Below are 144,179 nucleotides of genomic sequence, written 5' to 3' on the forward strand. Positions count from 1 at the left end.
GGTCTCTGCTGAGCTTTTGCAGAGACTCCATGATACATCCTCAAGAGCGCTCACATAATGCAGTGACAAAAGAAAATAGTTCCAGTAACCCAAATTTACTGTGACACTGTGCAGCAGAGATATGACAATGCTGGAATGTTTCCCTTCTCATACAGAAAAAATGTAAATGAACCACCATTCAGGTAGGGATTAGGAATCTGGAATTAGTTGCTTTTGATTTTTCACCAGACTTTTGCATGAGTAGCACATAAATCTATATATTTGTTATGCTCCTCTGCTTTAATAACAACAAAGGTGGGCACTAAATTAATAAGCAAAGATGATAACAATGTTTTCAATTACATAATTTGAACAGTCAGCCTAAATATACCCAATTAATTTATAGTCCCTTAACCTAACTGATTACTACTTAATCCATACACAAAACCACACGTGCCTGAACCTGGCTAAACCTACTTGATTACTTTTAAACACCTAAACTTTACCTATTTCTTTTGAAAGCCTAATTATTTTTAGAGGTTTATCTATTTACATTTTAAATCCTAAAACTGAAAATATTTTAATATCAACACAAAATTGCATCATTTTAAAGGTCGAATTGACTACTTTTCAGTGTAATGAAGATTATTTTTTATTGCTTGAACCTGACAATTAAATTTTGATGTGTTAACCTAAACGTTAATTTATTAATGCCTAAACCTTATTATGGTTAAATGCCTTTCTGATGTTTTTTTTTTTTTTTGTTATTGTTCTTTGTTAATTTGTTAGAGCCTAAACCAACTATTTTTTTAAGTCTAATCCTCAAAACTTGCTTTTGAATCTCTAAAAGTTAATTTAGTTTTGAGTGAAGTCTCCACCCACACTATAAAATCTAACTAAGGTCTAATGTTGGTTTAATTTTCAACACACATGATGGTTTTAAGTCCACCTTACTTACGGGAACTTTGTCTGGGAAGGATTTCTTCTAAAACCATTGTCAGATCACAGATGTCTCTGTGACGGCGCAACATCTGCCTGGACTTTTAGTTTTAGATCAGAACACATCTGTTTAGCTGAGTACTGGTTTCCTCACAAATAGGATGTTATTTTTTTCTGTTTTTTTTTCATACACATATATATATATATGATTTTATTATTTCTAAATAATACAAAACAAGAAAATAAAAATAAGTTATCAAGAGAAAATTTGAGACATGTTAGCTTGGATGGCTGGAAAATTGATATACGAATTTAATTTAGTTTTTCTTTTTTTTTCACATCTCTCTTAAATCAGTCAAAACTTTTTTTGTGTTATTTGATTTAGTGATCAACTAAGTAAGTAAAAAGATAAAAACAAAAAAGTACTTTCAAAAAGTGTTGTGTAATTTCAGCAGTTACTAATCACCCAAAGTAAAAGTGAAAGGTTTCATACAGTAAATAATCTATAATTTGTTCTTAATAGAAGTGAACAGCACTGGTGGGAAACCCCACTGTCACCATGCCTCACGTACTTATCTTAATTACACTAATTCAACTTAAGTATAATATTTATTTCAAAATTTTGTGCTCCATATATATAATTTAAGATTAGTATTACTAACAACCAGTTTAAAATTAAGTTATATTCGCTAGGTAGGCTATATTCTGTTTAAACCTATGTTACATTTTACAGTGTACAGTAACCAAAGTAAAAGAAGATGATCAATTTCATGGAATGTGAGGCTGAATTGCCATTTGCATTTATTTTTATGTACATACTTATTAAAAAAAAACAACAACATGCAGATAACAGATAAATTAGTCATGCAGGACATATATTTTTTATTTAAGTTTTGCAGCATTAAAATAAATTCAGTGAAAACTGGCTGTATAACCATCAGTCATTCAATTAGGCACACCTGTTAAATTGCTTGTTAACACAAATATCTAATCAGCCAACTACATGGCAGCAACTCAATGCATTTAGTTCAAACTGAGCATCAAAATGAGGAAGAAACAGGAATAGTTTATTTAAATGTGGCCTAGGTATTTCAGAAACTGCTTTTCTCCTTAGACTCCTACAAACAATCATTTCTAGAGTTTATAGAGAATGGTCTGACAAAGAAAAAATATTCAGCAAGCAACACTTATCTGGACTAAAATGTCTTGTTGATGTGGGAGGAAAATGGGGTAGACTGGTTGGAGATGACAGAAAAGCATCAGTAAGTCAGAAAACCAGTGGCTACAGCCAAAGTATGCAGAATACCATCTCTGAATGCATAACACGTTGAATCTTAAAGCTACAGTGGCAATAAACCACACAGGGTGACACTCCTGTCAGCTAAGAATAGGAAATTGAGGCTATAAATTACACAAGCTTGGACAACAGAAGATTGGACAAATGTTGCCTGGTCCATTTCAGCTGCAACATTCAGATAGCAGGATGAGAATTTGGTGGAAACAACATGAAAGCATGAATGTGTCCTGCTCAGACCAGATCTCAGTCCAACAGAGCACCTTTGGGATGTGGTACAATGGTAGATTCCCATCATGGATGTGCAAACGCCAGACACCAACTGTGTGATGCTATCATTTTACTATGGACCCAAATCTCTAAGGAATGTTTCCAACACCTTTTTGAATCTATGACTCCCAAAATTAGGGCAGTTCTGAGGGCAAAACATGAACACAAAAGGAAATGGAGTCAGCTGGTTGTGTGCAATCCAGGAGCAGTGCAGTTAGCATTAATGATGGCTGCTGCCTGTGAACTACAGAGGTGTTCTGCTGCAGTAAAGCTGGCTGCAATTGGCCCTTGGGGAGTGTTAATTACTGATGTGACACAATATCAATAAATATTGGAGGAGAAAAGAGATTCCTAAGGGTAAACAAAGCGAGGCAGCACTCTAAGTTTACTCAAGTGTGACATATGGGATTTCTGTAAATAAAACCACAGGGACTGACTATTTGATCTTAGTGGGCTCCATTTGCTCTCAACAAATAGTAATGAAGTGGTTTAAAAAAAAAAACAAAAAAGGAAAACAGTGCTTCCAAAAATGACTGCTTGTTCATATTTGGATTGTTTGCTTTATTAGTTCACCAAAAACAGCTGCTGCTTGCATCGTCAGATGCGACACAAACAGGAAATTACGACAGGAACTTCATAGTATTTTACAAATAGTATTTTACAAACACACAGGCACAGAAATGACAAGCCTCCCTCTATGATTCAATCTGCAAACATAAAAGTAAAACGACAAAAGAATTTTTTGCACAGAGCAATTCGGTGATCTGAAAAACAATTAATATAAAGACTAAAAAGGATATTCAGATTATTCTTTCCAGCTTAGAACAACGTAGAAGATCACAGTAAATCGATGTGCCTAAACAACCATTACAGGACTAGCAAAATCTTTTCTGGATTTTCAAATGTACTGTTCAAACGAAAGGAGCAATTTAACAGCTTTTTAAGATCATATTTTCACATTATTCGTTAGATAAAAATGAAGGTTCAAGTCAAAATACATCTTATGAAAAATCTTATGCTGATGGTCAGAAATGGACTCATTAAACCATTATTTAGCATGAGTGGAATGAATGACTGATTTACAATTAGCAAGTGCATATTTCTGTTTTTACAGGTTTGAATTAGAGATCCTAGTAAACAAAAAACTCAAATTTAATCAACTGTTTAAATTACTATTTTCTCCCATCTCTATTTTGTGTTAAGAAAAACATACTCCAATAATTTAAACAATTCTTGACGTTACTATGAGTACTTACTCTAAAAAAGGAAAATATATAGATCCAATTCTATTATTAGTCCAACAAAAAACACTTTCAAATCATAAAAGACCACTTTTAATGGCTTTCTTCAAGATTTTTACCCACTGAGCTTCCATTGTAGAAAGGTTAAATATTCTTCCTGTTGACAGTGTTGGCCTTGACTCAGTTGGTAGAACAGTAGCCAAAATTACCGGGTTAGTTTCTGGTGTTGGCCTCTCCTGTCCGCAAATTTAGATGTATCATGTAAAATGTAACACTTTATTTTACAGATAGTGAAAATATCTTAAAGAAGAAAATTCTGGTTCTCAAGAGGAATAAATGACAAGAAAATAAGCTTGAACTGTATCTGTAATTCATTTCACAACACAATACATTTAGTCATTATCTCATATTACAAACACAAAAACTTAAAAATAAATTTCATTAAAAACAAAAGAAAGAAAAGAAAATTGTGCAAAAGACCAGCAGACAAATAGGCAAATCTATTTAGGTAACGCTTCCCACGTCAGAATCTATTTTATACTCAAAATGGTCTCAAAAACAAGATGATGAACAGCTTAGAGTGGCATTTAACTCTATGAAATGTGCAATTTACTTAATGTATAGTCTAGGGATACATCAGCTGTTACCTGACATTTTGCCTCTGAAACAACCACCATGTGCAACAGAAAAACTGGTGTCCAGATCCGGATCTGCTGTTTTGTGTGCAAGTTAATAATGAATGCAGAAAGGTTTTGAAAGACTAAAAGCCAAATCATAACCAGACAAAGCACGACTGTTTTGTAATTTAGTTTTGGTCCATGTATTCCCCCTTTTCTTTACCAGCACGCACCTACTGCCTGCTCATTCATGACTGGTCAGTAAATCCTCACTACTTGCATCACTACTATATCCTGCACACCGATTCTGCACATGCAAATATCTGTTCCTATCTGTTAATAGAATTTAACTTCTTAGATTAAACATTAAACAGTTTGATAGCATGAACAGATAATAAAAAATGTATTTTAGCTTCAAGGGGCAGGGGTTAGGGAAAATACTGACTTGTTCAAAATCTAAAAATAAAAAAAGACGATCATGTCACTTTGTATGCCTCCTTCAATAAGCCCTGAAATAACCAAGTTTAGGGTTTGGGGTTGCTATCATGTTAAAAATTTGTTGAGGCAATTTAAAGCAACAAAAATAATTATTTTTTATAATTCAGTAACTAAATGTTTTCGCCTTGTCCATTCTGAGTAAAATTACATTTAAAATTTTCAATTTAAAGAATGAATCATGAATATTAAGCTTAATTCAATCATAATTTACATTACAATTTCAAAATGTTGATATTGTAAACAAAATCACACATTAAAGAGAGCTTTGTTTTATTCCAACAGGGACTTCCTCTATCTCTGACTTTTCTCTGAGTCCTCCCAGAAAACCTCCCAGGCCTCAAGTGCTGAGAAATTAGCGCTGAGTGCTAAAAATATTCTAACTTTCAGCAAAGCTACCACAAACTTCAAACAGCCTTTCTGCATTGTCTCATAGCAACCAGCAGCATGTAATACATGAACCAGTTCAGCTGAACTTAACTCTCACTGGATTTTTAAAACAAGCTGCTGCCTGGTAGCCTGAAAGTCTTTTTTAAAAGAATGTTGCAGTGCTGGAAGACGCAAAAACTTATGTGTTAAATAAATCTTGAAATTAATGCTTTGGAGCAGTGGTGCCCAGTTCTGGTTCTTGAAGGCTGCAATCCCGCAGGTTTTAGATGTCTCCCTAATTCAACTTTCTCTCTCCTCAACAGCTTGTTGTCAAGTTCTGCCCAAGCATGTTGACCCATCAATCTGATTCAGGTGTGCTGCAGCAGTAATTATCCAAAACCTGCAGGACAGCAGCACTTGAGGACAGACTTTGGACACCCCCTGCTTTAGAGACAAGTACATCTGTGCAGTTATATAGTGGGTGAAGTATGTACAGTGAACTAACTTTCCTTGGCATATGAAAGTGAGAAAAAAACATCCATCTCAGCAGAAAGATATTCAAAGCAGATAAATCAATACAGCATTAATTAGCAGAAACCCTGCAGCAACCACCCACAACTGACCCGTTACTGACCTATTACTCACGTAAATGAACACACACCATTGCCTAGTTGAGTTTATTTCCAATCAAGTCAATACTGTGTGGGCTGTTGGTGGCCAGGATGATAGAGTTCAGAGGCAAATCAGGGGTAAAGGTCTTTGAACAAATTGTGTAAGATGAAAAGTAGGCTATCCGTGGGAAAGCAGATGAGTGATGCACAACAGGAGGGAAAGAATAACAATTCAAACAAGAGTGATATGCAAGAGCAATATGCTGTTTATATGACAATATTCTGTTTAGAGTAGGAAAATGGACAGCATTGATTTAGCATAAAAACTGAAAGCAGCATGAACCACTTTTAAACTTTAATGAACTAGTTTTAAGTGCTTAAATTATACATTTGTTGTCTGCTTGATTAAAACAGGACAAATTAATTTTGTAAAAACATGACTGTATTGAATCTAGCACACCAAGTAAAATTCTGGAATCAGGTAAACTAGAAAAAGTAATTATCATGAATCGCTTTAATCAATTAACTAAATCTCACATTTTATTCATTTTGTTGAATCATTAAAACTAAGAAACATACAAATATAAGCTTGTGTTTATGACATTATTTTAATGTAAACTAGCTTGAGCGCTAGCTAGCAATTCAGGAATAATCTAGCCTAAATGACTTCTTTTCAAAGTTAATGAATGCCTTCAGCAATGCATCTAGAGCCCTCATACCACTAAAACATACATATTTTTTTCTGATTAAAAAAATGAGAATATGTGGTAGTTTTACTGAAACCGTTCTTGTTGATGTCAGATAAACCCCTAATGCCATATTCATCACACAACAGAGTCAGTTAAGGTTAATCCTGTTAACACTGTATGACAGGGATGTTATAGCAGAGAAAAACTAGTGCAAAATACATGTAAAATTGCATGTTTGTGTGTGCTAAGGAATCACTTCACTTTTTAAGTTTAAAATCAATAAATAACAGATTTTAGGGTGCATTACTCCAGCAAAGAAATTTAATCAAATTATTCTTTTTAATTTTATTTCAAGACAGAAACACTATATTATTTGAAAAAAACCCACAGTTTCAGGAGATGGTAAAAGAAAAGAACGGATGAGTTAATAGCCTGTTGCATCAGGAATGAGAACAGAAACGGATACAAGGATATCAGTGGTTACATCTAGGGACATTTTACACTTCAAATGGGATTATTGGCTCACAGGGCAATATGATTGTTGAACTTTTTTTAACCTGTAGTGCTCCCTATTGTGGCAGCATGAGGATCCTTAGGTTGTCGCCCTTTTGCATGTTTAAGGTTTTTTCTTGCATTTCTGTTACACACAAAACTGGTTTTAGGGGTGGGATTAAAACTAGAACCTTGTTTTGTTGCTGTTTTGGGGAATTTGTGTTCTTGAAACTTTGATCTTAGAAATCAGTTTTCTAACAGATTTTTTGTTATTTCTTATAAACTTACAAAAATTACAATAATATATTAATTTTCTTGTCATAGATTTAGGATTTAGGTTTCTGGAATTATGATTACCTTCCTCCTTTTTTTTTTCTTTTTTACAAATTATGATAATCCTAACTTGTCCTTTGGTCAACTAAGCCAATAAACAAAAAACATCTGCAACCCAAAGTAAAAACATAAAATTGCTTATTTTGTGCAAATGGATCAAAAACACAGTAGAAATCAAAAAACAAAAAAGCGATCAACTTCTTTCATTCGGGAGGCTGAAACCAACACATTTTTACTTGACTAATGGCTTTATCAAATAAGTTCAAATCAAGTAATCAGCAGACATTTTAGTACTAACTCATTCTATTACAGCCCTATGAAGCAAGTCAACACTACCTGTGTGGAGTTCAGCTGTATAATACGCTGACGTGCGAATTCCCTCACAAACTATGTGGATTAATAATTTCCACAGTTCGTTCTTAACATGTTTTTGAATTCAAACACAAAAAAGGCATGTTGATTCCAAGTTCCCCAGATTATTAGGGGACAGATGTGGATTCTGCAGAGTTCGCTCCAGTAGAATCTGAGAACTGAGAGTCCAGACTCTGCACTGCTAGACACACCACGCTTATTCCGCAGCTCAGCTAATCAACACTACATTAACTTGTGTACTTAACAACAGACTAAACAAGAAATCCAGCCACTGTGACAGGCTCAATGCAACTGTCTACAATGCATCTAAAGTGATTTTCAAAACATCCTTTCAGGAAATGTAGAAAGAACATAACGGGGTGAGAGATTCAGACCAGCAGAGCGTTCCTGGAAGAGAGGAAAGTGAATTTCTGAAAGTATGTTTCCATTTAAATGTCAGTCCCCAAATCAAAAAACAAAAAGAAGAACACAGTGGCAGAGCAGTTTGTGGATTTTCTTATTGCCCTCTTGTTTATCATCAGTGTTTCTCTGCTTTGCTCTTTTGTTTCCTCAAATGCCCATGATGGTATTTTAGCCCCCAGTCCTCAAGAGAGTCCAGCCCTGAGGAGAGGCAGGGCTAACGGAGGGTCCACAGCAGTCCAGACAGCCTCCCTCAGCCGCAAGAGATTACAGTGAAGCGTTTGGAGATGCAGGACATGTTGTGCAGCACAATGCCCAGAAGGAAGAGCAGCACACATGCCACCAGGATCACTGTGCACACGCCAGACCATGTTGAGCCCTTCCCTCCTCCCACCGGGCCCGTGACTCGCCTCTCTCCCTCACCTCCCTCTAGCCCCACACTCTCAAGACCCATAGCCAAGCCCAGAGGCTGCTGCTCAGGCACGGTCACTACGGTCACCCCCTTCTGCTGCCCGCCAGGCAGGAAGCGACATCCTAGCTCCCCCGGCAGGCCGAGTGCCCGCTCCTTGGTTACGGGCAGGGGCAGCATATAGCAACCATTGCTAGGGAGACGAATAAAAACTGGTGTGTGCTCAGAGGCATGAGGGATGGCAATGACCGTGATTATGTCCGGGTCATCTGGGAGCTGAGAGACAGACAGGCCGGGAGGCAGTTTGGTGACGCCACGGCACCAAGGACAGCGGATCTCTTTCTGGCTGCTGCGCATCTGGGTCAAACAGACTGAGCAACATGTGTGCCGGCAATCCAGGAGTTTGGGTCGCCGCCGTGGGCTGTAGTAGTTAAAGCAGATCTGGCACTCCAGTATGGAGTCCTGGGAAAGCGTCTCCATTTCAGGCTTGATCATTGGCAGGTAATGGTAATTTAATCAAACAGATCTAGAAATATAGTTTGACCACTCCAAAAGTGAAGAAAAGTACAGCTGGCTCTGATTTTTTGTGATTCACCACTGTCCACGACTTCACAGTGATATCACAACATTTCAACGGCAGCATGGTCCTTCATCTGCAACAGAAGAAAGAGACAGCATTAACATTTGCTCAATAACAGTTTATGTTCTCTTCGTGATATTACAAAAATCAGCCTGAAAATGAAAATCAGATTTTAGGATGCAACATCGCCAGAGTTAAACACGTCTTACGGAAACAGCTGTGGTTTATTTTATTTATTAGCCAATATTCAGTTATCACATCCAACATACTACTAAAATTGATTGGATCCTAACCTCCTCATTGGTTATTTACAGAGTAAAAGCCCCACATTACAGCAAGTCATTTCATAAACCAAGCTGCAATTTTACACAGCAACTGATAAAACAGCCTTTATCACCACACAACTACAACCTGGCCTGCATTCTCTCTCTCTCTCTCTCTCTCTCTCTCTCTCTCTCTCTCTCTCTCTCTCTCTCTCTCTCTCTCTCTATATATATATATATATATATATATATATATATATATATATATATATATATATATATGTAATATAATATTTCCAGCAGCTGTTGTTTGCTGTCCCTGTGCCTGTGTATAAATAGTACAAATCAAATTTCCAATTATTTAGTCAGACTTGAATTCAAGTTTGTCCTGATAACACACCGTCTCCAAAGAATGAGTAAAGTAGAATTAGTATTTTGTACCGTTGTTTGTGAGCTGTCCTTATCTTGTGGATCAGTTTATGGAACCACGATCTTGATAACCTCATAAACACCCACAATGTGTTCTTTGGAGTCAGTGCATTGACACACAGGCGGCGGCCAATATTTGAAGCACAACAAGCTGTAGTTTAAATTCAGGGATTTCCACATTGTGGCCATCACAGACAGATCTATACAGGAGCTCAGGTGAGGTCTAAAAGCTTTTATTTCCAGTGGCCTCCGTCGTTTGTGCAATGATGGTTTCCTGCTGCATTAAAAAAACAAAACACAACCTGCTGCTGAGTGAACTCGCTGTGACAAAACACAACAAGCATCCAGCTAGGTACTGAAGGTACATCATTATGTCCAAATTGTAAAAAAGTCTCAATCCAATCTTCATTTTTTAATAGTTTCCTTTCAAGCAGCTGGGCATTCGGTGCAGTCCTTGTCCTTGACCATTTCACTTTTATGACAAGGTTTGCATTTGAGTCAGCAAAGTTCCTTCTTGGAAACAAGTTTCAACCCAGGTTGTCAAATCAAGTCTAGTTTTAGGTGCCAAGAACATTTTAGTGGGGACTTTTTCCAAGTCCCCACTAAATGTGGGACTTTAAACATAAACTCTAACTGTGCTTTTCTGTGCATTTATTTTGCCACTGAGAAACAAAATCGAAGTGTCTGTGCAATAAACTGAAACCTGCTCACATCTCTGGGCACCTTCACTGATTCTTCTCAATAATAATAATAATAATAATAATAAAAATATGATATTATATATCTGTTTTTAAAAAGAAATGACTGATTCCGCTTATATTCAGGTTTCAGGGATGCAAAAAGTGGACGTTCCTGCTTTATATATGTTTGCAAGCTCTGTTTTGCAGTTGCATGGTTTGCAAAACAGTTATAAAATAACCAATTTCACAATTTGCTGCTATGCCTAGCCTTTAAATGTAGCAGGCATGACATGAAAATGGTTCACAAAAACATGCTACATATTTTTGAACTTTCACAACCTGCAAACATGTTGCAAGTTTCACCTGAAATGAGGTGCTGCCTTCCAAACTTTCAGCAAGAGGAACAAATGGCACTTTCCAGAGTGTTAATCCCACAACAGGGAGCTTATATACAGGCCAAAGGATGGAGAAGTGGTGGTCAAACTGATACAGTGCACCATGAGCAACAAGGAGTCACTACAATGTACAGCACAAGTAGCAGAGGCAGAGTTGAGTTCATGAAACCCATTGCTTCACTATATGTTAAGTATAGCTGATTCGCCCTTCGCCTTCAGGCCAAAGACTCCATCAAAAGTGTCTTCTTCTTCCTCCACCTCCTACTCTTTTTGCATAATCATGTCCACTGTGTTAATCCATGCAGAAGCTGTGATAGTTTGCTTTTACAGATGATTAAACCCTGTCAAAATAGCACCATGAAAACAATGAATACCAAACAGGACCCTGCTGACTTAATATTTCTTTTTTTTTTCTTTCCTTTTCTTTGCCCAAATTGTCAAGTGTAAAAACTGCTGAGGAGGAAAGATGGCAAGATTTTAGTTTCTCTTTCTGTATGCTGCCATCTCAACAGAACCCCTATCCCTGCAGGCATAATAGAGTGTGAGGAGGGATACCGATGCGATGGCTGAGATGGAGAAAAAAATGGTGGCAGAAACAGAAAAAGGTGACCTTTGGTTGACCTGCAATACAGTACATCTCAGTCCACTTATCAAAAACAAGATCTCATGCAATTATACCCCTTATCGCATCTTGTGAGGAGTCTGATGTAGCAATGGTAGATAAGAGGGAATTCACACTAGGCGTGCTCGAAACATTTTATTCCCACCCCTAAAGGCAAGACACTACAGGTAAACAGGGTCATTTTTTTTTACTTTTTTTTATTTATTTTTTTAACAGCTATCACCCTGAAGCTGTCCTTGTTTATTCCTCACATTCTTATTTTCGGCACTGCATTTTTCTGAAATTTGAAGTTTAAATATGCAAATGAGGTATTATCAAGACAAAATGTGCTATTTTGTATTTATTTCTAGGAAAAAAATCCAGACACTGGATTAAGGTTCTAAGGTTCTAAGTTCTTTATTAACTTTGTTCACATATTAGAATCAAAATATTTTACAGATTTTGGATATCTCAATTTATCACATCACAATTTAGATAAACCTCAATTTTTGTCATATTTTGGGGATGAAATGTTCTATACATTGGGCTGTGAATGAGATATAAAGAAAAAAAAATTTCTAAAAACTAAGAAAATAGACAGCAGCAGAAGTGGAAAGTTTGGTGTCTGTTTTCTCAAAAACTCATTTTGAGAAAACAGCCTGTAAAGTTTTGGATTGAAAAATTTGACACATCTTTGTTTTAAAACACTTTTTACATACATTATATCTGAATTAGGTTAATGAAAACACATGAAAGCTGATAAATAGACGACACAGCATGTGTAGGAGCTTCATTTGAACACAAACTCAGTCACTCAATCACACATTTATACATCTACTGCTGACAGACTTCCTGAGAAAATCACCTGTAAACATTTGGACTGTAAAATTAAACAGTTTTGTTCTAAAACGCTAATTGCAGACATCAGATACAATCAAATTAACTGAAACAACTATGCAGAAAATATCTATAAAAATATCAAAACTTTAAAAGTCCCACAAAAAGTTAAACAGGAAATCAATGGAGCATGTCACATGACCAACAAGAATCAATTACATCATCCGAAATTTAGAGCAGCCAATGAGAGTTCACCCTTGGCAAAAAAACCCTCCTATTTAAAATTATGTTTAGTTGCTAATACGGAGGTAATGTCATGTTTGGATGAGATTACATCATTCAGCAGAGCCAGTCCTTTCAAACAATACTAAATATGACGGGGTGCTGACAACTTTTGCGGTTTTGGCCTGCCATGTCTCGAGTCAAACTTGACCTTAGAAGGTGGTGCACAGCAAAACCAGACACGGCAATGCAAATAATTTTACCATATAATCCCTTAATATGTAGTATTGTGCCAAAGTTTTCAGTTATCTGGACAAATGGCTGCTAATAAGACAATAATTAAGTTATACCAGAAAAAATTAACACTAGAAATTCAGAAAATTATGGAACAGATGGTCAAACATGCTAGAGCAATGATGCATTTTGATTCAGACCGTAAAAATGAGTTTTTCTCACAAGTACTTGACATTGAGTTTATTAATATGTCAAGTCAAATTATCTGTGTTCATAACCATCATCCGCCTCGGTGCTCAGCCTTGTGTACATCTCCCTCCTCTGTGTTCAGCATCAGCAATTCCATTAGGAAAAAACACTCCCTCCTTAACCGAGTCCAGAGGCCAGACCCTTCACGCCTCCTGCCTCGCTCTGCCATTCCTGACTGACCTAGTTTCTCCAGCCTGACTCAAAGTTCAGAAAAGGTGCATAACAATATAACTAGTTCTACAGCCAACTAAGGTGGATGAACAGAGGGAGACGAAAGCAGACACCTGCCCTTGAAGCGGCAAGACATCATTGGGTTTTACTGAATCCCTTTCCCAAAGATAAGGATTAGCTTTGATCTGACATAAATGCTTCATGGCTCAATATTCCCATACATACAATCACTCTCCCTCTTGGTTTTCTCCTTTCTAACTAAGAAGCCTTTCCTCCTCTAGATCAGTCCTTCCAACTTTTCATCTTCCAAGTGATTTCTTTCCCTTTCAATTCCCAACCCTTTTATTTCCACATATTTGCAAACTTTAGACGGGATATCTGAGCAGCCTGTTGACTGTGATTAAGTCCTGTTTATGTAAAACTAGTATTTTACAGAAAAACAGATTAAATTGCAATAAAAAATAATGATTTGATTGTTGCCTAATCTGTCTATTATATTCTAAAGCAGTGGTCACCAACCCTGGTCTTTGAAATCTACCATCCTGCAGGTTTTAGTGTTTCCCTGGCACAACACACTTGATTAAAATTAAATGAAAAGATTGAAAAACTTGTCAAGTTCTGCACCAGCCTGTTAATGAGCCACTGATTTGAGTCAGGTGTGTTGCAGCAGGGACCTACTAAACCTCCAGGATGGCAGATCGAGTTGGAGTTGGTGTAATATCAATATAAACTTAGTTTTCCCTATCATTAGCTAAAATATGTTTTATGTATATATATATATATATATATATATATATATATATATATATATATATATTATGAGAGACAAAGGAAAACACTAATTTTGGCAAATCATCACACTACAACTCATTTCTCTGTTTATGGACCTGATTTACTAACTGTAAATCCTGTGTAGACAGAAATAAAAATATCTATATGTGCAGGATTTAAGAGAAATAGTTTGTGAGCTTATGGGTGTTCTGAGCTCTGAGTTTTACTTCTATTTTACAATGTTACACTAAGAAGAGAGGGATGATGTATGCAGTAACAGCTTGCTATTAGGAAAGTTGAAAATGTTCTTATTCTTTTTATCACAAAAGATGAAAATTTAATGATGGAATCCCATCAAATCCATGTGTGCTGTCCATGGTCCTGAAATATAACAAAATTCATGAATATTTGATGTCGCAGCTTTTATGCACAACACTGACAATCAACTATCTGGAAGATCAAGTTCTCTTATTTTTTAACTTCATAACCTATTTACACTTGTTTTTGACCAATTAAACAGCTTCATTACTTTGATTGTGTTGTTACTGTAGTAAATTAACTATGTATTATGCTTATGCTAACACTGAGTGTTATTTTTAGATGCATGAAGCCAAATGATTAATAAAAGCATACATGCACAAAAACAATACATACAGTGTGTTAGTTTGAATATAGTTGGTTTTAAGTTTTTATGCATTTAAAGCATGAAACTTTGCTGGATACCAAAGAACTGAACTATTAATGTCCTAATTTTATACAAACATTGTTTTGTTTATGTTTTTAACTTACTGAATTATGCGTAGACTGTTTATCCATTCTGCACTGCTAAGTTATGTTGTCTTGCAGAGATGCATCATTGCATCATTGCTAGCATGTGGAGATTGTCTTTAGAAGGTGCATTGAAAAGCATTTTTTCCCAAGATGCTGGTGATGCTATCAGACACAGTAGGAACTTCAGCTACTGGTTTCCCCTAATCTGAAGACACCTAAACTGAGCACTGAGGCCTAGTGAGGAGTTTATTTAAAGAATAAGGACAACATGACACTGGCTGCCCATTTCTATTGCTGTTTGTTTGCTTTTGTTTGAACTAATTCCAATAAGATTGTTGAGTGAAACAGAATTACAGGAGTGGTAAAAGTTGCAAGTAAAAATTGTTTACTGTTATGGTATTCCACAAGGTTCTGGACTGGGACCATTTCTGTTCTCCCTATACATGGTTCCTTTTGGGCAAAACTATGAGTCAGAATACTGACTGGTACCACTAAGACAAGTGACATGTCTCTTCTTCTAACATTTCTAAATTTAGTCCCTTAAGTTTAGAAAATAATGCATGGCTATTTATAACATAGAAAGTCCTTAGTGGTCAAGCTATTTACTACTTTACAGATCTCAATATTTCATCTCACTCTACAAGAATTCTTTCCTCTCCTGCGTGGCCAAAACAAGCTGAGCAATCAATTTACTGCCCATGAAATTCCTAAGTTTTATTTTCAACTTTGTCACATTTAAATTTTTTGTTTACTGTACTTTCATTATTATGAAGTATAATCTGATTATATCCATCCATATAACTGATATTCTCTCAGTTAAAAAAAACTGTAAGTAGTCTGAGTAGTTTAAGATTTTATTTAATTTTATTTTATTATTTATTTTGTACAAATGTGTATTTTTGGTGTGCCATTCCCTGAAAACTAGATGTCACATACACTGTTTGGGGTAGTGATAAACACAAGCATGAAGAATTAATCCACCCCCCACCCCCTTGAGACTGTAGGAAACAACATGCCTGCTGTAGGAGCTCAAAGAAGAACAACCATGTCTGCAGCTAAATAACACACTTTATCGGCTCAACTGAGCTGTAACCAGGGCAACCTGCTGACCCACTTTTACACTGTCACACCTTCAAACTGTAGACACAACTACAAATGATCCTGAAAACAGTTCAGGAGTTGCTCTTATAAAATGAGTTTATTTCAGTTCAGAGATAGATGCTCATTTCTATTTGAAAGAAGGTTTTCTGATTTATTCTAATTTATTTTTGTATAAGCTTGTGGTTGTGCAGTGACCTGACGGACACATGATTTAGTAATGATGCAGAGTGACCGAGCCCACCACACCAACATGCCTTCAGTCTACTGGGAGTAACCAACAGAAAACAAACAAAGACCCCTATGCAAAATGACCGATGACAGACAGAAGTTAAAAGTAACCACACACACACACACACACACACACACACAGAGGCAAAAGCAGCTCCACCCAGCACGACCCAGCTGACATAATAAAGTAGGAGGAGCTGGAGCAGAGGCTTAACGTGGGAACCCTCAGGTGGTTTGAACCAGTGAAATGTCAGAGCGGCGGTGACGCACAGTGTGATGTAACTGCTCACTTGATGCATGTTGCTGTATTATAGCTGTGTGGATCATGGAGCAGGTGTTTTCAGGAATGGGGATAGGCCCAGGTGATAGTAAATAATTATTAACAGATTGCTCTAGAAGAGCTAGAATTATATTTTAAGTCCAAAGTTTGGCAGGAAATCAGAATTCAGGCAACAATTTGTTTACATGTGATAAATATCACACATCTCTCTTAAGGACTTGAGTTTAATCTTGACCTTTTTATTTTTTAAAAAGTGATAATGGACACCTATGAAAGAAGTTCCGGTCAAATAGCCTTATTATTAAATTATTGCGCTGACTAAACACTGGTTGGTAACCGTGGCAACAAAAACTCAGACACAGGGCTGGAGACATGCCAGATCATGTCTGTGACGGCACATCACTGTGAAAGCAGCCTGCAGGCTTATTGGGCTCCGTCAGTCCAGGAGAGACAAGAATGGAGCAACATTTTGTCGTCCTGCAACGTCCCAACCAGCAGTAGTCAGAGTCCACAGACATTAAACTCCGTCCTTCAAACGCCACTATGAACATGCTTGTATCTTTATGAAATGTCAAGATCAACGACAATGTTGCATTTAATTTTAAATATGTCGTCTTTCTGTCTTGATTACCTTACTTACATACTTGATACAGAGTAAATGGTGGATAACATAAAAATGATTTAGGATAGACTTACTTGCTTGATACACATTTAATGATCAGAGTGAATGGTGGATAATTTTTCTTGCAATAAAAACAATGTAGGATGTAACCTTGCTTTGTTCTATGTAAGATGGATATAAGAAAACATCTAAGACCTTAGAAACACATCAGCATTCTTGTTAATATCAAAACTTTACAGCCATAAATCCACAAAAAATTTTAAACATCATCAAAGTGTTTAGAACAAGATCTTTGCTGGAGTGATGTGTGTGGAGAAATGAAAACTGCAGGGCTGGATTTGATCTGTTTACCTTTGAAAACAATTAATCCAAACTGGAAAAGACTAACAGGATTAGTTGGTCCTATCAGTTATCACAGCTGGATCATGTCCATAACAGGTTGACCCACTAAGAAGACAGAAGAGATCTTTAAGTTGAGTTTCTGAGCAGAGCATGGAAGCTATTTTTCTTAGAATTTAGAAATTATTATTATTATTTTAGTCAGTAATGCAAAAAGAAAATCCAGACAGGTTGGCAAGATTTTTTGTGTTTCGTTACTGCTTAAGAAAACAAACAAAAAAGATGCTTCTGTAGCCACCATGTGTTTTGCCAATGTTACACAACTTAATTTTCCTCATATATGGTGTAGTACCAAGCAGGTGCTTCCAGATTTACACAATCCAGAGCTCATTTTTGACAAAATGAGACAAAAACTGGGAGACAAAGATTATATTTACCCTTCTTACTTCGGAAATTGTCTGCTATGACCCTGCTAGTGCCATAAATATTGATTAATACCACCCATAATTTGCTGATTTCATCCAGTTCCACAGCATCAGACCAACTCATTCGTTTGCACTGGATCCAGATTTGCATTCAGAAACACTCGATGATGGAAAAGGATGTGGCTCATTGGTTAAGCTTATTTCTCTTTTAACCTCCACTGTCATTTAAGCCTCACATATTTTCACCTTAGCACAAAAGTAAACTGACCAGAAACTCACTCTTAATTAAGAAAAAAGAAATTGGATGGATGGATGGACGGACGGACGGATAGATGTGTTGCACATATGCAACACATAAGTGTATTATGCTGCTACACAGCTTCTGGGCAGGTTTATTTTAATGTAAAATTAATCTCAAAGTCCTAGTCCTTGTTTTTTGTTTTTTTTTTCTTCCATTCACAGTATTACCTTGATGTAGTTGAGGCATTGGATTTTTGCAGCAACTTAAACATGTTACGTTACAATCAGTCATGCTCTCCTCCATTGTGCGACATGTCTGTGGGTATCATGCTGAGGCAGCATTTGCATAAAACTGGTAAGTCAACGTCATCGCCCACACATCAAACCTTTGGACTGGAGTCAACACTCCCCCAGAGTACATTTAACAGCTAAAGCAGTCACGCAGGAGCTGCTAAGGTTAGAGAGCAAACTGCAGCTCCTTCACTGAGTGTCCCACTGCATTTTAAAATGTGCCTGTTAATCCAGAACTCATCAATTAACTCAAACTGCAGCCCATTTTTCACACGCATTTCATATTAACCGCACTGGCAAGAAGGATGAAGAACATGTTGTCCTTGAGAAACATTGGACTCTACAGTACTTATATATATGTGAGTTCTTCTTAGTCCGCAGTGTCCATCTATGGATATACCAATATACCAAATAGCACTAACTAACTAAATAAATAAATAAAAATGAGAGAAACATTGTTGGGGGGATGGATGGATGGATGGATGGATTACTCTGTTTTGAATCTTTCATATGTGTAACTTCTATATAAGCTTAATAAAAAGGATGTAAATCTCAGAAACTCTAAAATCAGTTCAGCTGAATTCATGAACTCTGTAGCCGTAACATCTGAAATGTTGTTTATGTTCTATTGGAAATTAACTATGGGTTTATGATATTTAAAAATATTTAAATTCTGTTTCATTTACATTTTAACACTGCATCCCAACTTTTGTGGGGCCTGGATTTGTACATGGGTGCACTTTGTGTATCCTAGCTGATAAAGCCCAGTGCTTTGTATGTTAGTGCCTACAGAAGTATTTCTTTGTGCACCATAACATGCAACAAATTTTGCTTTAGTGTCAGCGCAGCAGATGGAGCTCTTGATAGAGGCCTGTGCAGTCGACCACTGCAAGACACATTATGGCAATTTCCAGCTTGAGGAGCCAGAAATCGTCATAGTTGGCAGGGCTGCTGAATGGACCCCCCAATTTCTTCTACCACCACCACCTTCACAACTACAGATCCAGTTGAGCATGACCACGTAACACACCAACTCCTGCACTGCTGGGAGGAAACCCATCCAGTAGATCTCTCCAGGTGTTTGGTTTTGTTCCCCAAATTCAGAATTTGACAACAGACCTTTTCCAGACTTTGTGAGAACAAATACATCCAGGAGATGTGTTAGTTTGCACAAGAAAAGACTATACTTGTTACTTGGGTTTGTTTTCCTCCTCGGAAAGGTTCATACCTGCTTAAATTAAAAAAATATTTAAATTTGCTACATTGAGATGATGATTTAAGACAATGTTCAAGTTTTTAGTTCCAAAAATAGGCAAAGATGATACAAGTTCCAGTCCTTCAAAGGGAATGATTATTTCTTCTTCCTTTACTGAATCACACTGCAGCATCACATGTTTACATTCCAAAATTACTTCATTTGTTCATCCAATAGTATAAATAATTAATAGACGGTTGCCCTCCTGCTAAAAAAGTCCAAAAACATTGTTTTATGAATTACAACAAAACCTGATGCTGTGTGGACACAATACAAAGCTGCATTGATATCTATCCAAACTACAAGTTCCAGTAGTCTGAAAGCATCTTCTCTCCTGTATCTGGGAGCACCAAAGTTATTTTTAAATGAAAGCCAGAACTCAGTTTTCCAGCAGAACATTTCTGTAACAAGATTAGCGATGTTATTCTGTGCGCCTGTCAATACTATCGCTGTACTCTCAGAGGTTGCACAGTCACAAAACTAATCAGAAAAACAAATCAGCAGGCCTCTCTTTACTTTGACGAAAGCATGTCTGCACTGAAAAACTGCAATTTTAAAAGCAGATTAAGGAGGTGAATGCTGCGCCTTCAGTAGCTGGAGGCTCGATCTCCATCTACAGATTCAAATAAAGATCCGGGAGGTGTGAGATAAAGGCAAACCCACCAGTTCGGTATAAACATCAAACAGCACTGACACTTTTAATGACTCTAATTTGTGTCAAGGCTGCTTATGGGAAACTATGTAAATGAGGATTATTTTAAGGCTTAGGCTTTGTCAACATTTCATACTGCTTCTTAAAAAGTTCAAATAACACTTAAAAAGCAAAGATGGCTGCATTTCATTGCTGACCGTGTTTGTTCATCCATGTTGGTTTTTTATATAAAAGAAAAAAGAGAACAACAGGAAATGGTGAATAAGAGTCATACCCAATGTGTTGGCACCAATGAGGACATCTTTTGCCTTCATGACCTTTAATCCTTCGGCTGAGTGTGAAATCACATCTCACATCAGCAAGCTACACAGCAGGACTGTGTGAGTGTGTGTCAGCAGCACTTCCATGCAAAAGCTTAAAAAAAAAAAACAGCGTGAGTTTTGTAAGTAACCCAGCAGGTACAAATTCTGTTGTTTCCATGTTGCTAGGAGACAGAGGTCATCATTTGCTGCTGCTTTGTCAAAGCTTTACTCTGGAGCTTTTAGCAGGAAAGACAAGAGATGGCAGAAGGGACAAGCACATTTTCAGACCTGCCCTCAAACAGTTTCATGTCATCTTGTCACACAATTGACACCCGTTTCTTTGCCAGTGGTTTGGTATGATAATTTTCACAAAGGCACCTCTGCCACACATGCATGTTTGCCTGCAGGAAAAAGAAAATCAGGACAAGCCTTCATTGATTAGTATTTTAATTTGCGGCCTCTTTTGGTGTGTTTTAATGCTTTCTGGCAACTTGATTTTACCAAAAATGTTTACTGTTGAGCAACTATTTTAATTCAATCAACTGTTTAACTTAAAGTTTTATGCATCAATCACTGCGCTACTGACTAACTAAAAAAGAGAGCACAAATGAACAAAAGGTCATATTTTCAAAGTAATACACATCTGTGGTCTAATGCCTTCATGGCCAGACTTTGGATAGGCAAAATAGGAAGGAAGGACGGACAGACAGATGGATGTCTAATATGTTTTTCCTCCACCAGAATGGGGACTAACATGACCTCTTGTGCAAAATGCATCTAGTCCTTAATTAATTTATATAACAGATAAAAAGTTGGAACCTTTCCTCACAGCCAGGTGTGTGTTGTTCTATCAATAGTTCTATCTCAGCTGAACTTGGTGAATCAAAAATCAACACAACCAAACTAGAACAGACGTCAACAGTTGTGATGCTGAAGTCATGAATAAGTTAGGCCCACAACTGAGAGACAACAGGATCTTTGTTAAAATAGAAAATAGACAAGACATGAGCATGAACAACATTCTCTGAACATGGAGGCTAAGTAAAGTGGTGGTGAATGTAATGTCTATAAATGACATTCACATATCGATTTGTCATAAAACCAGACTAGGGGTCTTGGTGCATTCCATCAGTTTTTCATTGAATTATCTTGTTTTATTATTTTATTGTATTATTCATGTATTTAAAGCTTTCGCGTCATGAATAATTCTGAGAGTTCAACCCCATTGGTTAGATACTGACTTTTGTTATGTTTAATCTACCAACAGACTGTAGAAACAACTCACCGGGGGGCTGCAGAGACGTTTGAGATCCTAAAAAAACCTGTCTTCTTGCATAATCACAAAACCACAGTAGAAACATAACCATTTCACAGATTATACTTTTTGCTCTTTTTTTTCTGATAATTATGTGAAAGTCTAAAAACAATATCCCTTCTCAGTGCTTTTCTTTAGGTGGAAAATCTATGGAGAGAAAATTGACTAAGTATTATTTTGTGTGTGCAATACATGGTTTGCAAACAGTGTACCCTGATTTGTGTGTAACTTTGGGTAGTTGTATGTGTAATACATAGTTTGTAAACTGTAAAAGCCATGTTGTGTGTAACTATAGGTACTTACAAATGTATGTTCAAATACACACACAAAAATCTTGAAATAACACACAAAAATAATTTACACATTCACAAATTACAAAATTGCACAAACATTAAAATTTTAGTCACTGCTTTGCTTTTGCCTTCAACCTCATAAATCTATCAGTTTAATTTTTAAAAAGGCTTCTACACATACAAATCGTTAAATACATGTCCACGAATCACCTGGTACGCACAGACAAAACTGTATTCACTACAGATCAGTATACAAGTGCTCAAGAGGTTTTCAGACTATTTGATGCTTCAGAGAGCCTCACAGCTTCATCCATAGACGGTGCGTTTAGGTGCTGATGGAAAGCTGGGTCATCTGGATTTTCATCTGATTTTCTTCTCCGGTTATGTCAAAGCAAGAAAGACACCGTCTATGAGAGAATAGTTCACCCTTTATGATGGATAGTTTTCATTTTGTGTTTGTATTTTATTCATTTAATTGTTATATAAATTCCTGGTAAATAGCGATGTTATGATCAAACCCGTCAGCTTGATTCTGCGCGAGGCAAGCGCTGTTTGATGCTTCAGCAAAACGTCAAAATTCACATGACTCCCACGTGCATCAGATGTGTGTCAAGCTGCTTCTCAGGGATTTTAAGGGTCTGGTTTTGTCATTATCTCAATGCTTTAAAATGGGTTTCAATCCCCTTACATCACAACTTTACAATTACATTAACACAATCATTAATAACATTACATAAGCATCTATCTATCTATCTATCTATCTATCTATTTATCATGAAGGGTGAACTATTCTGTCATAGACAGTGTCTTTCTGAAGAAAATCTAATGAAAATCCAGATTACCCAGCTTTCCACCAGCAGTTAAATGCACCGTACACACACAAAGCTGTGAGACTCTCGGAAGAATGAAAACAGTCTGAAAACCTCTTGAGCTCTTGTAAACTTGTAAACTAAAGTTACACTCAAAATGTTTTATACAGTTTACCAACCATGTGTTACAAATACACACACACACACACAATGAAAGTAAGTTGATTTTCTCTACATAAAAAGGAGATTTAGAGACGCCCACATTGTCCTACAAAAATTTTATTAATTGTAATTGTTAAAGTGTGCAATTACATCAGAGTCAGTAACGTACTCCCATCATCAAGGTAACAATGCTGCCGTACACAAAACCAGGCTCTTCAACCTGATCAATGCAACACCATCTAAAAAGAACTGAAATTCCGCTGCACTTCCACAACTTTACAGATGAGCCAAAGTACAATCAAAGATTTTCAGAGAATAGCATTAAAAAAAAACATCTTTTACAAAGCTACCTACAAATCCAATTTTCTTAACCTACTTTTCTAGATGTCTAATTTTACGCTGTCATATATTCCCAACTCTTCACAAAGAGGCACTTGACAGTTCTTATATAGTTCAACAGTGGGCTCAACCCTCAGACATTAATTTCCTCTCTGGTATAAGTCATGTTTGAATAATGGTAGATTTATTTCCAGTGACGTTCTCTCCATTTACTGTGATCATTTTGATGTTGCACTAAACCTACATAATTGTGAGTTTCCATTTAATGCAATCAAGATTTGAAATGCCAATTAAAGATGGGGGTATCATTCTGAATGACATAAGAGAACTCAAGGATTTTAAAGTACCACAAGACTGTGGGCTGATTAAGTGTATGTTGTTGCCTGGAAATACAAAGCCAAACTGAGTGTGACGACTGCAGCAGCAGTCGCTTTTGAACAAGATCTTAGATATTTACCAGAGCAGCTGCTTTCACAAGCAATATCTTCTATCAGTGACAGCTGTAGGCTCTGTAACACATACTGTCTAAACAGTCCACCTCCTGTTGGTAAAACAATAGCTGCAAAGAACAAACGATTAGCTTTCTTACTTTTCAGTCAGACACTAGGCAGAGTGGTTCCCAAACTTTTTCTGCAAGGCCCATAATTTCAAGTGTCCCCAATCCCACTATCACATGCACACCAATACTTACAAAGAAATGTACAAAGACATGTGCCACAAAATAGTCTTTAGTTTTCAAGCTGCAACTTTATTAATTATAGTTATAGTTATGAAATGCTAAGTACTTCAGGTAAGTTGAGCATTTGACCAAATAGATTTAGTCATTTAGTACAGTGTTTTAGTAAAACAACTGCCATTCAAAATACTAAAGTCATTTATTTCTAAAGTTATCAACAGTTTGTGTGTGTTTGTGTGTATGTTCAGGATGAGAAGGGCCCAAGTGGGGTTAAAAATGATTTGGTTTCATACAGTCAGATCCTGATATTGACCACTAATATCAGGAATAATGCCACAACTGAACTGAAACTCCCCCAAAATGCCACAGATCAGATAAAAACATTTCCGAGTGGCAAAAAAAGTGTGTCCCAGTGCTGGCTCACATCAGCAGTTTTGTTTGACCCAAATTTGGTCTCGACTTATGGCATTGACACTATGTTAGTGTGGCTGTCAAAATTCAGCCACATAACCACCATATGTGAACTTGAGGTAATCTAAATTTGGGTTGACTCCTCATACTTGGACCATTTCTGGCCCACACAATACTTGCCATAAACTACTTCAAGGCAAACAACTGACATCTGGACCACATGTGACCTATAAGATACATGCTGTAACCCATGTCCAAGCCAGCAACTGATATCTGAGGACCCTTGCCAGTACAGTTACTAAGCAATAAGTGCCAAAAGTTGACCAAATTAGGTCTAAATGTGTTCGCTATTTGGGTATCAGCTCTCTGGGTTATAAGACAATGCTCTCCAGGTACCCGGGCTTTAAAAAGGTCCCCCTACTTTCACTTTCACCCACCATCTTTGTGGCCACTGGCCTACAGGTTTTAGATATTTCCCTTCTGCAGTAGGCCTGTCACGATAACAAATTTTGCTGTGCGATAAATTTTCTCAGAAATTATTGCGATAAGCTATAATATTGCGCAAAACTGTCCATTTTCAACTAATATAATGACAATAACATAATAACGCAAATACACCCTTTCAAAGATCAAAGATCATGACGGGTAGAGGGTAAGCTGGAGCAGTAACAGGTGAGAGGCAGGGTACACCCTGGACAGTACCCAGTAAGGCCACTGCCCTCAGGGTTCGAACCTCCCCCCAGCCGAGATTCGAACCAGCAACCTTGCTGTGAGGCTGTGGTGCTAACCACCACACCACCGTGCAGCCCTCCTTTCAAAGATCAATAAACTTTAATTTCTAAAGAACTGGAAGAAATTTTAAATAACGAAACAAAAACAATAATTCAAATGGACTCTTAGTCTCATTAACAATGAAAACCAAACACAACCAAAAAAAATAAGTATGATAGATAATAAAGTCTCTGTTCTCTAAACAAAACTGCTCTTCAAAAAATATATAAAAAAAAATACTAAACATGGGGCTCAGACAGGGAAAATATATATATGCACGCCGCAGCAGGTTCACAAACTGCTCATAGATCAGTCTGACACAGTGATGAGGGCATATATATATTTTCCCTGTCTGAGCCCCATGTTTAGTATTTGACGGTACACCGGCCCAAAAGTAACGCGGCCCACTGGGAATCCTCCCCAACCTCTCGATTAGCCAGCATTGCTCTTGATGTGTATTTCAGCGTGAGAAACCGGTATCCTGCAGGTTTTCATTGTTTCCCTGATCTAACACACCTGACTGAAATTAATGGGTTATTGTGAAGTAGTTGACAAGAAGCTGTTGGGTCCATTTGATTTTATTCAGATGTGTTAGATCAGGGAAACAATGGTCTTGTGCTGCTGTCAAGTATGACATGACAGAGATCACTCCGCAAGAAACGAGAGCGTTCAGTCGAGAAATTCCTAGTAAAACCTGTTGTCATACACAGTCTATGGTAAAGTAAGATAGAAAAAAAAAAAGAAAATTATCGTGGCTGGCAAACTCATCGCGCTCATTTTTTGTTACTGTGCAATTAACTGACTTATTGCTTATCGCGACAGGCCTATTCTGCAGCACAACTGACTCAAAATCACCTGGTCATAACAAGTTTAAGCAGAGCTTTTCAACAAGCTGTAAGAAAACTATTTAGTTTGAATCAGATGTGTTGTAGCAGGGAAACATCTAAAACCTGCAGGCAGTAGGCCTCAAGTTTTTATAACCCCTGCTGTGGATATTTTATCCCTCTTTATGGGTGTTGTCCATTGTTTTGCGGCCATGTATTTCCCTGTTAGGCTGTTGTGTAATACTGTATTTATAGTTATGCAGTTATTGTCTCTTACTAGTCATTGTAAACTTTTTGTCGTGAAGATGCTTTTCCTGTCCTTCTTTGTTGTTTTGGGGGGTTTTTGTGATGATTTTACATCTCTGTATTTGCTTTGGTTTCATTTGGTCTAACTGCATCTGTCATGTGGTGTTGTTCAGTCTGGTTATTTTCATGGTCACTTTGCATGTATTTGTTTTTGTTCTGTTCTTTGTGATCTTTGCTTGGGTCTCTGTAGTTGTCCTTCATTTCATCAGTTTGTGACAGCCATGGCTTTTTTTCTGACCATTTTTCCCATCTACTGCACCTTGTGAGGTTTTGTGTCTTTTTGTAGCTTTAGTCATTGGAACACTTTCTATTTATTATGTCTTTTCCTTTGTGATAAACTAAATTTAGTCCTCATTTTTACATAACGTGGCTTTTCACTCCTCTAGATAAATGTTTTAACCATACAACCACCTAAACATAATAAATAAACCTAAATTGTGCAAACCTATGAGACATGATGAGCTTATGAGATGAACACCTGGAAAGAGAAAAGGTCTCAATAATTTAGAAAAATATTTTTTTTATTGCATTTTTTTCTGACAAATATTGTAATTTGGTTTGCAATTGAATCTTTTAAATACTAGTTTCCACTCAATGTTCATGCAAAAATATATATTTTATATAAGATGGAGAAATACTGCATGAGATGACATGAAAATAAGAACTCTATATTCTAACACGACGACACAAAGTTGAGAAATGAACAGCTTCACTTACCAGCTGCAAGATGCAACCTGTAGCCAAAACACTAAAGTCTGAATTTTACATTTCCTCTTGAACAGGTCTATACTTTGTCCCTGTAGTAAAAACTAAACAGTCTGATGTTATTGGACTCAGACTTTAACTTTGAGAAACACATTAAAGGAATCACAAAGTCAGCCTACTATCATCTTAGGAATACATCAAGGGTAAAAGATGTGATGTCTCAGCAGGACCTGGAAAAACTAGTCCATGCTTTCATCTTTAGTCGGCTTGATTATTGTAACAGTGTTTTTACAGGTTCTACCTAAAAACTCAAGACATCTGCAGCTTATTCAGAACTCTGCTGCTACAGTCACTGGCTGCCGGTCAGTCAGAGGATAGACTTTAAAGTTCTGCTGCTGGTCTATAAAGCTCTGAATGGTTTAGGACCATAATACATCAGAGACCTCTTGACCCAGTATGAACCTACCAGAACCCTCAGGTCATCTGGTTCCAGTTTCTTATCAGTTCCCAGAGTCAGAACCGACATGGAGAAGCTGCATTCAGCTTCTATGCCCCACATGTCTGGAACAAACTCCCAGAAAGCCTCAGATCAGCTGAAACACTCAGTTTATTTAAATCCAGGTTAAAAGACCCACCTGTTCTCTGCTGCATTTCAATAGTTTTTATTTAGAAGTCCAGATTTGCATCTGGTTCTTTTAAGCTGGAATCTTTAAACTTGATCATGTTTTAATACTGTCTTTACCCACACTGGAACTTTATTTCTTGCATTTTATCTATTTTATTTTAGCGTTCTCTTTCTTTTTTTATTTAATTAATTTTATTTCTTTTAACCTTTGTTTTTAATGCACTTGTGTTGCTTTCTGCACCCTGCTGTAATGTTTTATGTAATTTACCTTGCCTTATAAATCTTATTGACACCACAGCACGTCATTTCTCTCCATACATGCTTTTTGTATTGCACATGGCGGAGTTCCACCCCAATGCACACACAGACATGTGCGCACACACACTCACACACACATACGGGCGCACACTCCAACTGGCAGACAGACAAAATATGTTGCTTCTGCCACCTGAAAAGCAGAAAAAAAGCATATTTTAAACTCTCTCAGGAGGTGATGATGGAAGACGACAGAAATTATGACTGAAAGAGTGGATTTGTAGAACTGTGGATGCTGCTAGTTTGAAACCTGGATCAGATCCACTGTGTAACATGAAAATTAAACCACTTACCTTTGAGACTTGCTACTTAAAACATCAATTTAAGAAAGATTAATTGTTCAGCCCTAAAAGAAACTATTCATAAGACTCACAGACTTGCTCTAAAATACAGAACTAGAACCAAGCAAGTGGTACTTTGGTAGAACATTTACAATAGAATTAATTAATTGAACTAATTACACGAAAGTCAGCTAACTGGATAAAGTTACAGTTAGATGCCAGCATCAAGCTCATCAATCTTTAATGAAGAGTCAATGACCATTCCACAGACTGTGGTCCATTTTAGACATTTAAGGGTAAACCTCATCTCTGTGTGCTGGGAGATGTATTCTTTTCACTTTCAGAACCCTAATTTTTTCGTTTATAATCACACCACATTTTTCTTCTCTATAATCCTAAATCCTTTGGGTACAAACCAATTAAGAATATTTAATCCTTCTATTTGAAGTGGAAATTGAAATCTTAAAAACAAGGAAAATGAGGCAGCAGCGGAGCAGATAGCAGAAATCGTTAAGTAGCAGCTGTTATGTTCCTAGAAAGAAAGAGAAGCTGGCTGCGAGCGTTTGTTAAACACCTCTAAAACAAAGAAGCAATTTTCTTAAAGGACAAATTGTCCCATTTGAAAATGTAAGATTGTAAAACAAAGTAATTTTTTTGAGTTCTGTAAATGCTGGGCCATCTGCTAATACAGTTTGGAGTTTGAGAAATAGCTGTGATGTCTTCAGTCAGCTATTTTCTCACAATCGCTCTCTCCCTGTTCATCTCTCTTAGCAAGACAGACCGTGCCGAGGCTGAGGACAAGTTTGACTCTCAGCCAAGGAGAGGAATATTTCACAGAGATTGATGTCGGCATGGACACCTCCGGCTGGTGAAAACACAAAATAGGTCGATACAGTGATTGGCAAGTGGCTCCTGAATCTGGAGTCGGGTCTGCCTCTGACAAATCCATCAGGATGCCCCTCATACTGATACAGTAGGCTGCCAGCCTCTTGCCTATTTCCATATCTGCAGCAGTAATCTGAGTCTTTCTCCAGAGTCGCTTCAAGCAAAAGTTAATTCAAAGACTAGGCCTGTTACGATAACAAATTTTGCTGTGCAATTAATTTTCTCAAATTATTGCGATAACATTGCGCAAAGCAAAAATGTTGTCATTTTGAGACCGTTTTCAACTAATATAATGACAATGCCATAATAATGCAAGTACACCCTTTCAAAGATCAATAAACTTTATTTTCTAAAGAACATTTTTTACTTTAACTGGAAGAAATTTTAAATAACAAAACAAAAACAATAAACAGAATGGACTCTGTCACTCTCAAACCGGCAAAACTGCCAGTTAGTATCATTGTATTAAAAAAAAAGAAAAGAAAAAGAAAAAAAATATACTGCGCATCACTGCTGTTTGTGAAGCAAAAGTAATGCGGCCCACTGGGATTCCTCCCGAACCTCTCAATTAGCCTGCATTGCTTTTGATGTGTATTTCAGCGTGAGAAATTGGAGGTTTAGCGTGAGAGCATGTGAAGCCACTCAAATGCTTGAGTCTCACAGCCAATGCATTGCCAGCCCTGTAAAACAAATGCAGCATACCGGCTCACACAGGTGGTTCACCACGGTCATTTGCTTTAAACACAAAGTGTTCCCACACTGCAGCTGTGACGTTCAGCTTTGAAACTAATTCCATAGTCGTTTTTTTCCCTTCCAAATCCCAGGTTTCCCTGGCTTGCTACTACTCACGGGCTGTGAACTCATGAAACTTTGTTGGTGAAGGTACCGTTGCCTTTGAATGGCTCACATGCTGCAACATGCTGCTGTCAAGTATGACACGAGAGACATCACTCCGCAAGAAACGAGAGCGTTCAGTCGAAGCCGGTAAACTTGTCGCGCTCATTTTTTTTTCTTACCGTGCAATTAATTGACTTATTGCTAATCGCAACAGGCCTATGAAAGACAACATACAGTATCAGCTTTAATAGACAATCAGTTTTGTCAGGATTTACCACAAAAGAAGAGATTTTCTAAGACTGAGCCTCATTTTTCTTGACTGTTCTTATTGTGAACAAAGCTGTCACACTGATTTTGTTCTCTTTGTTCTTTGTGTCAAACTAATAATTTATGACCATTTTGAAAATACCTGTAATAAATCATGTAAATTTTTTTGCAAAGAATCTCTGCTGCATGTAAGGACCAAAGCCCAGACCAACAAAGCCCTGCAGATAATGATCTGAACCCATAGCACATGGCACAGCTACACTGTAAAAAGAAGATTTTTCATGTGTTTTATAGACTTGTTCTAAATTTAAATTCAGTCCCTGCTGTCATGAAGGATCATAGTGTTGAAAGCTGCATTAAGACTTTTAAACTGGTCAACAACCAACTCTTTTGCCTTTCTAATCTTTTTTTTTTTTTTTACCTGAGGGTCAAATGGACCAAAATTTCTCCACAATAATTTGAGAGACTAATAACCTCATTCAAAAAAGAATTACTTTAAGTAATTACTGTTAAAAGTGGTTCAACAAGCTTCTGAATCATGATGTATGTGTTTTTTTTAACATATTACTTTTGCATTTTGGCTTAATTGATCTTAAATTAATATTGAGACAGTGATATATATGTTGTTCATCTGAGGTTGTATTGTATGTTCAGACCTAATAAGGCCCAGAGGTTTTTTCTTATCATGACCTACTATGTAAAACTTTACAAATGAGAAAGGGTTTACTTTCTTTTTTACCAGACTGTCTACAAATTTTGAGCTCCAGGGAAAAAAACCTGTGTCATGCCTCAGCACAAGGTTTCCAGGAGATTGTATCAAAAGCCTCATCATTGTCAACACATCGTTTTCATATTCAAACACAGTTTTGCGTCACTAAATTAAACTGAATGATCTGTATGACTGAATTTAGGGGTAATTTTGTTCAGTTTGATTCAGGCAACCATGGGTAACCAGTGGAAGCTATTAAGCAGTGGAGTCACGTGTGCGTCTCAGCTGATCAAATACCAGATGAGGCTGATATGCATTTCTCTCTGAGACAGAAGAAGAGATTAAAGCCCAAACAATGAGGTCTTCAGATAGGAATGACATGTTTAGTACAGTTGTTCAAGGACGAAACACTGAAACTAAAACTGATCCCAAATCCGGTCTCTGATGTAATTCTATAATATCAGGACTGAGACACACCCCTTCCCCAGGATCAGGGAAGTTGTCCCCAATGTTTCAGAGCTGTGGATATGATGATCAGTCTCACCATACACTCTTAGTTTCACATGTAAACACAGGCTTCTCCAGAAGTGAAAACACCTGGTCGTTGTGAAATAAGACCTAGTCTCAGTGATATGTGGGGAATGTAAATCAGCTTTGCAAGCTTTTCATGGAGAACTCTCTGCAGAGGAACCTAATTCTCACTTTAAGAACAACTTTCAAAAGTGTCTCTTCCAGCCATCCTCTAGATAATGTCCCCATAACGTGACCAAATAAATACACTTTGATATTCTTGTATCTTTAATCCCCTGCTGGCAGGCTCAGGCTAGAGGGAACCTGGTATCTGACAGCTCTGATGGCAACGTGAGGGAGGAACAGAACCTCCGCCGTATCAAGCCTGCAGCTCTACCACATGTAAAGATATACACAGTAATTCTGAAATAGCTCACCAAGGCCAGCTGTTCACAAGAGCTTACACGAGCTAGGTTAAAAGTCAGGACACAAAGACACATGCAGGCCAGTCTGACACGACTTCTGCTGTTCATTTGTACACGAAGAAGAAAAGGAGCTCATCCCTCTGCATCCTATTAACTCTCACTTATGATAATGGGCCGTGTTGGGGAGGATATAGATTGCAAAGTGTGTCTTGGGTTTGTAGTACACTGAGGAATTTGCAGGCCAGGCTGATAAAAGAGATTCAGGAAAAGATCCATGGTGGCAGTTTAAAGCAAGACTGCATTGTTGCTGCTGCTTAAGGTGTTGTTCACAACTCAGAGGTTGTCGGGGGATCACAGTGTTGATCTCTGTGGGTGTGCTGTAGTTATTTCAACTTCAATCTTGCACTTCAGCAGAGTAATTCAGACATGTCTTACCCACACTTTTCTAGTCATCTATTAATTATTTGGACACTGAAAATTATAGAAAACTAAAAAAGAAACTTATGATCCAAAATATTTAACATATAAAAGACACAAATCATTGAATCAATAAAAAAACAGAAGGGGGAAGTCTGTTTGATACTATTGAGTCTTTGAAAGTTGATTTTAGAGCTGAAATAATCCATTTAAAGCTGTAGCTACATTATTTTCCAAACCAAATCATTGGTACAAGCCCTTCCACAGTAAGAGCTGTCACAGAAAACCAAATTACTTCAAGACAGAAAAGCCCAAACATGTCAGACGTCATAAAGTCTGACTCTCAGCCCACCACTAATTGTTATTTACACTGTCAAAGTTCTCCTAATGCCATGTTTAATTGTATTTAACTGTGACTGCAGTCAGTTACTTCAAACAGCACAATCAATTATTATTCAGCACAGATACAAGCAGTAGTCGACTCCAGTGTCCCAAATGGGGAAAAAAATGCTGCTTCTTTGTGTTTTCAACTTTTGAACATATACATGGCATATTCAGAATGTTTAGTATAAATTATTCAATATATTTTAAACATTAATTTAATAGTCCAAAAATCAGTGAAAACGTGGGTTAGTTAACGCCAGAATTCAAATTGCCTAAATGACATTTTTTTAAAATAGTTTCTCTGAGTTTTGTAGACATATTTTGAGGTCAGAAGTTAGGATGTGCAAATGGGCAACCCACATTACTATAGAGAAACAAAGTCCCTGATATAAACAATGAAGAATATTTATGCAGTCATATAATCAGACCCTTCTTTACAGAAACAGCTCCGAATGTAGGTTTTACTCATGACCATTTCAGCCCTAGAAGTCTCTTCATTTTGAAGTAATTAACACACAAAAACCTCACCATATTATTCCATGACAGAACCGCTTTAAGGCTGCAATCCATCATTATCTTTATTATTATAAAAGTTGATTAATTTAACAAATGACTCCTCAATATGCAACAATGGCATTCCCTGTTATCATTCCCTGGAGCACATGGTAATCTATTTATTTAGCATTTTTTGTAAAAGTAAAGCTTTATTATCATATAAAAATGGGGAAAACAGTAAATAACCATGATTTAGAATATTTCTTTTCTTTCTGGGGGCATTTCTGCCTACAAAAAAAGGCTTTGGGCTACTAACTTAATTATGGTTGGGCTAATCAGGCTGCTTTAAAGATCCCTTGCAGTGCAGCCTTCAACACTGACAGTAATTCATGTAAAACAAAAAAAGACAGAGAGGCATGTTAGATTATCTCTTTCTCACCTGCCCAGACATCACTGAGATGCTGTCACTGACAAACCTGTGATTACATTCTTTTCCATCCCCATTCTACCTGCAGCACCATCCTTGTCTTTGAAGCTCTACACGATACAAAAGTTGAAAGCTACAAAAAGAGACAAATGTCAAACCAAAACAACATACACACTGCACAAACACAAGTGACACCCCTGACCTTCAGCAGTGTCTCCTGAGGCTAAACACACGAACAGCTACATATGCTCACATGCTTTCAAGGAATATCAAGTGAAATTGCTTCTGCTTTACAGTATTTCCCATCTGAGTGCCATTGGCGCAGCCAATGGACAGCTTGCGGAAACAATTGGTTTGTACAAAGCCTTCAGACCAGCAGCTGACAGTGAGAGCAGTTACTGCAGTGCTGACAAGGCAGCCAGAAAAATCTACACCGGAGCACAGATGAAGAGGACACACTGTCCTTCAGCCTCCAGAGGTTGGTATACATGTATATTCTGTATGATTAAAATGACCCAAGTCCAATGCAACACTTCCTCCCTCACACTGCCAATTCAGCCAAATGGTTCATTAGAAACCAAACTGGAACCATTACCATTAAAACGTGCTGAAAAGAGCTTTTACTGTATGTTGTTTTTTTGGAATTTCATTTTGGGGCTGAAGCCAAAGTTGACCAACTATGAAATGTAGCCTTGATGTGTTATTATTTTGTCAGGGTCCCCTGATGTGTATAAAATGTTTAAGTGAAGCCCTAAATGATGTATTAATGACATCCATTTGAAATTTTATCCAATTTACAATTGTCAAAGTTCACATTATTGCATTGCACTGTATTTAACGTTCTTACTTATTTTCTTTAAATCATGAAACTGATTTTCTTATTTTTTAAGTTGGCCAAAGCATATAATATCCTAAATATATAAATGCTGTGAACTCTCTGGGCCAATATAGACGTTATAACATGTTTAAGATCTGAGAATCCTGACAAAACTGCTCGTATATGTACCTGCCTCCAATACCTCCCATCTCTCCGTCACATCGCCCAAAATATTACTTTAACATTAGCATAGTAATGCTTCCACGAGAGAGTTAAAACATATCTTCCTCTTTGGAGTTTTACAGCAAATAACTGGTTTAGGCAAGTTTATCACTCTGATGAGGACAGTAAAATAACCAAATAATAATGAACAGCAACTTAACTATGTTTTGCCACATCAATCCAGATTATTTTGGAAGTTAGAAGTGGAAAACTGTTGACTATTGCGTATGCTTTATGATTCTAGTAGGGCTGGGCAGATCGATCCAAATATCGACAGTATCGATACCAAGGCTAGTATCAGTATCGATCTATACCAGCTTGATGAGATCGATATTTTCCTTACAGAGTGCTTTGAGGGGAAAATGCCCAAGAATGTGAATGACAGACAACCAATGGTAGGTTTTGCTTTTGTTTAGACAATTTACACCGTTGACCTCATTTTCTGAAACAACTGAGCGTGATTAACGGAAACAGAGTAATTTTATTATTTTGTTACATTGTTGATGATGTTATTTTATACTGTTAAAAAAAAGCTTAAACTAAAAGTTTTTGGTTCTACCATTTAGTTTGTTAATACAAAAAAAAGCTTTATTTGACAATAATCTTTGTACAGTGTTTGATTATGATGATAATATTGATAGATAAGCAAAAGCAAAATCATTAAATCATCAGTGTCAGTGACACTTACCATTGATTTATTGGATTGATACAAAAATTTGCAGTTTTACACAGCCCTAGACAGCAGACCCTTAACACCATTTATAAATCTATATAATTTCAATTTGTGCTTATTAAACACAAAAACCTTGTACATATATTAATATTTCTACAACTTTTAATCATTCAACTTCAAGAGAATCTCTTTCAAAAGTTAAATGTTCAAATGACACATAAGTAGTCTATATGAAATCAAATATTTGACAACCTGGCAAACCAAACACTAGTAGCTTGCAACTGATCAATTAAGTACCCTTAAATTTAACCATTTATTACAGCAATTTAAAAGTAAGACTGCAATTTCAAACAGCTGCACCAAACCCAACACAGACCTGAGAGCATTTTGGTTTTGCAGCATCTTTCAATCACACTTACACATCGCACTGTTCTCTGACTGCAGCACAGGTGCGATGAGCGAAATGAGAAACAATAACACCTGCTGTGGTATTTTGCACAGTAACCTGATGTTAATGACTTCAGCAGTCGGTGAGAAAATTGACAGGATAAAAAGCTCTGATGGTGCCTGCCGAGTTAATCAATGCCAGTGACACCCGATGAGATGGCAGTAAAAGACTAAACACACAACAAGAGTACAAAGCAAAATGAGGGAACAGCGTCCAGCTGCAAGAAAAGAAGTTTTGCTATAGGGTTGATGTCAGAAGATTGCTGCAAATTATCTGTGCAAAAAAAAAAAAACTCCTCAAATGGAAGCAGATGCTAATGCTAAAAGGGTCATAAATCAGCTGCTTAAAATTTTTCAGTCAACGTGCCAGCAGAAAAGCTGATAGCTTTTTTTTTTACATTTTTGGACCAATATTTAATTGAAAAGCCTTTATAAGCCAGTACAGATGACATTCTGGTTTAACTGCATCTCCAGATGCACTCAAAAAAAGCCAAGAGAGACAATCAATACTACTTACAGATTCAGTGATTCTCCCACCAGCAGCTCGCAAAATGAAAACTCTGCCTTCTCCAGGTTATCCACCAAACTATCACAGGTGTCCTACTGTACCTGTGATAGTTTTTCTTTTAGCATCAAAGCTGGAAAACATTTATTTTCCAAGAGAAGTGAGGATGGAAGCAAGGAGGTGGTTTGTTTGATCCAACAGCCAGCTCCAGCTTTCACTCTGGCCACCCAAGGAGTGCACCGATTATCACCGGCCATTTGGGTGGAAGCAGAGCTGCAGGATCAGTCCTCAACCTGCCGAGGTTTGGCCTCTGGATGCAGATAACGCTTTCCCTCTTATCTACCACCTCACAGAGAAAAACCAATCCCAAAAGCTGCAGTCTGGGACAGCAGATCTGTCCGATTTTATGCTGCAAAATGGTTTGATTATAAAAGACGCAATGGCAGCTATTTCAAAGGGCACCTTCAAAGTATGATACGTTTCCTCAAATGACCAAATTGCCTTGTAAGAATAAGGAAGCTGATGCTCTCAAACAGAAATGGACTTTGTTTTTTAAGACATCAGGATGTCTCAAATCTATTATTAACCCCAGCCTTTAACTTCACAAGAGAGGGAACGTCTGTGAAACATTTGTGCACAGAAATCCTGAAAGTTGACATTAAGTAAATCTGTAGCTGGACTTGCTCCCTGTGACTGGATAAGATTGAAAATTCAGAAATATTGAGGGAGCTCATCGACTGCACTCCACACTGGGAGATGCTACTGAGATGCTTCATCCATCTAATGAATGAAAATGAAAACTATTTGGGGGTATTTGGAAAATTTCATTAACAAAAACTTAGTTATGAATAAATAAATGGAAAACAACTCACAAATTTACACCTGGTAAAAATCCCAAAACTGTGACTCCATTGTGCTTAATGTGAGAAACTTAATTTGCCAGCTCTGTAGGGACAGAGTTTTTGTTATCATGGTGATAAATGCAACAAGTGAACATCACAAACTTAAGTTAAAGAGAAGAGAAAAATACAAGTACAGTACTCTTCTCCTGTCTGATTTCCACACAGTTGGAGGTTCCTGTGAACCACAGGAGGTAAAGGTCAGCTCCATTCTTCATCTACATAGTGGTAATTTAACATGAATGTATCTCTACCAAGACCTGAAAATCAGCAGCTGTATAAAGTCTTTTTTGTTCTCTCTGGATGTGTCCTTATTTCCTGGCGAATTCAGCAGGTGAACATTTTTTCCACTGTGTGAATAAAAAGCACCTGGTACAAAGTGCTGAATATAAAGCAGCTCACTGGGGGAGCAGCTAGTTCGACTAAGATATCAATATGGACACCTGTGGGCCCTCCTGTTGCCATGACCACCAGCAACAGCTGCAGCAGAGTCACTGTGGAGTCATAGTCACCAGCAGCCTGTGAGGATTCAGTGCTTCCTAAACAAATTAGTCTGGAAAAAACTGCTGAGGCCTGAACCCTTTAATTACATCAACCTGAAACCAAATTATACGCCAAGCCCGTAATAACTAATGTACATCAAACAAGCGCTCCTCTTCCTCTCATCCCACTTCATCATCAGTCTGGAACATTTATATCTGGATATTCATTCTCAGGGGAGGCCGAGAGAAATGTCAAGACAAGAGAGACATGGCTTATCCTCCCTCCCTGGCCTTTTCGCTTCTCCTTCCATCTGTCCCTCCATTCTTTTTGCTCCTCTTCCTCATTTATTCTGTTCACTTTTTATCATGTCATCTACATTGTGAGGAGTGTTCGCAACTCCTCCGAGCCTCCGCTGTGTAAGCACAGCAGACAGGAGGAGAATAGAGAACCACAATAGCAGAGTAGGATTCAGATGGATGGCATTTAAAATTCTACCACTGCTGAGCAAAATTAGATATATCCTGTTTTATATAAAAAAAATAGAACTTTAAAACTGATCCCTGCAATGTAATTAAAGTATTATCAGTCCTGTAAATTGATTCATGGGGAGAACTTGATAGTGGTAAAACCAAAATGTTCACTTCCCGTCCATTTTCTATGTAATTGTACTGAATATCTCACTAAAAACAGCAGTATAAAACCTTGCAGCGAGGTTTGCTTGCTGATCTTGGATCTACTAAGCAGCAGTCCATTATCAGCAGCATGCAGCTAAGATGGACACATGTTGCCCTCCTGGCCTAGGTTGTTCTTGCTTCAACTCTTTGCCCATGGCGTCACCTCAGGGTCTCCTAATGTAAGGAATTGAGATGAGCTTAATAGACTTGACATTAGGATCCTAGCCTACTCCTTAAAAAAATAGTACTTCTGTTTCAGACTTATTGTCTATCACAGGCCAAGTGTATGTTACCCAACACTTCCTGTTCTCTTACCCCTTCTCAGATTTGAAGTACTGTATTCAAAGTTTAGAAATGATTCAAATAATGCACTTGATTTGATGCAGTTAGTAGAACGTTACCATCCTGGTACAGAGTTGTATGCACAAACTGTGTATGAAAGACAATAGTCATCAAGCTCCCAGGAGCTCTAAGGCCTTGTTTCCACCAACAGGTGTGGGTCGGGTCAGGACGGTTAGGGTGCAGATATGGTTTGCAAACTGTAATCTTGTTTTTCAACAGCCAACCGTAACCTTACATGAGAGGTGGAATGCTGGTATCAGTTCGATAGCGATAGGTGGCACCATCACAGTGCAGTACCTTCCTTAAAGTATAACCAAAACACGGCTCAGAAACAAAGGAGGAGAATGGCGTTCATTCAGCAGTTTTTGTTCTTTCTTCTTGATGGTGCTTCATAACAGCATTTTAAATGGAGATTTAATTAACAAAAGGAAAATCTGTTGCTCTAAACAAGGAGCCGTTCCTGTTTTGTTTTTCTCAACCAATCAACGGATTGCAGTGTCAAAGTCCACCCTTTCGGGTCAGGTTGGTTAGACTGGTACCCCAACGGAAGGGTCCTAACAAAGTAGGATGGGTTGGGTCTGATATTAGGGTAGCCTTCCAAGTTTTCGCATGTGGAAACACTAAAGAAAAGTGTCCCGACCCGACTTGACTTGCACCCATCGGGGGAAACTGGGGCTTTAGTGATATTTTAATGATGCAACAGGCTGTTTAAAGTCCAACGTAAAGGTTCCAATTTGGCTCCAAATTTGGTATCTAAACTGGAGAACACCAAGTAAAAAACTGAACCTTGGACAACAGCTACAAGTTCAGGCACAAATCCATAGGAAACTAAATGATGAGCAAAACTGCTACAACATTATTGACTACAGTTGGTTGGTAAAGTACTTTGGTCAACTGAAGTTGTTTTAATGTACTATAGAAATCATTTTAATTTTTAAAATATCGGCTTTATAGTCATCAAGCAAAAAAGTCTTACAAATTAACCCTTTCACATAAAACTTGAACTGAGAATTGTTTTGTCCAAAGTTCCAAGAGAGTATGGAACATCCAGCATGTGTCTTCTATGCTTAGTTTTCACTTACTGCAAACACCAGTTTAAATAGTTTAAACAGCATAGCAAGTGGAATAGTGGGCAACTGTGTGAGGGGAAACCTTTTCAAAGCTGCACAGTTGGGCTGGGCGATATGGCCTAAAAATAAAATCTCCGATTTTTTATAACCGAATCCGATTTCCGATTTTAATCGATTTTTTTCTTTTCTTTTAATAAACATACATAAACTTATTAAAAACATTTATTTGTTTATATAGATGAATGCCAGCAAAAATAAAGCATATAATGTCATAGCTTTTCCACTATATAAACCACTTCATATCTTACATAGAAATATGCGACACAATATATCCGTGATATCGTTCCATCTGGATCCTTATCATACAGGATCCACTGCAGAAATAATTCCCCTGATGAAGGTTGTCTCTTAACTAGGGTTTTTGGGTTAAGTTGACTTCTGCATCTCATAGAGAGCAGCATTTCTCACTGTAGTTATATGCACAGCTAAATCCCAGGTGTGAGTGAAGGGTCACTTCACTGGAAATCTGTCAGACAAATACCGTTCTGGTGTGGAGGGAGGGCTAAGTCCGCTGCTAACTAACTATGGAAAAAAAATTCAGATTTTCATAAAAATAAATCTCCAGAAATGGAAAATTCGATATATATTAATTTTATCGATTAATCGCCCAGCCCTACTGCACAGTCAAGAATGCATGCAGCAGCACACTTGTGTTATTGGTGATGCTGAGCTGTGAGTATGAATAGAGAAAGTTACAACACTGATGTTGCTGCAGACAATAAAGTTGAACATGATGGCCCACAAAAACTTAACCCAAAAAAAAAAAAAAAAAAAAAAAGTATTATCTGTTGCCTGGAGATGCTTTGGGTTTAAAATGTTAGCCGTGGAGCAAACAACTTAGTTGCCGAAGAAAAAATGAAGTGACAGCCTTTGTTTAAGATAACTGGAAACTATTATTTGCATAACATAGCTATGAGCGTCCCTCAGTTTCTGACATTTCATAGAGTAAAAATAAATTATTTGAAATTAATGAGAAGTGATAATTAAGAGCAGTATTTGGAGTTTTATTTAGAGGAATTATTTTTTTTTAAAACTGAACAAATGTTTCAAGAACTTGTGGCCCAGGATAACTCTGCAGCCCTTATCAACTAATTATAAAAACATTTTAGTTTGACTTCACGTCCTCCTGCTTACAATTTCGGAGAGGAAGGCTACATGTGGCAACAGTGATGGCAAGTCACTTTTTTATCTTCAAACCATTACAGCGCCATCCAGGCACTGAGGCAATTAATTACTGAATTATACCATGCTGGTGCACAATGAGTGAAACAGGCCCTTGGGGCTTTTTTCTCATTACCAGGTACACACTGTCCTACACAGATGTAGCAGGGGAGGCTTTTAATAACATTTAGTATTCAGATTAAACTGCTGTATGCAGCCAAAGCTCCGGCTTCCAGGGTTTCAGCTCCAAAGTAGGATCAATTTACAATCCAATTAATTCAAATTGTGTGGAAACATGCTCATGAGCAGGAAAACAATATGCTGTCCCATTAAGGCAAAGACAAATGAGGGCTTGGATCAGAATAAGGAAGAACACCTGACGTGTGTGAAATGCCTGCTTTGACAGTATTGAACAATACCAAAGTAAAAAAAAGAAGGCTTCTGAAACAAGGCATTATAAAGGCTTTTTGTTGTTGTTGTTGCTGTTGTTCCTTAAAAGCCACTGAAGAGCTGCTAGGTTTGATTTGGATTTGAATTATGCTTCAAATACATGTTTGAGGATTATGCTTGAAATGTTCAGTTTGTTTGCAGAGACAAAGTAGGATTCATTAAAGCTAACCAAACAGCAGCTGTCATTTAAATAAACCACAATGCTCCTAAAAAAACTAAGAAACAAAAATAGAGCAACAATCAAACAAAAAAGTTGGACTGAACTATCATGCTTAAAAAATGTAACAGCATTCACATAAAACCCTTGTTGTGCCTTTATTACAGCATAGAAACATGTGAATTCTTCAGACACACAGATTTTCTTTTATCTATAAAATACTTTAATCTCTCCATCTGTCATTTTTAGCTAGATTCTTTTGATGCAGCTCTTTAAAGATCAGTGCAGTTCTTTCATTCTGTTTTAAAACTACATTTAGCAATCCATATTATTTACCATCTGCCAGCACGACATCCACTTAAAAAAAAAGGAAAATTCATTAATGAGGTCGTTTCATGCAGATCCAGTAAAATCACTTCTAACTGATATGTCCTTATTAAATTAGATGTGCATAATAAATAAATCTAATGTCATATATGAGTATTGAATAAACAAAAAAACGTTAACTATATATTACCTACCATCACAAACTTAGCTGAAAGTGTTTAATTCAACTTAGCAGTTTCAACTTATTATTAAAAAACATTTTTGGTTCATCTTTTATATTTTTATAGCATCGGTTTGCAAAGCTAGCATGCCTTCAGATCTTTCAGCAACTTTTCCCAGCTCCCCCACTGAGTTTTCAAAGACAATCCCAGGGTAGACATCTGAAATATCTCCAGCAAGTCCTGCTTCTGCTTCAGGGTCTCACAGTTGGACATGCCCAGATAACCTCCAAAGAGAGGTGCTCAGGCAGGATTAAAATCAAATGAACCACCATAGCTGGTTTCTTTCAACATGAAAGGACAGCAACTTTACTTTTTCTTTGGATTAGGGGTGGGCAAAACCAACATTTTTCCTATCGATATGACACCATTAGTTTATGGTACTTTTTTCCTAAAAAGCTCAAGAACATCAATATGTGAAAGAAATACTTTAAAAATAATAAATTATACTAATTAAATTAAACAAAAACAAGATGAAATAAATCTTTTTAAAATTATAAATAATTAAACTACAGATTGACAGATCACTCACATTTATTAAATAGAAAACAAAAAAATATAATCTGTAACAGTAATATAATCAATAAAACATAATGTGCAATAAGTGGCATTAAATGCAGTAAAATATCAAAGCAAGACTTCATCATTACTAACAGTAGTGGCATCATCATGACATCATGACATCTGACAGGCTACCGTAATCATGTGACACAGTAGGAATACACCGTGACTGGGCTTCACACACAATTTTATTGCCCAAAACCCTCAGAAGTGAAAACAAATATGTTTTGTATCAGCATAGTGGTATTTCAATACTCTTCAAATCCAATATTTTGACTGGCTGAACAAAGCATAGAGTCAAGAGTATTGATAAGCACATCCCTACTGTGGACATCTGAGCTCTAAGGCAGAAAATATATTTTCTTTTAATTATTATCATGGATGCCTCAGGTATTTTAAGCGTTACTTGTGCATGCACTCAGAAATTAACGCTACGTGTTCGCAAGCAAGCAACCACTGGGGAAAGTGTCAACAGTTTGAAACAATTTCATGACATGAAGTTCTTGAAGTTCTTCTATGTGCCCCCTAGTGAAGTCCTCTAGTAACAAGTGTAGTACAAAAGCAAGTATAAAAAAATACACAGTACACCAGCCAGTTGCCTACATGAAAGCTAGGTTGAAAAGTAAGTATATCGACCTAAAAATGAGTATTCTGCAGGTTTAGTATGACCTCATGGCTCCAGAGCTGTATACAGAGGTTAAAGAGACTGAACAGCCAGCTGTTGGGTGGTAGACATGCAAAAGATTCAACATTTAAAAACTTTATTGTCTTGCCAAGTACGTTTATGAAATTCTGTACTGAGGTCAAGACAGTGCAGAAAGCCTAAATACAAGGGAAAAATAAGAACAAAAAAAGAAAAATAAGTCACTTTAAAATAAGTTATAATTCCCCCATGTAAGTTTAATAGATCCTAGTTTTTACTCTTTTCCCATTCTATTGGATTTTGGGTGTTTTTCGTGATTAATTTTAAAGACACAACGTAACTTTCCAACCTTGACTCATTTGATGGCCCAGTGACATTTATTATGTACATTTATGGAGCCATCACTGCCCAATAGTGTCCCTAGGCATTTTATTCTGGGATGGCATGTGGCATTTCTTCCCCTTTATTAAGTACAGATCTCGCTGCACTTCTTGAAGAAAGCAGCACCCATGAGTAAGCTGGTTGCACACATGTAGTGTTGTTTTTGCAGTTTCTCTAACAGGTGATGTGCAGCATGTGAAAAGAATAAGTTGGAACATATGATCCCATCAAATCCCATCCCATCGTTAAACTTACTCAGTCAACAAATCAAATAACTATGTAAGACTGATTCTTTTAATAGAAAAATATGCAAAACATGATAATAAACTAAAAGGAAATTAGATGGCATGATAAACTTTCATTGCAATCCATAGCTAAAGTGATCTGAGTATGGGTCTGTGTATGTTAATTTGTGTGTGTGCAAAGGGTCCGCTTGAACCACATGTGACCATCAACCTCCCCATCGGCAAGGTGCTGGACAAAGCCTCGGCCATGGAGGTCCACTGCCACCGAGACAGCTAATGTAGCAGAAAGGGAAAGCAGGCTGGCCCAGTTTGTCTTTCTGTCTGTGTGCTGATTCAGACTTAAAAACAGGTAGAGCAAAGAGAACAGGGGCTGAAGTCACTGAAGAGCTTCCTGTGGCAGTAAAAACACAACAGAGGCTGATTGGAAGATTTCTGCTGATATAAGTCAGGGTGCTGCTGCAGACTCCTGTATGGTGTGAGAAACAAGTATGAAATTTTCAGATGTTCTTTTTTGTTTATTGTACAACAGTATTGTGAACTGTGAAGGAAACAGCATTGTCCTACATACATGACAGACTCATGTATCAGTTTCAGAGCCAGTCACACGTGTAACATCTAATTTCAACAACCCATCTAAGGACTGTATCTGTTCTGGATGAAAATAAAATAAATTTATTCATCTCAACACCCTCTCCACCTACATCCTTTCTACCCATGGCTTGTTTTATGTCCAACAATGATCTGTGGAATGGCTGCCAAGCTTATAAATCTGGCAGCGAGGACAGTCTTACTAGCAGTGCTGAGCGATGAGAGCAGTGGTAAATCCAGCAACAGAACGTCTTTATTATGGTGTAAATGGACGAAGTACACAAAGATCTGACTCTAAATATGAAGTGGTTGAATAAAGATAAGACACAGAGGGAAAGAGTACGGTCACCCTGGGGTAAAAAACTCAACAGCAGAACCAGACATACAACATATCAGTAAATACAACATTTCCAGGAATAAAAAAGAGCCAAAAAACAAACATTTAGAAAGCACAAGATAATTTCAAAAGACTACAAAACAGAAAACAAAGACATTTAACTTTTGGTGTTTTGTCCAATGCCCTTTCGCCCACCAGGAATACAGTATGGCTTCAAAGATAAACTGCATTGGCAACTGGTGAGAAATCAGTGTTTACCAAATCCACAGTTATGATTGTAGCCTGAAAGAGTATACATCATTCCAACTCCAAGAATCCTAGCTTCCCAATGGTGTATAATGTGTAGGTACTTGGAAGGTAAAGTGAGTAAAATTAGGGCTGAGTTTCACCTATAATTTCCAGATTCGATTTGATTCACAACAACCTGATTCAATTTTATATTGATAAATGTACAGATATTTATGCAACAACACTAATTTCTCTTGAATATTAAAAGGCATTCTCAGATATCTACTTTCATAAAACACTGAGCCCATTAACATGAACCATCAAAATCAGATGTCTGGAAGTAATCAGATAATTGTAATAATCTGATCTGATGGGTCTACATGCACTTCTGAAATACAACATTCGAAAGATTGTTGTCTACATTCACCAGGCCATTAGCAGATTTATTTCGGAGTATGTACGTGCATGGTGACATCATTTCTTGTAGCTCATGGTCTTAGCTTTAGCTGCTAATGTGAGCGGTGATAAGCTGCTAAACAGTTTATAGGTCTAATAGTGAATGAAAAAAAATCGAATTTGGCATTTTCTCAGCAAGAATGGAAACGACACGTGCAACCTTTCAATTGTGTATACACTACTCACAAAAAGTTAGGGATATTCAGCTTTTTGGATGATGAAAGAATGTACTTAAAATACACTGAAGCCTGTAAAGGTGAACTTGATTTGACATTCTCTAAACCACTGATACTCATTCCGGTCCTACGAGGGCCGCAATCCAGCAGGTTTTCCATGTATCCCTGCACCAACACACCTGAGTCAAATTAGGTGGCTCTAACAGCCAATCAGGTTCTACACAATGACTCATTAATTTGACTCAGGTGTGTTGGTCCAGGGATACATGGAAAACCTGCTGGATTGCGGCCCTCATAGGACCGGAATGAGTATCAGTGCTCTAAACTTTTGCATGGACATGTACAACTTCAGTTTAAGTAGTTTTTGAACAATATGCCTGTTCTGTAAGGAAGCCGAGAGCAGCCGTGCTCAACTATTATTTATTTTAAATGTTTTCTCAAGATAAGTTAATTTGCCATTATCTCGAGAAAATGAGAGCCTATAAAATTTATTAACGTCCAAAGACATACATGTTAGGCTGATTTAAGTCTCTAAATTCTTGCTAGGAGTGACAGTCCAACTGTTTGTCTCTCAGCTGTGTCGGTTCTGTGACTGACTAGGAACAGCTACAGCCCCTTTGCAACCCTGCATTTGAATAATCTGTTATCACGAAAATAAAAATGTTTGTTTGTTTTTTTCAAAATAACGACATAAATTTTCCGGTTATCACGAGAAAATGGTGTTTAAAAAAGAAAAAGAATGCGAGCCAGTTACTCTCAGCTTCTGTAGATCTCTAACAAGATGATTAACCACAAAAAGACCCAAAAGAAGTGTCTGAACCACAATTCAACTACTGAATGTTTTGGTTACATGGCAACTTGTATCTAAACAGTCTTCTTCATCATACTATTCACATTTTAACATCATCAGATCAGACCAAGTTGATGTTTAATACAGGACAAGTTATTGACACATTGACATTTTATGTTGTGATACACACACCACTGTTAGTTTTTGTTTTGAGTGAAGGAATGACCATTGCACGTTTCTACTTAAATTTCCTACATTCATGATATAATACCTTTGTCGCATCAACTTTTACATTTTCTGTAAGTTTTACCTGAAAGTTGAATCTCCCTAACTTTTTGTGAGTAGTGCATATGCTAAGATCTTTCCACACGAGACATGACATGTAACATTTTGCAAGAGTTGGGTCACTGTGGTCGCCAGAAAAGGAAATGTATAAAAGAAAAAAAAACTTAGTTTTATAAATTGAAATTGGTTTATTTGAATTTGAATTAATTAAAATCAATGAATTGTTTTTTAAGCTTTTTTGTAAGTTTTTTGTAAGTAAAATACATTGTTTGTTACATCCCACCAACAGGAGGTCTGGTACTAAAGGGTTAATCCAAAGCTGTGAGGGTAAACAAAATATCTAAAATCTGAAGTGTTTGGTAATTTTCATTTAAGCAGGGAGGAGATCCCAGGGCCCACCCAGAGCACACTGAATGGATTACATATCCCCTTTGATCTGTGAATGCCTCAGGATCCCCCAGGAGGAGCCAGTGTAATTTTGAGACCCAGTTTTATTTATTTGTTAGTTTTAACCACTTAGTCTGGCTGAGTGGTTAACAGCACATTTGTCTTTGCGTGAATAAACTCAGAACACAGATTTACAGAGTAGTACAAGTGGAACAGATACAGAAGTATAAGTAAGGCATGATAGGGCTAATTTTTGCCCTACATTAAATATGCATAGAAATACAGATGGAGCTTTCTGTCCATCCTCTGAATTCATTTAATGTGTATTTCAGTCCATTTTCAGAGAGCTTTCAGATGTGTAGCTAGACTAAGAAAATGGAAAAGGTACCAGTGGAAATCATGGGGGCAATGTTGTGCCATACAGCCTACATGCAACCAGCAAAAGGAACAAGAAGAAGAACTGCATCATATTTAATGGCCGCACAGACCACCATGTCTGCTGTGTTGCCTCTTTGTAAGCCTCTTTCTGAGGTTCATGATCTTTTCCATCATCCCCATGTTTGCTATTAAAACTGACATCAGAACTCAGAAGTAAACTGTGCACTGCCTTCTAATGGATATATTGCCTAACAACCATGCAAACACAAAGAACACATGGGAGTTATGTTTTGATATGGACATAACTATTTACATATGTAGAGTGCGCCTAAATGAAACTTTGAAAGTGTGAAAGAAGCTGGTGTTTCCCAGGAGGTAGGTCTTGGAAAAAGAAAACAGAGGGATGCCTCTGCTATAATAGCCTTTGTTAGCTGGATCCATTTATATAAATGAAGCACTGGCTATCTAGATTTGGCCTTCTGACTTATTTTGTTTGTTTATTTGTTTGTTGCTACAGTTCAGAAGGTTGCACAAATGTCAAACTTTAATCCATTTTATGTAATTTAACTCAGAACCAAAGAATTGGACTTGGGCATCATGCTGTGCCTTGACCACTGTTAGAAAAAATTTAAAAAAAAAATAAAAAACTCCCCTGCTGCTTATCTACCTTTCATCTGGTCTTCCTCTCTACCTTCCTAAATCACACATCTTCTTTCTTGCTGCAGCTCATTGCCATCAAGCCACATCCTACAGGGCTTCAGTCCTCATGTACCAAAGGAAAGATAGAAATAAATAAAACAACCACAACAATATCATGTATGTGTTGCAACTACTCTGAATTACAGAAAAAACAGCATGGTACCTTTTCCACAGAAACTACCTCAACAACCTCCACCATGTTAAAAAGTAGAAGTCAACCTTGAAGAAAAAAGAACTTTAACAAAGACCTTCCTCTCCTTGGGTTAACAACCGTATCAACAAACCTCTTTCTGTCTACAACAGTTTAACTGCAGCTCAACCACTGAAAGCAAGATTTATGATCTGTTCAGCCTTCTTCAAGTCAAATCTGAAAGTGAAATTAGATTTCTGTTAAAATCAGTGTATGCTGCTGCTTCAGATGCTTTCAGGAGGGGCTGTTGTAACTGACTGTGTGACATGTCGGGGATAAATAATGAAGGCATGTGTGAACTGGGAAAGCAGACAGCCCCAGATGTTGGGATACAACAGAAGTGGGTCAGGTGTCTGGCTGACGGCAAGCACAGAGCTACATGGTGAGTAAGCTCAGTATTCAGCCCAGTCTGAGGATGGATGCTTTTAATTTGTTTAGCCTCATCTATACACAGAAATAACCATGCTAAAGGCATCACTTCAACCAGAGGCTGCAGTTCATTACAGGTCAAGAAGTGAGGCGTGGAGGTGTGTCACTTGTCTTTCCTGGGAAGACTTAAAACCATTCTGAATGTTTCCCTGTTGGGAATAACCTTTCTCATTGTTTAACGATGGACTCCAAATTATTTGGAGATAGCACGTACCACGTACTTATAACCCCTCCAAGACTGATGGGAAACTAATGTTTTAACAGAGGTGCTCACACATAACAGTGATCGATAAAACAATAGCTTTGATTAGCAGCACCTGGCTGCTTTTTTTAAGTCTTCTGATGGCACTAAAGGCCCATTTATGCTCAACAAAGAAGATGGATACGCAGAGGGCCGGACATCCATCTTCCGTCGGTTACGTGCATACTTTGTCCATTTTCAGGGAGCTTAGCTATCTGTTGCTTGAAGAAGAAGACAGACTGCCCGCTAGTGGAATAACTGACTTAACCATGACAACACAAAAGACTCATGGAGGTATGAGGATGGTGACATATGACAAAGTCTGAAATGGACGTCGCTATTTACGCACATAGGGGAGCATAAATGGGCCTTAAGGGTTCACTTGGTTTTTTACACACTGCTTATACTTTTAGGCTTCCTTTGTGTCAAATAAATAATGATACAGTGCAATATGTGTTATTTCTTTGAGGTTGTTTACATAACTTTATGACCTAGTAAGAACCTATTTTGTATTAGGACTTGATATGCAAAATCATAGAATTGACAGAGAATTTTCTTTTGAACATAGTTATATATTCACTGTAATTTTGTAAATCCCGTGGTTTGGCTCTAGCTGTCAACATGGCCCTGAGAGACGTATCAGCTACATCTAACAAACTAAATTTTACATACTTCCTCCCACTGAAGCTGATATTATTCTACACATGCGAATGCTGCAGTATCCACAGATATTACCCAGCCTATATTCTGTCAGTGTCACAGTGAAACCACCCCTGCATGCCCAACCTTTTCTTCTCCCTTCCACTTAATAGATGATTGTGGAGACAAAGTAAATGATTTTTCTGTGACAACAGACAATGCATTAGCCTTCACCATTCGTCACTGTTTACAATCCATCTACCAAACAGAAATAACAACATCAATCATCAACAGAGCCATGCACAAAACAACAGGAACACCAGGGGGGAAAGTGATTGATTCAAATTGGATCTGTTTTAGGAATCCCGCACCACAAGTTCGCTGTTTTCATGAAATGCACACTGGTCATTTTACTTTAGATTAGAGTGCTAAACAAATTGAGTGAGAGGCAGCAGAAATAAGAAATATAACAGTATTTTTCAGGAGCCTTCTGTCCAAAATGAAGACCCTGAAAATAAAACTGCCATACATATACTGATGTGTACAATTCCCTGAAATTTGTGAAGATCCAACACCACAAGCTACTTCTGTCATCTACCCTAAATTGCCACTTTAAACCTCATCTCTTCTACGTGTTTCTTTCCTTTTTTCTTTTATGGCAAATTAAATCTACCCCAGCAATTCAGAGCAGTATTTCAGATTGCCCATTTACCTGCTCCTTATACTGTACTATATACATTTTTTTTTTTTTCCTTTCTGGAAGATAGTCTTCTTTATAGAAGTGGAATAAAGTGAAACAGATATGAATGAGTGCATGCAGCCTAATGTAATGTGTTTTTATTATTATTATTATTATTATTGGCTGAGCCCCAAAGTAAACAACTTGTTCTCAGTGTTTCCTGTTACTTCCTGTTTTGGCTTGCTGGGCCTGAACAACTTCCTCATATCAACCTTTCTTTACACAAACAGAAACTCATGCAGCAAACAGGAATTGTGAAACCATTGGCCCAAGAGAATAAATTATCACATTAACATAATGTTCCTGCTCAAAACAGCTCAAACAGATTAAAATGACCAAAAAAGTACGTCCAAAGCAACCAGCAGAAAGAAAAATATAATAATTCTGCAAGAATATGACACAAAAAAAGAAGATATCAGTCTCAAGACTGGGCGGAGAGGAAAAACTCAATCAATATGGTAAAACTCTTGACACAAATTACTCAAGATCCCGTAAAGGCAGCTTTCTCCCAACAGATGGGAACCAATTAGCCACCTGACTCCAAGAATACACTTGGGCAGCCGTGTGGAGCCAAGATGCAAATGAAGCACAGGGGAAGGTAGAAGCGGACCTGCCAACGCCCTGAGACGGAAGAAATTAATGAAGGAGACAGAGGCGGTGCATTTCTGGAAAATGGAAAGAGAATGGGAAATGATGTATGGATGTATGCAGAATTGGACTGAACTTCCAACAGAGGTTAAAGTAACAACGAGCAGAGGGTAAAAATAAGTATAGTCAAGAACATCTTCCAATCCTGCATCAAATGACATCATCATATTCAAATTAACACTGAAATCAGTGATCTACTTCATGTCCATCTTGTTAGATTCAGCTGATACATAGGCTAGCGACCCCTAGCACATTACAACTTTTATAAGAATTTTGGCGATATTCAATTATTCTCAAAAATATTGGACTGGGTAACAGGTTTTTGTTTCATGCCACAGGGGTTCAGACAACCTCAAGTTTATTCTGATTTCTATGTTTACAAAATATTCGGCACTATGCACATATTTTAAAATAATTTGTTAGATACTGATCTGCAATTGGTATTTGTGTATATTGTTACCAGTATGGCCTTAAAGCGTAAGAAAGTGAGCCCTGATAAGACTTACTCCGTATGAAAGTTTAAAGTCAAAATAAAATATAATAGTAATTTCTCAAGCTAAAATACACATCAAGAGTGATGCCGGCTAATCAGGAGGTTCGGGAGGATTCCCAGTGGGTCACATTACTCTTGGGCCGGTGTCCCAGTCGGACAGACAGACAGACAGACAGACTTTAGAAATTTTCAGGATAGGTAGGAATGGACTGTGTTCCATGCCTCTATTGTTGTCGAATTGTGCAAAATGGTTTAGTCCACAACAGCAGCAGTTGGTCATTTCAACCGAGTTACACACAGAGTGCAGCCACACAGCCAGAGACGAAAGTCACGTAATTCCCCAAAGAAAGTGAAGTCTAGATGTCAGAAACGGGAGAGAAAAAAAACATAGGATAAGAAAATGAAGGGGCAGCTTCTTATTAATTTCTTAGAGAAGAGAGGTGAGCAGCACCTGAAATTCATTGTTGTTTCCGCCTCGTGATAAAATAAAAACAGTTGCACTTATTGTATTATTGTATTGATATTTTAATCATGATATATTTGGTATCAATGTATTTCTTGTAATTTCAGGATTTTGACTATGCTCCTGACATCATGTTATCTGATAAACTGATAAATGATCTACAATCATTTTTTAAATTAACAAAATAAAACTGGAGAATTTTCCAACTTTAAGGCCACAGTGACTGATCAATAAGTCAGAGTGTGATTATTATATCACCTACTGTTATGCATTTAAATCAGATTTACCACTTTATAAAATATCTAACTCGGAAAAAGGGGGAAAGAGGCAGTTTTATAATTATTACTGAATTAATTCATTCAGTGCATTAAAAATAAGGGAGTGACATGAATCAGAAAGTGGCCATGCGATGGACTGGCAACCTGTCCAGGTGTACCTGCCTCTCACCTGCTCATTGCTGGGATAGGCTCCAGCTTCCCCACAACCCTGAATTGGACTAATCAGTAGCGAAAATAAATGGATGGATGAATGAGAAAGCTGTCCGGCCTGCATCTTAGATGCATCTTAAGATAGGAGGTTCAATACAAAACATGACTCGTGTGTTTGCTGATGTATCCTAGCAAATGGTTTATTGCATAACAATCATATGTACTTTCAGTAGCACTTTAACATTGTAACATCAGTGTTGGCAAAGACTGACATCATGAACCACACGGCACATAGATCTTGAGAAATTATTATAGTGAAAGTCCCTCTGTCTTGTTTTGTTATCCCTTCTTTTTTGTATTTGAGCTGTTTCCTGTTTTATTTTGAAGTTACTGTTGGTACTTTGAATACCTATTTGTAAACCATTTTTTGTTACTACTGGATGCTGTATTTTATCAATAAACCAGTACAAAATTAGTCAAAATGAGTCTTATGTCCTGCTGCCATTAATGCAACAAACTTTTGGAAGGTTCCACTAAATTTCACTCCAAGGATTATTGAAAAGTTGGCAGCCCTGAAATAGTTATTTCAAAATTAACCATCACATGTTCAATCTCACCCAGTCCGAGAAAAGTCGCTGGATGTTAATAAGTTGATCCTACAAAATGTGTTTTAACAGCATTACAACCTCACTTGCAAAAAGATTAACAGAAAAAACTGTTATAAGACCAACTGCATGCATATTAACTTAAATGAACTGACTTCTTTGCTTGTAGAGTAGTTACAGCAGTGGGTAAAGCTTTTTATATGCTCAGTGAGATATCTCAACATTTAATTAGTGGACATAGAGATTTAAATTACCCAGCCAATATTTCGATTTACAGTATCTTTGGTGACCCATTTTCTTCAAGTACCATAGTGAGATGGATAATTTAGGGTTTTAGCCAAATATCTCATGGGTATTTAATAAACTAAAATGTACATGGTGCCATCATATATTAGTTCTTACAATTAAATACCAAACTTTCCTATACACAAATGAAAATACAACCGAATAAAATTAAAAATGTCATAATCGACAAAGACCCATAAAACTTTGACCTGCAGGAAAGGAAGCATAAATCAGTTTTTGAGAGAATAAACTTACAAACTTCTTTGACATCAAACTCTCAAAATCTGATTTAAAATATCACATGACCACTGAAGGAGAAAGACAAAACACAGCTAGAATAAGATAACCGGATAAGTTAATCTCTGCAGGGCAATTTCAAAGCTGGAAATACATCTAAGGCTTCACTCCTCAGCAAACTCAAAGACAATGTTTACCTTCAACCTCTCTGACTGCTCACACAAGTCAGTCAGTTGTGAGATAAAGCTAAGTAAATATTGGTAAATGTAGGTGATATAAGGAGACAGATTTAGTTGCACTGGTGCAGAATTCTATAGGTCCCTATAATCTGGAGCAATTCCAAGGTTGGCATGGAAATGAATACAAAGGAGGGATGTTACATTGTTCTTTAAAAATGGGTTTTTGGAAAACATAAAACACATTGCTGATGTCCCAAGAAATCTGAAAGAACCCTATTGTCCAAAATAGAAAATTACAGCATTAAAAGTCTCACTTGATAAACTTTTCTATAAAAAATGATGTAACATTCCTGCTTTAAAAGTAACCAGATGTGCAAATATTGCTCATTTTTAGGTGTATCTCCATATAGATACAAATGGTTCTGTATGGATGTTTGACTATTAAAGGCCAGGCAGATAAAGAAATTTGCACAGTACTTCACCAAGTTTCAAGAAATAAATAAATAAAAAACACAAAAATCAAGAAACTGTAACTACATTATGTTGATAATAGGCATCAAAGAAAAGATTTACATTTAGAAGCTCCATTGTTAGATTATGAATGAAAAATGGCAATAAAAACCTCAGTAGGGATTTTTTTTTTTTTTTTTTTTAACAGATCCATTGAGTGTTTTGAAAGCAAATATTTAGACCCACTTTGCATTTTATGAACTGACAACAAACCACAAACAAGATAAAATGCGTGTGGTGTTTTTAACTCTCCTTCGAAAAACTAAATACAAGGTGATACTATAGCATGGGGAACAATGTTAGCTCTTTTCACCCTGATCTAAATCTGCAACTTCAAGGAACAAAGCCATCCCAGCTAACCCTCCTTGAATTAACAGGTTGCTGTCAACATGGTGTTAAACCTTTGCCAAAGTGAACAGAATCAGTAAATCTGTGGCACCTTTTTTTACTTTTATCTGATCTGTGTCCTTACTTAGCTTATGCTATGGAGCTGTGGCAAAAGCTCTTATCACAGATTTCACTTTACAGAAACGATTACACAAGCATCACCTCAGCAAAGTTCAGATAAAGACTTGGTAAGTAAAGCTTGGTGACAAAAGCATCTGGAGAGGTCGGAGTACTCGTATCCCCGTGTAAAGGATAAGCTCTCTGTGTTATAAACAGTGACGTGTTTTTTGGAGGTTTGTATTTTTAGACAATAAAAGAAAATGAAAAAATGTGACTTGCTAAGTCATTACATAGGTTTCTGTAGTTCAAAGCCAAGTAACTTATATGTAACAGAGTATGCACAATACTGAGGTTAATCCTTCAAAACAGGGCTACTAATACTACTAAAAAACTTTATATTGAAGACAGATGTCAGATTTTTTTAAAGTCACAACAAAAAGGAAGTTTAGATTGATCTGATTGTATTTATTAAAAGAAAGCAGTCATACGTGGCCAGCTGGTAATCTGATCTTTAGATGTATAAGATCATTAATCCCAGTGTAAATGTGGGGCAAGCAATGACTTACAGTTCCAGAAGTAACCCCCATGCACATGTGACTTGCCTCTTTGGAATTTATGATGCCTTTCTGTGCAAGTATAAACAAATGAGCATCTTTAAAATGCCTAAATGGCCTCTGAGCCAACAAATCAGAGTAGTGGGATTTGCAGCAAAGCCCCACATATACATTAGCATGTTTGAATGTTTTACTTTCTCTTCTTCCAACAACCTGAACAGCTTAAATAAAGCTATGCCATTTAATCACCAAATGCTCCAGATGTTTCTCATTGCTTCAAACAAAGACTGCAATGTCTGTGTGAAATACCTCAGAAGTTTAATCTTACTAGAGCCCAAATCTTTGAGGTTTAATAGAACATGTGTTGTTTTTGCTTTGTTTATCCAGATGAGAGTGGTGCCATTTGGACTTGAGATCTTCTTAGTTTTAAACTGTATAAACAGCCCAGATAAATCCATCACGTTTCACTTGAAAGGTAACATGTAATCAGATTTGTTATGGCTACCAATCCCTCCCTGCCAATACCTAACTCCCCACAACTTAACCAATAAACAAGCAACTTATAAATTCGTGTGACTGTTGTTTAGAAGATTCACTTCTAATTACCCATTGTTGACAAAGTAAGGACAAAAAATGCAGTAATATAAACCCTTACATGACAGTATGACCCAAAAAATCTAAAGTGAGATTTCATTTAGCTCATTTAGTTAGAGTAGTGGAAGATTCTGCAAGAATCGTTGCACTGACTCAACTCCTGCATTTACTCTGTTTTTAGTGTTGTTGATTATTGATATATTTCATGAGAACTGAACACGCATCCAGAGAAATCTTCTCAGTAAAAACAAGGCAGATTGAACTGATTTGGTGGAAAAGGTCCCCAAAGTCAGTGGCTAATATAAAGGTAGCTCTGTATGATTTTGTGAAAATACTGGGCCCAAGCCCAAAAAAAGTGTTGCTAAAGAAGCACCAACTACTTTGGAGTGTTCACAAACACAGCGTTGCTTAAAACAGCATTTATAAACTTGACTGCTTAAACTTAGACATCAATTTGCAAGTGAAGTAATGTGGTGGCTCTCTTGTTCTTGTCTGTTTTTTGTCACCAGACAAGAACTAACCCCAGTTCTTGACTTGTTCCTAACAGAACTGGACCTAGCACCTGAAAAGACTTTGGTTGAAATGAGGTAACAGTGACAATTTTCTCGGCGTCCACATCTCCGCAGACCTCTCCTGGTCTGATACCAATACAGCACTGGTCAAGAGGAGACAGTAGCGATTACACTTGCTGAGGGTGCTCAGGAAGGAACATCTGAACACACAGCTGCTGGTGACCTTTTACCGCTCCACAATTAAGAGCCTGCTGACCCATGCTGTCAAGGTGTGGCACTCCAGCTGCACTGAGGCTGACAGGAAGAGGCTGCAGAGGGTGGTAAACACGGCACAGAAGATCATCGGCTGCCCTCCCCCTCCATGTCTCACATCCATATCCCCCGTTGTCTTAACAGGGCCAGAAACATAGGGGCCATCCCCACGATGCCAAATTGCAGTTAAACCACAAAAGTATTTTAGAAAACCACCCTTTCATCCCCACGAAACCAGGGATTAGGAATAGGTTTGAAACCTCCACCGTCTGGGTATTTGTGCAGACAGCGTAACCGCACCACTAGAGGATACGACGTCAGAGTGATGACTGCACGCCAAACATAACAACAATGATGGCATCTGTCGCCAACAGTGTTGTGGTGCTGCTCTAGACAGTCCTCGCTTGTGTACAGCTTCAGCACCAAAATGAACAAATGAACATAGTATTGCGCTGTTGTACCAGCAACAGCGGGAGCAAACTGATATGTCATTAACTGCGCATGCGCTACGCCTTGTTCTAGCTCTGGAGTGTTACTCTTTAATCGTCATAGCGCCCCCCAACAGCCTTGCAGAATGTACTACAGTGGTTTTGTGCGGATGTCGAAGCCTTTCTCCTAGTTTTCGCCACCGTTTTCACACCTGTACCAGCTTCGATGCCGTGTGGATATAGCCATAATGAAGGACTCCACTCACCCCGGTTTTCACCTCTTTGACCTGTTGCCCTCTTGCAGACGGTACAGGTCCATACAGTCCAGAACAAACACAGTCAGAGACAGCTTCTTTCCCAAAGCTGTTACCATACTGAACTCAAACCTGCACTAATTCATGCACCGATGCTCCTGTGCTGATCACTTTCTATATTACTAAATACATTCAGACTACTGCACTGATTACTTGCACAGACCCACATATACTATGTCAGACTGTTGTAATAACACCTACTCATACATGTGAAATTCATTCATTTTGAGTCTTGAGTGTTTTTTATAGCTGCTATTTAAATTGTGTTCTTATATTGTGTTCTTTATTTACAGTTACTACAATGTGTGCACTTTTACGGAGCTGCTTTTAAATCTCATTGTACTCTGTATAATGACAGTAAAGGCTTTCTATTCTATTCTATTCTATTCTATTCTTATATGATTGGCTGTCTGAAAAGAAGTGACAGTGAAGATATTCAAGATTTACTGAAATGTTCAGAGATCTTTAACTCAAAGCATTCAGAGCCTCTAAAAAAAATTCCAGACCCCAATAGAAAACATGATAATTGAACTTTCGCTCTTGTATTAACTTTTTGAAACTAATTTAAAACTTGAAGCTAATTAATAAGTTAAATAAAGAAAAATCTACTACAACCACACTATTAATGCTGTACTAGCACAAAACTAAGCAAATGTCTCAAGTGAGTGTCGCTGGAGCAATCACTGCACATGACAGGAAGCGAAAACCCATGGCCAAAATGGACTGGTTTTTATAATTAAACTGAATAGAAAGAGCACAGTTAATAGAATGTGACATGTTAAGCATGTTAGGCGGATTATTCAGTCCAGCTACTTTCACTTGAGTACATTGCAAAAACATAGAAATTGCAGTTCAAGCCTTTGTGTCGTCATGTTGAGACTATTTTAACTTATTCCTCCCACAGCTATGACTAAAACTCTACAACACCACCACCCCACGTCTCTTATCTCTCCCCTGTACCCTTTCTAAAACAATAGCTTTAAATCAAATGTATGATTCAGTTCAAAATCCCCCTTCTTGTCCATAAAGCCTTGAACAAAATAGCTAAAGAATGCATGAGTGAATTTTTTACACCTCGTATCCCCTCCACTTCCCTGAGGTCTTACGATCAAGGCCAGTTTCATAAACAGTCTTCCTCTGGGAGTCAGACCAGCAACCCCTCCCGTGTTTTTATAGATGAAGAACAGATGAAGATCAGTCTCTTTGCAAAGTGTTGATGTTTTTGACCTGTCTGGGTAAAAATTATGTTTTGTGTGGTTCAATTTGTTTTTTCCTCAAAATGTTTTTGTTTGTTTAATATAACCCAGGTTTTGAAGCTGCTATATAAGTAGAAATTAACAGTAAATGATCAATTCATAAATAAGCAAAAGTATCATTTTATTTTTAAAATAAAATTTCCCTTATTGGATTAATGTTTTACCTCTATTATATAAGTGTAGTATGATATTGTTCTTTAATAACAGATAGCCAGTTGCTCAGTTATAGCAACGATGATCTTAATCATCATTACTTTGGTCAGTCTTGAGATCATGATTACTGAAACAAATAGTTGATTTTCTTTTCTAATATTTTGAGCCATTATTTAAAGGAAAACAAAGAGAACAAGTACACTTGTGATCTTGGTTTGACAACTTATTGATGCTAAGTACACATGAACATGAATTTATTTACAAGCCCCTTTATCTCCTCCTTTGTTCTCTAAATATATCATGCATATACACCTTTCCTTGCCAGTATGAGGTCTAGCACAAGATTTGGATTGATTTGTGTCAGATCCTATTTTCAGCAAATATATTTATATGCAAACTGAAAAAGTCCTGATAGCAAGATTAGCACCAGGGCTACCCTGGCTAGGTTCATAGTTGGCATGTAAACAAAGGGGAGATCAGTGCATATTCTGGCATTAAACTAAAGAGAAAGTGGTGCGCGATCTGATATTGACAGTCAAAATCCCTGATTTTCCAGTCCACACTTTAACAGGGCAGCGGTGCAGAATAAGTGAATATCTTCATTCTGAAAGGCTTTTTCCTAAATCTTCAGTTTCACCAACAAAAACTGTATAGAAAATCTGCAGTTATCAAAACAAAAATGTTTCTAAATCTCCATACTGTTTTGATTTGGGCTGAACTGTGCAGGTCTGTGTTAGACTGAATCAGAGACTGGCACAAGTTGAGGGTTTTTCTGATCTGAATGGTTGTTCAGGTTTGGACAAGTTGGGGAAATTAGTTTTTTTAGGGAGTGGTGAAGGTGCAGGATTTACAACACATGACAGCAAAAGAGCATCACTGTGAAACATCACAGAGTAAAATACTTAAATTATACTTTAAAATAGGCTAAATTAAACCATAAAAGTTTGGACAAGAAAAAGCTCAACTAGGTAAACCATAAACTGTTCTAATCTGGGTAAAATACATTCCTGGCTTTAATTGGCTCAATTGGATCATTATTAAAAAAAAATCTTTAAAAAGGGTAATATTTTCCAAACCTTAACCAAATATATTTCAAATGTCTCTTTTAAAACCACATCTGGACATTTATATGATTTTTATGTTCTTAAATTAACATACACCAAATTTGGGGTTATACACATTACCAACAAAGCCTCATAGAGGGATAATTGAAACCCAGAGGCAGAATTTTTGCCACAAGTCTTCTAGTTGACCTGGGAGTGACCACAAAATAACTTGCTGTGTCCAAACAACACAACAAAAACTTAAAGAGACGATGACAATCAGCAACCTGCTGATTGTCATCTCCACTTTAAGACACTGAAATATCCAGGGAATTAGTGGAAAGTGCTCACAAAGCAGTAATGGTTTACAGCTTGTAGTACAAGGACTGAGAGTGACACTAACTCTCATTTGAACACACTAATCCCACAAGCAATTACACTGGCCGAGAATTAAGTGTGAGCTGACACATCTTAAATGTTGGATGGAGCCCTGCAGCAGTAAAAAAAAAAAAAAGAAGAAGAAGAAACAGAGGATAACAAAGTTTATCACATTTAGACAGGAAGGAGACTTAACTAAGCTCACTGGGAGAAAATAATATATTTGCATTACTAGCAAATCACATGTTTTACTGGACAATCCTTTAGCTCCTAAGATCTGATTCAGAGGGTAAATAGATGGTCTGCAGCATAACAACAATGGGTATCATCATCTGAAAACATGGATAGAAAAAGATGGCTACTCACAGTGCTGAGCAAAAGTCTTGACTCACCCTTCATTTCTTTATGTTTTGCATCCGAGCAGCCAGACTGTCTTGTAGCCTAATCATTTATTTATTTATTTATTTTTTTTTTTATTTATTTATTTATTTTTTAGAGCTGATTAATATGCACTTTATTCAGACATACAAATCTAAACTTCTAATCATTTAAAGTGAGCATTCGTTCTTCAGACTTTCTGAAGATCTTTTAAAGTTTTTCTTTGGACATTGGCTGCTTTTTCACTCATATTCAATCCAGTCATTAAATCTGATCCCTTTTAGAGGAATGTGTTTTTTTATTCTTCTTCTTTCAAAAGAATAAGTATCATGACTTAACAACTATCAACAGCAGATAAACAGCATCTGAAAGTGATGCCCTTATGAGATTTAAGGGAAGAAAGAAAAGAAAAAATCCTGAAACCTCATTACAAATGGTCTCCATGGAAGGTGACTGCCAAGAATCTTTTCTTAAGGAAGGGAAACTGGGAGAAAAGGCTGAGGGATGCCACATGACACAAGAAATGGACTGAAAATCAGTAACAGCAGGTCTTGTGACGAGTCCTCTCCAGAGCCTGGACCTCACCATTAATGAAAAGGTGTGGATTCATCTTTACAGAGAAGAGAACAAAATATAAATAAATAAAAACACCCAAAGAAGAGCATTGGAAAGTCCATCAAAAAGCCTGGAAAGCTATTCCTGAAGACTACTTTAATATATATATATATATATATATATATATATATATATATAAATTTATAAGAATGCTTGTCTAAGAGGTTTCAGACTGTGTTGATCACACCAAATATAAGCTTTCACATTTTCTATAACTGTACAAACTGTTTTTATCTCATATATTGTAATTATAGTTCTATTTAATCTTAATCTCGTTGTACATGTGTATAATGACAATAAAAGGCATTCTATTCTATTCTATTTGTTTATTGAAAAAATCGCTACTTTTAGTGATTCCAGTTTTCAGGGAATATATAAAGAAATGAGGCGTGACTCAAGACTTTTGCACACTACTGTATTTCAATGTCAGCCCCACTTCAAGTTCAGATGGTTTTAAAATCAATATTACACTTAAAAAAGGAAAGGAAGGCATTGGCAGTGTTCCCTTATAAGTCTCACTAAACCACAAAAAGAAATAATAATAAAAAAAATCAAACAAACCTCTTCATAAGAAAGCAGAAGTTAAGGTGAACCTAAGCAGAACAAATAGTCTACCAAAGTGCAAACTGGTCAGACCAGCATCTGCATAAAGGTACAGTCTCGACAAAGCAAAAGCTACTAAACAAAAAGATTCCCAATTCTACAGATAAGAAGCACAATTCATTACATTATAGTTTTAAGCGCATTATATTTCCAGTATTTGCACCTAAATTAAAGTCAACATCCAAAATTTCGTGTTGCATTGATCACTGAACACAATGCCCAAGCAAAAGTGTGCAGACAAAGCCAAACAGCTCCTACCTTTCTCACGGCTAAACAAAGCAATCCGCCTTCGGAAATAACTTGTTTCCTCAGTGTTACCGACTCAGACCCCACGCCACCAAAAATGACTGCTTCCACACATGATGATGAGAAACAGCGCTCACCTTTTGTAGGTTCCTCCGTCTATCCGTCTGACAGCGACTGTCTGCTCCGCTCCGCTCCTCCGTGCGTTTGAACGGGGCAACCAGCAGCGGTGGCGAAAGTGTTGGTGCGCGCTTTGGCTTGTTTTCAGTGGGCGGCGTGGCTCTTCACTGCTTTCCTCCCATCGAAAACACGGAGAAGCCCTCCCACTCCTTCCACTCAAGCTTTACTTTACTCAACCTCCTTCTGAATGCGAATACGCCCTGTCGCTGACAGAAGACGAGGAGGAGGGATAAAATAAAATGCTGTATGAAAATGCATCACAGCCTGCAGACCAGACCCGGAACAGGAGCAGATGTGAGAAGCTCCAACGGGCAGGCGGCACTCCTGCTGCACCGCTGCCCTCCGGCGCCGTCGGAGGCTGTGATTGCACTGCAAAAATATCCATCCTGAGGGAGTTCAGAGGTCCTGAACACAGTTTTAAAGTGGGAATATGGGAGCATACAAGTCTGAGTCTTTTTTTTTTTTTTTTGACAAGTTCCAATCTGATAATATTACTTTAGAACAGGACATGCTTATTTTTCAACACAGCATCTTTCCTTCTGATTACATTTAAATATGAGGCATAGATGTCTTTTGTTGCTTAAGATCCCTCTATGGTTGACCTAGTTTATCAATGGCCCCTTAGGTACAGCATGATACTGTTCCTCTGATTGACCATAATGTCTTTTTTAATCAATAATTTCGTAATTAAATCCCCTCTAGTGTCATTAATTTTGATCAAACTCTGCTTTCCCAAATATCTGTCCTGTCATATAGATGATTGCACATTTCTGCATTTCTGTCCATATACCCTTCTGATAAGTTGTCATAAAACTGCTCCACTGGTCGCCCAAATGCATTACTTGTTGCAATTTTGAGATGCAACCTGTTTGTTATACATTTGCACTTTGCACTACATTTACATTTTACTGTTTATCATATTGATAATACTGTACATATTACTCACTGGCAACTAAATTGTGATTTTTATCTTTATCTTATCCTAAAATTTATATTTTGTGTAGTGAAATGAATCGTAGCACAGCCATATATCATAACATGAGAAAATCTAATGGTAAATGAGGATGCTATTTCATATATAAATTAGTGATGAGTAGAATATTGCTATATGCCCTCAGAGGAGATTTAAGAAATACTCGGTGATCTGTTTCGCTGAGATTATTACAGGAATATCATAATTTCTTATTTTTATATGTGAAGGGGCTTTGATTTGTTTAAAAAATTATTTCACTGCCATCAGCACACCAGAATTACATCTGGTGACGAGGGAGTAATTAAAAACAGTGGCAATTACATCCCATAAGAAAAGAAATACAATTTATGCAGGAAAATTGTGTGCATATAATGTGTTTGAATCTTTTGGAAGCCACCAATAGGCAGCACTTCTGAGTTCAGCAATGGTACCACTGCAGTGTTAGCAGCCTTTTAAATATCAGCTTTAGTTATGGAGGAAAACTAATTTAAATTTCAGATGCAACAGGCTTTGGAGAAGGCAACCTAACCCAGGAGTCCACAAATGCCTGATACTGCTTCAGGCTGCAGGACACTTTGGGAAATCTTCTACGAGACTGAGTTAATGAAAATAGATAGGTCTCTGAAATGCTAATGTTGACTTTTGGTAACTAAATTTGGCTGCAGGCCTTGGGACTCTTTGGTTCAAATACATAAGTAAGTCTATGAATGAGACTTACTTCTTAAGGGAGAGCAAAGCTAATCTTTGACTTGCCCTCACATAAATGAAGTGCTTTATTGACAAGCTGTTTTGCAGAAACTAACAAATTCTACCTTTAAAAGAATTTGTGTTGAACCAAAGAAAGAAAAACCTTTACCCTATCATGTTAAAAAGCAGGAAAGCTTTAATCAGCCCTAATGTTTTTGTCTTTGTTTAACAAAAAGGGGAAAAAAAAGGAAAGAAAATTCTGCAAAGCATGCTCTGCATCGCCATCCACGTTTGCTCCATCTGCCTACATGTAGCTCAGCCGCTGGCAATTAATTAATGGAACTACATGCTCTGCTCAGTCGGATTGTCAGGCCTGTCAGTCATCAGCACAGCATGACAATGATCTGACCATCACCAGCTTAATTGGCAGTCAGAGGACATGCTCCTTCTCCCCCTCGCCGTAAGCTAAATAAACCCAGGGTAAGACAGGATACAACATTTAGTCGTTATTTCTCTTGATCAATAACTCTAACAGCTCATCCAGCACACATTTTTTAACATGTGTTGTTGTGGTGACTGAGCAGGTTTCAGTTCATACTGGCTGAAAAAATTGCTAATTTAAGTAAGAGAAAAAGTCTTTCTAGTGGAAAATGTCGCTTAACATCTTTAACGGGGTTCAGACTATGCAATTTGCCTTCAGATGAGATGGTCACTGTGGAAGATGTGCCGATTCTAACTTTAATTCATTCTTGACATTACTTGGCCAACAGATGGCAAACACCGACAATCACATCATCACATCACACGTAAATTGTTTGACATCAGTAAAGGAGGAGCCTGTCAGGTACTGTTCTTAAATGGTTTTACTCCTATCTCAAAGAACAACAGTTTTTAGTAAGTATAGATACATGCTCCTCAACAATCCATGAAGTCAGGTGTGGGGTTCCCCAATGATAAGTTTAGGCCCACTTCTTTTTAATCTGTACACGTTGCCTTTTGGGGATGTCATCAGGAGACATGGCATTGCTTTTCACAGCTTTAGTGATGATACTCAGCTTTACATCACTATGTCCCCTGATGACCTGGAGCCAGTTAATGTCCTTTAAAATTGTATTTTAGATATGAAGTCATGGATGGCAGAGAATACAGCTCAACCAGGACAAAACTGAAGTTTTAATTATTGCTCCTAAAGAAGCGATCGTTTTGCCAAATATAATTCCAATCCTTTTCAGTGTGAGAAACCTGGGTGTTCTTTTTGACTCTGAGCTGGATTTCATTGTACACATCAGAAATATCACAAAGACAGGATTTTTTTCATCTTAAAAACATGGCCAGAGTCCGCCCATTTCTCTCTCTTGCCAGCACTGAGGTGCTGTTGCATGCTTTTATTTATAGTAGAATAGATTGTACTATAATGCCCTGCTCTCCGGTCTTCCCAAAAAGTGTGTTTCAAACCTACAGTTGCTTCAGAGCTCAGCGGCATGCGTTCCGACGAGGACCAGAGGGTGGGAACACATTACACCAGTTTTAAAATCACTGAACTCCTCATGCGTTTCAGGATTGATTTTAAGGTTCTTTATAAATGTCATTCATATAAATATTCATATAGAAATAAATATGATTTATAAATGTCTCAGTGGTCTTGGGCCTTCTTGCTTTTGCTTTTAAACTATGAACCTTCGCGGACCCCGAGGTTCTCTGGTACCAGCCTTTTAGTTGTTCCAAGAGTAAGCACCTAAACATACGGCGAGGCCTCTTTCCATTACTGTGGTCCTCGTCTGTGGAACAGCCTGCCGGAGAAGCTCAGGGCTACAGAGATTTTATTTACTTCTATGTTATAACGTTTTAGCACATTATTTTATGAAGTCCTTTATGTGTATTTATTTATTTATTTAACTTCAGTGTTTTCCTCATGGGGGTCTTTTGAGCTGGAGAGCTTTGCCTGCTCGGTCTGGGGGTTGTGGTCCGATGATAGCTCTTGACCGGGTGGCTGGGGGTCCTGCACTGCAGCAGTGGCGGCCTCTGTGGACATGGGTAGGCTGGCAACTGGTGTTATCGGACCCCCAGGACATTGTTTCCCTTACAGAAGTGTCAAGACAGAAAAATATTTATTACTTTAATATTTTTATTATGAGACATGTGTGTGGATGTCTGTGTGACTGTGTGTGAGAGAGACAATAATTAATGTGTTTTTTTTATTGCTATGTTGCTTACTTTGGTGTTTGAAGGCTTGTTTACTTTAATATGCATAAAGTGTTTTTACAATTAAGGCACTTTGTGTTGCCTTTGGCAGGAACACCGCTTTATAAATAAAACTGATTTGATTTGATTTGATTTGTCCTGTGGGTTGTGCTCTGGGAGCAAGGGGTATGGACCCCGTTGTTACAGATGTTTTAACAATGTACAACCTGAGTGAGAGCTTGGTTTGCACTACCATCAGTGAGTTAGACTTATCGCTGGTAAGTGTTGGAGTTCCCCCCGGGTTGCCCTGCACCACAGGTTCTGTTTGTTCTGTTAAAGAAAGCCAAGGGCTGGCTTTCCAGTTTGGTTGTCTTGGGGTGGTATTTTTCATTTTTGCATATGAAAAATCTGCATCAAGTGAAGATCTCCATAATGCACCTAGGATGGTTTTCAGCAGAGTATGAAGCATCCAGGATAAGAATTAGCACTGTATGTTGGAGGCCAATGTTCTTGAAATGGGTTGGAGTGAGTTGATGCTTTAAGTGGAGGGTGACATAATTGGGGATCTAATTCTTGGGTCGAACTAAATGGGAAATTAACAGATAAATAGTCACAATAGCTTTTTCAGTGCAGATACTGTACTTCATTAAAGAAGATAAAGAAGTGTTGCTGTTTCATATAAAACAGACAGAAAATCTATAAATTTTTAGTTAACATTTCAACACAGATTTATGATCACAAGCTATGGGTAGCAACCAAAAGGATAAGATCATAAATGAAAGAAGCCAGACGAACATCTTCTTAAGGGTGACTGGCTTCACTTTTAGGGCATTTCCTTCATGGAGGTATCCATCTGCTGCCATTTTTTCAATGCAGATAGGCATGCAGTCCTCCAAAAAAGATAAAAATGCGTAGCACCCATACACAACACAACACGTTGGTCTCATGCTCATTGGCTGAAAGCTGGCTAATTGGTCAGCAGTGACCAATTTCATAACATAAAGGACAGAGCACCAAAACCCAAAAATAGCAAAGCATGGGTGAATGAAAAGTAATGGCGTCAGCTGCACAGGATTTCTCTCTTTTCCAAAGCAGAGGAAAGCTAAAAACGCCAAAGCTTGTTACATACTCTGTGAGAATTGAGAACTTTGTTCTCGTTCTCAAGGCCCTGGTTTAGGAGTCTTGTGGCTTGTTCTCGACACATCAGATGAGCAAAACTTTCTTGTCATCAGCCGTCTGAAGATACTTTTGTGATTGGTTAGAAATTTAAGATGGGCGGTGGTAACGTGAAAAAGCATGAAGCAGAAAGTTGTCACTGATGTGAACGGTTCAACAAGGCTGAATGGCTAGTTTTAATGAACCGCTGATTGAAGCGGTGAGAAAGTACAGAAATGTGTGCAACATGTGGCAGATAAAAACACGGACACCACCACATGCTCAACCCCGCCCTGCCACAGATGAAGTTTTTCCTTAAGTATGAAGTAACCAAGCTTAGTTTACATTGCACATAAAGACACAGATACCCCCTCCTCAACAGAGAACAAAGTTCTCTGTTCTTACAACAAGCTTATCTGATCAGGAAGCCTTCCCAAATCTCCCAGTGTTGTTGTTTCAATTCTTTATCACTTCAAACAAACTTCAGACATTCTCAGGGCATTCTCTGGAGATTAAATCTCTTAGATTACCTAAGGATGTCTCTGTGTCCCCCAAGAAAAGCAGGAGGAGGTGGCTGGAGGGAGAAATTCTCTGCCCAGACCTTGTCCCAGATAAGTGGCAAAAAATGGATGGATGGATGGGTGGGTGGATGGATGGATGGATGGATTGGTTGATTAGATAGGTGGGTGGATGGGTGGACGGGTGGATGGTACTTTTTTGCCAAAATGTGACATCAGTTGTGATAAACTGTTAAACCATTATTTATTTTAGTTTTAACACCTTCTTTAGACCCAGTAATTGCTAATTTGCACTTTAAAAAATACTCTAGCAGTATATGCATTAAAAAAAGGCTTTTAAACCTAACCTGAAGGTTTCTGGAAAACTAACAAAATAGTCATTGTCCTCTGTAAAGGGGTTTTGATTGTTGATATTTACTCTATTATCTTGATATTATTCACTCATCATATCTGCTTAAAAATGTGATGTCCAGCTGTCCTCCATCTGGGTTCCATGCTTGAGGTGTCACAGTGGCCTGATAGGGCTTAGCTAGACTAAACTCCTGTCTTCCTGCTGTGGTGATAGTGTGTCATATAAAAAGCATCATGCCCTTTTTATGTGTGGAACACTCCCTACTGCTGAGCTCTTTCTATGGATTGTTACCCTTCTGATAAGAATTAAAGACTTGTCTTTTGACACTTTTACTTCACTTGTCATTGTGCCTTCATTAAAGAAAAAATCCACCTCTAAAATCTTTAATTTGAAATTAATATAACAGCAAATGACCATCTTGCAAAACTGAAAAATGCTTCCGGGTTGTGTTCCTAGTCATGTTTTGCAGCAACATATCCTTGGTGGGATGATGATAGAGGCAAAATTTCCTTAGAATTAACCAAAGGGGATAGACATGAGCCTTATTAAGAGTGAGCAAGATGACGTCGGAGTAGGTGGAATTAATGTAAATGGCTTGATTCTCACACCATAAATCAGAATGAACCTTCAGACTCCAGGTTTAGGAAATTAAGGAAAAATTAGTATATTGTGTCTGAATTGGATTTTTTTTCTCTTATAAATAGATATCTACCTATAATTTTAACAAACCACTAAAAAAGTCTGAACATGAGCAAATATATTTCCTCATTACAGTTGTTGAAAACCTATCTAGTTGCAGTCATGTTTTCTGAATTTTTTTAACAGTGGGAATGGTTTGTTTTGCTTTGTTTTATCCACTTTTGGCTCAGTTATGCAGTGAATGGATTAAGGACGAGAATGGAAAACTACAGGGACATCTGGAGAATACTGTCCTTCAATACTTTATCCAGAATTAAATTGGTCCATGCTTTCCACCCAACCTTATTAAATGCAGCTTAGTTGTTTTAATGTAACATTGCTGACAGATTATTGGCCAGTCACAAGGCACTGAAGACACATCCCCACCTCCACTCTCTTGTTGCTTTTTAAATTGGGGTGGTAAGGTAAACTTTAAAGATTTATCAGGGTTTAAGTTTTAGGAATCTTTGCAAATGAACACTTTAAAGAGACACTGTGTAACATTTTCTGTTCTGGTCAAAATCGACGTCTTGCGGAATCCCTGCAAGCCAGCACACAATGACTGAGATGGGGGAGGAGAAGATAAACGAGAGTGGCTTACTACCCCAGCAAGTTAGAAAATGTGTTAAATTGTTAATTACCAAAATGCAGGACCATGCATGTGCAGCAGCAGCAGCACGGGAGCCGTTTCTACCATAGATAAGAAAGCAAAAAAGATGCTTAAAAAGCATCGTGATCAGACGATACAAAAGAAGGCTCAACATCACACTAGTTTCCCCAGGTGGAACAACTTCAAGAAGGTGAAAGATTTTAAAAGGAATGCTGAAATTGCAGCTTTTTCCTTGATAAATAAATCAGCGGTACTGCCTAAATTAGCCTAAAGCTATTTTTTTTCATTTGGTTTGTTTGAGTGTTGCTGGTTACCACGGGCAGCATAACAGTAGATCCTGCTAAAATACACCAGCCTCGAAATGTATGTTTACGTGGTTTCATAGTCATGGTAAGCACTGGCTTTCAGTCACGGTAAAGCTGGGCTAAAAGCCGGTGGGAAGGCTTTATAAGCTGGCTTTTACTGTGACAAGAAGCTGATCCTGTGTCGAGGCCAGTTTTCCCATCGAGGTTGGTTCCCTTATGAGAACCATTCTAAACACAGATGAATGATATCTGACAGTTTGATGGGATGCAGTTTGCAATATTTATGAAATCACAAACCTCTTCACCTGACTGAAAACTCCATGAACTGTCAGATAACTTCATCTGTGTTGTCGAGGCTTTTGAGACACGGCGGCAACCATTGTTGCAATATGTGTTTGAGAAACTTAGTTTGAGAAAGTGTTATATGTTAGAATCTGATATACGATTCCAACGTTAGATGGCAGTCATTCTTACACAATGTCCCTTTAACATTTCGTAGACTATAAAAGTTGGAATTCTGTTTGAGTAGTTTATTAGTATACAATCCATTTTCTTTAGATATATAATTTCAGGCATTTTTTCATGAATATTAAATCTAGTCTAAATCTAGCTTATCCCTTTAAAACATTTGCTGCTTTGATGATGTATTTCTACATTAGAACTGTAGAAATCTTTGGGTGTATGACAGATGATAGAAAAAATATTGATCATAATGTACTTTAACTAATGTTTGATTCTAATAATTGATATCTAATATCACTAAAATAGATGGGAAAGCAAAAAAACACTATTGTGTGTTTTTTAACCTTCTGCAAAATTGTTCAGTATTGACATAATTAGTTTGGAACAGAATCAGCTTTACTTAGTACCTTCCTACTACCATTTAACTGTTGGCAATCTCACGCATTCATAGATAAAAATACTCCTGACTAGTAAAGAGCTGAGCTAAAAGATGCTGCACACGTTCCTGGAGGGAAACATATTTCTAAAACCTTTTCAGATACAATCAATTTTAGCTACATCCTCAAAACACAACTGGTTCATAAAATCTGAAAAAACTCTGCTTTTCTTTTTTTTGTTATTATAAATACTTTTCTCAGATATTGGCTGCTGAGTGAAAGCCAATAGAAATTATGGAAAACCCACAGAAAAGGTTCAAACATAAAAAAGGAGGAGAAACTAGAGGATGATCCTGTACACTTTATAAAGAGCTGTCAGCACAAATCTTTACCTGCTTTTTAAAGTCCACAGCCACATTTTTCTTCTTCTGTGGCTTTTCTAAAGAATAATTATCTTCTTCCTCTCTTCCCATGCTGTACAGATCAGGCCTCTATGACTAAGTTGTAGGATGTTTTGCTCTTCTCATGGATGAAAAAAAGTCCTCTTGCTGCAGCATTAATTTGATACGACCAGACACCTCCCTGACAGAGGTTGTGTGATGGATTAAAACTGCTCCACTTTGTGTATATCCTGTCAATCAACACGTTGTCTCTCCCTCTTGGTATGAACGTGTGATGAAACCACAAAGCACTCACATTCCTGGAAAATTAGGTCAGCAACTGAAGACTCTGAATAGAAAGTGAGCGTGCATGCATTATTTCTTGCCCTGAGGGAGGAAAAAAAGTTATTTTTGCCATTCATTCAACAAAGTTAGTTTAAAGATTTTTTTTCTAAGGCTGTTAGTCATTCTGTGCATCGTCTCAGATGGAAAGTCAAGGAAGGAAAGTCAAGGAAGGAAAGACAAAATCATGTTGAAGCAACTTTTTTTGCTCTTTGAAGAAGGATGCGATACAGGTAATAATTTAGAGTCTGAATGAAAACCTGTTGTATGACAGGAGCAGCTTCTTGTTCTTCGCATTCTTGCTTTTTCCCCTTCTTTATGTGGCACTTATCATGCATATAATTAACAATATGAGCATTATCTATTAGAGAGTTTCAAAACATGCATAATCGCCTCTTTCTATTTCCCTCTGCTTGTGACAGCTGAGTTCTCAGCCTTCAAATGTGATCATTCAAATTGATTCCCAATGTGGAATCTCTGATGGTTTATGAATGAGGATTAAATTACATGTCTGTGAAATAAGAAGCTATGTGCAGCATCTGTGTTAACTTTGTTTAACAATGAAAAAAAAGGAAACAGGTGAAAATTAGGCTAAAGGTATATGCTATATTTATAGATAAAGGAATAATGTTTTAAGGTGTCGGGGGTCTGATCCTCAAGGGCTGCAATCCTGCAGGCTTTCAATGTTTTTCTGCTCCAACACACGGATTTAAATTAAATGGCTCTCCTTGAAAGTTTGTTGTCAAGTGCACAAAGGAACACAAAGTGCAGGCAGACTCCAGAAACATCTCTGGTTGTGAAGGGCTCCCATTCCAAGATTTTCACATTGCACATTAATTAAAGTCAGCATATTTTGTTCCATTTAATTTAAATGTTAAACTATTTAATTTAATTTTATTTTTGTTTAGTTTAATCTCATTAGTAGCTACTGACCATCCCAACTTTTTTTTTAAATGTGCTGCTGCAGCTCCAGAGCCCCTGGGTCCCTATATTGCAATAAGTTGGTATAGAAAATGAATCATTGGAAGATAATTATTTTTTTAAATAATTTCCCCTGGGATTAATAGAAATTTATCATTTAATTTCATTTAATTTTCTGAAGTTATTAAAATGTCATATAAATTCAAACCTTCTGGTCAGTGTATTGGTGGTTTTTCTAAATAATATTGTAATAAAACAAATATCAGGAAAATGTTCAAACAAATCTAATAAAATGATACAATAAGCTATAAACCAGATACATTTAAAGTAAGAAAATATTAACCTTAAAGTGTTCCTTGAACTCAAGCTTAAATCACTTCAAGAGCTAGCTGATACTGGCAGCTGAAAGAATCAGAAAATGTGAGTGAAATTAATCTTTTAGGTCAAATTAAGCAATTTTCTCAATAGGGAAGTTTGCAAGTAACCAGTTCCAAATAGAACAAATCAGTGAGTCAACATGAAGTACTTCCTTAATAAATGGTCTCTATGATTGAGGCTAATTGCAAAGGACAGCATATGATTACCCCTGGTACTGCAGTGTTGGTGTACCAGAGACTGAGGGACACTGAAGACTTTCAGTCAAGACCAAAATACAGCTTTCTTCTGAAATAGTAAAGGCCTTATCAAGCAATTATAATATATTCAGTGCCGAAATGCAGAAGATGAAATTGCACACAACAAACAAGACTGAATTTATTTACTGGGCTGAGCCTTTTAAAGTCACTGTGTATAATTTCTTGGGCCAATGGTTTCACATAAAAGGGTCATAATGACCTCATGTTCAACGACCTCATCATATTTTCCCACTAGCGGCAGATGCAGGCTTGTGGGAAGAGGTGATCGTAGCTGCTGTTGCCATGAAATAATTTCACATCATTTTGAAAATTAGTCTAGGGTTTATTTAGAGTGAAGTATTATTAGTTTCAAGTGACTGACCAAATACTATTTTTTAGAATTGAAATAATTTCCAGATACCTAAAAAGAATGAGAAAATGCACAATTTCTTCACTTTTAGTTGAGTTTTGAGAAGTTAGACAGGATGAGTTCATCTCTGTGTTTTTTGGTTTGAAGCTCTATGTTAAATATCTTTGTTTTTAAGTGCCATAAAAATAAGCACTGCAGGATTGAGTATTTTTATACCAGGCAATCAGATTTCTTGCAATTGTTTTGTTGTGGCCCTGATGTCTTGTGATAATACGCAACAGCATGAAAACTACGGAGGTCAGAAACATGTAGATGCAAAGAGCCAAAACCACTCAGGCAAAAGTGAAACTGCATCCACAAATCCAGCAGACTGAAATGAAGCTCATCTGTTAAATTAGTGTAATCAGTGAACCTCTTTCAGTGCCTCATCAGAAAGATCCGCTCCATGCCCCCCATCTGCTCCCTGCCAAATCCACCTCGATGCTGCCTCAGTCTGCAGATAGATAGGACCCTGCAGGCCTGGCACCAGGTTCAACCACCATGATGAGGACATTTACATTTTAAGCTTTTGGCTGACACTTGTATCCAGAGTGATTTACAGTTATTAGGACCCAGGGGCAGAAGCTGACCTTGTGTGGATCACTTGCCTTCTTTTTTATCTAAACTGCTGTGGTGTGTACATTCATGTTGTGTCCTCTGTTATCAGGGACCATGAGAGGACTTGTGGATTTCCCATAGCACTGTGTGTTTTGCACAGTTTGCATGAGCCTTGAAGCAGGGTGCTAACACAATAAATATGTTGCTGAGTCTGCTGAGCATGCATGTTAAAATGGTGTACAATGTGTATATTCATGTTATTACAAGTTTTGTGACATGTAAAGGATAAAAAGCTGCATTAAGTGTGTATACTGGGGAGATTGTCCTCTTCAAAATGTGCACATTGGGCAGCATGCACAGTATCTCACAGAAGTCAGTACACCCTTCACATTTTTGCTAATATTTCATTATATCTTTTCATGGGACAACACTATAGAAATTAAATTTTGACATACAGAATATCAAAGTTTAGTTTTAGTAGTTTGGTGTCTTGATATCAAAGTTTCATTTCTATAGTGTTGTCCCATGAAAAGATATAATAAAATATTTGCAAAAATGTGAGGGGTGTACTCACTTCTGTTAAATGCTGTAGCTCAACTGGCTGAGCAGCTGTCCTATTTATAGAGGCTACAGCTCCTCGGCTCCTGTCAAACTACTGTCGAAAAAAGACCATAGAGATATAATGTACCATGAATTAATTGATTCTTTTGAACAGCTCTTTTAAATTAACAATAATTACTGGGTCGCAGTTTCATTTTAATTTTTAATTTTTTTTTTAACAGGGACAGAGTAATGAAGAAAAAAAAGAAGAAAAAGAACAGAAAGAAGAGCAAGAAAAGGTTGTGACAAAAAAAGATCCTTCAATCTAAAAAATAAAATAAAATAAAATAATAACAGAGATAATATTGTTAAAATCTAGACACCATAGAGTTAAAGCCAATATATCACTTAGAATAACAACTGCATTAAAAAGGGGGATTACAAATATCCATCAATCTAAAAATCTAAAAACATTAGTCAAAAATTCTATTCTATTCTTATCTACGGTCATTTAGCAGATGCTTTTATCCAAAGCGACAACACAAGGAAGAATTCAAACAAGATGGGACGTCATAATTAAGTGGTAAGCTATGATCAAAAGGTAATAACGCAGATGCAGTTGATAATAACAATATACACACCGTTGAGACAAAGCCATTAAATCACAAAGCAAGAAAACCCTAATAAAAATATGTAGGCAGAAGTTCACGTATGCATATGTGGTGTCCGAGCATCATTGTTGGGGTAGTTACTCTAAAAAAGTAATTAGTTACGAGTTACTCATTACTTCTGTAAACTGTAATGAAATTACTTTACTCGTAACTGCATTTGAAAAGTAACTCCACTACTTATTATTTTACCATTTCTTAATTCACTGCCTGTCTGCATAGTGTTTATTGTATATTGTAAACAAAATTGCTTTAAAACCATAAGAACAACATCCCTTTCTGTGGGAAGAAATGGGCACACTTGTCACATAATCATTTTATCTGGTATTTTTCTAAACCTGAGCGATTCAACAGTCGACAGGGGGACCACGTCTCCTACAATGAACCCTGCAATTAGCTTGTTAATTTCTGTCTTGCTGGCTGCTGCGCTTCAGGAAATGTTGAAAAAAGCTTAGCTTGTTTAGGCGGGCTGGCTGCTGAATGACTCCTTCCATTGACCGGCGAGCAGGATCTTTCACCACAACTTTGGACTGAAACTGAATTGAACTGAAAATAATGCAAATATTGCCACTGACCAAAAGCAAGTGGCTGTGTCCGAATGTCCAACCTACTCCCTAACCCCACGTTCACTACATAGGGCTGCACCACATAGCACACTACATAGTGCACTCATTCTCTCGGCGATTCAGACACAAAGCTGTTTATTTTTTCCTCGCTGCAGACCACGTGACTACCGCCGTCACCACGGCACACCCAACACACGTCAAGATGTCATTCCAAATCCAATCCAAAGTTGTGTGTAAATATTTTTATTTTTATTCCTTATGAATATGATTAATAAAATACTTACATTTAGAGTTCATGACTAGATTTTTTTCGCCTCCTTGCACCATGTTAAGCTTCTGCCCGTGCCCCCCCTTGCATTGTTTTCTATACTGACCCGTTTAGTGACCATCGATGCTCACTACTTTTTAAGATGCATTGTGGGTAATTTTGAGTGCCCTACTCTTTTCTCTCTGGACATTCGGACACCCCTACAAAATGGCGTGACTCCTATATAGGGCACTATGTAGGGAGTAGGGTGCACATTCGGACACAGCCCGTATCTTGGTTGGCGCACAATCAGCTACGTCTCTATTTATGATCTCTATGGCAACGTGCCCAGGCAAGCACACACACAGGCAGCAGCATGTGCGCACCACTTAAAACAGATCAGAACTTTACACATAGGCAAACACGGCTTGAGTAATGCAGAAAAACACGTTACTGTAGTCCAGTAAAGTAATTTCGTTACCAATATTTTAAGTGTAATGCATTACTTTACTTCATTACCCAAAAAAGTAATATCGTCCCAACACTGCTGAGCATAAGAATTCTATAAGGCACACTCAGGTTTTCACTATATAAGATTCCTATTCCCTTACAGACTGGACACGAACATTATATATGTAAACATATGTGTCTCCACATGATTGGCTCACTTAGGGAACTTGAGGAATGTCTTTGTCTGAGAAGCTATATTAAGAGCTTCATACATATTTTCAGTGGGATTCTTAAAAATTGGCCAAAGACTGGCTCACGGATTCTGCAGATCTGTTTTTGATGCCTGACTTTTTTGTAATAAATCTTTTTTATTATACATGAAGCTGGCGTCCGGAGACATTTTTTCCTGAAAGCCATTTTTTCCCACATCACCTGACCCAAGATACATCACATGCATTAAAGCATCTATTACGCAGAGAAGACAAGCCAGGACATAGACATAGAGGCCGTTTTTGATGTACACATAAAAACAAACACTAACATTAAAAAGAGACGCTTGTTTGCCAGCCATTCTTTTTCTTATAAAAATGATCCATGCTCCCTTGCGTGCCATCATGGGAGTCTGATGTTCAACATGCTTCATTCACATGAATGCATGGGCAGAAAGTTTGGATACAAATACTGTGAGTCCTAAACAAAACATTTACTACAATTTGCACTGATGTCACTCAGGTTTATTCTATTTTTATTAATATTTTCTAATCTTGTACAGTAGATCTTATACAGGTGCATATGTTTTTTATTGATTTTTTTTCTCATCTAATATGAGTTTTTTGCATTGCTAAAATGCTCGTGTGGCATATTTTGGAAAAAAAATTGTTTTGCATAGAAGTTAACTATAGCCACAGGGAAGACAGTAAGCCGGAGCAGTCTGGTACTGCTACCACTGATTTGGTCCTCTAATTGCAGACCAAAGAATTCGTGGAAAACGTCTATGTCATTGCTTATCATAAAGAACTCCTGTAGCTTCAAATAATGACAATTTGTTTGTGAAGACAGTGGGTGCTGTAGTTTTTAGTTGTTCAATTTTTAACTACTCAGTTCATCAATGGATTAAATTTTGGTTTAAATAAATGGATACATACAAACACCTTTGGGTGATTGTGTAATACATGTTTGAGAGTTTTCCTAATTGCCTTTATACATACAAATCTGCAAGCACGAGCACACTAAAGGGACAAAAGAACCAGACTGAAACACGATAAGACATCTGCTGACTCATCCCTCAGCTGACCACCTGATGGCTGTCTTTTGATTCACACTCCAACTGGCATTGCTCCTCTGGCCCTTTTACCCCCACCTCCAAGCATTACCACCACCACCCACCTCGAACACTATCATCCAATCAAATCCCCCTTTCAATCTCCACTCGATAGGGAAGAGATAAGAGTTAAGGTGACCTCCCTGTGAATGAGGATGGCAAAGCTGTTTAATTGGATACACTGAAATTGAGTTTATCCCAGGTAAAAAGCACTGACCTGCTCTCCTGGTGTCTCTGTTCTGAGATGGATGTTTGTGAATGAGAGTAATCACTTTAAAGAGGCTGAGATGAGGCTGCTGCCCCTCTTGCCTCTGAAAGAACAATCAGTTTACACTGCAGCTCCTGCGGTTTACTTGCAGAGAGGTAAACATACAGCAGAGGTCAACTTCATTTACCTTTGACTGCTGTGAAGGATGCGTGCCTGGACAAGCTGGCACAGACTTTTCCACTCATTCTGTCTAGTCTGAATATATATCCCATCTGTTAGCTGCTGGATGGAATTCTGGATCCTTGGGCTTTGGTAGCCTATGTTACAGTGGAAATCTGACAATAATTAAACTTTTCAAGTAGCAGTGTAGATAGCAGCCAATCAAATCAACTGCCTAATCATATGTCAAAGGGTGGACTAGGACAAAAAAATCAGCCCTGGCATTTTGGGCCAAACCGGCCCATATATGACCATGCACACCACAAATCTTTGCACTTCTTTAAAGGTCAGTATCAGCCATGCAACTCCTTAAAACCACTATATTAAACCACTATGAGGGATAACACGCTAATAATAATAATAATAGTACACGTAATTTATACAGCGCTTTACATAATACTCAAAGATGCTTTCAAAAAACAGATAGTAAACAGCAATAAGTTAAGATTAAGTAAATGACAAGTAATAAGTATTAAAAGTACTTTTAAAAAGATGTGTTTTGAGTAGTGATTTGATGATGGCTGGTTCTGTGCATTGTCTGATTAGAGCTTACAGAAAGTTCTAAAGGGAGGGTGCTGCAATGGAGAAGGCTTTGTCTCTCCATGTTTTGTGCTTGGTCCTGACAGAAGGGTTGGAGTCTAAGGACCGAAGGCTTTGGGATGTAATGTAGGGGTGGAGGAGGTCGGCCTGGTAATGGAGGGCTTTGAAATTGAGGAGGAGAACTTTGAACTGAATGTGTTAAGGGATGGGAATACAGTGAAGGTTCTTGATGTGGTCTCTGATGCAGGACTGGGTAAGAAGGTAAGCAGCTGAGTTTTGGATTACTTAAGTTTGGAGTGTGAACCATAGAGGAGGCTGTCGCAATAATCCAGTCTGGAGGTGATGTAGGCGTGGATCAGAGTTTCGCCAGCAGCGAAAGAGAGTGCGGGACAGAGGCGAGTTATGTTTCTGAGGTGAAAGAAGGCAGTTCTTCAGATGTTCAGATGGTGCTGATGTGGCGTTTCAATGAAAGGTGGCTTTCAAAGATGACTCCAAGGTTGCAGATATGAGAAGTGGGAGTTAGTGTGGACAGGTCAAGAGTGAAGCAAAAGTCATGTGTGGATTTTGTCAGGGATTATGTGCCAATCATTAGCATGTCAAATTTATTGTAGTTGAATTGTGAGTAGGTGGGCTGCATCCATATTTTGATTTCTGAGGCAGTTGGTGAGAGTGGAGAAGCTTATGGAAGTTGTAGATTTGATGGAGATGTAGATCTTAAAGGTCCCATATTATACACTTTATTCCCAATCTGAGACCATTCATTAATATCTAAATGAAATATTTCCGCCATGGTATGGACAAATCGACCCTCAGTTTGAGTGCAGCGGCTTCTCTTCACCTCCCTCTTTTTAGCAGCTTCAGAAATGTGCCGTTTATGGTGGGCGGAACCCTGGTGGAGCAACTCAGCTGTTGGCTCCGCCCATCGCATCGCCCGTCATGAGGTGATTGACAGGTTAATATATTTTCAAGCTATCAGACTAATAAGGCCGAAACGATAAAATAACTGCCAGCTCTTACCTCTCCAGCTGTGTCACGGACAGTTGGTATTGAACCTGGCTTCAGCTTCAAACGGTTGGCGAAGCCTGCTTTCCATGCCCCCATGTTGTGGAAACAGTCCTCTTTGAAATGCTGGCCACAGACATGCAAAACCTTTGGAAGTTTTCCGGGTACATTTCCTCCAAAAATAAAATTAATCCACTCAGTCCTCGTGGGTTCAGTGGATGGAAGTAAAAAAACGTTTTCGTGTTCATTTATGCAGCCACAAACAGAACAGTGCTTCTGTCGCTTAGCCATGTCCGCTAACGAGGGTTGCCGAAGAGGGAAAAACACTGGGCGCTAGGTGATTTTTAGAGGGCGGGCTTTGAGAGCCGGTAGAAGGGTCCATCGCTCTGTGGGGAGTGGTTATTGTCCCTTATGACGTCATAACGTACACGCTTTCAAACAAGCTCATTTCAGCGCTTACTTCCCTAGAGGTGGAGCAGGGGGGAGAGAGAGCGCCTGAAAGAGTTTCACACTTACGGGTCTCCTACACATGCGGGGGGACCAGTATGACTGTTCCAAAACCATTAAAAAGTGAATTTTGCATAATATGGGACCTTTAAGAAGAGTTGTTAATATGGATGAACAGTTCTCTATTAGAAAGATAGGATCTGAACCAGGAAAGGGGAGAGCCAGTGATGTTGAATGAGGATTCCAGTCGGTTGAGAAGAATGGTGTGGCTGATAGTGTTGAAATCTGCAGTGAGATCAAGGAGGATGAGGATGCTTAGATCCAGAGTGAAATGAGAGGAGGAGGTCATTTGTGGTTTTAAGCAGAGCTGTTTCAGTGCTATGATGGGAGCAAAAGCCAGATTGGAAAATTTCAAGTGAGTCATTGTTGTTGAGGTGAGGCTTGAGTTTGGTGGAATTTGGCACATTCCAGGATCTTTTTTTTTTTTTTCTTGTCCTGTCCAGCATCATAGCAAGCAGAATGATGATCTTGCTGCTGTGTTGTGCTGAAAAAATTTGCTTTGCCACGGGGAGTTTTATAGGTATAAGGCTCCTCTTGATAATCTGATTAATTTAAGTTATTTATTTACTGTTATTTATTTACTTTGAATTGTGGAATCTATATAATCTTGCTGGACCAGACCGGAGGGGACAGAAAAAGAAGAAGAACAGTTAAAAGAAGTAAAAAGGAAAGCAGAAAGAAGAAACAACACTTCAATCCAAACTATTACCAGACAACCTACTGCTATGGAAAAAAAAGCTGACAATCGTCAAGAGTCATCAAATCAACAACAAAAGATAATAAAAAAACATGTATCACAACAACAACCAAAGTACCAGATACACACTCACACACAAAAAAGTAGCTTTTAGTGTACAGGTGCACTGGACAACTCAGTGACTGTGTCAGCATGGAGATTATGAGGAATCAGGAGTGAGCAAAGATGAGTGTGATCATGCAAATATGACCACGCCTCTATGGAGGCTAGAGGCAGACCAAGGCAGCCAAGAGATGGGGGCGATCAGGTGCAATCCTGGAGCACAAACCCAAGCTACCCCACCACAAAGAAAACTCCCTTTTTTGTGAAGCATCTAAAAAGGTGTTTTTTCTTGAACTTGAAGTGTGGAAAGGGGAAATTATTTGTGCTCATTAATCAAAGTAATTAAAGATAAAACAACCTCTCCATGTTTGAATATTCAAACCTTCAACCTTCTAATTGTGACCTGTTAGAGTCTGAAGTTTGCTGCTCAGAAATGCTCTCTGATGTAGTTTAAATCAGCAGAGCAGCCTGCAGCCTTTTTGTTTTTGAAGCCAAGTTGAGATGAATTCAGGGAAAATTGCAGTCGAGGTCAGATCAAACACACCTCTGCAATCTGCTGAGGTGCAATTAGAGCAGAACCCTAAAGCTAGAATTTGAAACTTCTTCTACATTAAAATAGTAAATTAATAAAATATATCTTATGAATTATCAATCTAAGCGTTCTAGCTCCCATATTTTCTCAAGTTAAATATTCTACACTGTCAATCTTAAAGCAATACTACTGAAGTTTAGCAGATTTTTGCACTTTGAATGTCCGAGTACCATCAAAACAAGTCATGAGCAGAGTTTTCAGGTCAGAAAGGTATGTATTGCTAAATGATTCCTCTGAGTGCAAGCAAAGGCACAGACATTATGTCTGGAATGTTGACTTTTGCCTTATTTCTCAGTTTATTTAAATTCATGTTATAGACCCACCTGTTCGCTGCTGTGTTTGAATATTTTTTATTTAAAAGTCCAAATGCACTTTCTTTTAGATTTGAATTTTTAAACTTGATCAGGTTTTAATACTGATTTTATCCAATGTTCTTTTTTTTTTCTTTCTCTTTTGATTTTAATGGTAATTTATGCTTATTTTCTTATGTTTCAATGTTTCAGTAAAGCAGTTTGAATCACCCTGGTACTATACAAATAAACTTGCCTTACCTGAAGCCAGATTTTTCAGTATGGTCTTACCTTTGACAACAGCTTAGCATGTGTGTCATTACTGTCCCCTGCTATCATCATTTATTTCTAGCTCTATATCTATCTCTATCTAGCCACCCTGCTTCAATATACATATGTTGTTAATAGTCCAAACCTCATTTGTGGTTTTAGATTTTAAAATCAATTCATTCATTCAGTGTACCGCTTAGTCCATTATGGGTCATGGGTAAGCTGGAGCCTATCCCAGCATTAACAGGTGAGAGGCAGGGTTCACCCTGGACAGGTCACCAGTCCATCGCAGGGCCAACACACAGGGTACAAACAACCATTCACATACGCATTCACTCCTAGGGAGAATTTAGAGTCACCAATTAACCTAACATGCATGCCTTTGGAAGGTGGGAGAAAGCTGGAGAACCTGGAGAGAACCCACACATACACAGGGAGAACATGCAAACTCCACACAAAACGGCCGCCACCCTCAAGGTTCAAACCTCCCTCCAGCCAAAATTTATTTAAGCAGCACTTCTAAAAACAACAATGGTTTTACCAAAGTGCTGTATAAAATGAATGCAAGCAACATATAAAATATGGCTTCAACAGATGATGTTCAGATATGTCTGTTTTATGTTCTCTGTTAAGCATTGATGTTAGATTTAACCTAAGAGGATGTTTACTGGATGCTGGGAAGTCTATTCTTATTCTTCATGATGAGAGCCAACATCATTTCAGCATCCAGTGATTTCTCTGATGGTACTTTCATGTTTTAAAATCCCGGTTTGCTGGTGTTTCTCATTGGTTGAGCAGACTGTATAACGGGAACTGCTTAAAGTAACGGTGAAATAAAGTACAAAACACAACAACAAAGGAGAAAATATCCAAAACTTTCCAAAAGCAATATTTATAAAACAGATGAAGAACTAAAAAAAAAAAGCTCAAATATCACAAAACACAACAAACCAAGAAATAGTTTACGTTTTGGGCTTTGTGAAGAGTGTTTTTAAGTTGCCATGCTTTGTAAACGTCGTTCAGTTTTACATAAAGTCACACAGTTTTCTGGAATATATTATGCTTTGGAAAATGTGTTTGATAAAATGTGTTAAAAATAGCATTTAGTGAAATTTTTCACAAAATGTTTCATCACGCTGTGTATTGAAGGATTTGAATTACACAGATGCTTTTTGGGGAGCATTATTTTTGGAGTGCATCTCAACTTTTTAAGTTACATGCTGCACACATATTAGTGCATGTCGAAAACATGGTAATTGCGAAAACAATCCAGTTACTCCTGTTTTCAGCTGATACAATCAGAAACATTGTTTATACACAAACCATAAAAATCATGCAAGAATTTCAATAGCTGAACTGGAGAAGACAAAAATCTGTAGAGCAGATACACATGTAGTCTAACATTTTCTGCCTTATCAAACACAGACCTTCAAGAACAATAAATTATTTGAACAAAATAGCTGGACAATAATCAATTAATTTAAACACACATACAGTCAAATAAAGCAACTGCCTGCACTTTACAGACTTCTCTGTTTATCACTGCCTCCTGTTATTTAGCTGTCTAATGTCTTATCGCTTAATTTTCCTGACATTTAATTTTCACCTGTGGATTGCAAAAAAACAGAACACCGAATAAAGATTTGAAAGTTATTTTTTAAAAAGCAAGCCAATAAAGTCGTAACCATTCCGGCAACTAATGGTACATGATGAACAATTCTGCTGTCCACAGTGCTGAAACCACAGCTCCTGTACTGAGATCACCTAATTGAAACAGAATGGATTGCCTTCATCTTAGTCCAGAAACACACTTGCATGATCATCAAAATCCTAAAATACACCTATGTTAAATTTTTACTAAGGTCAGTCCTAGGGCTGGGCAATATGAACCAAATTTTATATCTCGATGTTTTTTGCCTGAATCACGATATACGATATATATCTCAATATATATATATATATATATATGTGTGTGTGTGTGTGTGTGTGTGTATAAAATATATATATATATATATATATATATATATATATATATATATATATATACACTAAATACACTTTTATTAAGGATCAGCAGCATATGTGCATTAAAACAGTTGACTGTAATTATTTTTATTAAAATGAATGAAAAATACTTTTCAATGGCCATAACAAAAATATAGCTGTGCAAAATACAAAAGAAAAGATGCTTTTAACTCTAAATAAGCTATCTCGATAGAAACAATATTCTCTCATTCTATATCACATCTGATAAAGTCTTGGTATATTTTAAAGTCTTGATATATTTCCCAGGCTTAGTCAATCCTATTTATTTGGCATTTGTTTTAGAATTTTTATGTATGAATGTCATTTCAGTGCAAAGCAAATTTATCTAAGGGTATGAATAAAGGAGCTTAAAACTAAACCTGAACTCAAAAGCTGGATTTATACTCACGCAACATCTGCATAAGGTAGGTTACGGCATCACCACCATAGGCACTGCGTAGCTCCATGGAGGCCCGATGCGCACCTGTTCCAGACCTGACATGCACACCTGCTACACAGGTGGTTACGTAAAGTACTCCCTTATTGATCAATTTGAGATTGCGAGTTTCTGGATTTCTGGATCTTAGCGCTGACTGAATTTGTGTAATAACCTCCATTATTAAAAACAACACTCAATGGATCAAGTTGATGAGAAGGTGATTAAATTTTTTCTTCGTTTTCTTCCAAAAGCTAATAAAGACTCTGACCCATTCTGGACGCTATTGTTGTTTTATATCAGAAAATACATACTGGAACTGAAGTGAACTATCAAAAGAACTCCTACCTGGTGAGTTTACCAGCCAATACCACCCTGCTGCCACCTTCAAATTAGGAGGAGAAACTGCAACACAACACCAAAACGACGGGTACCCCCTACTCTCGAATGCGAGAACAAACTCACCAGCGTCAACTTAGCCATAACTGACGACATGCAGACATCTTGCAAGTATAAATCTACCTTAAGACACTGTTTTCATTAGTTTTCCACAGTAACAAATTTGCTTCTGACCCACTCAATAACACACAACAAATCAGCAATTTGGGTTGCTTTAAAAATCCAATAGTTAGAGTGCAGCACTGCTACATATGAATAATGACAGAAGGAATCAATGCAGCATCATCTCAAATAGTGAAAAAAATCTGGAACATTTAATGTAGTAAATGAATAAACGCACAATGCTGGAATAATTTAGTGCTATTCTTTAAATTTAAGAAACATAGGTAACTGACTATTTCCTGAAGGGAGCACATGCTGTTATATACTTGATTTTTACTCAACCATATCAGTCCTGTTTTTTAAATAGGTCTGCGTTGGCATCTATAAGTTTGACAGAATCATTTTCACACAAAAACCAAATTATACACTGAACTGCAGGTGATGGACAGAAGATATTCATGCTGGTAAAAAACATATTTGTGGATGATTTAAATATAGGAAGTGCATCTAGTTCAATGAAAAAATGGGATATGTGGTTATTTACTACCAGTAAAGTGGTGAAAATTACAGACTGATTGTATCTTAGACTGGATTAAAATGATCAAACACAGCAGGTAAATTTAAAATAATGACACCTTTTTTTCTATAGGTCTATAATATCAAGTCTGACAGTGTTTAAAAATATACAGTTAATCACACAAATTGTTCTGTAAAGGACAAGAAGCTCTGACTAGATTAAAATTAAATCCAACTCAGCTATTATCTCAATATCAAGATAACACTTAGCACAAGGGGCTCATATTCCATCCCAACACTTGGAGGATGACTGACTCCGCTTGACTGGCAACAGTGAGTTTGTGAAGTGTCTGTGGGCGTCTTTTTAAAAGCTTTAAATCCAGGGAGTTTGTGTGGATCTCTCTGCAGACACACTATTATCCACTCATTTTCTCACCCAAATATCCTCTCTTCTGTCTTTCTCACATTTGTTCCCTTCCTCACTCACTCTCTGATCTCTCCGTCTAATTAATTCTTTCATCTTAGTCTGGCTGTGAGTGATCAATGATCTCTCACTAATTTAGTTAACAGCACATGCAGCTCAAGTTCAACAAAATGTCTTAAAATGGGTGGTGTCTTTCATGTCAGCAGTTGTTCATGTGCAGTGTGTAAAATGAGCCAGCTGTATTAACATCTGTGTCGCAGCCTGGAAATGAAGCAGAAATTGAATTTTGAGGCCGACCGCTTCTTATTTCAGAAAGCTGACCTTCAGTCCTAATACTAAGTAGAGATGGATGAATGAACAGCAGCAGCCCGCCAAACTGCATCCACTCCAGCAGGAGATTTTAAAGGGTTACTGCACAGCGTCCTGCTGCATCCACCAGTTCTTATGAGAGACTCATAATCAGAACAACAATACAGAGACACAAGAGGATTTTAAAACAACCGCAACAAGACTGAAAACAGCTATAGAGGGCTGGGAAGTAACATTAAAGACAAAGAAAAGGCTGCAAAGAGACATAATTCAAATAGCCATCCTTAAACATTAAAACGACAATCAATAAGGTTAACAGATTGACAAAGTGTATACAAAGACAGAAATAAAAATGTCCAAACAGAGTGACTGTACAAATGAAGATTGAGATAAAATGGAGATCAGTACAATTACTCCACTGTCAGAAAAGTCTTCTCTCAGACATTAACTGTGGACAAAGGTAGAAGGAAAATTAACAAAATTACAAAGTTGTGTTTTTGTTAATCAAGTTGTACGTACTTGGGCATACCAAGTTTAGGTGTGGCTAAATTAAAATTTTGTTTATATATATATATATATATATATATATATATATACATACATATATTTGGGCTAGGCATGTGTTATAATCGTGTTAAAAACAAATTAATGCCATTAATTATTTTATTGCATGTTAATGCATTTTTTTTAATATATTCACCAGAGGGCAGTTAGGAATTTAGAGTTCACCTCTGGGTTTCAACGTCAATTTCAGGGAACAGTAAACATGGTTACGGTGAAGGAGATCACAGTAATGTACATTTTCAGAAAGAGACATAAAAAGAGGCAGAACTGTGACACAGGTGGTCTGTGCAGTCTTTAAATACATCAGGGCTGCTCCTTCGTGTTCTTTCTTTGTTTTGCAGGCCGCGTGTAAGCTACGCGGCTCAACATTACCCATGTGGTTTCCAGTGGTATTACTCCTATGCGCTCTGCAAGGGCCCCAAAAAAACGGATCAAATTATGCACCTAAATGACACGGACAATGGACAGAATACTCTGTACCTTTAGTGTAGAGCATGAACTGAACTTAACAGTACCACATTACATTTCATTAATCTATGGAATAATGACTTCAGACATGTGTAATGACTTTCCTTATGGCTTGACACACTGTAGCCTCAGAGTTAGTTGAACTGCCTTTCTAGAGCAAGCCGCTGGTGTGGCAGGAAAGCAAAAATCAAAAAGGCATAAGGGGAAAACAAAATAAAGGACGTCAAACTAACTAGATTAAAAACTGAACCAAAAACTACAGTACACACAGAAGAAGTACAAAGACACCTTGAAACTAATGCTACGACTCACAGCTTGGATGCCATGTGATAGTCATGGTTGGTTATATGTCAGCACTTGCTGGTGTGGACTGTGTAAGATGAACTGACCTGTGAAGATAAAGATGGTGAGACTGTGTTAACGTTTGTGTCACTGCTTGGCAATGAAGCAGAAACTGAATTTTTGGGCCGACCGCTTTCTATTTCGAAAAGGTAACCTTCAAATTCTAATACTAAGTGGGGGTGGATACATATATTATTTATATTATACTGTATATTGTGTGTATAGAAGAACCCCATCAGACTGCAGCCACTCTTGCAGAGGATTTTAGAAATTTCTGCTCAGCCTCCTGCCACGTCCACAGGCTTAACGACCTTGTTATGAGACGAGCTTCTGGGAGGAAATTTCATGCATTTTGACATGAACCAAACCATGACAGTAAATGTGCATACCTTCACCTGGATGGCGTTTCTGTCCATCAGCTGCATCTGCACCCCACCTCTGATTCCAATTCAGCTCCACTAATCCATGATAGAGGCGCAGCAGGGTCTCCAGAAATCAGTGACTGGGTCAGATATTTTCTATCCATGAGGGATTATCTCAGCCTGCCTCCAGAAAGTTGCAGAAGAAGAAGAAGAAAAAAAGAAAAGCTTCATATCTTGTGTTAACAGGCCCCCTAAAGCAGGCAGGGGATGGAGTTTTTCCTTGCTCTGGAGGTTTATTCATCACAGTTAAAGGGATAAGCTCATTTTATGAGGAAAGCGTTAAATTTAGTGAAGTTACCTTTACATCAGACCATCAGCCTAGAGAAGCATCTGCCACATAAATCATCCGGAGTCTGAGTATCACAGATTTAATTAAATTGTGAAAAGTGAGTGTGTGTTGTTGTAGAAGTATGTCCCAGTTGTTCAATGTGCATCTGTCAAAATGAGAATGGAGTTTACAATACAGGTTTCAGCTCAGTTTTTCTAGCAGAACACATGGCTGAAACTTTCATGCCATCTGCGCCTCAGTTTCATCATCTTGAGTGAAGAAGTAACAAGGCTTATCAAAGAAGATGCACAACGAGAGCATTGCTAAGGAGGACATTATTGTGTCTGGCAGTATGTAGGCAACATATCTCTGACCTTATTGTGTCACAGCAGAGTGACGGTATCTTCACAGCAACTGTCACATGTTCACCCAGAGATCCAGATATTCAATTAGAGGCATTTATAGGAATAAAAATAGATATATGCATAAAATGTGTGTGATCTCTCTCTGATGTACTCTGTGTTTGTGCAATGGGATGCTGCTCTGTGTCTGTTGCTGTGGAAGGATTACTAAACAGGCCAACCCGGCAAAAGCTCAGCTCTGCACCAGAGCTTCTGTTAGAAGAGGTGAGAGAGAGAGAAGACAAATAACATGTTGGAAAATCAATCATATGACAGATTTAAAATGGTTTTGAAAAAATAAAGTCTAAAATGACTTAAAACATCTACAAAACAGGGATAAGCTCTTTTTATGAGGAAAGTGTTATTTCTTAAGTTAAGGGGGTGGCTAGGGTGGCACTGGCTACCTCTGCAATCTGAGTGTTATGTAAAGCTCTTAACCTGATGTCAGCACAAAGCTGCGTGACAGTGCTAATGTAGTTATATGATGGCACTAGGTTATTTTTAAGATAATGTGTAAAACCATATTCACATATTTGGTTCTCATTGAGTGAATTTAGGGATTAGACATCAACTCAGGTAAGATTTTCACGTTGCAGCTAAAATTAACCTATTAAAAATGCTTGAAGAGTAGCCTACTTCTATATCCAACTTACATAGCACTAACTAAGCTACAGTATGAATACATGATCCAGTATAATTCAAAGAGGAGGTTAGGCTGCTAGATCTGCTCTGATCTTATCTTATGACATGCACACTGCTTGTGAAGTTCTGGAGGGCATGTTTGATAAAGACTGAATCAATGTCCTTCTGCAGTTTTTGGTACAGCATGTCAATTGAGGTATGATTTTATAAAAGAGCTTCAGAAAAAATAGAAATCCTCATCCTGCAGCATCCGTAGGAAGCCAGATGACTCCTTCAGTGTGTCGCTGTCGAAAGAACCAGATGCCTCGATGGTCTTAAAACACTGTATGAGTTCATTTTGGTTCTCTTACACAGTGTTGACAGTTCTGCTGTTGAAGTTTCATCTTGCGGATGAAGCTCTTGGTAACCTTCTTGCAACAATCTGGTCAAGAATGCTTGTGCATTTGGGTGAGCGGGAAAAAAAACTGCCAATACCACCCAGATCAGAATTTTTTTTTTTTAAATCTCACTGCTGGAATGCAAAAAATGGCTTGCTGCATAATGAAATTTTGCTGATGTGTATAAAAGTGTGCATAATGGGCATTCTTTAAATGCTCACGGACCTGCTGCACACCAGCTTGTTCTCCTCTCATCACACTGGCTCCATCATATGCTTGCGCTATGAGTTTCTCATTGTCACCATCAGAAAACAGTCTGTTCAGTCTGTCCAACAGTACACTGGTAATTGTATTCATAGTGGCGTCTGCAACAGGAAAATACACAAAAAAGCATTTGTGCACCGTATGCTGCGCATCAACGTACCTTACCACCAGCACCAGCTGCATCTGTGTTGAAAGATCTGTGGTTTCATCAGCTTGGATGGCTACAAACTTAGCAGACTTGACCTCCTCTGTAATGCGACTCGTGATGACTGGCTTTAGTTCTTTTTGTTAGCACGACACCTCAACTTTGTTTAACTTTTGCTTATTTGTTTAACGTGTATTTGTTTCTGTTACTGGTGCTGGGGGAGCCATGTGAAAGCTTGGGGGCAGAAGTAAGCACAACTGGTGAACAGCACGTGCTATGGGCCTGTACCAAGACAGCTCCCCCCAGAGGGGAGATAATTGTCCCAGGGACAAGGCACTGAGACAGTGAACTCTTACAAGTACCTGGGTGTTCACCTCAGAAATAAACTAGATTGAAACACAGATACAGACATCCTGTATAAGAAGGGCCAGAGCCGACTCCATCTGCTCAGGAGACTGAGGTCTGCAGGACTCTGTTAAAGACATTTTATGATTCCATTGTAGCATCCACCCTCTTCTATGCAGTGGTCTGCTGGGGGAGCGGTTGCACCCACAGGGACAGGAACAGGATTGACAAGCTGGTACGAAGCTCAAGCTCAGTGCTGGGATGTCCTCTGGAGCCTGTGGTGGTGGTGGACGAGAGGAGGATGCTAGCAAAGCTGACATCCATCATGGACAACCCCCATCACCCTTTGCATGAGACAGTGGGTACTCAAAGCAGCTCTTTGAGTCTGAGACTAAAGCATTCTCGCTGCAGGAAAGAGCGTTTTCGTAGATCATTCATCCCGACAGCAGTTAGACTCTATAACGCATCACAATGTTATGAATCACTTGGACATTTTAATTCCAGTGTCACCACATAGCACACACATAATGCACCTCGTAATGTGTAGAAATGTATGTATGTATGAATGAATGTGTATATATGTGAAATTGTATAAGTGTATGAATATACAGTATATGTATGTGTATGGGTAGACATGTATGTCCAAATATATAGACAGATATTACATAATTGCATATTTCCATAACCCTTCCTTCACAATGCATACTATGTAAGTTTGTACATGGATCAAATAGACTTAAATACATTATAAAGAGACTTAAAACTACTATAGAGATTTAAAACAACAGAGATACAAAAGGACAGCAGAAACTAACTTGACTATAAAGACACACAATACTGCAAAAAGATGGAATATGACAGCAAACAGATGTAAAACTTTGACAAAGAAATAGAACCAAATGTACTACACAGTAACAGAAAATTAAATTACTAGCGTTAAGAAATACTTTAAATTTCTACAAGGAGACGTAATTTTAAACAGCAAAGAAAAATTATTCCCACATAAATAACTGGATAAAATAATAAGCAGTTTTAAATGCATCATGACTGAAAAGGGGCACAAACAGACTGCTCCAAACCACAAACATTAATATAAAATGAAAACTTGATTCGGGTTTTTCCATGAATGCTTACATGTAGCAGAGATGGAATGCTATTAATGAATCTGTTTAATCTGCTATAAAACTGTTGGCCACCATCCTAAAGCTTTGAATCCCAACGTTTGATTAGAGAACATCTTCATTTATTTAAGTGCATGACAAAAAACAGATGTAAGTCTCCGAAAACAAAGATCAAAGACTCAACCTGTCACAAGATAATGATCTGAGCCTGCAGATAAGCTGGTAAAAGAAGCCTCTGCAACCTCACAGCTGGATGCTACGGTTACATAGCTAGGATTAGCTCCTAGATGTGGCTTCCTGTAATTTTTTTTTTCCTGCAAATGAACACTCTGTGTCTGATTGCCACATCTGGTATGCCTTTCTGCCAATTAGATCTGTAGAGGAACAAGACGTTCCTTCAAGCTCCCTGCGGGTTTGCTGCCACACATGTTTGCAATCTCCGTCTTCATCATTGGCATTCCCCCTGCTGTGTTTGTTTGGGTAAAAAGCCCTACGCACGAAACTGAACAGCCTAAAACAGCCTACTGATTACCACTGGGTGGAGCGGTACCACTGCCAAGAACTCAACCAGAAGAACAAGTCACTGCTCAGCTATGCACAGTGTGTGAAACTCAGCTGGTGTGTTGAATGAGTAAATATTGTAAAGTTAATCATGTGATGATTATTCCCACAGTAAAGCTGAGTGAGCACTCAGCAACTGAACTTGGGTCTTTATCCATCTAATGCTGCTGAATAATAATTTTCTGTCAGAAAACAGGTACAATCAGTGCTGCTGAGAACTTAGTGAACATGAGGGGGATATTTTGTTTTGTTCCTGCTGTGAGGACACTGCTTCCATCATCATTTTCTTCAGAAAGTAAAATTTAAGATTATTATCTCAGTGTACCAAAGATAAAGAAAATAATTCATGGCAATGGAAATAGAAATTTGGTGATTCATATTTGACCCAAGGTCATATGAGAGCTCTTCCTTAAAGGTCCCATATTATGCAAAATTCACTTTTTAATGGTTTTGGAACAGTCATACTGGTCCCCCCGCATGTGTAGGAGACCCGTAAGTGTGAAACTCTTTCAGGCGCTCTCTCTCCCCCCTGCTCCACCTCTAGGGAAGTAAGCGCTGAATTGAGCGAGTTTGAAAGCCTGTACGTTAAGACGTCATAAGGGACAATAACCACTCCCCACAGAGCGATGGACCCGTCTACCGGCTCTCAAAGCCCGCCCTCTAAAAATCACCTAGCGCCCAGTGTTTTTCCCTCTTCGGCAACCCTCGTTAGCGGACATGGCTAAGCGACAGAAGCACTGTTCTGTTTGTGGCTGCATAAATGAACACGAAAACGTTTTTTTACTTCCATCCACTGAACCCACGAGGACTGAGTGGATTAATTTTATTTTTGGAGGAAATGTACCCGGAAAACTTCCAAAGGTTTTGCATGTCTGTGGCCAGCATTTCAAAGAGGACTGTTTCCACAACATGGGGGCATGGAAAGCAGGCTTCGCCAACCGTTTGAAGCTGAAGCCAGGTTCAATACCAACTGTCCGTGACACAGCTGGATTAGATTAGATTAGATTAGATTAGATTAGATTAGACTTTATTATCTCACAGTGGAGAAATTCACTTGTTACAGCAGCTCTTGTTATAGAATAAAGTCTGGAGAGGTAAGAGCTGGCAGTTATTTTATCGTTTCGGCCTTATTAGTCTGATAGCTTGAAAATATATTAGCACTGTTGTAAATGTAGCCAAGTCACTGTTTCTACTGTTTGTATCCGGTGCCATTGTGCATCAGGTTGATGAGCGTAGCTAGCTGTGTTCTCCGTGCGTCGCGGTTTGGGTCGGTAATGGGGGCTTCAGGAATGGGTTCCGGTGTTCCGGCGTTTGTTTATCCTTCACTACGCTGTAATCAGCGTCTAGTTACCGCTAAGGCCTAACCTGTCAATCACCTCATGACGGGCGATGCGATGGGCGGAGCCAACAGCTGAGCTGCTCCACCAGGGTTCCGCCCACCATAAACGGCACATTTCTGAAGCTGCTAAAAAGAGGGAGGTGAAGAGAAGCCGCTGCACTCAAACTGAGGGTCGATTTGTCCATACCATGGCGGAAATATTTCATTTAGATATTAATGAATGGTCTCAGATTGGGAATAAAGTGTATAATATGGGACCTTTAAAGATGCATTATAGAGTTTCTACCAGCAGCATTTTATGAATGAATTTTTGTTTTGTGTCGTCCCAGAAGCTGCACACAGTTGAATGGCTGAATTTTAAAGGAACATCAACAGATCAAGTTGATCCTCACAGAACACAGAAGGTCTATTTTTGTAATGCACAGAAACATTGGACAAAACAACTTTTCAACACAACAATGAAACAGTAAACTGTTTTTTTTTATATACGTTTTTACTGATAATTTTCTGTAAAGTTTTTATTTTTCTTAAGGGTTTGTTGTATTTTCTGGAATGTTCTTTTTTGTGCGATGTTATGTTTTCTGTTTCATTGTTTTCTTTTATTTGGTTTTCTGTTTTCCAAAGAGTTGTGCTTTCTTAAATATTGCAGTGTTTATGCTCTCACTGTTTTTTTTACTTGAGTTTTCCAGTATGAGGTTCCATTTTTTGCCAAAATTATGTTCACATGCACACTGTTTATGTCCAGAGAGGCAGCTAGAACATACGCCATAACCACTGGCACATGTTAACCAAGAGCAAGAGCAACACACAGCGGGTGACGTACTGTGCTGCTCAGAGCTGCCGAGCACTAAAGTTGGATCAGTCAATCAATTCCACATTTCTGGGACAAAGTCTCTATTTTCCTACTCCTGTGAATTTACATGGATTTACCGTCACTGACCGAGGGCTCTGACAACAAACGAGAGGTCCACGAAAGCTGCTTTCTAAGCAAGATGAACACTCCTACATACATCCTCAACAAAAATAGCTGAAAAAATTTCTCCTTAAGAATGTCAATCATATAAAATATGCCAGTTTTACATTTCTGTACATATATAATGGTTGCCTTTGATACACAGTATATATTTATTGAAAATTGCTCACCTATTGCAAAATGAAATGTACAATGTATTAAAGGGTACTAATTCTGCAGTAAACATCTACATAGCTGAATATTATAAATAAAAATTTCCAGTGTGAGCAGTATTATGTATATTTTATATCTAACAATCACAAAAGGCACATTAATGATTAAAAAAATGAAAAAAAAAGGCTGAAATCAATGCAATTGAGCGGACTGAGCCTTTAAGGCTAGATGGGCCCACAGAGTAAAGTGATCAGACTTACAGCAGTTTGCATTATCCTCTAACAAGTCGTCGAAGTGCTAGCAGTAATCTCTTGCCCGCTGACCCTCTTGGTTTTTCATTACACCATCAACATCATCCTGCTCCATTGAAAGCTTCTCTCAATTCCTGTAAAACCAGTTTCATTCTCCTGGGATTCGCTGCCACCAGCTCCTTTACACGTCCAGTGAGGTGCACTTCATAAACACAGGTCATCTGTCAACTGAAAGACATTAAAGTGTAAAAGCCCCAGGTATTAACACCGTCGAGCGCTGGCTGATGTATCTGCCGTCCCCCCAGTGGTGAAGAAATGCTGAGCCTGCAGCGAGGGGCGCCTCGGCTGTGTGATGGACCGATTTCTCTGTGTTGCAAACAAGTGGACATGCTGAACTCTGCAGCTTCTGCTCCCCTTTGGGCTCAGCCATTACCTCACACAACACCTGGAGACCTTACAGCATATTCATTTTCACAGTACGCTGACTCAATATCCGGCAAGGCCACACTACGTTGTTGTTTAGTGTTGTGGAAGAGTGGCATACAAGATTTCTTATCGTTGCTCTGGTGCTGTGTCTGAGGCAGACTCCAGGGTCCTCAAGTTACAAGTAACATGACTGAGCGAGTTTATCCACGAGGGGAAAGAAAAAAAATAACATCAACCTTTGAGATTAGCATAAGCAGCTGAACATCACAAGAAAAAGTAAATCAGGGTGGAATTTCTCATTCTTCTTCTCCCTCTAATTTCAAACTGTAAAATAAGTGAGCTCATTAAAAGAATAATGAAACTGGTGAGGCTAAATTGGGATCGCTGCGTGTTTTTTTTTTTTGTTTGTTTGTTTTTTTTTCTAGTGAGAGAAGAAAATCCAGTGGTAAGCTTGTAAATCAGAAGTTTCCACATCATAAAATGGCTCTGTTATAAGGATTAACACTCAGAATACAGGGATCACTTACAGAGAAGCTTCCCTTTACAGCAATATAACGAGTTGTCGATTTGTCAGTGTTTTGACCAGAGAAGACGAACTAACCACCTCAACATTATACTGAAAAGATCTGGAGCACTGAGTTAGCATGATCAGAACAAGGCTTTTAAAATGCATGTGAAAATGTTTGTCATGGCAAAATTGTGCAAAGTCAATGCTCTAAAAACTGAACTAAGCCATCCAGATAATGAGGTTTGGGGCTGAATGACTTCACCATGTTCCCAAGTTGCATCTTCTCATGAAACAGAAAAGTATGAACTTATATGAGGACAGCTGAATTCCTAATATAGCTGCTGTCATTTACATCTTTTCTGTTTCTTTTGGCATTTAAAAAGAAAAGCAGCCCATTAAGAGTCACCATTCAAGTAACATAAAGACAGTGCTTGTGTAGGGACTCCAGCTATAAGCTGAGCTTAGAGACAGAACAGATTATCAGGAAACCACTCTACAGAGAACAAAAACAAAATCTAAAGACCATGACAGGAACTGCTTTCATTTGCCATAAATCATAAAGTAACATTGACGACAAGGAAAGTTTTTCCAGTTTGTTGTGGGGGAAGGAAAGTGACCGACTTACATAAAGTCCATCTTTAACTATATCTATTATCTTAAGGACATGCTGGAACCAAATGTGATCACCAAAAATCAGATAGTGACGCTATAAGTCCTAAAAGCTTTCATTTAGGGAAGCAAAGTCTGTCAATCAGTTTCGGCTTTAAGTGTGCTTTAAATTCTGCTCTGGAAGACAAATCCCTCTGTTAACTAAATACACAAATGGTCCATTCTAAAGTATTTAGTAGTTTCTGACTTTGAGAAAAACTGTCAAACTCTCCTGTAATGTTTCTGACCTTTTTGACCACATCACAAACATTAAATGTAACATTTCCTCACCTTCATTCACTGCACTTCTCATGGGGAGGGCCCACCTTATACTTAAAAAACCTCTGCTCTAAAATAAATGTCTTTTTCACAGTGCAGCAGAAAAATACTTCACTCCCGAACACACACACAACTAGCCAGGCATTACTTGTGTAAATGCAGTCAGTGTTGTGTAAAAGCAATAACCCAGACGAGGTCATGTTTCACTGTGGCCGCTGCCTGATCTACATTTCCTCCAGCTGCAGCTCACTGCTGCCAACAGCTGTGACCTTCACTGTGTTACTGCTTAATTGAGTGCATACACCTGAGTATGGACGGCCCCAGTGGTAATCAAACCCCAAACCCTGGCAATGTTAATGGAAAATGACCACACACATTTCACTATAATATGCTTTTTTGTTTTTTTCCGTTCTCAGAGCTGGTGTGCAGGGAAATTTTTAAAGCAGGACATGCCTTCTACTGAAGCTGCACACAAGAGAGGACTGCAGCACACATAAAGCTGCTTTTGTCACTGTGTTAGGTGACCGATGGATTAAACCGCCAAAAAAAGTTGGTGTGGTCTGCTGAGTGACTGATGCTGCCCTGCTGCCTCTCGGTCCAGACCGGCCAGCCGTAGCCAGGCCTCTAATTGGGCGTCTGGATGACAGAAGGGATCCTTCAAAGAAGCATCCATCATGTCCTTCAGGAGCCGCAGAGACCAGACGGCACTGTCAGGACACCGGCCCAGCGTTTGTCTTCAGCTGAGGAACAAGTCACGATCTGATGATGAAGACTTACTTACTGCAAAGACATCTGTGCGGAGTGTGAAACAGGAGAGACAATGAGATGTTTGTAGTGCAAGATTAATTTAAAAGAGATTTTCTGCAAGACTACACCAAAACTCAAGCAGAATTTTGATGAAATTGTTAAAAAAGAAGGCAAAGTTAAGTTTCGTGCAGGTGCTATCATGGTCTTTGAAATTACAACCTGTTCTAGTTTTAAGATTGTATCTGAATGTAGATGTAATATTTCAGTACAGTGCTGAAATCTGTAGCTGTCTTCTGCAAGGACAACCTCACTGAGTCTACTCACTCATAGCCTACATCTCAATAGTATCAGTTCAGTTCTTTTTAATACAGGAACTATACCTGCCCTGACAAGACTGTGCTCAGGTGAGATGGTTAAATAGGTTAAAGAAGAATTTGTTGCTGAGGCAAAGTGTATGTGGCATCATTAAGATGTCCATATCCAGTGAAAGAAAAGGCTTAAAGAGAATAAAGTCTTATTGTATCTCTGTTAAATTGAGGGTATCTTTAATTCAAGTCACATTGTCCACATTAAACGCACAGTAACTGTCTGGCTCAATATTTATGATGAAAAATTTGGGTTTAGCTTTGATATCTTCTGGCTTTGAATCCTACTGAAAGAAAATTGTCAATACTGACTTTATCTTCAGGCTAGCCTTCCTTCTATTTGACATAATAATAATCTCAATGTAATTCTATGCAGATTTTTTTTATTTCTCCATAAATGGAACAGAGAGCACTTGAGGAAACTCTCTTAAAAGTAATGGTCTGTTCTGATCCCACTTAGTCATCCCCAAGACTTCAGTCGGTGATGAACATTTCAGAACCGTGGAACCGACTTGACAGTTTGACACAGAATCCCTCCAAACAGTTCAGGAGGCAGGATGTAGGCTCTTAATGTCACACAGATTTTATAGCATTTCAAGCAGCTTTGCACACAGAGGTAAACACTGGCATTAACACAAGCTACTCAAACACTCATCTTCAAGAGATATAAGCACACACAAGGCAGTGCATACAGTAAAACACCTGGCAAAGAAAAGCAAGGGGAAAAGACAGTAACAAACACATTTGTAAGATGTTCATTCAGTCATATAATTTTTTAAAAGAAAAGAAAAGAACAGGAAAAATAAAATCCACAATCCACAAAATCACAAAACCACTTTATTCAATAGATCAAGTTGTTTTCATTAATGTAAATATAAATTCAGAACATGATTGAAGAAATATTCTCATTCTTAAAATAAATACCTGCACAAATTAAAATATGCAAATGAGTCTGCAATTACAAGTGCTTGCAGAACTGGACAAGTTTTTGCCCCCAGTTCATTTCAGGGAAAAGTCCTGAGCAAGGCCGGCCCTTGGCATAGAGCACCATCTGTTAGAAGGGTCACCAAATTGCGTTCAATTTTTCTTTTCTTTTTTTTTTTAAATACACATTTGATTTCCCTTTGATTTCCATTCCATTTCCTCGTAAATAATAACTAACAAATATAAAAAATTAAAAGAAGCTACAATATTCTGGGATGATGAGCTCCTCGCGTGACCTGCTGCTGCTGCAGGCTGACAAGGTGAGAGAATGGAGGGAGGGCAGTGGCACATCCAGGTTTGTAATGATAATACTGATGGACAACGTCACCTTGTCATGTGTTGTCAACAAGAAAATCATTTTTAAAAAGTTTATAATGAAAAGACAATCTAAGCCGTCAGGTGCTGCTTACAGAAAATGTAGGAATGAGGAAAAACAAGCCCAAAGTAGAGGTATGTCTAAGTTACTGAACATTAAGGCAGCTTTAATAACTTAATATTTTGACATCAACAGTGGGCTAACACTAGCTAAGATATATGCTATTGTACCGTAACAACAATATCTGAACAACATAATAAATAAAGTACCACTTATATTATGCAATAAAAAGCATGCATGTCATAATGTAATTACATAAAGGTTTGATATGACATAAAAATTTCTAATTGTATTTTCAATGCAGTATATATGTAACTGTCTGTTTATTGTAAGGGTAGGCTACTGCTATTTAATGCTACTGCTATAAAATTTAAAGTAATGTGTTAAATTTGTATTTGTCCAGATGTGCTGAGAAAATTTTTCCAGCCACAACAGCACCTGTAGAAGCTGCTAGAGAGGAGGCCTCTCTAGTCTTCACCAGGGGCTCTCAGTGAAGAATATAAGTTAATTCAACAAAGAATAATGACTGCAGTACTATTATGTTTTATAATCTTTTTTTAATCTAACAATTATTAAGTAATATTTGGATCTTTTGCAAGCAGATCTAAATGAAGAACATTGAATGCAAAATGCAGAAATGTCATAAAGATGACTGAATACAGACAGACTTCCTGTCTGCGTCTCTCTGAGTGGTGGACTCGGTGGCTGGAAGGACATGAGGGAAATTATCTTAATAACTAAACAACTTTGTGTTACAACTTAAATAATGGAACAAGCTTCAAAAAATTATTTTGATTGCTTAATTATTTTTTTTTTTTGTTTGTTTGTTTTACACAGAGGCATTATTGTGTTTTGTTTATCATAATTGTAGCAGTTTTATTGTGTAATGTGTAATGTGTGTTTTGTGATTGCACCATTTTACACTGTTTTAGGATTTGCACTTGTGCCATCTTTTGCCCTGAACTTTTGCACTAAATGTTTTTTTTTTTTAACTAAATGTAATTTTTTTTTGTGCTGTTTATCATTTTTGTAGCGGTTTGTTTAGAGTGTTTCAGTGTGACTTTGTTTTGTTTGTTAATAAAGAGACAATAATTTGTACATTAGTTACAAAATGTGTGCAACTGAGTTATGTAGCTTCAGTTTTGGTAAGCATTTGCTACGTGTGGTGGGGGGCAAAACACCTTTTTTGCCCAGGGCACCTGCCGGCCTAGAACCAGCCCTGGTGTTGAGCAAGAGAGCTGTCAATAGAAATAATTATAAAACTCTTTCCATAAGGTAATTCAGCTTTGGTATATGATGTTGTTTTTTTCTCACTCAGCTGTGTCTAAAATCTAAAATTTATAAAGAGTAAAAACAGAATGGGAAGATTGTAAAACACACAGAAACAGTCATGTAGTGTGGATGATTGGATAAAAGTCATATTCAGTGATGAATCACCAATCTTCTTTGAACTAGGAGATGATGCTGAAATTTTGGTTTGGTGCAGATCCAATTTGACATAATGATGACAGCCTGAAGAAAACAAGCACATTACCACAGCCACTGATGATAGTCAGTCTTTTCCACTACTTAGGTTTCTAATTCCTTGTAGAGCTCTGCATTTTTTGTTTTGTTTACTATCAAGGATGGTTATATTTTTTTCTTTAATATTTGTAAAGAATTTCTGTCTCCTCCATCTATTCTCCATCTAGAATACAATAGAATAGAATCTAAACAAACTGGTCACGCGATCCCCTACATCATGTCTAATGACGTGTGAATGTGGAGAAAAAGTGTTTCCATTACACTTTTAGCAGTATACTTCTATATTAACTTGTCTGAAAAACTACTTCATGAGAGCATAAATTTCTTTTAGCAATATTTGAGAGGTTTTTTCGAAATTTAGGTGTTTCCATTACCAGTTTTTATTGCAATATTTAGGTTTTGCGCCATTCTTGGGGTTATGGAAACACAGCTTCTGTTTACTTCTTATCCTTGGAGGAGGTGCAGCTGCACACTCCTCATATCTAACACTCGTCTGTCTGTCTGTGTTTCTGTTTGTTAGAAGCATAACTCAAAAAGTTATAGAGGGATTTTGATCAAATTTTCAGGAATCTCAGAAACTGAATAAGGAACAAGTGCTTAGATTTTTGGGGTGATCCGGATCACCACCTGGATCCAGGAATTTTTTAAAGGATTCTTTACTCTGGGTAGATATATGTTCGCTATTAGAGCTTCTAACTCAAAAATTATTCCCACAACCGTTGGAAAATTACAATGGCTTGGCAGAGGTCTGCCTGTCTGAGTGCTTCTAGTGTTGTTCATGATTTTCACAGTTTGCCTTCCTGCAAGTGCTGATAGTTGTCTGCTGTGTCTTCTGACAGAGGCTGTAGGATTTTTTTTTTTTTTTTACCATCAAAAACCAGGCAGTTGAGGTGGTTCATCAATTTAAGTACTTAGGCACTTTGATTGATAAGCTCACAGTTGTGCCACAAATGGATGCTGTGTGCAAGAAAGCACATCAGAGACTCTTTTATTGCAAAAACAGAAACTTACAGTACGTTTTTAAGAATGTTTTACTTGTGTTTTGTTGAATCTATGCTTACCTTTTGTTTTGTGAGCTGGTACAGGCCTCTTAGCCAAAAATCAAAATTCAACTCCAGGGTATTGTCTAGTCCGCAGCAAGGTTGTGGGATCCCCCCTGGACAACCTGGAGGACATTTTGAAGACCAGGACACTTTAAGAAGGCTCGTTGTGTTCTGGCAGACCGGAGCCATCCCCTCCATGGTTACTTTATGCTGTCTACCTCAGGCGGCAGATTTGTGATGCCACGGGTACGGACAAACAGATTTAAAAACTCTTTCTTTGTGTTGCCATTTGGCTTTTATATAAGGTTGGGTGACTTCTTTTTATTTGATTTATTTATTCATTTTAATTTTGACTGTTCATTGTTGAGTTGTCGTCTGGTTGTCATTTCCTGCTGGCTGCAAAACCAATTGCCCCACTGGGGATAATAAAGCTATCCTTAAACCTTGTTATATAAGTAAACAGTCTTCTGCTGATGCAATATTGAAATAGCTTTAGTTTTACTTTTCTTAAAACAACATTTAACTCTTTACAGCTTTGGTTTTGTTTTCTAAAAGCAAGGTCTACGGACACTAGAAAGGACAGAAATTAAGGACTTCAAAGGACGACTTTAAAATTGTGTACATGTGCCAAACTGTAGTCTAGCACCTTTCAAACAAAGTCGGTACTGCAGTTTTAACCCTTTAAGGCCCAACCCATGAAAAAATGGTAAGAAAAGTCCAATTTTTTTATATGAGGTCTTTATTTTGCCTTTTTAACAAAAAAAATTTTTTTGGGGGGGGGGGTCTACCTTTTATTACCATGTCATATTTTAAAAATATTATAAAGTGGTTTTCTGCTTTTGGGTATCTATTAAGGGACAGAAGACAAATATCAGATTATGTTCAACAGGATTTTGAGCAAAGTTTATACCATACTTTGAAACAAAATGTCTCAGAAACTGTATGTGACAAATATGTCACATAAGGCTCTTATGGGCTAAGCTCAGAGGGTTCTTACTTCATACAAAGAGCTGTTTTTCCATTAAGAAACACTGTTGTAAAAATGCTATTACAAATATGGCATCTGCCATGTATGTGAACTCAAAACAAATCAATAAAAATGGCTCAATATAAGAGAATAAAAACATAAATATTTTCATAGAGTGATTAGAAACAGTTTTTTTAATTATATATTATATTTTTTTGTAATTAACCTATGATATAGTTACACACTGCAGTTTTAGGAGAGCATTTGTTATCTGTGAAGTGGAATTTATCAACCCTGTAAGGGAAATCAACACTGCACAATATTTTACCCACAGAGACCCAGATGTTTACATTTCTCTGAATGAAAAATATGTGCCTCTTCTAGCTTTATATAAGAGATCCAGCCACCACCACAATCTCAACTTGGTAATACCCAAGGGAGTGAATCGAGTTGAAATCTTTCACATTTAACTATAATGCAGACGTCATAAAGATGAAGCAGCAGCATTAAGAAGAAGGCTGCAACTTATGAGCTTTGAGACAGTCAACACTAGGCTGTCCATCCGAGGCCTGAAACGGACGAATCTGAGGGGAAATTATGTTTTGCGCTTCACTGCTGCAACATTTCTCATCCCATCTGGCCCATCTCACCACACACTGTTAACTTCAAAGAAGCACTGCTCCCCGTTAGCCAGAAATCACTTAAGAGAATTTTTTTCTTAAGTTGCAAAAGCTTTGCACAGTTTCTGTTTCAAACAACGCACAAAGCAAGTCTTTGTTTGCCTTTGAAGATGGCACATTGTGTGGGCTTTCTCTATAGATTTCTCTGAGGAGGACAAGGAGAAGAAAGTAAAGCAATCTGAGGCAATATCAGTAGATGCTGGCCTGTTGAGAGCCCCTGAAAGTCTCACCCACACATCACTACCCACAATTTCCGAACATGAAGGTATTGACGGAAACATATCCGCTACATCTGAATATTTACCTCCCCTGCAACCAGGAAAGCCATTAATGCTGAACATTACATGTTTCATTTAGAAGAGTGTCAGTAATGCAGTTTTCATTACCTGTTTCCAAACCTTGCTGAACACTACATAAGCTGTAATGGTCTACTCAAGCATGAGGAATTATTTATTCTATACATTTATGTATTTTACCCCTTAGGGAGCAGCATTATGTATTAAAGGTCAATAATAGAGGCCATCGTCGCTTTCCCAGCTTGATAAGAAATACAGTGGGTTTAATGATGTTTGTCTTTGGCTGCTATTTAGAACATTAAAACGCTTTGCTACAAACAGGTGATAAATGATAAGATTGTGCTCCCATCATTTTGATGAATTAATCATATACAGCAAGACTTAACCCATTCCCTTTTCTAACTTATATACTAACTATTGAACAGTGGCTTATGTCATCATGTTTTAATATACATTGCATCCCATTTTTGTCACTTTTCAAATTGCAGGGTTTTTTATGTTGCTTGTTTCATCTTTAGTATGCATTTGATTAAGTCTATGGAAAATTGACTGGGTTAGTTTTAGGTCTGGCAGCCTGAAATTGCCTGGAAACAGAAAATGACTGGGAAAAAACAGGAAAACACCAGAAGACAGAAGATTAAAGAAGCTGGTAACAGCAGAAAAGCAGATAAGGGTGCATCTATGTGAAAGAAAAGAAGATAATGTACAAAGCTGCCAATTAATCCAATTATTCTCTTAATTTGGTATTAATTTGCCACTAAGTGTTTTGTCTACACAAGTCAACTCTAGAGAGCCAGATTTCCATTCAGCAACGTTAGACATACTTTTCTCAATTTTTGTCAATAAATTACTTCTCGTGTTTTTGCATTTTTAAACATAGTGACCCTCTTAAATAATGTAGCTAAGATACTATATGACCTCAGGTCAACTTAACTGGTAACTGACTCTTGCCTTATCAACTAAACATTAAAAACGGCTGTGTTGCTAATACAAGATAAACCTGAAGAACTCTTGCTTTTTATGTGCTTTTTATTTATTTTATTTAGGTAATTTTTTTCTTTGTCTTCATTTAGTTTCTTTTATTTCTTTTAAAGTCTGTTTTTAATGCACTTGTTATTGCTTCTTGCACCCTGCTGTAATACTTTTAATGTTTTATGTAAAGCACTTTGAATTGTCTTGTACATGAAATGCACTATACAAATAAATTTGCCTTGCATGTTTGCCTCAACCAACAAGTTAATAAGATTGGTTGTTTAATTATTAAACACTGACATACAGGGCTAAGAAAAAGACATCTTTACAATTTTAATCAAGGAAAAGGGAGGATGAGATAATTTTGATTTATTGTGGCTATTATGGCTAATGCCAAATTTGAGTCTGCAACATCTGTTGTTGAGATTAATCACCACACCTTCCTACATCTGTCCAAAAAGAACTGATAATCAAGCACAGTAAATAAAAAGAATACAATAAAAGAATAACCTTTTAACCCCAATTATTACTTCATCTGCTCCATATTCATCCACACAAATTTAGCATAACCAAGAGAACTACATTAACGGATAATAATTAAAACTTAAATAAATCATAACTTTTCTTTTATAAGCTTAGATTGTTGTGTTAACATGCTAATATTTTCTAATAAAAGTAGAACTGGGGTTTGTATGATTAGGAACCAAATATATCGTAGCTTTTATGGCTAAAGCTAACTTTTGAGTCTGCACCATCCTTTGTAGAGGTTAATCACAAAAGTTTCCTGCACATGTTCAAAAAGAGGTGTTTATTAAAGATATTAAAAATACATATTTTAAAACCTGACATACATAATACATGGTTAGCAACTTAGTATAGCCAATTTGATGTCAACAAAATGGCCCACCTTTTAACCCCAATTTTCACCTCATCCCCCAGCATATTCATCCATAAAAAGTTGGTATAACCAACAGAACGACATTAATGGACCGTAATTAAGACTGCAATAGATAAGTATCCTTTTATAAACGTCTCTTCATATTGATGTTAGCTTGCCAATATTTATTTCTAACAGTAGATTTGAGGCTCATATAAAAACTCTTCATTATGACTCAAACAGCACAATAAAAGATAAAAATATCAAAGTTATACTGCTCATCCTGCGGGGAAACTAGCACAAAAAGGCAGAGTCTTGAATAGTTGTCAAACAATTTTACTGAAATCTACCTATCAGCCTGCAGAGGTAGTAAAGAAAAAAAAATACCAAATGCATTACAAAAGGTATGGAATACAACATCTAGATCAGGGGTAGCCAACGTCGGTCCTCAAGGGCACCAATCCAGCAGGTTTTCCAGATTTCCGTGCTCCAACACACCTGACTTAAACTAACAAGTCATTGTGGAGATCCTTATAGGCTGTTGGATCCATTTGATTTGAGTCAGGTGTGCTGGAGCAGTGAAATCTGGAAAACCTGCCGGATTGGTACCCTCGAGGACCGACATTGGCTACCCCTGATCTAGATTGTAATTTTTTTTTACCTCCCAAATATAAGTTTAATGTCAGGATTTACCATGAAGTTGTATACAACCACCCACTGTCATTAAAAGGTTAATGGTTTGGTTTTAAAATAGCCACTTAGAGATATCGTAGAGATATCCACCTGTGCAAGATAAACAGTCTCATTTACCAGAAGCAATTCCACATGACATTCAGTTAAAGATTTTGTGTAACTATGTCAATGTGAACTCATGTTGGTCATTATAAAGAAGTAGAACTAAACAGAGTTAAAACTAAACATGGAGAAGCTGCTTCAGGTTCAAATAAAAGGTCCAGAGAATGCAAGTCTGCTTCAACTCTTCCTTCTTTTTTAAGTTAAAGACTTTCCTTTATGCCACTGTTTACTTGATTAAATTGAAAGCATGCAATAACTGTCACTACGTTGTACCTTTCTTTTCAGCTTGTAATGCATGTTTTCTGTGAAGAGCACTTCAAGTTGTGCTGTAAATATAACTTGCATTACATCTGCCTACTTGATGTGCAGCCTTTAACTGGGGATTTACATTTTAATCTAATATATTTTTAATTATATTCAATCATAGACATTTAAGATTCTTTATGTTGATGAGAAAAAAAACACCAGTGGTGGATGAAGTGTGTTTAAAGCATGCAGATAGTTCCATCTAGTGGATGTATTCAACAATCACAGGAAAAAAAAAAACTGCAAGTCAAATGCAAAAAAACTAACAAAGTTGTGTTTATTTAAGATCAATAAATAGTGAAGACTGTGATTTATTATACATTTAAGTGAGAAACATTTAAGTGAACATTTTATAAAAAGTGGTTTTCCACTGAGTTGTGAACATTAAAAAAAAATCAGCATTGTGAGTCTTTGTGAGAGTTCCTGCAATGAGGGGGGAAAAAAAAAAAAGATTTAATATGTGCATATTTCAAAGTTGTAACATTATTCATTCTGCAAAACCATTTCTTTGTCCCAAGTTAAGCACAAAGATCCCGACATGAAACTTTAAGAGAAGCTGCCTGGCTAACTCATGCTGGACCTGTTGACTGTAAAAACTGATTCTATATATATTGTGTGCAATCTTATAGTGTAGCATATCACTTGCAGGTGGACATTTACCAAAAAAAAAAATAAAAAAAAAAAATAAAAATTGGGCATTTTGCATTTTTACAACTTTGACTTAAAATTTCACAGGTTTCATATCATGGGTGTGACAATAAGCCAGTGGTTGAGGAGCAGGGAAGTGAGATCAAAAGCAAACCTTTCAGTTGTGGTTGTGATTTCTTGTGCTTATTCAAGTGTTGTGACCTGGCTTCATTCTTAAAGCCTTCATGATCAGCATTGGGCATCACACTAGTGAATGACTTCCCTTGGACAAAGTTTAACATTAGAAATGTCACAATTCATCATGTCGGTTTAGGTTCTGGTTGAAAACTTTGTCCTTACCAGAATGCCAGCTGTGTTTAAGGCACATGCGGTCTATGATCCTCTCTTTGTCCTGAAAGGAAACTGGCATGGCACAGTTCTCGTCCATTTCTTGGATGGTGTTGCCATGGGGACAGTGGTGCAGCCTCTCCCTTGTAACAGGCTGGTGGTGCAGCTCATTGCACACACAGTTCTTTTCCCTCAGCTTTGGGTACAGTGCCACTGGACATTTGTTCACATTCTGTTTGGATGCCAGCAGCTTTTTGGGGTCTGTGAACTTCCTGTTGTCAACAGTTGCTTTCCGTTTTGGGCCCATGTGACATGAAGTATTCCCAGAGGATTCTCCTTCTGCATTATGTCCATGCTGGGCAGCAAAAAGATCAGGATTAGAACTTTTTCTAATCAGTCGTCTTTTCGTGTGAGATTTACATTCATCACATGTTGGTAAAAGGGTGTCATTCCACTGCTGGAAGGGAACAGCTTTTCTTTTCAAACCCCTACCATCGCATCCTGGACCAGAAGATGTGGAGATCCTGCGTTTTGTCAGACATCTGGAACAAAATCGCTCTATCTTGGACACATAAGGGCTAAACAAGTTCTCATTTAAATTTCTGCTGAGCCAGCACTCATGGTCAGAGAGGCTTTGTCGATCCACCGTGCCTTTGGGCTTGTACCTCTCTTTTGGCTTGTGAACATTAGGTAGCTCTTTTAACTCCAAGTCTAGTTTTCTTCTTCTGTTAGGCACATCTAAACCACGATCACTCAGAGGTCTGCGCTGCTTCTTGGGTGCCGGTGGAGTCTTGCTGCAGTTATAGAAATTCTCAAAGTTAGAAAACCAGCTAGTCGAAGGGAGATAGGCAGGCAATGATTCAAAGGATGTATTGTGATGATCTTGGACATCACTTTGTCTCCTCAGTTGGTTTCTATTTGTCTTCATTGCTGGATTTTCCAAGTCTATCAAGTTTGGTGGACAAGCCATTTCTGCTGTGTGTGTCATTGCAGACATACGGGTGTCTCCTGAGACAGGGTAGGGGACTTCTAACGCCATCTCATCTCCCAGTCTCCCCACAGTGGGAATAACATCCTCTAGTTCATTCTCTACCAGAGGTAGCATCTCAGTTCTAGGAATCACTTCTTTGGGAGGAACCTCCTCTCTTAACATAAGCATTTCTGGTGCAGTTGCTTCAGCTAAAGCAGTCAATTCCTCTTTGTGAGTCTTCATGGGAGCATTTTGTATCAGTGATTCAGTGGATGGTGTCAAAGCTTCTTCCGTTGACCAGACTGTGGACTCAATCTTCCTTAATTCATCGAGATGCTTGGGATCAAAAGGCAAATCAACAACTTCTAGGTGAAAATTCTTAGCAGTCATACTCAGATTTTTATCAGCTCCCATCTCCTCAGCTTTGTCACAATCTGCCTCCTGAGACCTTAAATTAAAGGCTAGTGTGACTGGAGTAGTCTGGTTCTCGGAGTCCTCTAGAAGAGGAACTTTACCAATGGTGGGCTCCCCAGCAAACACAACGTCAGGAGAGACTTGGAGAGCCTGGTTGGAGTTTTCTGCAAAAAGGTGCAGCTGTTTGTCCTGCAGAACGCTGCTCTGAAGATTAGAGTTACACTGGACCACGTCCTGGGAAAAGCTGTGGGACATTTCTGCAGTTTTGTGGGCATGAAGTAGTTGTAGTCCTACTGGTGTGGTGCAGCATTCAATTCTCACCTCCTCTGTTTCAATGACAAAGCTGCCTTTTGAGGGAGTATTGGTGGTGGAATTAAATGTCATGTCCTGGAGCTCTGGAGAAGGAATCTCCTTCTGCTTAGCCAAGGCTGGTGAAACCATCTGAGTTGTAGGGATACCGGAGGCGTTGTGGCTGAAACACTCATTAGACTTTAGGGTGCTGGTCCTATGGACTGCTGCTAGAGGCTCTGTTTGAACCTCAGAGCTGGTCATTTCTCTGGCTGCAGAGTGGTCCTGGTAGCGAAACCTGCGGGCATGGTAGGCCATGGCCTGGTAATATTGTGGGTTGAGGATGCGTCGATAGTCCATCAAATGAAGGTGGGTATGGGGGACAACAAAGCCAGGTGGCTCCATGTATGGGTTTGGTTGATAGTGGGGCATCACTGGTAAGCCATAACCTTTAAGAGGACACAAAAGAGATGTATGCCAATTAAAATTCTTTGCTTTACCCCTTTGATGTGTAAGTTTTATATTATACAAGTCCCTTATATGCCAATGTTTGACCCAGGAATGGGAAAAAAGGGGGGAAAAAAAGTTTTGTTGATCTGTTTTTAAATTTGCAAAATTTCCAATTAAAAACAAATACATAAAGAAAAATCCTCAACCTTCAGTAGGGCTAAGGCATGGCACCATCTGCTCAGGCCAGGAACAGACAACTATGTCAGAGCTGGCTTAGCTTCCTCAGAAGCTGGAGGTTTTGTTTGCTTTCCTTAAGGAAAAAATATAGCCACAAGATTAACAGATTTAACCAAATGTGGAAGTTTCCTGAACTGTGCCTTTTACTCCACCTAATGGCCAGCAGGGGGAGATAATGGCTTCCTCCCACTCATCCCTCCCTGTGGGGATTTTAATGATATGTGGTCTCAATTGCTATTTTGAAATCTTATTTGGAATTGGTGTTTATTTTGTGAATACAACTTTAAATAAAATTAAAGACAAAGCAGAGCATAAAATAGTTAGGTTGTGTTGTGATTGAAAAGCCATTTCCAAACTGAAATATGTAGTTCCTACAGATCCACAAGTTTCAATTTTCAGTTACAAAAAAACCAAGTTGGTAACGGTCAAAATAGTCAAGATTAAGTTTATAAATGCACATCCAGAAAACAAAAGGCTAAGTCCTACCTTTTTTGTGCAATCTATAGTATTCACACGAATCCTTTAGAAGCAAATAGTCCTTTGGCAATCTTCCAGGACTATAGTTAACAGCCTCATCTTATTTTTTAAAAAGACTAAAAAAATTCCATTGTATTTTTAACATGTTTATGCTGAAATACAAGCAAGTTTTGTAAGCATTTAGTAAAAGCAGTAAAGTCCTTGACCAGATAGTGGTGGTACAACAAAGCTGGAGTAACATGAGTATAAAATCACTGAGGAATCAACAAATCTGTGTAGACATTAAACTTTTTGCAAAAGATAATCAGCCAGGAAGATAGATTATCTAAGAACTATTATTTGTACAATACTTTTTTCCCAGGAAGTTATATGAAAGAAAACTTGGTGTGCAGGATGTCCTTCAAGCACAGGTCTTTAAAAACAAAAAACGGATCAAGAGAATCTGAAAGTGATGTCCCTAAGAAATAGGAGAAACACCCAGTAAAGACCCGACACAGGGCCTGAGAGATGCATTTGGGCCTTCAGTTGGTCCAGCTACTTTTGGCCAAAGCTTCGTCAGAAACGATTTCAATGGCTGTAAAGAAGACATTGTTAAGGTAGGGAAACAGGGACAAAAGGCTGAGGTATGCTAAATGACACAAGAACTGAAATGAAAATCAGTGGCAACAGGGCTTGTGAAGTGATGAATCCTACTCTGAGCAAAAAACAGCCAACAACCAAAGAAGAGCTTTGAGATGATCTTGAAGACTTAAAGAGATAAAAAAAGTAAACAGGTTTAGACTGTTTTCATAATGAAGTTAATGAAGAAATAATGACTTTCAAGTACATCAGAACTATACACAGACTATATGAAGCCATACATGGTTAGAAGCATCAAAATATACATATATTGGTGATGACATGAATTTAACTGATTTAATATAACTGATGAAACAACTAGGAGACGATCAATTAAATTACTTTCCCATAAAAGCACCTTATAGGTCAAATATTATCAAGAATGGTTGCACTCCTAAAATATTTGTAGCAAATACCAAAAAGACAAAATATTAGAAGTTTTGGATCTTACCTAAACCAGGATAGGCATAGTATGGGTTGTAGGACACAGGCATGGGCACAGACCACTGCAGAGGCAGGTATGGCTGTGAAGACTGAATGTAGAAGAAAGGTTTCTGGTGTTGCCCTTCAGGACGTGGTTGACCTGATGGCACTGAAGCCGCCTGTTGGGATCCACGGAGTGGCTCAGCTCCAACTGTTGGGTTTGGACCTCGAGGGCCCATACCATAAGAATGCTGCAATATAGACGTGGCGGCCGCCATATCTGAACAAAGAGAGGCATGTTTTTAGTTGTTTTTTCAATTAAGGACATAAAATAGCATTGTGAAAAGCAGGAAAAATAGCACTTACATGCAGAAATAAGGCATCAGCAAACAAACCAACAAAGCTTTGCTATAGGTTTTAAGGAAATCAAAAGGTTTTGGGCAAACAAACCAGAGACTAGCTTGTCAAATGCTGCACTGATTGGGTGTGTTTCAGTTCCAGGTGATAATTGTTCAATTAGAGTGTAATGGGCTGCATTCAAATTCAAAAGTGAAGTGTTTTTTTTCCAGCAGCAGACCTCTCACTACAGTGCATTGGTTCAGCTGAGGAGAGGCGGGCTGGATGGAAAGTAAGACTGACAGTTTCATCAGATTTGCCAAAACTTGAAGTTGAATGTCTCTGCTGCCACAGGCCTGTAGTTTGTTGAATTCAGGCTTGGTGAATGAAGTTCGTAGTGGAGGATCTTGTTCTATTTTTGCATCTTTGTTCAGCTCCTTTTTTAGCTATGCAGAACAAAACAAAGCACAGATCCACACTGTTTTATGATTCCGCTTTGACTCCCTAAAAAGCCCATTATGAGGCTTGAGGGGAGTTTGTGTGGTAACCAGAGAGCATAGTTTAAAAATGGTTTAATCTGATGAATAAAACAGACATGTTAACTTTGCAGTGATTTTTTTTTAAATCATTGCTGCTGATCAGACTTTTTCTATGAACTCATCAATGTCTTAATGCAATTTTTCTCACGTGACCTGGCATAAATGTAAATATATTCTATTTGACTATTAGAGAGCAAATGCCAACACTGATGTCTCTGAAATGCAGTGACATTAAGATAGTAAACACGTACACTGTTAAAGCTGCTGTTCTTTCACTAATAAATAGCTAATTTAACCATTCTTAGAGCAAATATAATAAAAACTTGAGTGAGACAATGGTTTTAATTTCAGTTGATTTACGATCAAGCCAGAGGAGGGCATGGTGGTCTTCAGGAAAACATCACCTCCTCTGCATGAGAGAAAAGGACCGATTATTTGAACTGAAAAGAGGGTGAGATCGCATTCACAAATTATAGGCACCCTGTGGTCTGGGAATCCTTTCAGAATCTCTCTAGGCAGAGCTGGAGGTTGTGGTGAGGATTTTCAATTAATGAAGAAATGTTTTTAAAGCATGCCCATAGCCAGACTACTTGATAAGGCCACACAGCCACTCCTGCAGTTAAGTTATAGATTTTTGGAGCAAAGCTTCAATAAGCAGTGCTTTAGTTAAGCTACCTGAAGGACAGGGGGATTTTTAACCATCTAAGGAGTTTGAGCAAAGTTCAAGAGGAATCCACTCAGAATTTGTGGGAACTGTGAAAAAAATCAAGTGCCTTCTATTCTTATTTGGATTTTGAGTGGTAATTTTGAGTATTGGGTGTCTTACCTGTGGAAGGAAGCATTTAGAGTGCTCTCAGTTTGGCAATCAGCAACAAGTTTAAGCTGAAAGCTATCCAGAATGCAAAAGTGAATCATGTTAAGTGTTCACTCAGCCTGCCTTATTTTGCTTTTCTCATGAATTCCTTTTGACTAGCTTTCAGCTTGGTTTATTTGTAAAGAAATTACCTTATTCTCCAAACAGAGTTGTCCAAATAAAAAAAGGGTCTCCTTGCACTTTCATTCCCCACTTGAGATGTAAGGATGAGTAGAAACAAGATGAGTAGAAAGAGGATGAAATGACAAATTTACAAAATGTATACTTTTTTATTTTAAACCATTCAAATATAGTGACACAGTTGCATCATTTATCAATTTTCTTGTAGCATACTGACACATTAAGCTGTATTAGTTTTGCATTTATTTTCATTTCAACCTGTACTGGTTTAACAAGTCACATGACCCTTTACACACCACAGATGCATCAAAGACTGTCGCCTCTCCTTTCTTTCAGTTGGCAGAGGATCTGTCACGCAGGAGACCAGAGTTTGATTAACCCAGGGGACGAACATTAACACCTTCCAGTGAGGTCCTTAGACGAGACCCTTAACACTACTAGCTAACCACTGTAAGTTGCTTTGGATAAAAGCTTCTGCTAAATGACTGTAATCCTCTAGGCACACCTTAAAGATTGCAATAGTTTTTAAAAAAAAAAATATTTAGCTGAGCTCAATTTTCAGGTCAGGAGAATATAGATGAAGCAAAATCTGGACAAACTGAGACTGAAGACTGGGAAATTTAATGTAAATATTAGCTGGGGAGGGATGGAATAAAGCTAGTCCAAGTCAATTTCATCAGGATCAGATGCTACATCAGATATTCCAGGTTTTTCTATTGGCACATTATCTCTTAGCTTCATACTTTAATTCCATAATCTTCCACTTAGTATCCTTGTAAAAGGGATTCTAATACAGCCGTCGATTCATCGAGACCTTACAAGAGGATTAATGTTCCCAGCCGCTGATAGTTTAAAACTGATCTTTTCCTTTTCAAATTTAAATGAAAATTTTCAGAGCTTCCGTTGAGCTCCAGTCTCATGCTTTTCAACCTCAGATGTTATAATGAATGAGCCAATGACAATTTTAAATGACAATTTTTATTGGACTGACCCCAAACAGTGGAAAACTCATCTGCAACAGAACCTTTCAGCCCATTTGTGAAATCTATTAATCCTGAATAGTGCAAGGCAGTGTCACTGCAGATGTTTTTTTTTTTTTTATTATCATTTTCTAACAAAGATGCTTCGTGTGGTGTGCATTTCACCCTGTGCCCCAAATATCTTCATCCTTTAACTTAACACCTTTCAGGGGGACCTGAAAAGAAAAAGATGTTTAAACTTGGTGTACGATTTAAGATGTCAGTTATTATAAGTGATGGTGACTTTCACCTACAGTTCAACATAATTCGGTTCAGCCAGCCAAGGGACGTCAGCATCTCGGTTCTGTTCTCACTGTAGAGCCTGAAAGATTCAAATAATCACCTTCACAGACAAAAATTAAACATGTAGAAGGGGGGAACAAAACAAACCTCTTTCCCAGTGTAACAATGATGGCTCGTCGTCGTCGCGGTCTTCCTCTCTTGGCCTGTGATACATCAACTTCCACTGACTGTTCATCTCTGTTCAGTTGATATGAAATTAGAGCAAGAGATGGAACAATGATAAAAATACAGTCTTCACTACTGTTTAACAAACCCACAAAACATACTGTAGCAGCCACCATTTGCAGACCTGTCTGGGATCAGACCCTTGTTTATGTAAAGCAGTGATTCTTGTTTTTATAGAAGCATCCTCACTTGGCTCTACAGATGCTTGCTGCCAAGCCTGCACTGACATGCACAGAAATGACAACTTTTTCCTCCATTTCCAGAGCAGTCACATTTCTTTTCATAAAAGGAAAGCTACCTTGGACTTGCATACTTCTAACCTCTAACCTAGTATGAGAAATCTGGTGCAATGCTTACAAGTCATGTAGTGCTGAATGATGGAAAGAGACCTAAAACTTTGTTTTTGGCCAGTCTGGGTGGAAGATGTGTCCTCTGACATCCAAAACCTCTTTCTAGAAACATTTTTGATAATGAATCACTTTGTAAATAGAGCTCCAGCATTTGGAATAACTTGTAAATTCGTTTGAGCTCTCTCCCAAAGCACATTGCATAAACTGGTGCACAGACATCGCTCTGTCACCAGGCTACATCATCTCTTTTGTTGTGTTGTTTAATCATAAAGGTGGTGCTAAGGTGTTTATACAGGGCTGGAAATGCACTTTTCGAACCACCACCAGCACCATGCCCTTACAACCACCAACATATTTGTATACGCTTCATCTCCACTCCGATTTTTCACAAAAGGCCCTGGTTGGGGCCCACGGAGGCATCTTTAAAGTTTATTGTTGGCAAGTTCATCTGTTCAGAAAATTCTTAAACATTTCTTTTTGGGTTCTGCTTTACTTTCAAAAGGTTTATTTTAGTTTCCTTTTCAAATTGTTTTAATAAGACATGTGCAAATGCCCAGCAATACCATTTTAAGAAGAAAAACAAAAAGTTCAGGAAAATAGAATTTTTTTCCCCAAATACAACAAGTTTCAAAGGCGCTTGAAAGTAGATAACATTAAAAACCCAGGAGAAGAGGACAGAGTTTACTCTGTAGGAAAGGCAGCAAATCACTTATCTGCACATCAGATACTTTCTAGAATTCCTGATGCAGACATCTGAACTTGAAACTGAAGACTGAATGGCCATCATGATGGAGCAACGGAAAGAAACTTCTGAGAGAAGAGAATTCTGCAAACAGGTGTCTTTGTTAACCTGCTGGTGTTCTCCATTCATCTACAACTGCAAAATCTCTATGGCTTCATATTTAGCCCATAACCCGCAGCTCATTCATAATGAGAATGAAAAGGCGGTGCAGCGTACATCGGTGCTTTCAGATAGCGTGCCGATACTTTGGAGTCTGAACAGACAAATGCTTGCGTCTAAAAGGGTCTCTGCTCTGTGGAAATGTCTGCAGATAAACTAAATATCTGCACGAGTGAAGGAGTTGGCTAACTGATGTAGGTTGGCATAGCAACCACATCCTATCAAGCTTGATCCAACAGGGACATTTATTGGTCTATGCTCTCCTAGATTGCTAAACTAAGAACAGTGATGAGGGGCAGCATCACATGAAATATGTTACATACTGTCTTTTCCCCAAAGGTGAAAAACACCTCTCAAGGGTCCAACCTAGATTCAAGTTCAATCTTGACATTTGCTGTCTTTCCCCAGTTTCTTTTGCTCAACTATTGTACTACCTTGGTAGACATTAAAAAGTACTTTAAAAGGTTAGAAGTTCAAATGCATAATAAAGACTTACCATAAACATAAAAATCTTCCATACAGTCATGTCAACAGTTACATTACAACCCTGGGATCTAAAAAGTGATGGTTTGGTGGTTACTTCATCCAAAAACAGATGCAGCAAGTTTATACAATCATGTGACTAGTTGGGAATAAGATCAGGTCACCTTTCCTTTTGCATTTAAGAGAATTTGAAGCACTCAATTTCACCCATTTAAAGAACCTTACTAAACAACGAGTAATAAAATTTATCTCTTGGCTCTACAGTTTCTCATGTAGGCAACTAAGATGGCTTGGAAAGAATTAGGATAAGAGGTAGGAGCAGCCAATTAAAGCCATTTCTAAAATTTAAAAATTTTGAGTTAGAAATTTAACACATAAGAGCTCAAAAGGAAAACAGTATGACAACATTTAATACATTCTCAACAAGACAGTTAACAACTCTAGGACCAGACAGGCTCTCAGTTAGCTACAAAAACAACATTTTACCTTGTCTCTGCAGAGTGGCAGCTTGTCTCCTCCTTGGCATTGAATCTCCATCTGCCCACCTGCCCTGGTCTGCTGTGGTCAGATCTTCTCTGCAGAATTTATCTGAACAAATTCACACCTTCACTGCTTCTATTGTAAAACCACAATGAAAAAAATAAATTCTTTGCAGAAACTTACCCTGACATGTCCTGCACTGCAGCTCTCTGCTGTTCAACTCCAGTCCAACTCCAGACTCAACTTCAGGTGCATCATTCTCCACTGGATCTGAGGGCTCTTTGTACTGGCCTCTATTATGCCAAGGCTTGACTGCAAGTCTCGGTGGGAGAGAGTGGGCCTTCCTTGGTGCAGAATGCTTCCTCACAACTACTCTTACCGGTTCCTTGCACCCACTTCCATATCTGCCCTCCTCCTCAGAGTCTCCAACTTCATCCCGATACATCTTGGAGCTGTTGCCTTTGCTTCTTCCTGGCCATTTTGCCAGATATTTTCCACAACAGGCGCACGCAAACCTCTTTGAATCTGGCAACCATAGTTCCTCTACATCTTCAGCGGCTTGAGAAGACCTGCTCATGACCTCTGCATGCCTCCTGCCAGTGTAACCATGTTTGGGTAAGAGGTCTGTGTCATCCAGATCTGTGGAAAACATTTCATCTCTGGAGGAGAGCTCATCCAAAGATGGACTGAGTACGCTCATGCGCTCATGTGTCGTTTGCATGGAGAGGTAGTTGTAGTAGTAGGGGGCAGCCTGAGAGGAGAGGTGGTCAGCTCCAGCAGCTCCAGGTGTTAAAACATTATCAAAAGGAAGTTTGAGGACGTGGCAAGTTTGATCAGCTTTAGCATCATCACAATGATGTCCTGCCTTTGCGACTTTATAACTGCTTTTAGCTTCCTTAAGTGCTGTCTGACTGGAGGGAAAGGAGAGTGTCTGTGTGGATTCCTCTGCATCACATCTGGAAATACTTGAGTTGGTCACTGAGATATTTGACTGGATATCTGTGACCTCTTTCTCAAGAGGGCCCATGTTTTGGTCTGATGCTGACTGCTCAAGCTCAGGACACTCTTCATGGACAGAGGAGCTATCGACAGGCAGCTCTTCTTCCAGTCCTCCTGTCCAGCACTCGTTAGGGCTCTGAGGGTCTAAGATCACTTCGTTAGACTCGTCGTATATTACTGCAGTGTCGCTGAGGGTCACAGCTGGGGTCTCTAAACAGCTGTCCTGCAGTGCTGAAGGCAGGCTATGACCCTGCTCTTCATTCTTCTTTTCTTCGGGAGAAAACACAGTGGAAGCCTGAGATGCAATACCAGAATCAAGTTCACGCTCAGCAGCCTGCAGCTCGGTGGTTCGAATCTTATCCAGACACTCAATGAGCTTGGCTATTGCCTCACTGGGGTCAGTTTGAGCTTCTGAACAGGACGTTTCTCGACGTCCGTAAGGCTGCGAATGGTACTGCTGGCGAGGCATGTCACCCCAGGAAGGAGGGTGGAAGCGAGGTTCAAACATCCGCCTGTAATCCATTGGATATATTGGGGCATGCGGTAAAACAAAGCCAGGAAATGGTACAAATGGGTAAGGATGCATGCAGGGGCGGCCAATATTAAAACCTAGGATTTGTAAACATAAAAAAAAACATGCACTAAGATTTTCAACATGTATAAGTTGATTGTACCAGATGCTAGTGTAAATAGGTGGATACCTCCGGGTAACCCATAGTGACTGTATGGGTTGTTGAGCTGCCACTGTAGGTAGTAAGGCTGGGATGCAGGCTGAACATAGAAAAAAGGCCTGGGATGAGGATTTCTCTGCGCTCCGCTCCCACGTGACTGCGGTTTACCTGTATCTACAGGAAAAGTTTCATCATATTTTACACTGAATTTACAATTAACTTAAATGCAGATTTCAACTCTTCATTAGTATCTAAATATTATGTATATTGGGAAAGGGGAAAAAAGGTTTTTACCATCCATTTTCATTCACGCTCTCACTCAACCTTTCGAAAATAAAACACGCAGAGAGATGAAAACAACCAAATAAACATCCCCAACTTCTGGAAATTAAATATTTTTTTTAACCGTTTCTATTAAACCAAACAAAAGTAGAAACGCTTCACTTAGTTCTACGTTAAATTCTACTAACAAAAGTTACAACAGTTCCGCTAATCACTCATATAAGAAACAGCTGCTGCCCCGTCTGCATTGCTGAGTTCAGGTGCAGGCGGAGTAATAGGCTGTTACATACTCCGCGGACGTGAATGGAGACACTTCTTGACACATCGGCCGTGGCCTGATTATCTATCTATCTATCTATCTATCTATCTATCTATCTATCTATCTATCTATCTATCTATCTATCTATCTATCTATCTATCTATGTGCATTTGACGTTGTGTCTAATTATTATTATTTAAATAGTCGTGCTGAACCCAATGGGTGAACCAATGTCACGCTTCGGAGCTGTTGTATCTCCGTCTGTCCTGCAGAGGTCTCTGTTTCTCTCTCCAGCAGGACAGGTCACTGAGTTTTGTGCATGCGCAGTATCCTCACTTGGCCTCTGGTCTTTGAGGCGCTTATGTTGCGCTGAGAGGTTGCCCGATGCTCGGCTCTTCCACTCAACTCTAGAACGCCTCAATTCCACTTGATGGGCTCACTTGACACTTTCTGCTGACGAGAAAAGCCCCTGTGACGATTCAGTGTGTGGACGGGTTTTGTGAGGACTCTTGGATTTACGAGGGAAATGACTCAGTCAGGTAGCTAGCTTACATTTATTTAGCTCATTTTTTTGCTGTTAGCCTAGCTGAGTGTCTGCTAGCAGCATGACCGCTATCTCTTCAGATTGTTGCCGTCATGCCTTTTTTTTTAGCAACAGTTACAATATTGAGTTGGTGATAAAAGACGATTGACTGTTTTAACACCCATTTAGTGTACCCCAGCAAATTTGTTGCCTCGTTAAGCGGTACCGTGAAGAGAAAGGAAGCTAAAGTTGCTAACTTACCGCGAGTGTAAATCAGGCTCGAATCGCCGCTAGAGCTCGCGTTATAACGTTATGAAGCTAGCTGGTGAGGTGCATTGGTCATTTCATCGAGGGAAAAATCACCACATCTTTTAACGAATAATTTGTACAAGCGCCTTAAAACTGCCAGTGTTGTGGTTGATGGTATATACTAACCTGATCAGACCTCTTTGCTCAATGTCACTACACGTCGTTTCGGTAGAAACCGTTTTGTTTTGGACACGGAGGGAGGAAAGTGTAGCGCTAGTTCGCGATAACGTGCTAACGTAGCTAACAAGCATTGGGCTAAACATAAGATATCAGCCTTAAAGTGTCAGTTTTTAAGACAGCTAGTTAGAAGGATGAGCGGATGAACATCTAATTGCACTATCCATATCCAGGTAAATACCCAACTAAGTGTTGGTAAAGCTAATGTGTGTGGACGGCCTAACGTGAAGTGAAGGATGTTAAGTGACCGTTAGTGCACGCTTGCAGACATTTACCAGTTTCCCGGCGTTCAAACGTAACGATTAAACGACAAAACAGCAGATAATCACAACAGTATTTCAGTAAGCGCAGAGCTTGTAAAAGGAAAATAAAACATTTCTGAAATTTAATTTTAAAAAAGCAAGTACATTCCTCAAGACATGATAGCATTTCACTTGATACTATATCAGAGAAAACAAGAAACGAACAAGTACATCTGTTTTTGATTATTACATTTTTCTGTTCGGATGAGCGTCTGTTCACTTTTTATTTATTTTTTTGTTATTATTATAATTACTACCCTGACCTTTAGCAGTCAACTATATACTAGACTTTGGTGAAGCCCCCGTGTTTTTTCCTAACTTGCAAGTTGGGCTGGGTTTTATGGCAAGTGTCTGTGTGTGTGTATATAGTCACATTATTTTCTGTTATTGACTGATCTAGATTTCGACTGCAATATAGAATTTGGATATGCTGTTTATTTGTGTACTGATGTACTATTTACATCTGGGATAAACAAATCTAAAAAGTAACGGGACTGAAAATGAGGTAAAAAGCCAATGACCAAACCAAAACTTTGAAATAATCTCTTAAAGCCTGGAGAACTTATGCTCAAGATCACTTTAAATGAATGTCTAGCTCTTTTAAACAAAATACAACATAAAGAAATGAGGTCTGCGTTAAGACTTTTGCATGGTGTTGTATCTCTGACTAGGTTTATGATGACCATGTGACAACAAAAAGTAAAGTTTTTGAAAAGTGATGGGAAAATGTGTTGTAGAACTCAGGTGGAAGTTGGGGTACAAAAGGTAGCCCATATATGGCAGACATTAGTGCACCCAACTGTTGAAATGCTAAAACAATGTCACAGAGGTCATACTTGCTTTGCAATGGTCTCATAAAATCCAGTTCTGTTTAAGATTTAAGGCATTTTGTCTTATTTATTATGAATGCAATGCTTTTGCCATACCTTATTTGAGATGCTTTTTCTTTTTATACAAGGTCAGTGGTCACACAATTGTAAATTGTCATTTCTACTTTTTTTTCCAAGCAGCCTCTGTTGTAGTTTGTTAGGGGATGTGGTGGGATAGAGAGCATTTACCAACAACAAATGCAAAGGGGATTCCATTTGTTTAGAGTGCAGATTTTCTCTGAAATGACTTTCAGACAGATTTCTGCTCTGGGTGCCAAAGGGGAGAAAAAAATATAAGTAAAGAATTTTTTATTTTTCTTCTTGTGGTCTACATGGATTTTGAATTCACCTTTACCCTCTTTGTTTTTCAGTTTTGTCTTTCAGACAACCACCAATGTAACACTGTTGTGACAGTGTTGCATTCTCTCTACCTCCGATCCTCAGTTCCTCTATGCATGACTTCAGATGACAGATAAACCCACGAGGGGAAACCCTTTCCTCACCCCAAATCTCCCCCTTCTTCTGGACTCCTGACAGTGACACGGGTTTGCCACAACCTTATCATCTCAGTTCAGCTTTTGGCTCATCTCCAGCAGAAGGACCAGCAAAGAGTTTGCCACACCTGGAGCTGCCCTTCCCCGCTATTCATCCTTTTGAATAATTAAGAATATATATAGATATAATATATCTTGTTTTTGTTTTTTTTTGTTGTTGTTTTTTCTCCTGGTTTTTTGAGTCCGGTTCTGCCGGCCGTGTGAGTTTTTAAAACTGGGGCACGATTCATGGGATGCAACCATGTCGGATCTTAGTGAGCGCAGGCCGGTCAACACGGACTATGCTGTCTCCCTGCTGGAGCAGCTCAAGTTCTTTTACGAACAGAAATTACTGACTGATGTGGTGTTGCTGGTGGAGGACACAGAGTTCCCATGTCACAAGATGGTATTAGCCACATGTAGCTCCTATTTCAGGTGAGTGTGTGACGCTGTTGTCAGCCTCGTGGTGTGGAATAACACATGTTGTACATTATTGTATTTGGCAAGCTGAGCATGACCATGTTTTGCATCTCATTTAGCCAGTTATGCCTTTAAATGCTTCCCTCCTTAAGTTACAATGAACAATGTGTGACATTGTAGAACAAGTAATATCTTTCCTATGCATGGATGATGGAAGGCAAAAGGATGAGGTTTCCTTGAGGACTGGAGCTATATTCTGCACCAGTAATTCCAATTCTGATATATTTTTACATGGAATAAATTAAACAATCACTGACAGGAGCTCCTCAGATGTTTTCCAAAAGTTCATACTACAACATTGCATAATGATGTGAATGCACTACAGTAACTGACAGAGCTGCAGCCTTGACTCTGGGAAAAGCCCATCTGTACATGACAGCAGCTCATGCGTCATTTAAAGCACACTGTCAACATCTCTGTCTCATCCCTCCCTCCTTCTGTTTTTGCATTATGCTTCTCCCCACTGTTTCCCACACACTGTATATCTGGTGTGAACATGCAAAGCATTTTCTCCTCCAGGCTTTAATGGTGTTACAGCCTTTCTGCTAAACTGCTGCTACTTCCCCCTGTTTCCTCCATTTCCACCTCCTCTTTCCACACATTCTTCGCTTCAAGGAAAGAAGGGGTGGACTCTGGAGAGAGCTTGTCTTTGTAGGGGAAAGTCTGGGTAGGTCTTGGTGAGCGATTTTGAAGGGGGGGCAACAGTAGGCCTGCAGGGTTACGTAATACAGACTGGCATGTTTAGCCCCTGCTGTGATCCCCACACAGTACGCACCCCAAAACCCCAGTAATATTAGATGCAGGTGACTGTTAGATTTTCGTCTTGTTTAAAATTAATAAAGCAAGAAGTCCACAGAATGTCATCAGAAATGCTCATCAGGGCAAAAAACTAGATACTTTAGCTATGTAGCTATTGAAATTTTGCTAAGGTCTTTCTGATCTCATTTGTCAAAAATTGTGCAAAAAATGTCAGAAAATAGTTTACAAAACCCTCAGATATTAAAAATGACTTCTCACATCTCTAGTATGATGTCAGCAATAAATTACAGAGGCTATCTTGGATCTCAGGACCCCCTGCCCTGCATGTTTTGGGTGTGTTCCTACTCCAACACACCAGATTCAGATTATTAAACTTCCTCATCCAGTTTTTTGCAAGCCTGTTAACGACCCATTTATTTAATTCAGGTATGTTAAAAGTAGGGTTATCTCTAAAGCATGCGGGGCAGTGTGTCCTGAGAACCTGGAAAAACACTGTTCTCTGGAACTTTGGCATATTTTCTCATTGATGCCCCCTAGCAACGGCAAATTTGGTATCCATCTTGCATTCTACCTGTACTGTGACCTCGCCAGGCAGTGAAGGTCAGTCCTATGATGTCTCTGTTCTTATCTCCTGCTCTTTCTTTTCCTTCCTTCCTCAAATAATGTTGTCCTCTGTTTCTTTGTTGAATCATCCACTGTGCACATTCATAATTGCAGGTGCGTTGATATCCACTACAGGGATGATAGTTATTTCCCTTCTTGAGGTCACAAAGGGAAAGATCTCAGACTCACCCATTTGAGCACACATTTGCTAAAAAGTAGAGCAAGCAAGTTAGAGGGGTGACAGAATTTTCTCATTTTTGGGCCTCATACACCGGCTATGAGGACACATATGACTGTAAGGAAACCTTTAGAAAGTGAATTTTGCATGGGACCTTTAAGATCGGAAAGTTGCATAGTCCAAGTCAACTGTAAAAGACAAACCTGATCGGTCATTTAACATTTAAACAAGTAAATATTTAATACTTCAGAGGATTATTTGATTCATCATCTAATGTACTAATGGACTGAAAGCTAGTTTATACCTTGTCTGACTGCATCAGAATTCTGAATACGTCTTGGTTCATCTTTATGGGCACACTCAGAGGGAGGAAAAAATGCATCCATTTAGTCTCTGCAGCATGATGTTAATTGCTGGGTTTTGGTTGTTCATGTGAAATTGACCACAAATAGTTTTTCATTGACAAACAGTTACAACATTTAGAGGTTTGACAAAAGCTGCCCTGTTTGGTCTTTAAATTTTGGGCCAGTCATGGTCTAAAATAGGTATACCTGTTGGGAATCTACAAATATGGAGTGTAGTCATGTGGTTTTTGACAATTTTTGCACTGAAACATCATGAAACTCTGTTTTTCACCAGAGAGAAACCCCCTCCAGAGTCAAATGTGAGAAACTGATGAAGTGAGGGAAGTTACTGGATGCTGCTGATGAATGACATGGAGGAAGAGTGTATGACCTGCTGAGGCTGATGCAGCAAAGTAGTAGAGACCCAGCTGGAGCTGAGTTGTATGCAGTTAGCCAACAGCCCAGATTCTGGATGTCACTTTTTGTCATCTAGTTTTAGGAAAACAACCTAATCAATACTTAACAAATCAGTAGTAGCATACTTTTAGTTGCAATGTTGACTTTAAAGCGTGTACTTTTATTATTGATTATTGATAATGTAAATCTTTTTGAAGAAGCCGGAAATCTCTTACCTTAAAACTCCTATGAATTGCAGTTCACGTCTTGTAATTAACTTGCTCTTTCCTTAACTGTTTACTGATCAATTATCGTTCTGGTGCAGGGCAATGTTCATGAGTGGCCTCAGCGAGAGCAAGCAAACACACGTCCATCTGAGGAATGTGGACCCGGCCACCTTGCAGATCATCATCACATATGCTTACACAGGCAACCTGGCCATCAGTGACAGCACAGTGGAGCCGCTCTATGAGACTGCCTGCTTCTTACAGGTCAGAGAAATCATTTGATGGTCTTCATCATCCTAAAGGAGCTGTGCGTTCGTCTTGCCATTACAGGAAAACAAAAAAGATATAAACTTGATCTCAATTTAATTTTCCTTTTTTGTTTAAGGAGCAGGTGTTGGTTGTTTTCCCTTTTAAATCTTTGGATTATAATTACACTAAATGAAATGTCTACAAGCTGAAGTGGACAGAAGAATAATTGTGTTGACAGATGCTTGAATATTTTCTTCTGTCCAATGCAGGTAGAAGACGTCTTGCTGCAGTGCAGGGACTATCTAGTGAAGAAGATCAATGCTGAGAACTGTGTCCGCATGTTGAGCATCGGCGACCTGTTCAGCTGTAGCGAGTTGAAGCAGAGCTCCAAGCGTATGGTGGAGCACAAGTTCCCCATGGTCTACCGGCAGGACGCCTTCCTTCAGCTCTCCCACGAGCTGTTGATAGACATCCTGAGCAGCGACAACCTCAACGTGGAGAAGGAGGAGACGGTGCGTGAGGCCGCCATGCTGTGGTTGGAATATAACATGGAAGCACGCTCACAGCACCTGTCCTCTGTGCTGAGTCAGATCCGCATTGATGCTTTGTCAGAAGTGACGCAGCGTGCCTGGTTCCAGGGTTTGCCACCTAATGACAAGTCTGTGGTGGTGCAGGGCCTCTACAAGTCCATGCCCAAGTTCTTCAAACCTCGGTTAGGCATGACCAAGGAGGAGATGCTCATCTTCATGGAGGCCATGTCAGAGACACAAGGCGAGTGCTATGTAATGTCTACATCTGTGCCTACAACAATAGTGTGTTATAGCCCGCAGGCTGAGAAAGTGTACAAGCTCTGCAACCCCCCAGGAGACTTGCAGAAAGTGGGGACCCTTGTTACTCCAGACAATGATGTATTTATTGCTGGTGGACAGATCCCTCTGAAAAACTCAATCACCAACCATGGCAAGAAAGGCAAGTTGCAGGCCGTTTTCCACCCAGTCGATAGCTTTTTCTGGTTTGATGCCCAGCAGAACACCTGGGTGCCCAAAACCCCCATGCTGTGTGCCCGAACTAAGCCCTCATTAGTCTACTGCGACGGCTACATCTATGCAATTGGAGGAGATAACGTTGGAGGAGAGCTAAACAAGCGCACAGTTGAGCGTTACGACTGCGAGAAGGATGAATGGAGCATGATGAGCCCTCTGCCCTTCACCTGGAACTGGAGCACTTCAGTGGTGGCGCATGACTGCATCTACGTGATGACCCATGATCTGATGTACTGCTACTTCCCCCGTGCGGACACTTGGGTGGAGATGGCCACACGCAAGACCAGTCGCTGCTTTGCCTCCGCAGCTGCCTTTGGTGACCTCATTTTCTACATCGGCGGCCTTCACGTGGTCAGCAACTCTGGCATGCGCATGCCGACGAGCACCATTGATGGCTCCTCTGTCACAGTGGAGATCTACGACGTCAACAAGAACGAGTGGCGCGTTGCTGCTAACATCCCTGCCAAGCGCTACTCAGATCCGTGCGTGCGTGCCGTGGTGCTGCTCAACTCATTGTGTATTTTCATGCGTGAAACCCACATGAACGAGCGTGCAAAGTACGCCATTTATCAGTACGATGTAGAGCTGGACCGCTGGTACCTGCGGCAGCCTGTGTCTGAGCGCGTCCTCTGGGATCTGGGCAAGGACTTCCGCTGCGCAGTGGGGAAACTTTACCCCTCCTGTTTGGAGGAGTCCCCATGGAAACCGCCAACCTACCTCTTCTCCCCCGATGGAGCCGAGGAGTTTGAGGTGGACGGGGAGTTGGTGACGCTCCCTCACGTATAGCTCTTAAACCCTGCCTCCCCTACCTCGCTGACTAAACCAGGAGTCTGTACACTGAGGGATGAACATGAAGGGGGGGTGGGCTCCAGATCTCTGCTAATTTAAAGGGTTCGTCTGTTTCGTGGAGGGATTGCTGGACTTGAAGCTGATGCTGATGAACAGTAGCATTCAAACAAGCTGAGAGTGAGAAAAATCCCCTCAGATATACTAGTAATCTGATCATTTCAGTTTTTTTTTCCTTATGTTGTCAGTTGTGACATGTTAGATATTCTGTCTGTCATACTGTTTCTACAATGTGATAATCTAAACAACTAATTTCATGAGGAGGATCATGATGCACTTAACTGGTAAACCTGTTAAATTATAATGGAAACTGTACCAAAACTCCCCCCTCAGACCCCTTTCTACATTCTTGGCTTCCCTTTTTCCTGTCCTTGTTTTCCTCTCTATCAATATAGAAATACTCTGCAGAAAATCAGTGATTGTGCTCTGAAGTCTCAGAAAAGTTGGTAAGATTCAGGGTTGTCACAATGAACAGTTTTCATCTGTACATTTTCACTTATTTTCATGTCAAAACCAGTTCTGGAAGTGGATTTGATATCTGGGGACTGGATGGATGATATGAAGGTATAAAGAAGTTTGAAAAGCGGTTACTCAGCTTTCGATCAAACAAATTCCTGAAGAGACTAAATAGTTGGAGCTGAGACCTTTTTTTGTGTCAAAGCACTGAATTTGGGGTGTTTAAGCCCAAATAAACATGAAATATCAGTTAACTCCATCTAAGAAAGGCTGCTATATGATGTTTAATTCAAATTTAGTCAAATTGACTACAAGACAAGTAAAAAAAAAGTTTATAATTAAAAAGCATCCTGATTGGTATATTTTATTGCAGTTGCTAACATGCAAGTATTCAAAACTAAAATGGATAAAAAATATTAAAAACAGGGAATGTTTGGCTTTATATGTTTTATGTTGCTGCATTTCTGTATTTTGTTGTAAACATTTTTATGGTTCTACACTCATAACCAAAAAGGACTACTAAACACCTCGTTAAGGTCTTTAGATTTACTTTTAATAAATAAACTCAAATTTTTTTTTTATTTAAGGGATGAAGTTTCAGGAGTTAAAGGTGACTTCTAGAAGTTTTTTTTTTTCTTAAAACCCAGAAACTGCAGTGGAATAAGAGGGAGTTCTTTTTTTTTTTTTTTTTTTGTCATTGAAGTAATTGATCAGCAGTTTGGGTGCAAGGAAACTGATTTTCAGCAGAGTATTCTTAAAAAAACAGGATCATGTATTTCTTTAAAAGGCCCTGCAGACAGACAGACAGAAGGGGAAAAGCAGCCGTGGTTTTCTGAAGGAGTGAGAGGGCCAGTGATTGGATGCAGACAAGTGAGAGGTGCAGGAGGTGTAAGAGGACGGTGACTGCAGGTTCAGCCACCTGTCGCCTTGCCTCCTTCGCTACTCCGCCCTCCACCCTGATTCCACCATAACCCCTCGGCAGTTTGGCCGTCACGTCTGCTGCACACAGGTCTTCCACACAACCAGCAGTTTACACCTCTTCCTCTCCATCGTCACATGACCGTGACACTTTGTGTTTCTTTTCACCAGGGTCTTTGCAGACACACGACTCCACTTGCAGTGCAAACACAGGTTCTGGGCTCATGCATTTTTTATTTGTAAGCTGCTGAATTATATAAATATAAGTATGTAATGACTATAATAAAATATATATTTTTCATATGTTTAAAAGACAGCTGTTTTAGCGTGGGGGAAAATAACCAGGTCTATTTTGTATAAGTGTCTTTTTCTTTTTTTATTTAATATCAGACATCACTGTAGTGTGATTGTGGGTAGATCTCCATTTTCCTATTGAATTAAATCTTTAAGTGAATAATAATAAATCTTGCTGCTGATTGGTTGTGAGAAAAGAGGGCTGGCCCAGGGCTGTTGAAATCAGAAATGAAATCATCCCAGCAACCACTAGCATCAGTGGAGAGGGTGGGTTGGGGGGGGTCTTCCTCTTACCTTTAAAAAATAAAAATACATGAGCACAGGTGCTTCATGACAAACCTTAATAGCATGTTTGGCTGCATCATTTTCCTTTGGCACTGTATTTTGAATGAACGTTAATTTATTAAAAAAGACGTACCAAAAATGTTCAGGAGGTGGTCTGTGTTTGTTTTTCTCAACATGGCACTGCTGTCATCTTTTTAAAATCCCTAAGTTAGGCATTGAGCTAGCAAAAGCTTATTGTTAAAAATGCTAGTTTCGGGGTAGCACATAAAAAGAAAAAAACTACAAGCACTTGGACCTCGCTGACCTCAGTCAAGCCATAGGGTCACTCACCTGAGAAAAACCCCAAAATGCCCAACAGTGCACCCAAATACCAACCCCATGCTAAGGCTCTTATCTGGACTTAGAGCTACTATCACTATTTCCACTATCAGGATAGATGCCTCATCCTATTTAGAATCCTTATACCTTGAAACATACTCTTAGACACCAAGATGAAGCAAATTGCTGTAATACCATTAAAGTTATTGGATCACTAGATCCAGATTATCAACATGGTCTTGGTCAATGTCGGATTATAACATCTATGATGTGATCTTGTTTATTTTAATTAATTTTTTGCCAGTGATTCTGAGCATTATCTGTTGAGTTGGGAGCTGTAGTTGTAAAGAATAGCAAGATAGTAAAGAATTTTAGAAATTCCTGGATCCAGACGGCTATCCAGATCACCCCCAAAATGTAATCACTTGTTCCTTATTTCATTTCTGAGATTTCCTGAAAATGTAATCAAAATCCATCCATAACTTTTTGAGTTATGTTGCTGACAGAAAGACAAACCAGCGCTGCCGAAAACAACCTCCACTGTGGCTGAGGGTAATAAGTAATTTAGGAAATATGGCTCCTTTTCTTCTCTCCATGATGCTCCGTACAGTTTTTAGCAGGACACAGATCTGGACTGCAGGCAGGCCAGTCAAGCACACACACAGCACACAGCGTATGAAGCTGTGGAAGTCATGAGGTCTGATGTCTTGTTGAAATGACCATGGACTTCCCAGGAAAAGACTCAAAATAAGCTAGTGTATGTCTCATAAATGAAACTGCATTACTGGTATCGTCACACATCAATGCCATGACGACCTCTCTCTGACCACAGCCTCAATGGTCTTGCTCATCTTTGGCACATAAAACCAGACATTAGAATTTTTCTAAAGCAGCTAAAATATGGACTCATCGCGGACCTCGTGTCTGCCTTTCTGTCCATTTGAGATGAGCTCATGTTCAGAGAACTTTGTGTTGATATATGTCTTCCTCCTTGTGTAATGCAGTTTCAGATTACATTTCTGGAGTCAGTGGTGGACTGTGCTGACTGGAAATGGTTTCCCAAGGTGCTCCAGACTCCATGTGCCTGGATTAATAATGATGGACATCACAGTTTCTCCACTGATTCTGCCAGAGTAACGTTGTCATCCAGCAGTGGCTTCTGTACTGGAACTGGGAAATGTGTCCAGGATCCATGAATCTTTTCACATTATGCTTAGTAGTTTTTGAAAGACCTCATTCTGCATTAAGAAATAATTTTTATTTGTTTGTTTTACATATCTGGAAAGACTCCGCCATTGCTGGAGTTTCATTTTATACCCAATCCTGACACCCTCACCTGCCAAAAAATAAATCACTGGTTGATTTAAACCTTTGAATAATAATAACCAGTCTATGTAATCCAATTTCCATTTTGTTTTGAGAAAAATTAGCCTTAAATAGTTGCTTGTTTCTTAAACTAAGCGAAGTCTTGTAGATATAGGACATAGGAAAATATGTGATAAACATATTCTTATTTACCTTAGAAAAGCTTGGTTCATATTATTATGTAGTTTGTTTTTTTAGTTTTTTTATAGATGTCATTTAACTGCTCATGTCATTAACAGTTTCAAACATATAGGGACAGTCTACAGACAGCTCTCAAAAGTCCAGGAAGGAAAGAATATATTTTAATTAATAATCTGATCAACATTAATGGACATACTGCCTGTGTTTAAAGGACATTTAGATTAAATTTAGGGTTTTTGAACAACCCCCCAAAAGGCCTACACTTCAGAATTCTCTTAAAAAATGAGCAATTACAACAAAAAAATCAACACAAACATAATAATAATAAAGAAAAAAACTGTTTAATTAAATAGATAAATAAACAAACAGAAGCTAAACTTCATTAGAACATTATAGTGTGCTTTTTGTCTTTAAGCCACTCAAAACAGGCTCAATTTGGTGACCGATATGGCAAGACAAATTTATTTTTATAACACCTTTCATACTCTGAGGCAATTCAAAGTGCTTTACAGAACAAGAAGAAAAAGATAAAATGATATGATAAAAAAAAAAATGGAAAGAAAAGTTATAAAGTGCAGTAGGTGAAACCAATTAAAAGGCACATTAAAACAGCAGAGTTTTCAGCTGAGATTTGAAGGTGGCTAGAGATGGAGCACATTTAAGGTCATCGGGAAGTTGGTTCCATCTGTGTGCTGCATAGTAGCTGAAAGCAGCTTCACCTTGTTTGGTACTGACCTGGGGTACTACCAGCTGACTGCTTCCTAAGGATCTCAGAGTCCTGCTGGGTTTGTTTACTATAGACATGTATCTTGGCCCCATACCACTGGGTGATTTATAAACTAACAGTAGCACTTTAAAATCGATTCTGTGGGTAACTGGTAGCCAGTGCAAGGATTTAAGAACAGGAGTGATGTGCTCTGTTCTCCTGGTTCTTGTTAAAACTCTGGCAGCAGCATTCTGAATGAGCCTTTTTACCACCAGTAACCAATGGTACAGTTTTTCTGGCAGATGTACTGGTTTAAAAATATGAGGAAGCCACCATCTTGCCATGGTTCACCATCAATTAACAAAATCATAACTGTCCAACCATAACTTTTTTCCCCCCTTTTTTTAAAAAAACATTACTTTTTACAAATTGGAAAACACCGAAGACTGAAGACACCAGAACACTGGTATACAAAAACAGAAAAGGACAAAAAGGCTTTATTTTAAGCTCATCCCTTCTGTAGTGGCTACACTGTGAAATGCCTCAGGCTAAAGCAACCTGTGAGGTTGCTGAGTTCATGGGTCTCTGTCACGCTGAATATTTTCCAGACTAAACATGGTGTGCTTTTGTTGAGCCATGTGCCATCACAACAGCAGCTCTCTCCACAAACACGCATTTGCCACCACTTTGTTAGGCTGACCTACATTTGATCCCACACACAAAAAAAGAAAACAATAAAAACTCATATAATTTCTTTTATTATCATTTTTCTTCAATACAGCAATATAGGATATCACTTCCATCTCCATTACGTTAAAAGCATCTGTCAAGAAAATATTCTGTGAATCTGAATTCACTATACATTCAAATATTTTCAATACAAAATGAAAATATATCATCAGAGGATAAAAAAGAAACAAACATCTTTAAACAGGTGATATGTTACCATACTTCAGAAATCAAATTCCGGTAGAGTCAATGACTATACAAGCATGAAGACAACAACAAAAACGATGCAAACATTTAAAAACAGCTGGGAAACTGGCTGGACAGAGCATGCTCACTGGACCACCTTTAATCCAACAACTGTTGAGTACTTGTAACATGGAGGGAAAAGATCTCATAATATTACAGTGATACACAAGCTAAAGATCCACAACAAGAGCATATAATGGCTGCTTTGTGCAAATAAACACAGTGGTCCACTTCTTGCAGTGTTGTGTATCCATGAATAAAGATGGATATTTCAAGATAAGTTACACAACAAATAAATAAATTATTTCTCTTGAGAATATTTTCAAGTTTACTGAATATAGTTATCCAAATATATATTTATGTATATGTATACTGACAGCAAACTAGAAAAAGATTGGGGTGAGGGTCGCTAACAGCCTGCATACACAGAGCTAGTCAGAGGTTTCTTCATAAGGTGATTTCACTCAAAGACAAACATTTAGTACACAATTTCTGTAGGAACATTGTAGTTGTTTTAGTGACACAGATGTGATTCCTGTTATGTGGTGTAGCTTTTTGCAGCAGTAACAAGTTCATTGAAGTAATTAAGACTGGATGAATCATATACGAATTTATCCCTTTCAGACATCTATCTGTCTGCTTTCAAGCCTGAATGTGACTCATGACTCATTCTTTTAAACAAGGTGGATAACTATCATGATGAAGGCAATCATTTATAGTAAAAAACAAAAAAACAAACAGAAGTTTAATTTCTAAATTAATATTTTTCTGTATTTAGTGTCTCTATCATGATTTATCTCATTGGCTGAGAAATAAAAGGTTTTAGTGAACATTGAAAATTTTGAGTATTTTCAGCATCTGCCAGGATTTAACAGGTTCTTTAAAATGATGCTGACAATTTGTTTTTTAAAAAGAGAAGTCTTTTACCACAATTATTGGCTGAATGACTGATAAGCTGATCAAAAGATGCTTATTGATGAACCATTTTTTTTATCTGTTTATAAGGAGCTAAATATTATTATTTGCTGCTTTTAAAGATGTGTACATCAATGAAGAGTGTCTGACGCTGGGACGACCCGCATGTGGTAAACACCATCTCCAGAGTATGCTAACCAACGGCAACAGATTTAATTCATTGTTTGTGTAAAATACTTGTGTTTTCAAAGGCCTATCAACTGGGCAGGTATGGCACAGGTCTTAAAAGGTGGCTTCATATGACTAATAACGTCACAATGCCTGCTGTCTGTGCATGTCTGTAACCAAGTATTATTGGGTCTTGATACTCCTCTAGTTGATCGATGAAAAGTAAAATATTGCTAAATGATTTATTTTTAAAGCAATTATTAAGTTTTGGTGCCATTCTAGCTAGTGAAAGCTTTTAAAAAATGGTTCACCAGTCACATACACAACTTCCAATCTAATAATCACACACTTAAGAGTTCAAGTTGAAGGTAACATACTTTTACTCTGACATAAAAAACTTTACACATGTCTAAAGTGTTTCACATTTAAGGCAGCAAAGTAATGCTAACAAGGTTAACTAGCTAACGCTATTTGGAAGATTTGGGACTCTTATCTCTGCAATCATTTCATCACAACTTTGCTAAAGAGTAATCTAGTAATAGGTTCTAAAAATAGGTTAGTCTTTTGTTAATATGAAATAATTTAATGTTTTTTGCTCATAAGCTTTAAACTACATAAAGAAAGTTATATTTGCAAGCTACTGTTAGCACTTTCAAGCTGATAGCACTTTCTAGCTAGATTTCTGTTTTAGCTCCAGTCACAAATCAAAACTTGAAAGTTTTTGGTTAGCTTTACCAATATACTTGTCTTTGATAATTTATTTTAATTATTCAGCTAACAGCATTTTATTGATCATTAGCAGTCAAATTTTAATATATGATAATTACGTTTTTGATTTCATTTTTTTCCCTTCAATGTTAGCTAAATGTTTGGTTTTCAATGAAAAAATATCCAACTTTTTTAAATACATTTTATTCAAATTATCTTTAAAATAATAAAATTACTACTAATAACATAATTGCCGGTTGTGGTTATATTCAAAGTCACTCTGCATAAATTTATTAGGGTCCGAGCCATACGAAGTATGGAAGGACCCTATTGTTGTTGAAATGTTTATTATTATTTTTCTAAGAACTTTGAGGGCAAATACGACCCCCTAAACACCCATGAAAAGTTGTGACATTTGGCACACACATCAAGCCCGGCGAAAATTTCAATATTCTAAGGTCCGCATAGACTTCAATTAAAAAATGGCTCAACAGCGCCACCTAGACACAAAAAAATCCCCAAATTTTTTTCACTTTATACGCATCGTATTTGAACGAACTAGTCTGAGGGGATTTGTGCGAGTGACTCCAAACTTGGTGGGAAGCTTCCTGACAAGTTGGGGACCAAACGCTATTCAAATCTTTCTAATAGGACAAAGCATGTTACCGTGGCAACTGATGGAAAAAGAGCCTTCTCGCCATGAAACACGGTTTGCTCATATTACCACAGAAATACATGGGATCTGTACCAAAGTTTACAGTATTCATACTTGTTGGGTCCCTAACACATTACAACACCTGTTGCCATGGCAACATAGCATGTTAGCTAGCATATTAGCATGCTAGCAAAAAATGTTAACTAGGTTTATCAACATTTCAGATTCTCAGTTTGACATTTTACCATGTTACATAGCATGTTAGCACGTTAGCTAACATGCTAGCAAAAGGTGTATGAGATGGCTGGCGGGGCCACAAGGCTCGGACCCGATGGATGCCGCTTGTGGCTTTAATTATAATTATGATTCACCCCAACAACCACAATGTTACAACAGAGGCACTGATGAACATGAGGCCCACTCAATTTAAAATCTAATCCAATAAAAGTTTTAAGGTGCTTCAGCTCATGTTATTGGGTCAAATTTTGTGGCACACAAACATTTTACATAATTTTACAGCAAGGGAGTTTAATTTTGACAAACTTGTATAACTACACAGCAAAGAGTGAACACCACAAAGGACAGCATCTTTAGTGTCTCTGAGGAAAGAATCCAGCGATCACGTAGTGCAGCAGTGGAAAAACAGCTGATCAGATTTTATGTAGCCTTCTGAATTTTCAGGTTTTTATTAAAAGCCTCAAAGTGGTTATGGACTGTGCAGTTAGTTTACCAGCATTGCTGCCTTCCTGTCTTGAGTATCATCCAGATAATACAACGAAGGAAAAAGGCCAGAATCTCCAGTTGGGTCGGTTACTGCCGTGCTTCGTCAGTCTTCCATTTGAATTTGAGAAAAGGAGATTGTTGTAAGTTTGTGTCCTTAACCAAACCAGCTCTCACTCTATTGAACCGAAGGCTTTGTAATCAGAGGACAAGGAGGCAGGAAGAGTCACTCAGGAATTTTGTGACATTGAGTGTTATGGCTTCACCTCAGTGGCAGGCTCCAGAGAGGCTGGGGTGGCTATTGGTGCAGGCTGGGCCAGCGTGGAGAACCAGGAGGACATGGCTGACTTTGCACTGGTCAATGCTCCACCCACTGACTGACCTACAAGTGAAAAGTAGATGTTTCACTTTTAGACAAGTTTATTAGATGCAGATAGGCTGGTTTCAGCTGGTGATTAGCTGGTTATCAGACTCGATAAAATCAATCCCTTTTCAAATTATAATATTGCCAATTGGGGACAGTGGGGGCCTAGTGGTTACAGAATTGGGCTGAGGTCTAGAGGACCGGGATTCAAGTCCCTGGCAACTGAGATGAACCACTGTGGGACCCTGAGCAAGCCCCTAAATCCCCAACTGCTCCCTGGGTGCAGGAATCTGGTTTTGCAGCCCACTGCTCCTGGTTTAACTATAATGGGTTAAAATCAGAGAAGGAATTTCCCAGCTAGGAATAATAAAAATTGTAGACAGGATTTTTATTTTTTATTTTTTTTTTTAAGAAAAAAACAAATTTATGTTGAGGACAGGAGACTCTATTCTGTGAAAAAAAAGAAGTGCTTCATTTGAATTAAGCTTGGAGTTTTTCTTACCCACTGCCTTCCCAGTCTGGACCACACTCCGACTGGTAGTCATCATTGCGTTTCCAATCTTCTTCCCTCGCTCACTGTTCTGTACCGAGCTGCAAAGAGAAAACAGGATCACCATCCAGAATTTTATTCCTTCATCTTCTTGTCTATGGTATAACACTGGAATTCTTCCATCTTTCCTGGAAACAAACTATACAAAAGTGCTGCTGCCAAATGCTGCACCAACCTGTTGGAGAGGATTATGTAATGGCAGAGACGGAGATGCAGTCACAGGTGGTGAATTTAATGATCACAGCTGACCTGAGAACGGAAACGATCCGGCTGTTTCACAACAAATGGACGACTAAAAGCAGCCCCGCCGGGCTTTATTTGAACAGTAGCTTGGTATTAGTCCAGCATGCAACCTTTCATGTGGATCCCTGCTGACCTGACATTCGGCAGGAATCTTGCTCCTGCATCATCTGGGGAAGAGCAGCGTCATACAGCGATATGTGTCAGCAGCTGCAGAGAGCAGACAGCTGTCACACACAACCATCTAATAAGATACTTCTTTAATCCAAAAATAAACACCCTAACTGGAAGTTTTAGTATATGCTGCATGCTTTAAGATATATTTACAATTGTACTCATCACTGTGCTTTAAAAGACATGTGCATTTGAAAAAAAAATATTTAATATTTTTCTCTTCGGTGTTGAGGAGGAAATTCACCAGCTTGAGTTCAGGGCAACTGTGTGATGCTACCATGTCAATATGGACCAAAGTCTCTGAGGGATGTTTCCAACACATTGTTTCATCGTTAAAGAATTAAGGCATATTTGAAGGCAAAAGGGGTCCAGCCCGATAGCAGCAAGGTGGACCTGATTAGGTGGCAGATTAATGTATTTTAACCCAAATTACCTTTTGTATGCTATCTGTGAACAGACGTTGGACACTAAGACTCTGCTTTACATCTAACTGCTCTGTGTATCAGATGGCCTTCCACAGCTAACGTTTAGAATAAAAACCAGGGCCCATATTCCTAAAGATTCAGAGAATCCTCTCAGAGAGTTCCTAAGTTAGCCTAAAAATTCCTAGCAAAGAGTCTTAGGAGTGATTCCAGAACATTTTCAGAAAACTCTAATGAGGTTGGCTGAGCCTAAAAGATACACCTTTGGTGAAAATGGGCATAGAATGAATTGTCAAATCAATAACTTAATCATAGAATCTACTCCATATGAAAACTTTGTAATTATAAATAATTATTTGCATAAAAAGAAAATCTTTTATATAAATGGTAAGCTATGCTTTAAAATTATCCTACAGAAAATGTAGAAACTCAGACTCACTTGCAAAGTATCCACCTGCTGATAGTTATATTTATTTGCTTACATTTATTTACCATGCTAGTAATTGTTGTGCTTTCACAACTCCATTTGTATTAACGAGCGTAAAATGACTCAGCTGGTTGGCATTCAAATCTACCACAAACCAGTGAACAGCAATGGAGAGAGGAGCAGTGTTTGCTCCTGGCTCAATTATTCAATGAGTATAAAAGTGTTTTGTGAGGTATATTTCACGAAAAGCACAAATATGTTTCTTGTACAATCCAATCTGTTACGTTTAATTAATTTACTGTCATCCAGTGTTTGGAGAATATCTCTCTTGCCTCTTCTGTCTGCCATTTTGTCCTCTGCTTAGTCATCTTAAAAGTCCTCTTCCCTGCTCTTAACAGATCTAACCTAAGGAGCTCTCTTAAGAGATAAGATTCTTTAGGAATAGCTTTTATCTTTACTAGGATCTACCCTTCACTTTTAGGGGAAATTCTAAGAAAACATCATGATTCTCAGAACTTTCTTAGAATTTGACCACTGGGAGCAACTCTTTGCACTAAGAATCTTTAGGAATACGGGCCTAGGAGTGTAACGCATTTCAGCTCATGACAGAACAAAAGTAAATGCCTTAAGTAAACAAGTGTGCAAACATTCAGAGTGTAGATATGGAGGATGTATATGAAACATAAAACCACAGAAAAATGAGATGCCATCCTAGCCCTCCTCTACACCACACAGAGATTCCATCTGGATCTGACTGAAGCATCAACATGACACCATTCCCAGCAGCCTGGGACCAGCTGTGCGTCAACTCTGTGGCATCCAACAGCCATTCTGCAGCATCGTCACTTACAAGACACAGAGGATTCACCAAAACAGACTGTGGTTGCTAGGCTCCCTGTATGCATGTCAAACATGTCCTCATTCTTCCTTTAGTCTAAATTCTTAAAGTTAAAGACCTGCTGACATTTGTAGTTTTTAGTTTTTTTCTGATGGTGCTATTGAGATGTAGCACAGTTGAATGTCACCATAACTGAATAGCTACTGCACAATTAAGTTTACAGATTATATAGTTTTTCTTAATCAGATTTGACTCAGAATATTAATCCACATCATCAATCAAAAATTTGATGGGTCATTCTGCAGCAAAGATTTTGATCAGAAATAAAAATGCAAATAAAACACGCAGGGAAATAAGAGAGAGAACTTTATGCAAAGACATCTAGACTCGATTTAAGAGCGACATTAATAATTTTGAACATGTTAGGGTGAAATGTGGGTGAAACCCAAAGGTTTTAGCTGCCATGTTGGTCTCAAACAACCTCAAAGTCAGAAAAAGTAGCACTTCCGCTCAACTTCTGTGTACACTTTCCATCCAGCTGGCTGACCCAAATAAGCAGCTACTTATGTAGCGTCGCGTGGTACACTGACAGTGAAGAAAGATCCTCTAACAGTGTGCGCTCGCCTGCAGCCGTGTGGCTCATCACATGACTCCATTTCCTGAGAATATCTCTGCCACCAGCTGCTTTTTGTCCGACACAGATGATGAGGAAACGTGAAAAAAAAAGTTGCCTTGTTTTGGCCCCCAGTGCTTCCATAATGCACATGCAGCGCAGCACATCCACAGGGAAGTCAACCGTAGCGGCTTGTTTTTTCCCCCCTTTTCTGGTCTACTGACAAGCTGAGTGCAGAGGATGGACTCTGCCTTTCGCTTTTACTTTCCCAACAAACATCCTGACAAGTGGGATCCATCAGACTATTCAGCGTCTGCCCCAGTAACCCCAGTTGCCCCCCCCCCCCCCGGTCATCATCACGTCTCAGATTGCAGGAATAAAGCTCCATGTTTACTGATGCGGGAAAACATGGAGAGTGTTCTGCTGTCAGGAAGACGTCCACAGACTGATGGACATCCAGATAAATAAATAAAAGGTTGCAACTGAATCACAGAAAGCCCACAGGGCTTCTTAAGTGGCATCATTATGTCTGTGGTTTCACTTGATTTCCAATTCTCATTGCACTGCAAAGTTAATATTTATTTTTAAATGTGCCATAGAAAAAATCTTACGAGCAATTTGTTTTTTTATTTCCATTATTTTCCTTAAAATATGACTTAAATAGCTCAGGACTTTATATTGTCCTGTTTTCTTTGCACAGACCATGGACACATTTTTAAGTTTAAATTTTAACACTTTTATAATGTGAGGCCTACATTTTTATTGTTACTTGTCCAAAAGTAATATAATAATCTGACCAACAACCAGCTCATTAACGTGCATTTTCTATTCAAATTAATTAAATGAATATATGTTGGAAATTTAGGAAAATCATCACTTCAAAAATAAAGTCTTTATGGCCACGTGTAGATAAAGAAGAATTAAGAATAAATAAACCAGACAAAGAAACCCTGAGAATTTAATGAAATGGCTACAGCGTGTAAGAACTATCAGAATTTTTAAGGTTTTATGTACCCAACACTGTTAAAAATTTGGGTTTTAGGTTTCCTGTGGAAGGTTTAGCTTGTGTTTGTCCTGTCTATTCAGATCACTGATAATCTAACAGGTTTGATAATTAGATTAAAAGGAAACTACTGTTTTTGGCTGGAAATATAGAGAGTGAGATAGTAGGCCCTTTTAGGGTGCCCGAGGGTGTTGAAATAAACATAATAAATAAATCTGCGCGGTTTCTAACTGATAAGTTCCTGTCATGGTATAAAAGGAAGAACTATTCCTTCTGCAGTAAAGACAATGTACCATCCCGTGTATATAAGGGTATAAAGGGAGAAAAATTCATGGTCTAACCTTAACCCTACAAAGAACCTGTGGAGCATCCTTAAAAGAAAGATCTATGAGGGTGGGGGGCAATTCTGGTATCCTCAAATGAAATCAAATCAGAAACTATTGATGAACTTTACAGTTGTTAAGGTGATACCAAAGAAGAGCTCCTATGTAACTTGATCTAAAAAATGTTTTATAAATGAGTTTATGGAAAAATGATCTCCTACATAATGCAAAAAGTAGGACAGGTGTACATTTACAGTTTTTTACAACCTAATTTATGTTTTTGAAATCGTTTTGCTGAACAATTTGGAAAACTATTTTGAGCTGTTAGCAAAAATATTATGTTTCCACTTTTGATGATTGAAAAAAAATTCTATTGACTGTCATTCACATAGTTTATTTGGGAGAAATGAACTAAATAATAATAATAATAATAATAAATTTTATTTCAAGGCGCCTTTCAAGACCCAAGGTCACCTCACAAAAGACAATTAAAATCAGGTAAAACATAAGACAAAACATCAAAACAAACATCATGCAGCAGACAGTTAAAAACAACGTTCATAATAATTTGGAACGCAGTGCATGTGACCAAAAAACATTTGTCAGAAAGGCAAAAAACTTTATTTCACAGAAAGAAAAAAAAAAACTTTTACAACTAGAAAGAAATATGGAAATTAGATGCTGGGAATATTCAAACCTCACCATGAAAGTACAGACTCATCTCTGAGGTAGATCCTGTTTCCAGCTGTAGAAATGGAGGGGGGTCGAGAAAGAGGATGCCCCAAAAGACAGTAGCTCTTTGAAAAACTTCCAGCTGTTGAAATGTGGTTTTTATAAGGCTTAAGAGGCACCACAGCCAATAAAAGACAACGTTTAGAAACATCAATGGTAGCTAAAAGCTCACATAAACTAACAAACATTTTGGCACACTGGATGGTTTCATTTAGATAATGCTGTGAATGAGATGTTACAACATTCACAGTCACCAGGTTTTAATTGTTTTTTTTCCTTTAGAAATTACATTAAATATAGCAACTTCATTAATCTTTAATAGTATATATATATATATATATATATATATATATATAAACATATAAAGTTTAAATACTTTGACTCAATCTTTATTTCCAAGCAAATGCTCTCTTACAGCCAACATCACTTTTTACATGTAGCACTGACCATCTGGCCACTATTATTTTTATCATCATCTTCATTAATATTCAGCTAATTGTGGAATTGACATGTTAGTTTTATTATTTTTTCTGCTAAAGATTTCGTCACCCCTCACTGGACAGATGAAGTCTGTCCGGCTTCTGACAGTCTGTAAACACTCGTATCTGACATTCAGGATCGAATGAAGACTGAGTCGTTTATCAGCCGCCGCGTCAACACGTGTAGGAAAACCTCACAAACACACACTTCTTCAGCCCGGCTGAATCCTCTCCTGTTTTAGAGGCCAGCTTTAACAAAAAAGTTGAGGCAGGAAATGAGACACGTTTATTCCTGAGAAGCTCTGATGGATCAGAGCCAAACTTCCTGTCTGCATCCTCCCAACACCCCCTCACCACCATCGTCCAGGCTATAACCAGAGTTTTATAGCATAGCGAGTGGCGCAACCACCCCTCTTGGTCCGGGAGCTGGCTCTGATCTGTGCACAGGGTCGCGGTCAAGGCTGGGTAAAAAACTGGGGAACTGGCCCATATCTCAGCAGACTTTAAAGGCTGCAGTGTCTCCCCTGCTTTTTGAGATAATAAAATACAACTAGAGCTGCAATCAGGGATTTTTTTTAATCTTTTTTATCATTTTATTGGATGATTATTGATAAACTTTGGTCTACTAGTGATAAAAATAATTTGATTCTTCCACAGTTCCCTATAGCCAACATTACATCTTCAAACAGATATTGTTTCTTCTCAGGCAAACAAGCTATAAACCCAAAAACATCTACATAAGTTTTGATGAAAGCCAGCAAATATTCTCATTAGTAAATCCTTGGGATGACTGTGATTGTAAGAGGCACAGCTGCATGTTTATGTGATCTATAATTTTGGGTTTTTGAATTGCAGGATGCACAAAGAAAGACAAATTAATCCTGCAGTTCATGCAGAGCAGGAGGAAGTGGAGGCTAATGGGGCCACACAGCTTGTTTCAGCCCTGAGGGACACACTGAACTGACTCGGCTGTTGTCTCTCTTTTTGATCCTGATGTTAAGATCTTACATCAGCAGGTACTGTTAAAGTAATTCCATGTTTTAATGCTCTGAGTACAATTGTGTTTAAATGCAGTGGACAGATGACAAACTGAATATGTGAATTAATGAGAGATTTTAAATGATCATTAAACATTTTCCAAATGATTCCTTAAGTATAATTTAAGATTTTATTAATAATCAGCAAGTGGCTAAGTTTTAAGCTAATTGATTTGAATTGATTTGTCCGTAAAGTGCCCTGAGATGACACTGTTGTGAAGTGGTGCTACACAAATAAAGCTCAACTGGCTCCCAAAGAAGAAAAAAAAATCTGAATATGAACGGAATCTAAAAGTGATGTCCTAAAGGAACAAAAAAAAAAAAAACTCCAGCATGCATCCCAATGCATCTGGAAGCTTTAGTTGATCCATTGACCGTTCACCGTAGATGCTGTGTAGTAGCATTAAACTAACTTTCTGCATGTTGTTAGTGTTTACTGAAACAGAATAAGAAATTTCACAGCCACCCTGTCACCCAACATCTGAAGGTTAAGTGAGAGCTGAGAGTATCACAGTCAAGCAGATGCACCCGTGTTCTCAGCATAAAGCTAAGTTAGGGTCAGAGGCACCATCCACCTTCTGTGTGTGTGTGTTTGGGCAGCATTTATCAGCAACGTAACACGAGAAGCGGCACTCCAGCTGTGGACGGAGTCATCTTTCATCCACACTTCCTGGAATGAAAGCTGAGTTGGCCTGAGAAATCTCCAGGTCTTTTTTTTAGGATGAAACGCGCTCATTATTAATGACCTCAGCTGATATGAAACCATCTCTGCCACCACAAACTGCCTCAACAACCACCCTCCCACCCCAATCAGGGAGCTGTTATAACCATCCGTAAACACAGCATGAAGCAGCACGCTGCCTGCAGCTCCCTGTGGCCTACAGTATTCATGAAGTATTCACAGCTGTTTGGGTGCACTGAGCCTCACAACATTTTGAAATTTAATCAACAGTGGTCTAAAAACAGACAGCAATGAGCCATCAACTTATCAAAAGTACATAACACATTATTATTAAGAACTAGGGTCGAAACATTGTTTAATCTTCCTGTAATTTCAGATTTAGACTTTTTCAAACTGCTCTTTTATATAAAGCCACCTGACTGATAAGAAGAGGATGACAGATAACATGTGGTCCTAGACGGTTTCATTACAATTTATCATTAGGAACAT

At 38.2% G+C, this 144,179-nt stretch overlaps 5 protein-coding genes across 10 annotated transcripts in view; 1 reads left to right on the forward strand and 4 right to left on the reverse strand.

Annotated features, from left to right (window-relative positions):
- Positions 1–7,379: 7,379 nt before the first annotated feature.
- rnf152 (ring finger protein 152) lies at positions 7,380–62,628 on the reverse strand. Of its 3 annotated transcripts, none has more exons than XM_041968267.1 (2): positions 62,291–62,628; positions 7,380–9,162 (listed from the first exon to the last, which is right to left on the reverse strand). In XM_041968267.1, exon 2 carries the CDS (start codon positions 9,002–9,004, stop codon positions 8,354–8,356), a length of 651 nt encoding a protein of 216 aa, XP_041824201.1. In that variant the 5' UTR covers positions 9,005–9,162; positions 62,291–62,628; the 3' UTR covers positions 7,380–8,353. The 3 variants fall into 3 exon arrangements, with proteins under 3 accessions (XP_041824201.1, XP_041824203.1, XP_041824202.1); XM_041968269.1 differs by lacking the exon at positions 62,291–62,628 and adding an exon at positions 62,166–62,206; XM_041968268.1 differs by lacking the exon at positions 62,291–62,628 and adding an exon at positions 20,420–20,556.
- A 44,475-nt stretch (positions 62,629–107,103) lies between these two features.
- Positions 107,104–112,117, reverse strand: LOC121628509. 2 transcript variants are annotated; one of them, XM_041967554.1, is made up of 3 exons: positions 111,930–112,117; positions 111,592–111,843; positions 107,104–109,807 (listed from the first exon to the last, which is right to left on the reverse strand). In XM_041967554.1, the coding sequence occupies exons 2-3, from the start codon at positions 111,839–111,841 to the stop codon at positions 107,649–107,651; spliced, it is 2,409 nt and encodes an 802-aa protein (XP_041823488.1). In that variant the 5' UTR covers positions 111,842–111,843; positions 111,930–112,117; the 3' UTR covers positions 107,104–107,648. The 2 variants fall into 2 exon arrangements, with proteins under 2 accessions (XP_041823488.1, XP_041823489.1); XM_041967555.1 differs by lacking the exon at positions 111,930–112,117 and having other exon boundaries at positions 111,592–111,855.
- Positions 112,118–114,391: 2,274 nt separating this feature from the next.
- Positions 114,392–119,339, reverse strand: LOC121628473 (bucky ball-like). Of its 2 annotated transcripts, none has more exons than XM_041967503.1 (7): positions 119,098–119,339; positions 118,834–118,977; positions 117,317–118,741; positions 117,140–117,241; positions 114,842–114,931; positions 114,706–114,764; positions 114,392–114,627 (listed from the first exon to the last, which is right to left on the reverse strand). In XM_041967503.1, the coding sequence occupies exons 1-6, from the start codon at positions 119,108–119,110 to the stop codon at positions 114,742–114,744; spliced, it is 1,797 nt and encodes a 598-aa protein (XP_041823437.1). In that variant the 5' UTR covers positions 119,111–119,339; the 3' UTR covers positions 114,392–114,627; positions 114,706–114,741. The 2 variants fall into 2 exon arrangements, with proteins under 2 accessions (XP_041823437.1, XP_041823436.1); XM_041967502.1 differs by having other exon boundaries at positions 114,706–114,773.
- A 346-nt stretch (positions 119,340–119,685) lies between these two features.
- kbtbd2 (kelch repeat and BTB (POZ) domain containing 2) lies at positions 119,686–128,067 on the forward strand. Of its 2 annotated transcripts, none has more exons than XM_041968121.1 (4): positions 119,686–119,883; positions 121,896–122,492; positions 125,143–125,308; positions 125,563–128,067. In XM_041968121.1, exons 2-4 carry the CDS (start codon positions 122,320–122,322, stop codon positions 127,120–127,122), a joined length of 1,899 nt encoding a protein of 632 aa, XP_041824055.1. In that variant the 5' UTR covers positions 119,686–119,883; positions 121,896–122,319; the 3' UTR covers positions 127,123–128,067. The 2 variants fall into 2 exon arrangements, with proteins under 2 accessions (XP_041824055.1, XP_041824054.1); XM_041968120.1 differs by having other exon boundaries at positions 121,909–122,492.
- A 7,197-nt stretch (positions 128,068–135,264) lies between these two features.
- Positions 135,265–144,179, reverse strand: part of avl9 (AVL9 homolog (S. cerevisiase)) — a 24,887-nt gene continuing 15,972 nt past the window's right edge. Inside the window, exons 15-16 of the mRNA XM_041968803.1 lie at positions 136,673–136,761; positions 135,265–136,188 (exon numbers count right to left, since the gene is read on the reverse strand). Of these exons, the coding sequence (XP_041824737.1) occupies positions 136,061–136,188; positions 136,673–136,761 (217 nt within the window). The 3' untranslated portion in view covers positions 135,265–136,060. The remainder of the gene's footprint in view (positions 136,189–136,672; positions 136,762–144,179) is intronic.

The sequence above is a fragment of the Melanotaenia boesemani genome, chromosome 18 (genome assembly GCF_017639745.1).
Source record: "Melanotaenia boesemani isolate fMelBoe1 chromosome 18, fMelBoe1.pri, whole genome shotgun sequence".
Classification (NCBI taxonomy): Eukaryota; Metazoa; Chordata; class Actinopteri; order Atheriniformes; family Melanotaeniidae; genus Melanotaenia; species Melanotaenia boesemani.

Coding starts and splice junctions, on each gene's coding strand:
- rnf152 (XM_041968267.1), bottom strand. CDS start 9,004: ATGATCAAGCCTGAAATGGAGACGCTTTCCCAGGACTCCATACTGGAG.
- kbtbd2 (XM_041968121.1), top strand. CDS start 122,320: ATGTCGGATCTTAGTGAGCGCAGGCCGGTCAACACGGACTATGCTGTC. Junction 122,493..125,142: donor ACATGTAGCTCCTATTTCAG/GTGAGTGTGTGA, acceptor GTTCTGGTGCAG/GGCAATGTTCATGAGTGGCC. Junction 125,309..125,562: donor AGACTGCCTGCTTCTTACAG/GTCAGAGAAATC, acceptor TGTCCAATGCAG/GTAGAAGACGTCTTGCTGCA.
- LOC121628509 (XM_041967554.1), bottom strand. CDS start 111,841: ATGGCGGCCGCCACGTCTATATTGCAGCATTCTTATGGTATGGGCCCT. Junction 109,808..111,591: donor CTATGCCTATCCTGGTTTAG/GTAAGATCCAAA, acceptor GTCCTCTTAAAG/GTTATGGCTTACCAGTGATG.
- LOC121628473 (XM_041967502.1), bottom strand. Junction 117,242..117,316: donor GCAGTGCAGGACATGTCAGG/GTAAGTTTCTGC, acceptor GAATTTGTTCAG/ATAAATTCTGCAGAGAAGAT. Junction 114,774..114,841: donor ATTGTTACACTGGGAAAGAG/GTTTGTTTTGTT, acceptor TGAATCTTTCAG/GCTCTACAGTGAGAACAGAA.